Source organism: Chiloscyllium punctatum, chromosome 25 (genome assembly GCF_047496795.1).
Source record: "Chiloscyllium punctatum isolate Juve2018m chromosome 25, sChiPun1.3, whole genome shotgun sequence".
Classification (NCBI taxonomy): Eukaryota; Metazoa; Chordata; class Chondrichthyes; order Orectolobiformes; family Hemiscylliidae; genus Chiloscyllium; species Chiloscyllium punctatum.
This window is the reverse complement of record NC_092763.1, coordinates 4996174-5140352: the sequence shown is the minus strand read 5'-3', so window position 1 is coordinate 5140352 and position 144179 is coordinate 4996174.

Here is a 144179-nt window from a genome sequence, read left to right as displayed (position 1 = left end):
TTAGTTGAGCACTTAATTTCAATCCAAGGATGGTGAACATTACACCAACATGTTTGTCATATCTATTTTGCATTAGTGAAATTATTTAAGTTAATTTCTCCCCAAGCATAAGGTGGCAGTATATAGTAACCGATTGCCTCCAAGTTCAAAGCAGAAACAGCTTCCTGCTCACATTTTCACAGAATTATTAGTGCACTAAAGGAGGCCATTTAGCCCATCATATCTGTACTAGCTGTCCAAGTGAGCATATCATTCAATATCACTCTCCTGCCTTCTCCCAATAACTCTACACACTCTTCCTCTTGAAATAAACGCTTTTAAGTGTTAAACTCCACCTTCTTCCAGCACAATTCTGTGCATTCCAGATAATAACCACTAACCATGTGAGAAAACTTTTGTTCATCTCACTGCTTCTTCTTTCTTCTTTCAATTAGTGCCCACTTGTTCTCTATCCTTTCACAAGTGGGAACATTTTCTCCCAATCTACACTGTCTGGACATCTCCTGACTTTGAATACCTCTGTTACATCTTCTCTTACCTTTCTTTTCAGCAAACAAAGCACTCCCAATTTTTCCAATCTTTCTTTGTAGCTGAAATTGTCATCCCTGGAAGAATTTTTACAAACCCCTTCTGCAGTCTCTCTAATATGTTTACACCCTTACTCAGGTGCCCAGAGCTGGATACAATACTCCAGCTGAGGCCAAAATAGTATCCTATACCAGTTAAACATAACTTGATTGCTTTTGTTCTCTATATTGCTATTGATAAAGCCTGCACAGCCATATGACTGCTTTCTTAACCTTTCCTGCCTCTATTGATAACTAAAACACATGTAGACCTAGGTCTTCCTGCTTCTGCACCCCATTTACAGTTGCACTCTTTATTTACTATTGTCTGCAAATCATTCACCTACTTCACCAACTTGTTTATGTCCTTTTGAAATTGTTAAACGAACCTCCTCGCAATTTATAATGTTTGCAAATTTTGTACCATTCCCAAATTTTGAAATTGTGTTCTGCACACCATGGTATTGATCATTAATATATATCAGGAAAAGTGTGTGTCCCAGCACTGTCCACAGGCAAACTCTTTTTTCATAAATCTTCTTCCCACCTGAAAGAAAATCCATAAACTGTAACCCTCTGTTTCCTGTGGCTTAGTCAGTTTTGTATCCATATTGTTACTGTTCCTTTGTCTCCATGAACTATACTTCCGGTCACAAACCTGTTCTGTTGCATTATATCAAATGTATTTTGGAAGTTCATGTACTCCACAGCCACATCATTGCCCTTAACAACTGCCTGTCAGCTCTTCAAAAAACTCTTTCTAATATTTTTGCTACATCCAGACTTGATTTTCCAGTGCTGTTTTGACCAGCTTCCCAGGTAAAATTCTATTTATCAAAAACTCTGCTGTCTGCATCGTTACTCAATATTCAGCTCATCCATGTCCACACTGACCAATATTAACGGCTGATCAATTTCTCATCCTTGTCAAACCTCTGCTTGACCTTGTTCTTCCCTATATCTGTAATCTCCTCTATATCCTTTGAGAAGTTTCCATTCTTCCACATCTGGCCAATTTTTAGCCTGATTTCCTTGGCCTCATTGGAATTTCCTTGCTGACTCTTTCTGCCATGCCACCTCTCATTTGTTCTTTTAGACTCTTGTCAAAACTTCTGTCCAAGCCTTTTTCATTTATTCACTTATCTCCTCATATGATTTGTTGTCAGATTTTGCCTTGCGATTTGCTTTGGGATGTTCCAAATGTTATCTCAAAGCAAGCTACCTCCCCATGTCTGCGTGGGTCTCCTCCGGGTGCTCCGGTTTCCTCCCACAATCCAAAGATGTGCGGGCCAGGTGAATTGGCCATGCTTGGCCCATAGTGTGAGGTGCATTAGTCGGAGTAAAATATAGAGTCAGGGAATGGTTCTGAGTGAGGGTCGGTGTGGACTTGCTGGGCTAAAGGACCTGTTTCTTTATTGTAGGGAATCTAATCTAATCTAATCTAATCTAATCTAAACTCCTGTTACAAATTGGTGGTTATGGTAGATGTCTATCAGATGTCCTTCTGCCAGTGTACAATTCTTCAGGATGAGTGACCACAAAGAAAATAGCACTTTTTTTTTTAAAAAAGAGAAGTGATAGTACACAATTTCTCCATTTATTAAATCTTCATTTCTACTCTTTTATTTAATATATCAATATCCTACAATTATTTACAGGAGGACTGAAGAAAAGGTGGACAGCAAGCAGGAACAAAAAAAAGGAGATGAATAATGGAGGAGGTGAAAGCAAGCACAAAGCAGAAGGTTTTAAAAATAATTTTGAAACCAGAGGAGGGGTTGGTGAAACAGAAGATCTTGTGCAGAGGCTATGTCAGGTGGTTCAAATATTGATTCCAGTAATTGAAGGTTTGGGAGGGTTGTACAAAGGGTAGCTCAATGGAGGGTGGTAGAAGACTTATGAAAAGGAACAATTTCTGCCTAAGTGTTTGAATTACTCAGCAATCCAGTTTTGAAGAAAAAACAGCTGATTTAAATGTGGTCAGTTGTCCATAAATCTGAGAAGAGAGGTTTCATTTTTATTCTGTTTTGAAGACAGTTATGATGTGGAGGCTTTACTTATAAATGTCATTAAGATTTAACAGTGCTGTTCATCTCTCCTGCCCCACCCAGGCTTTTGCAAAATGTGAAACCTAACATATCTGTATAAGATTTATAGGAAACCGGTAATTCTCCCAGTGAGAAGCAACTGTTTATGAAGTAGTGACTAAATCTTGCATTTTGTTATGAAATAGCGCACTCAAAAGTGTGAACATGGAAATGAACAATACAAATTTCAGATCAATACTAAATTTGGATTTAATGTGAAAAAAAATGCTGTCAGCTTAACAAAGCCTTCTCTAGAAGTGTTTTGCAGCAAGTGAGGTATGTCTGCTTAGACAAGGCTGCCCTCTAGAGGGTGTAATTTACTATCACATTGTTTCACAGTCTGATTAACCCTGAGCTCTTTCAGCAGCAGCAGTGTGTAGATTTGAGGTTTTTTTTGTGTAGGAACACTATGAATTAAATTTGCTGGACATGTTTGCTGACATGATGATAGTCAATACGCTTCACAAGTAATCACTCTATGAAGTAATTTGAAAAACTTTAATGTGGCAAAAGGTAACAAATGGATATTACTACGGTATCATTTAAAAATAAAAATTCTTATTTTAGCACAGTTATAAGTAATTTATATTAGGGATCATTGAACTACAGTACTGAAAACTCAATTTATCTGAATTTTAGATTTTATGAACCAATACAAATGTGAAATATTTTAAATGGTTTAATTTGTCTGTAATTTTGACTGGTAGAAGGTTCTGATAAATTGCAAAGCATTGTTAAACACCTGCAACTCATTAATGGTACTACAGAAATGTAAGCTTTTCTTCATTTTTCTTCTAAGAACGCTGTGATGTAAGTCCATGGCTGCCAACAGTGCCTGGCTATCTTCCAGTAAATGGTGCTAACTATGAGCAACCAATGTGTTTTCAGAGAGTATTGGGAGTTGTTTTTCTTCTATTCATTAGGGGAAGTGGGTATCACTGTGCCCATGCCTGGTTGCCGGGAGAAGATGGCTGTTAGTCATCTTCTGGAATCAATGAGTTGTGAGGATTCAGCACTGATAATAAGGGAGTTCAAGGATTTTGACCCAGTGACAATGATGGACCAATATTGTAGCTCCACATGAGGATGTTCTGTGATTGGGAGGGGATCTTGCAAGTGGTGGTATTCACATTCATCTGCTGCCCCTGTCCTTCTAGGTGGTTGATAGCTGACTTGAAAGGTGATGCCAAATGAGGTTTCGCTTGGTCCATTTTTAGATGGTGAATTTTTAAATTCATGCCACTATGTGTCAGAGGTAGAAGGACTGAATTTTAAAGGTGGTGGTTAGGGTATAAGACCATAAGATATAGGAGCAGAAATTAGGCCAGTCGACCCATTGAGCCAATTCTGCCATTCAATCATGGCTGGTAAATTTCTTAACCCCATTATCCCGTCTTCTCCCTGTAATCTTTGATCCCCTTAACAATCAAGAACCTATCTATCTCTGTCTTAAATATACTCAATGACCTGGCCTCCCCAGCCTTCTGTGGCAATGAATTCCATTGATTCATCACTCTCTGGCTGAAGAAGCTTCTCCTTATCTTTATTCTAAAGGGGCTTCTGTTTACTCTAAGGCAGTGTCCTTGGGTTCTAATCTCTCCTGTTAATGGAAACATCTTCCCAACATCCACTCTATCCAGGCCTTTCAGTATTCTGTAAGTTTCAGTTAGATCCCACCTCATCCTTTTGAACTCCAGTATGGTCTCAGGGTCCTCAAATGTTCCACATATGTTAAACCTTTCGTTCCTGGGATCATTTTTGTGAACCTCCTTGAGACCCATTCCAGGGCCAGTGCATCCTTCCTGAGGAATGGGGCCCAAGATTGCTCACTATATTGTAAATATGGTCTGACCAGAGCCTCATAACACCTCAGAAGTGCATCCCTGCTTTTATGTTAGATTATATTCCCTACAGTGTGGAAACAGGCCCTTCATCCCAGCAAGTCCACACCGACCCTCTGAAGAGTAACCCACCCAGACCTATTCCCCTACCCAATGTTTAACCCTGACCGATGCACCTAACACTGTGGGCAATTTAGCATGACCAATTCACCTGACCTGCACATCTTTGGACTGTGGGAGGAAACCGGAGCACCCGGAGGAAACTCACGCAGACACGGGGAGAATGAGCAAACTCCACACAGACAGTCGCCCGAGGCAAGAATCGAACCCGGATTCTTGGCGCTGTGAGGCAGCAGAGCTAACCACTGAGCCACCATGCTGCCCCTTTTATATAGTACTCCTCTCAAAATAACTGCCAACATTGTATTTGCCTTCCTAACTACTGACCGAACTTGCAAGTTCACCTTAAGAGGATCCTGGACTAGGGCTTCCAAATCCCTTTGCACTTCAGATTTCTGAATTTTCTCTCCATTTAGAAATAATCCATGCCTCCATTCTTCCAACCAGAGTGCATGACTTCCCAATTTTCCACATCGTATTCCATCTGCCAAATGGGTTGTTTGGTCCTAGATGGTGGAAACCTTCTAACATGGTGTTGCATCTGCACCAACTCAGGAGATTATCCCACCACATTCCTGATTAATGTCTTGTAGATGGCAGACAGGTATTTGGGAGACAGGAGGTAGGTTACTCACTACAAAATTCCCAGCATTTAACTTGCCCTTGTAGCCACAGTTTTTAATATGGCTAGTCCTGTTCTGAACGATGTTGTTTCAATTTAAGTTGCGAGTGAGGGCAGGGCCAGGTTGGTGGGTGTAGGTGGGTAGTTTGAATCTGACCCTGTCCTGATTGTGGGCAGTAATGTGCAATATCAGATAGTCATTGGAAAGAGAACTTTAATGTATGCCAATGTTGAAATATTGAACTGACAGTTATCTTAACAACAATTAGTTAACTGGGATGGATTAGCCAGTGACCTTGTAGGTCTGTATGAGTCATAAAGCTCATCATTGGAAATGAAAGAAATGACGCAATATTAAATCTGAAGGAAAGGTTAATATACCTTCATAGACAATTGGATAAATGGTCACAGAAATACTAATTGATCTTTATGTTGTTGAAATGATTCAGTATATGTGGAGGAGTCATTCATTAGTTTGCACACACTCAGTATTGGTAGCCTAGGTTACAGAACAAGGTCTCAATATAAATAAAGCATTATAAATATTCCGATTAGCTGGACTAGTGTTAGGTTGCATCAATTAAAACAAAAGCATTTTCTTAACAAATAAAGCAAAGATGAAGAAGTATTTGTATCATCTATAAACATGACTGGAGTACCACATGACTCAGGGTGGCTAATGTTGTGCCATTATTTAAGAAAGGCTGTAAGGAAATGCCTGAAAACAATAGACCTGTGAGCCTGACAAGGGTGGTAGATAAGTTGTTGGAGGTGATTCTGAAAGATAAAATTTACACGCATTTCGAGAGACAGGCTTGATTAGGGATAAGATTACAGTGGTGCTAGAAAAGCACAGCAGGTCAGGCAGCAACCGAGGAGCAGGAAAATTGACATTTCAGGCAGGAGTCCTTCATCAGGAATTGATTAGGGATAGTCAGCATGGCTTGATGAGAGGAAAATCAGGTCTCACAAACTTGATTGAGTTTTTTAATGAAGTAACCAAAAACATTGATGAAGGCAGAACAGCAGATGTTGTTTACTAGGACTTGAGTAAAACCTTTGACAATGTTCCTCATGGTACATTAATTAGTAAACTTAGATCACTGGGATTCAGTTGATCTTGTCTATTGGATACAAATTGGCTGAATGACAGGAGATGGAGGATGCTGGTGGGCAACATAAAACAATTGGAGACTTGGGACCAGCAGCATTCCACAGAGATTGGTACGGGGTCCACTTCTGTTAGTCATTTATATAAATGATTTGGATCAGAATATAAAAGGCATGCTTAGTTACCTTCCAGATGACATCAAAATTGGTGGGGTTGTGGGCAGTGAAGAAGGTTTTCTAAGATTACAAAGAGATCATAATCAATTGGGTCAATGGGCTGAGGAACGGCAGATGGAGTTTAATTTGGATAAATGTGAGGTATTGGATTTTGGTAAAACAAACAAGGGCAGGACTTACACAATTAATAGGAGCACCCTGGGTAGTGTTGTGGAATAGAGACACCCAAGTGTTCTGGAGCATATTTCTTTGAAGTTTGCATCACATGTGGGCAGAGTGGTTAAGAAGGCATTGAACACACTTGCCTTCATTGCTCAGACCTTGAGTATAGAAGTTGGGACGTGATGTTGACGTTATACAGGACGTTGGTGGAGCCCTTTCTGGGATACTCTATGCAGTTCTATTCATTCTGTTATTGGAAGGGCATTATTAAACTGGAGAGGGTTCAGAAAAGATTTACCAGGATGTTTCCAGGAATGTAGGGTTTGAAATATAAAAGTAGATTGGAAAGGTTGGGACTTTTTCACTGGAGCATAGGAGCTTGAGGGATGACCTTATTGGGGTTTGTAAAAACATGGCATAGATAAAGTGAATGACAAAGGTCTTTTCCCCTGGGTAGGCGAGTTCAAAACTAAGGGCATATTTTAAAGTTGAGCAGAGTTAGATTTAAAAAGAACATGAGGCGCAATTGTTTTACTCAGATGGTTCGTGCGTGCAATGAGCTGTCAGAGAAAGTGATCAATGCAGGTACAGTTACAAAGTTTAAAAGACATTTAGATAAGTTCATGAATAGGAAAGGTTTAGAGGAATATGGGTGAATTGCAGGCAGGTAAGACTGTTAGTTTGGGAAGATGAACATTGTGGACCAAAGGATTCCTACTGTATACCTCTGACTCTATCTGCAGAATGAAAGGTATTTCTCATCCTCTAATGAATATAGCAGTGTCCAAAATGCCAATGACAAGAAATTAATAGGAACTTATCTATAATTCCTACAGTTTGCTTCACCTATCAGTCTCATCGCCAATATCAGGATGTTGAACAAAGTGCTGATTGCAGGTTTCCAGGCTGCAAATATGCCAGGACACGTGGGCACTAGCTCTACAGAAAAGGCAATTGATATTTGGCTGGTATCTCTGTAACAAATGGTGCAAATGTGGCGTGAACATTTTAGAGTAGAGCTGTGAACAGAATGTCAAATCTGAATCAATTCTGCCTGTTCATTTGAGAAAGTAATATTGCACACACGTTGTGGATATTTTTCCCATCTTTGCATGCATTCTGCTGCTGCCAAACATTTCCTACATCTTTCACTGGCTTCTATGTTTTTATTTGCAGGTGCCAGGGAAGACTAGCATGTTTCATTTTTTTATTATCTTAGGAAGAGATTAAATTAGATATGTTTTGTTTGTCCATCTATTCATCCAGGTACTTTATCCCTCTCATGGTTACACATCAATGTGTCCTCTAGGACTCTAATGCTTTCATTGTGAGTGGGATGTTGAGGCTGGGACCTGCTTTTGCCTCAGTGTGCGAGTCCCGCAAATGCTTTAGTTCAATGTTAAAATTTCATTTCAAATTTTGACTTATGTACATCTGAAGTTTAAATACTTCCAACTTCAACCTAGTCAATTGCAACCTAATATGGATTTGCAAAGTGTTTTATTGCTGCTGACTTGGAGATTGCCAGAGTGTGGACAGGAGACTATGGTCTTTTTACCATATCCCAGAATGCAGCATTTCTGATCTCTTCCTCTCCATTTGGCTCATAGATTTGTAGCTAAATGATAGAGTTCAGAAACCTTCTAGCACAATGCATTGAGAAAACTGCAGGACAGATCCTGAGATCTACTTAAAAATGATCAACGCCAAACTGAAACAAAGGAATATGGCTGAGGCAAGCAATTTGATATGGCAAAGATTGCTAAAATGATGGGCCAGTTGCAAAGGAAATGGTTAAAATTGAAACATCTGTGAAGAGATTCCTTTTCTTACATTGCCAATCAACTTCTATTTTCAAATATCCTTAATTTTGTGGTTCTTAGTCTCATGTTGTGGGTCCAGAGATTCTGTGGAGTATTGAAAGAATGGAATCAGCTGTTGAAGGTGGTGATGTTCAAATACTGTACCACACAAATGCAAGACCATTTTAACCAGCAATTCTCAACATCCATCTGCCCACCCCTCCAAAGAGGGGTATACCCGTGGATAGTTGAACAATCATTGAAGGTTCTCTCCTACTACTCACTCATGTTGTATTCTTGCGGTTTCATGTACTTCATCATTGAAGTGATTGAAAGCCTTGTCATTAGATCATTTCACTGTACAACCATGGAAGCTCAAATAAGGCTCCCTTGAGGCACCTTTTCGATAGCAGTTACCCCAATAAGGTTGCCTTTTGCTGCATATTGCCTAAGCTCATAAACAATATACAAGCATTCATTTTGGCAAAAAGTGCCAAGTTTTCCTCAGAAAGGTAAAATATCCCAGGTTTGAGCAGCAGGTGATGTTACTATCCAGAGCCAACATGCAGTACCAGGGCACATTCTTTTAGTTTAACAAGGTGCTACCAGCAAGCCAGCATGATATTCTGTGTATCACAGAAATGAGTAATGTGTATATGAAGGTAAAGTCCTGAGGTGATGCCAGATATGTCTTCAAGACTGCTGAAACATTTCAAAATGCTTATTTCTCTTAGGTTGTTCGAAACAAGCATTTACTGTTCAAAGCGAGCCTATTCTTGCAAAACTCACAACACTGCATGCAACATTAGATCAGAATCTGGGATTGGACAGCATTTGCTGATTAATCCTGAATATGCAATGAATTATGCTGACAATCAGTCAGGAAGGTCAGTCATGCTCACAATGTGGCATAATTGGACGTAATGGAATCTAAATATATTACTATACAAGGCCCTGTTCTATGTAGATAGAAAGAATATTAAATTGCATAATTTATTGTCACATGTAATCGATATAAAATACAGTGTAAAGTGTGTACCATTGCCATGCATAGGTGCTATTCATGTTAACTTAAATTAAATAAAAAGTAAAGAATGTTAACTTAAAAAGTGTCCAACATTTTCATCTCCGCTGTCCCAGGCCTGTTCCGGGCTACACCAGCCCACACTAGATGCCGGCCAGAGACCACGCTCCGGGCTGCATCAGCCTGTGCCATACTCCCACCAGAGACCACGCTCTGCGCTACACCAGCCCACACCATACTCCCACCAGAGTTCCCACTCCAGGCGACACCAGCCCATGCTATGCTCCCACCAGAGATCTCGCTCCAGGAGGTACCAACCCACACCATGCTTCCATGAGAGTCCCCACTCTGCACTACATCAGCCCACACCATGCTCCCCCCAGAGTCCCTGCTCCAGACTGCACTAACCCACACCATGCTCCCACGAGAATCCCCGCTCTGGGCTACACCAGCCCACATGATGCTCCCTCCAAAGTCCCTGCTCCAGACTGCACCTGCCCACATCATTCTCCCACCAGAGTCCCCGCTCTGCGCTACACCAGCCCATACCATGCTCCCACCAGAGTCCCCACTCCAGGTGACTCCAGCCCACGCTATGCTCTCACCAGAGTTCTCGCTCCTGGCGATACCAGCCCACACCATACGCCCACCAGAATCTCTGCTCCTGGCTACACCAGCCACACCATACTCCCTCCAGAGTCCTCGTTCCATGCTACACCATGCTACGACTGGGCCCACTACATGTGGAAGCTAGTGCCCTGCTCTAGCCTTCACTGGCAGGCAGCTCTGTAGCCATGCTGCCTCTGTATGCATATGTACTTGTCTGTTTCAACTCAATAAAACACATGACAGCCTTGTTCTGGCTCAGTTCTCAGGACAATGTCTTGATCCATCAGACTCAACCTGCCTGGTTTCAAAATGTATGCAGAGTTGGTTGTTAATTATCAGTCATCATTAACTGGTGCATTGGCCATGTCTACCAGTCAGAGTCTACTTGCTGAACAATCAGCATTCTCCCTTAACTTTTCCCCCTTTTAAATAGTTACACATGTGAACTGTACTCATGAGACAATGAACTTGACAAAATATGCCTTTTTTTCAGCAATACTCAAAAAAACCCAATAAAATTATTTCTGCATGTCCTTTATTATCTTGGTTTGGTAGTGGCTCTCTTACCAGAATCAGGAGATTGTGTTCTCAAGGCTTGAATGCAGAGTATTAGATGTATGCTTAGGCAGCACTGTTCTGTGAGGTTTATTACATTTGAATGGAAGCTTTAAAATGAAGCCTTTGAAAAGGCACTGTTTGCTGGATTTTGGTGAACGTAAAATAAATCATCAATTACAAGTAGAGGAGTTCTGCCACAGACAGAATTTAAATATCAACCAAAAGCACCAAAACAGATCACTTGATGGTTTATGCCATTGCTGATTTCTGTAACTTTTTTGTGCATATAATGGCACTGAATTTGTGTATACAACAACAGTAACTGAACATTAAAACCAATAATTTGTTTAAGGCTTTTGGAGTTCACAACAACTTGATTGCAAATGATACTTTGGGTTGGCTTGATCCTTGCTCTCCTCACATTTCAAGTACAGTTAAATAAACACATTAGCTGTTTTTGTTCAGGATAGTGAAAATAATCTTGGTTATTTGTTTTATTTCGGTCTCTTCATGAATTGTGAGAAAAAGCTTAAATTATTTAAAGCATTCTAGTTGCACCTAGCTATCCCTTTGAAAGATGTTTCCTAACTACTCTGTTTGTACATTATCCTGTCTGTTTTTTATGTACACTTCCCTCTTATCTAGGAGACAGACAATTGACTCATTATTCAGCATTTCTTGCCAACAACACACCTTTCTTTGCTGACAAAGAATTTTCTTGCTAAATGTCACCAAACTCCAATGAACTCTGGGACTGAACATTTATTATTTCTAGATACTGAATAAAATAATAAAAATGAATTACTTGAAATGTAACGGAAGTGATCAATTCAAATGTATGAGATTAAACCAAACCCTATGTATTTAAGTTATTAAAAAAAATAAGTCAACTTAAACCTGGCACCAGATGAATCACTGACATCCTGAGTTTTATCAAACTGCCAATGATGTCAAGTTCATTCTAGCTTGCAAATAACATGCAATAACCATGTTGTTGCTGTCTTTTCAATGTCTGAGAGAAAATAGTAGAACAAAGACAAATTTGACTCATCTGCTTGAAGGACATTTGCAGCAACCACAAAGTGTTGGTCAGATATCAGGCAGTATGGCCTGAAACTTTGCTCTGTTGCTTCAGAATTATTCTGGAATATAGATCTCTGAGGGGCAGCAGTGGAAGGAATATGGATCAACGCTTCAAAACTTCCTGAAGAAGGGTCTCTGGACACAAAATGTTATCTCTGCTTTCTCTCCACGGATGATGCAGACCTGCTGAGTTCCTCCAGCATTTTCTGTTTTTGTTTCTCATTTCTAGCATCTGCAGTTCATAGGATAATAGAATCCCTACAGTGTGGAAACAGTCCATTCGGCCCAACAAGTCCACACCGACCCTCCAAAGAATAACCCACCCAGACTCTTTTCCCTACCCTATTACTCTACATTTATTCCTGACTAATGCCTAGCCGACACATCCCCGAACACTATGGTGTTGAGGTATTCTTGGTGTTGAAGTATCATACCCCTGACAACAAGGAAAAGACAAACACACAACCTCAACACCAAGGAGAGGGAAGCACTAAAAGCACTAAGAAACGCTAAGAACATAATCATACTACCAGCAGACAAGGGCAGAATGACGGTCATCCTGGACAAAGCAGAGTACATCCAAAAAGCACAACAACTACTTGCAGATACCAACACCTACCAAAAGACGGAGATTGACCCCACCCCACAGCTCACCAATAGGATAAACAACACACCGAGGAACCCACAAAAAAACGGACAGATAACCAGGTTTGACCTACAGAGAATGAAACCTGAAAGCAACACCATCCCCAGATTCTATGGACTACCTAAAGTGCACAAACCAAACATCCCACTCAGACCCATCGTATCACTATCAGGGACACCATCACACAAAGTGGCTAAAGAACTACAGCAGAAACTGAAACACCTGATCAGCGGATCCAGACAATCTATACAGTCAACACAGGAATTCTTGGACATCATCAGAAATATACACATCGACAAGGAAGAAACTATGGTCTCATTCGATGTAACGGCACTGTTCACCTCTATCAACAAAACCCTAGCCAGAGAAACAATAGCTAACCTGCTGGACAGACATAACAGACAACAAGATGGGGAACCTATCGACAAAGACTGCATACTCAAACTACTGGACCTCTGCCTCACAACACACTTCACATTCAACAACCAAATATATGAACAAATCAACAGCACACCCATGGACTCACCCATCTCTGGACTCATAGCAGAAGTGGTAACGCAATGGTTAGAACAAACAGTCTTACTGCAAATTCAACCCAAACTCTGGGTCAGATATGTAGATGATACCTTTTTAATCATTAAAAACACAGAAATAGAGAACACACGCTGGATCACCAACGCCACACTCACAGGAATCTGATTCACTGGAGAGGAAGAAAAGGACAACCAACTCCCATTCCTAGACGTGATGGTACAGAGAACACCTAATGGAGAATTCACCACAAAAGTGTACAGGAAAGCCACAGACACAGACCAAATCCTAAACTACAAAAGCAACCACCCCAACACACACAAAAGAAGTTGCATCAAGACACTGTTCAAATGGGCCACAACACACTGAAGCACACCAGAACTGCAAAAAGAGGAAGAAGAACACCTATACAATATATTCGCCAAAAACGGATACCCTCGCAATTTCATCAACAGATGTCTAAGGGAAAAACAATGGAATGAGGACATGCCACAACCCAAAGGACTAGCCACACTACCATACGTCAAGAACATTTCTGAACTGACAGCCAGACTACTACAACCACTAGGACTCATAACAGCACACAAACCAACAGCCACTCTCAGACAACAACTCACCAGGACGAAGGACCCAATACCCAGCATGAGCAAAACCAATGTAGTGGACAAAATCCCATACAAGGACTGCACAAAACACTACATAGGACAAACAGGAAGACAGCTCACGGTCCACATCTATTAACACCAACTAGCCACGAAACGACATGACCAGCTATCCTTAGTAGCCACACATGCAGATGACAAGCAACATGAGTTGGACTGGGACAACACTACTATTATAGGACAAGCCAAACAGAGAACAGCCAGGGAATTCCTAGAGGCATGGCACTCATCCACAGATTCAATCAATAAGCACATCGACCTGGACCCAATATACCGACCACTGCAGCGGACAGCTGGAACTGACAACCGGAAGCGACAGGTACAAATCACTATAAATGCCGGAGGAAACATCACAAAAGCGCTTCGCAGGAGGCTCCCAAGCACTGAGGATGTCACCTAGACAGGGGACGAAATGTCTACAAATTCCCAGCTCGGCGAACAGAACCACAACAATTGTATTGACAGATACAGATCATAAATATGGAAAACAGTCTAAATTGTGACATTCCTCCGGGTGCTCCGGTTTCCTCCCACAGTCCAAAGATGTGCAGGTTAGGTGAATTGGCCATGCAAAATTGCCCATAGTGTTAGGTGGATTAGTCAGGGGCAAATGAGAAGGAATGGGTTTGGGTGGGTCGCTCTTCGGAGGGTCGGTGTGGACTTGTTGGGCCGAAGGGCCTGTTTCTACACTGTAGGGAATCTAATCTAGTCTAATGAAACCATTGTTCGATTAATTTGGAGTAATCTGTTTATACTGAATGAGCTAAATGTGAACAGTAAAATCTATATCTACACCAAATGTTAAAAATCTAGATGATGAAGCCTCTGCCAGGTTATCTGGAACACCTCTGGTTATTCCTGACTCTATAATGAGTTAGCTGAAATAAGCAAGATCATGTGTAGGCCTGTTGAGAATAAACTAAGCATCCTGGGTTAGAAACAGGGAAACTTGCCAAAGTTTATAATTCTAATTGCCATGCAGTAAACCTGGTTGGAAGTGAAGCTGTGTGATCACCAGTTGGAGATAAGTTTATATATAGGGAGGATGCTGCCTGCAATCAAAAACCAACTGATTGTGACTCTCAAGGCTCACATACACCTCAATACCAGTTGGCTGAAGTAACAGAGGGCAAAACTACAATAAAAACAAGGAGGAAAAAGGACACAAAGTTTGAGGTAAACTGAGGAGGGTAACTGGTCAGAAAAACAAACACAAATTCCAAAGAAAAACAATCACAGATATTTAGTTCTAAATAACAATATCTTTTATTTTTGTGTTTTCTCATGGCTTCATAAGAATGCACATACATTAAATGTTATTGCGATAGAGAAAGATATGCACTCATTTATATTTTAAAAGGCTATTGTATGATTAAAGATGTGGACATAGATATTTTATGAGGCCATTGTATCTTTAGGTGTATAATCACACATACGAGAGTGTACATTCTCATACATAGTGTATGAAGTCAATGCTTATTCTGCCTGCATGATGGCTGCAACAGAAACATATTGTTAGATCAGGCTACTTCTATTTAAGCAATGCTGGTTGAGAAACCTTGAGAAATAATCCAGTGAAATAGAGTATAGAAATTGTATCACCAAAAAAGGAGTTAGCCCAATAAAAAGGCATAAAATATGCTTAAACTTAATCCCATCAAAAATCATGCTGATCATATTCAAACACAGCTGTTAGCCTTGGTCAGGAGCAATAAATAAGTTTATTTTTACAATGTAGTGGTCACCCGACAATTAAAAACATAATCAACTTGATCAAAATGAAAGAGCATATTACAGTATTTTTTACACAACAAAAATACGATAACATCCTACTTCAAACACACACACAAACATTGCGAACATGCTTAATACAAGAGTGTTGGGCACAAAATTGCAGACGCACTCAAGAATGGAACCCATTCACAACCCGAAGACTGCCTGTAAGTTGTCACTGTACAATACAAGAAGACATAAAAGCAGAATAGTACAGCACAGTGACCATGCTGAGCAGAAAGAAAAGGCAATAAAATGAAAGGGCATAAAACACATATGGGTGGAATTTTATGCTTCCGTGAATCTTGTCAACAACAGTGAGCAAGTCAGAAAAATATGGCGAAAATGGATAATATCAGATTCTCAACATCATGAAAAGAATTTCCAGTTTTCCAAATGGTGTGTAATTAGACTCTGGTGAATGAGCAGTGGCTACCTTCTCCCCATGCATTTTCATTTCATTATAAGCTAAACTTGCTTCAACTCTATGAAGTTTTGAATTCTCCTCTCATCCAAGAAACGAGGCAGCACCAGTCATCAACATGGAAATCAAAGTGATAACTTGACAGTAGCAGCTTGCTTCTTGCTATCTTCCACTCTGTTTTCACTACAATGTCACTGCATTATCCATGGACATTGTCTCCATCTACCCTACATCCAAATAAACTGGTAACAGAAACCTACCAGCCTCATCTGATCATCATGCCTGCTCTTGGATCAACTCAGCTGTTTACGACCTTACTGAGATGATTGCTTTTGCCCTTGCGGAGGACTGAAGGTAATTAACCTTGGCCCTGTAATGCTGGACAATGTGGTTCATCCAGCATACTTCAACCAGGGCGCTGTCTCAATCCAGGCAGACTGAGACTAGTGGTGTAGCCACCATAAGTCAGTCAGGAAGGAAATGACAACCTTCCTTTACTCCACTTTATCCACCAACACCTCCATATCCTTGTTGGTAAACCAAGGAGGTAACTTGCTTTCAGGGCCAATTCCTTGGGAATAATGATGGAATACCAGATGAGAAGACCAGTTCTTGGTTTGCAATGTTGAAAATGCTGTGGCATTGAGGTTTCAATATTGTGCCACCATTGTGAACTTCACAAAATCCTGGCAGACATGAGCACTTCCACCCATTCTGCTGCAATAACATTCATCCCTGAGTTTCACAGAGAGGAAGGGAGGACAAAAACATAAAAGAGTACACTGGGAGATAAAAGTTTAGATGAAGGGGAGTGAAGAAGACTAGACTGTGTGTGGGGAAGAATTTTACAGGGGTCTGAGTGATGTGGACAAGGCCGCGATTCATTGCAGACTCAGATGGGAAGTCCACTAAAGTCAATCTTCATGTTTACAGCCTCTTTTATACTCCTGACAAATGGAGAAGCAAATTTCTCACTAGGCTGAGGTGAGTTCCAATTAAAAAAGATAAATGCTTATTAATATTAAAAAAAGTTGTTCACAGGATGTGGGTTTTATTGTCCATCCCAAATTTCCCAGAGGACAGTTAAGAGTCAACCACATTGCTGTGGGTCTGGAGTCACATATAGGTCAAAGTAAGGACGGCAGTTTCCTTCCCGAAAAGATATTAGTGAATCAGATGTGTTTTTCTGACAATCACAACTGTTTCATGGTCTTCATTAGACTCTTAATTCCAGACTTTTATTGAATTCTAATTCCACCACCTGCCATGGCAGGAATCAAACATGTGTCCCCAGAACATTTCCTGGGTTTCTGGATTAACAGTCCAGTGATAATACCAACAGGCTAAGGGCCCAACTCACTTCATTAATATTCTGTTTACGACCTTATCAAATGCTTCAAATAAACTAGATGTTGCGAATTCTCAACATGGAAGTCAGGGTGAGCAGCTAGTGAATTTGTTTCCTGACTGCTGTGCTCAGGTTGGACACTGGGCACTAATATGTCAAGGCATGCTCCATAGGCATCTGCCACTCAACTCCACGTTCATAGAAATTGGCATTCAACATCTTCCAGCCTCTAGGAACTCTCATGGCACATCTCCAATCCTTCTGCACTTCAGTGTTGCTCCTCAGGCTGCATTGGCAACTATCATTGCAATACTTCACCAAGGATACTCTGTGTTTAGAGTCACACACCAAAATCATGGACTGGACCAGGATGCAATTCTAATATCTTCACTCACCATTATAATGCTTACATACTCTGAGACTACCTGGATTCTCACTGCATTCCAACCTTGCATTATCTTGCCTCACCTTTCTGTACTTTGCTCTCTCATCCAGAGACACCAGGCTCATGCTACTTCTGTCTTCTATTTAGCACAGATGCAAAAGAAGGAATATTGTCATATTTGTCAGCAGTCCTCACACAAGTCAAGAAGGATAGCCGTTGTTCAGTTGCTGGAGGACACAATGAGCCAATAAAGGGTGGCACTGGAGAAAGCACACCAGGTCAGGCAGGTGCTGCCTGTCCTGCTGTGCTTTTTCCACTGCCACATTTTATTGACTCTGACTTCTTCAGCATCTGCTCTCTCACTATCTCCTGGAGGACACAATGAGGCAAAGGCAGCCTCATATACCAGTCCAGGGACTGAAACAGGTTCAGACAGCCATTTGTGCTGGTCACAGTCAGGTTACTCACCACATAAGGTGATTTGCCAAATGTTAGTCAGCCCGCCATTTGTATTGAGTCTTTCTGCCCTATTGTGAGTTGTTTTCCTTCTGGAATGAAAGAGGATTAACTATGAAGGGAGATGAAAGAGGCTGGTATGGCTGTGACTTTTGGTACAAGTGGAGAGGTATCCTGAGTAAGTGATTAGGCAACACAGAGAGTGTGCAGGTTTTGTGTTAGTGGTAGCTGGGTTGGGTGATAATGAGTGAAGAAATATATTGCAGGTAATAGTGACAATGGTAGAACATGAACCTGGTGTGAGATGGATAGTAGAGATAGACTGAGTGTGAGCTATTGGAAAGATTATGATGGCACTTGTGCTGATGGATATCCACTGGGTGGTTATTTGTTATGGGCATGGTACATGGTAAGATGGAAGCAGAATCAAGGCAGTGTAAGTCATAAATACATTGAGAAGACTGATTGGGCCTCTCAGCAGAAATCCTTCCAGAAATCTCGATGCAACTCAAACTTTAAAAACAAAGTTAAAAATCACACAACACCAGGTTATAGTCCAACAGGTTTATTTGGAAGCACTAGCTTTCGGAACGTCGCTCCTTCATCAGGTGATTGTGGAGCATAAGATCATAGGACACAGAATCTATAGCAAAGGTTTACAGTGTGATGTAACTGAAATTATATATTGAAAAAGACCTGGATTGATGGTTAAGTCTGTTATCTTATAGAATGTGCATGTTGGTTTCAGTTCTTTCATATGTAAATTCCAGAACTTTCTTAAAGTTACATTCTCAAGTGAACTTTAACGATAGGTGCCATGCTGGTCCAGATAATGTATTGCAGGTATGAGGTACCCTGTGTGAGCCTGTCTGTGTCCCAATGTTCAGACTGATTCTAATCTTAAAAAAGGATTTACACACTCTTACATAGATTCATGCAGTTTTTGAGCAAAATAAAAGGTAATTCTGCAAGTACAAATTCACCCCACAAACGCGCGTGTGTGTGTATGCGGGGGTGGATATGAGTGTCTGTGAGAGAGTGTGGGAATGTGTATGAGTGTGAGTGTAGAGGGGTATATGTGTGTGAGAGGGTCTGTGTGTAAGTGTGGGAGTGTATGCACAGACAGACTCATACACGGCACTTCACACCTGCAATGTATTAACCAGATGAATCAGAATTATAGATAACAAAGCAAAAAGGAAATGGCCATCATCTAAAACAGGAACAGGAGATGGGTGTACTGCAAAAGAACATTCAGCACTGTGGAGAGAGGACAGCACAATCAAAGGTTATGTATTTACTCTCAGCAACAGTGATGGAGAACAGTACAGTAAACATGCAGCAGATATATTGACCTGAATTGAGACATTGGTGTAAAATGGTAATTGTACATAACAGAATGGGTACCGTGGAGAAACAGCAATGTGGTGAGTGAGAGGATGGTGCACTCAAAAGAGTTGTGTGGCGATAAAGAAGAGATAAATAGAAGTGAACAGAAAGAAAAGAAGAGTTGAGTCTGCAAGACAAGAGTATGTTAGAGACGGGGCAGTGCCGCTATAGACAAAATTATCTATATTGGCTAACAGCTGATCTGTCAAGACAGGGTAAGGAAATCAATGACAAGCTCACAAAAACAAATCAAAGTAGCCAGCCTATAACAAGCCCTCCTGAACAGACACTTGATGTATGACATTACTCGAGCTGATTTCAGGCATCTTGTCAAAAGGGATTTTGGAGACTCTTTCTCTGACACTCCACTGACCATCTGTAACAAATTGTTGAAAATCATCCACTGTGATTTTGTCACAATGAAGGTAGTCACATTCTGTTGCAATACCCAAATTGGAGGACTGTCGTTAAATTCAGTTAACTAAATAGATTGATACTTACTAATTTACCTGCAGTCTATTGCGACTGTGACACAATCTTATTGATGTATAATAGTGTGATGTCTGTGAAATGTACAGTGATCGGAGATTTAAACCTGGGGGTGAGTCAAGGTGTTTTGACAATTAGTGGAGTGGTATGGTGTAGGTTAGTGAGGTTTGGGTGTTCTGCCTTTGGGTTTCCTTCCTCTGCCAGTCTGTTGCCAGTGGCAGCAAGATGTACTTTGCCCTCTGGGGTAGTAAAATCTTGTAATCCCCCCTACAGACTCTGTGGGGCCAGGGGACATTTATATCGGATCTCCCCCAATGGCATGGTCTGCCCCATGGAAAGATGGTGTCAAAGTCTAGTTTCAACACTCCCTTCTTCGGAGCCCAATGTAGCTGAACTCTGGATGTGTCAAGGGGCACTGATCTGGCACAGCTCCACTCTGAGCAGTGGCCATGACTTTAGGTGGCTGTGCTGGGACTGAGGAGCTACAGGCTCTCTAGTTGGTTGACTGACAGTTCTAAGAAGCTCTTCTTCAGGCAACCACAACTTCAGACAACAGTTCGCCTGAATCATGTACAATGAAAGTGTGCCTTACGGGACAGGCAAAGGAAGCTTCCCCACAAATACTCAGCTGGTGGGTATGGCCTCCTTCACATGTGGTTTTAGAGTATAGATAATAATTAATATTAAATATGTTATGCTTCCATTATACTATCTTGCTCCATCAACTATTGTGCTATAGGAACAGGATTTTCAGAATATAATGGGTCTAGAGCTGCTTATGTCTGACATATTCAGTTAAATATTCAATGGTTGGAGAGCTGTGGCATTCTATTTCATCGAAGGATCTGAATACTTTCAAACTGGAAAAACAACAGAGGGAAACAAAGTACTAGCTTCTTTAATTCTGACACTATTGATGTAGACCAGGCCAGACCCCTCAAAGCATTTCAAGAAAGTAGCCCCGACCCTAACTTTGCTAGTTATTTTAAGCTGGTGTAACGTGATAGTCCTGGAGAAATTCCACTGGTCAAACCACTTAGCTTTAAACAAAACAGAATTTATTTACAAGATTACGGAATGAAACACAAAAAACAGACAACAGAATACCAAAAAAAACTAACCTCTCTGAAAACCCAACCAATTATCCCAATTTAATGATGCTGTTTCACATACTTGCAACAATCCCCAAAAACATCCCTTGGCCCAAAAGATAACACCAAACACAGGTTCTTACAGGATAGAAGTCTGTGAAAGAGCACCAGCCCCGACCTGTTTCTTTAGATCCAGCAGCTTTTTCCACATTATAAGGAACCTCGATTATCTGGAATTCGATTATCCGAATTTCAGATTATCCAGACAGATTGCAAGGCTAAACTGTGTTATCCTGCATTTAATTATCTGAACATTAAATTGTACAAACAAAACACTCCTTGCCCATGTCATTTGAATGATTGAGGATCCTCTATACTGCTAAAAACCGAAACAAACCAAAGAAAAGCTGAGCTGGGAGATCTGGTCACTTTCCTTTCATTGTACAGGTGTTTTTTTCTAAAAGAAAACTTGCAAACCTTCTGCCTCAGGCAGTATCTGTTAGCTATTATCAAATTGGCCCTAAAATCCTTCAACCCCAGACTTTTCAGAGTCTGTGTCATTTATGACCTCTCTGAAAAAAATAAAAGCCAAGGATAGCATCACCTTGTTAAAGGAGCAGCTTCATCATACTATATTGTTGGTTTCAAAGGAATGAGAGAGAAGGGCTGAAAATAATTAGAACAGGGCACACAAGTCAGCATTTATTTAAAAAATCTTACATTCTCTAGTTATTTTAAAACTTTGTATAATTTTATAAGTTAAATAGGAAGACTTTTTGAAAACTGGGAATTGAAGATTGAGGGTTATTTGAAGCATCACACTTTCTTTACAGTTTTAGGAATTGGGAGATACAAAACTGACAAAATATAGAGTACCCACTGCTGTTGAACTGCAATTGCATCATGCCACGTTTCCATGAAAAATTTCCATTATAAATGTAAATGTCGTGGTGATGCTTTGTAATACAGTGTGGATAAATGTGTAGTTGTCTACAAAATTATAAAAAAAAACAGGATGGCATAGTATTGAATAAATGGTGATGGTCTTAGAAAGGTTGATGTACAAATGGATCTATGTGTATTTGTACACGAGTCACTGAAAACAAGCATGTCGATGCATCAACACTTAGAAAGCAAATGGTATGATTAGATTAGATTAGATTAGATTACTTACAGTGTAGAAACAGGCCCTTCGGCCCAACAAGTCCACACCGACCCGCCGAAGCACAACCCACCCATTCCCCTACATTTACCCCTTTTACCTAACACTACAGGCAATTTAGCAAGGCCAATTCACCTGACCTGCACGTCTTTGGACTGTGGGAGGAAACCGGAGCACCCGGAGGAAACCCACGCAGACACGGGGAGAACGTGCAAACTCCACACAGTCAGTCGCCCGAGTCGGGAATTGAACCCGGGTCCCTGGCGCTGTGAGGCAGCAGTGCTAACCACTGTGCCACTAGTTGTAAAAGGGTTTGAGTATACGAACAAGGAAGTCTTGCTGCAGCTGTATGGGGTCTTAGTGAGACAATATCTGGAATATCATGCACAGTTTTAATCACCTTGCCTCAGAAAAGATATACATGCCATTTGAGGGAGAGCAGTGAAGATTCAGCAGAATGATTCCCGGGTTGTCAGGTTTGTCATATGAGGTGACATTGAATTGATTGGGCCTGTATTCTTTGGGATTTAAAACAAAGATGGAATTTCATTGAGTGATACAATATTACTGACAGAGCTGGACAGATCCCCTCCATAGTTAGGGTGACCAGAACAAGAAATCACAGTCTCAAGGTACCTCATTGATGATTTTGGACAGACATGAGGAAGAATTTCTTCACTCAAACAATAGTGAGCCTGTGGAATTCTCTACCACAGAAGGCTGTAAAGACTAGTCACTGCATAAAAAATGGAAGAAATTTCCCGAAAGTAAAGGTGTCAAGGGGTATGAGGAGAGATCAGAATTATAACATTAAAACAAGGATCTCGAATAGTCCTGTTGAATGATAAAGTGGGCTTGATAAGCTGAATGGCCTATTTGTATTTATCTTTTCATCTGAGGATTTCAAATTGCTGTGGCAATGTTGTAGTCAAGGGCTATAAATGGCAATTGTAGAAGCTTTCCATCATATAGCTGGCAAGGAATCCCTTCTACTCCTACCACCTGCCATTGGCATGCATTAGAAGAATTGGCAGGATGATACTCAACCTCTTGGGCCCAGCGAGGGTGGAATTTCATCATGGAGCTTCTGTCTCAAGGTAAGGAGGCTATCCATTGTACCACAAGGTCCCACAAATGTGAAAACTCAGAATGGAACAGAATTATGCCAACAGGAAATAAAGCATTTTAGACAAGAAGTCTAAGAATTCGAAAATAATTCTAAAACTGGTGAGAAAGTGCAGGAGAATGATGCAGCAACCATGAGAGATATAGAGAAAGTGAATGGCAGGTATCTTTTCTTGAGGGGGAGGGTGGGGGTAGAATTTCAACACAAAGGAACATATTTTTAAGGTGAGAGGAGAAGGATTTAAAAATATATGGGGGCAAACTTTTTACACAGAGAGTGGATCATGTGTAGAATGAATTTCCAGAGGAAGTGATGGATGTGGATATAGTTACAATGTTAAAAAAAATGTTTGGATAAGTGCATGAATAAGATATTTTTGGAGGGATATGGGACAACCACAGGCAGATGGGACTAGTTTAGTTTGGGATTATGGTTACATGGACTGGTTGGAATGAAGAGTCTGTTTCCATGCTGTATGATTCTATGACTGTATGACTTTAAGTGGATATTTGGACAGACAAAAAAAGATCTAAAGATAGGTAAGGAGACGGGTAACACTAAAATTATATAATCAAGTACAAAAAACAAATCAAAGATTGAAGGGCTAACATCTTGTACTGTCTTAGCTTTTTTGAGTTATTATTTGTACTCTTAAGCCTGATAGTAAGGCACAGTAAAATGCTTGAAATAAATACAATAAAATTACACCATTTTGTGTACATTGTCATACAAGGGGAAAAGTTTTTAGAAAGTCAATATCTTCTCTCTGAGTCACCTCTTTTTAAAACAAGTAAACAATAATAGTTTGATTTTTCACAGCTGGTCAGGTGATTGTCAATTGTAACAACTCAAGATAAAGCATTGCTCACCTAAATAATGTGATTCCAGAGAAGTTTGAAGGACAGAGATTATAGGAGCTTTTAGAGCAGAAAGGAAACAAAAGAATAGAAGATCAATACGGATGGCATCAACTAGATAAAACTTAGTGTGTCATCGAAATTGACTGAACTGTTCACCTTTCCAGCTAATGTACGATAAATGAAAGAGGTGTCTATAGTGAATTGAAAATCAAAATAAAGTGAAAGCATCATGTCACCTTGGACTGTGAACTCTGTCAAAGTAACACTTAGAAATTAAATATAACTTTTGCAGTATCGCATTAAATTTAGTTAATGCTAAGATATTGTAATTATATTTGTCATTGTGCTCATGAAGATTTTGATCCTGTTTAGTTAATCCAAAAGACTTAATTCCATAAGTTCAGCATCCAAAGCCTAGTTCAAATAGGGCACAGATTGAAAATACAGCTGCAAGATGGTAGTCTAGATTCTTTAACCCATTATCCTTACAAATGTAGCTTACTGATGGAAGCACAAATCATGAAATTATGAGTAGAAACATCTGTTATTTTCACCATGATTACAGGTGCTGAATCTTGTAATGGTGTTAATCATAGTGTGGCTGATGCAGTCAAGTAAGATGGTTGTTAATAAGCATATGGAATGTTCTGTCCAGCTCCAGAATGTGTTAGGAATGATTATTCAACGTTTGCTATAATAATGCATTATACTCATTGTTAACTCCACTGACTTTTGTTTGTAATACAGGCTCAACCTATTATGTTTAAAAACAATTGGTGAAATAATCTGTGGTTATTTTAGAAACAAAAGACTAAATATTAACTCAGAAATGGTGAAAGACGTGGGTGCAGAATTGCGGTGATGCAGTATTGATCTAAGATTTGTCTCCCCAGAAAATTGGGTTTCCCTCAGCTTCTTCCAACTTTAGTGGCAGCATCTGATCTGATTATCATTATTTTGTCTCCACTTACTCAACTGCAGCCAACCAGATTGAGAGGCTTTCAAGCTGTAACAAGAGTAGGCTTTCAAAAGAGAAGCTGGGAGAATATCAAGAAGCGTTGTTGTGGGGGACAGTCGAGAAAGAGGCTTGGGGTAGAGGTGAAAGGAAGTTTGGAGTTATGAGCTTGGAAAGATTAATAAGATCAATGAGATCAGTTGGGTCTCTGGGGTATGAAAGCTTAACACAGTGGGGACAACTGTCAGACCCTGATCCTTGTGAGATTAAGAAAGCTGATTGACAAGCAAAAACCAGTTTAAATATTAATAATATTACTTGGAAACTTGTCTACTTGTCTTGCTAGAGCTCCATTTTGAAGTATACAGGACAAGCTGGACCAATGTGCACCATTTACAATTTTTACTAGATTTTCCATCTTGATGAGAATGGGAAAGGAACCATGGAGTTTAGAACTGAGGGCAATCAGGGAATAGAATTCATGAAAGGTTAAGGCTCAGTGTCTAGAGCTGGAGAAGAGCACGGAGACAAGAGCAAAGTTTCAGAGTTCAGAGTCAGCACAGTGTCCAGGGTCAGGGGCAGATTGACATTAGAGGATTTTGTGAAGGAGATGGGATGGGCCAAGATGAGATTGTCCAAACAGTGTGGTGAGGCTGGCAGACTGGATTCAGTAGCACGTGGAAGGATGCTTACATCCTGAACTCACAGTCCTCCATCTCTTCTCAACCAATTGGGGCTGGCCAAGCTTAAATCTAAAATCAAAGGCTAGTGGTTAGGGGTATGTGATCTCGTTATTTTAAATATTCAACACACTTCTTAGATGCCATTTAGTTCCTATCCGTATTCCACCTCAAAGACAAAAAGATGTCTAATGTCAGCCTACCCTTGAACAATTATTATAAAGTGTATAAAACATGCACTTATACAGCTATGTTAGCACCCAAAGGAAGTCACAAAGTATTTCACAACTAAAGACTTGCATTTGGATTGTAATTACTATTAACTTATAGATAACTGGAATATGTTGTATACTTGCCATAACTGAGCAGTCACCTTTCTCAAAAGGACACTATTAATGAGGAGATCCATTACTTATCATCTTTCTACAAACTATGGCAGCAGTATTCAACAACAAACATCACTGCAAGAAGTGAAGTCCTCACACACAGAGCAGATGCTGTTATCACACACCTGGACTGCAGTGAGATCTGGACGGTAGGAACACATAAGAACACTAGATAAATTCCAACAGCAATACCTCTGTAGCATTCTTTGGATTCAATAAGATTCAAGTCAGTTCTACAAGCATTCAGGTGCAACTGAAGACAAATCAACTTTGAGGGACTGGCCACTGTGCCAGTGGTTGAAAAGCATCACTCTTGGCAGATCTTGTTTTCTTAACTCTCAAATGGTCAGCCTTCTGGGGAGGACAAAGAAAACACTTCAATGATACTCTGAAGATTTCCTTGAAACATGACAGCACATACATTAGTAACTGGGTGGGATTTGCAACCAGTTGTTCAAAATGGCAACAACATGTCCTAAATGCAATGTCTAAAACACTTTAATGATGATGCTGAATGGCAGCAGAGGAGGAAAGAACAGGAAGGAAATCCTGTACACTCAATATCACTACCTTACAGGACATCCTGCCTCATGTGCCCAAAGATTTACGAGATGAGAATTGACCTCCATGAAGACCCATGGCAGAAACCCTCAACCCTGACTGGACCTCTTCCTTGACTGAGAGGACAGTCAACAATGAGGTAACAACTACAACCACCAATTTAATCAAAGTAAGTTCCACCCCGAGTTGATGAAATGGATGGCCAGCTTTAGTTGTATTGAATATGAAATGGATTTGGCCAGAACACCAGAAAGAATTCCTTTGTTCTCCTTTGACTGGTCCATGGTACTTTTTTACATCCACCTGAACTGGCAGAATTGTGGTATAACATCTCATTTGAAAGACAATATGTGTAGCTTTGTTGTATTCCCATAGTGCTACATTAACGAGTCAGCCTAGATTACATGCTCGAATCCAAACTAGAAATGGACTTCTGAACTGGACTGGGAATGGAATCATTAAACCAAACTGACAAAGCAGAAAATATGGTATTACAAGGCAACAGACAGACATTGACATGTGTAGAGCTATTTCCCACTGGAACATTACTATGTGACAATTTCAACATTTGAATCTTAATGATCAGGTTCTAGATTGGAATAATTCAATACAAGAATATTTTCTTTTTAAAAGAGATATAAGGTGGGCACTGAATACAGTTTTTGTAATTTCAATATTATTTTGGAATATAATATTTACACTGTGAATATCTTCAGTTAATTCAGGAATGGATCCTTCAACTGAGATTATGAAGACATTTTAAGCTTGATACACTTGGCTGTTAATTGTTGTTGAATCTATCTGATTCAAATGAAAAAGTCACACCACCACTTCAAGCAGAAATACTTGCCAGTGATTGGCCAGTACAGTATATAAAGATACCGTGACACAGTTCTGGGTCCTATATTGTGTGCCATCTTAGAAGGAAAAATATTAAAAATTACAAATAAAAGATCTAGCAACCACATGTAAGAACTAGCTTTTCATTAAAATAATTAAGACAGTAGCAACTTGACAGTACACTTGATCAACAGTTGAATGGCTTTACAAAGAAACATAAAATATAGGAGCAGGAGTAGGCCGAACGAGGCCATTCAGCCCTTCGATGCTGTCCATCATTCATTCTGATCATGGCTGATCATCCAACTCAATAGCTGAGATTCTTGCTCTCTGATGAATCAATTCATCTCAGTGAGGTTGTTGGTAGCAGTGTTTTAATTCATCCAGAATCCTTAAATTATAACACTGTAATTGGATAGGTAATTGTAAGAAAAATGCCATTCTTACCTGGCCTTTCTGACATGTGACTCCAGATCCATAGGAATAAGATTAAATCTTAACTGCCTGCCAGGCAATTAGGGGTGGGCAATAAATGTTGGCCCAGGCAGCGACTCCCATCCTATGAATGAATGTAAAACAAAAACACTCTTAATCACTGGATTAGTGCAGACAGAATTGGGTACAACTACATTGTCCCATTGGACAGCATGCTAGTATTCATGGTCAAGGTATGTAGACAGGATCAGTTGTGAGACATATATATATATATATAAGAATTGAATTCTCTTCTGTGTGGTTAGAGGTAAGATAGTGAATGGGGATGTGGGAAAATATGAGAGAACAATAAAAAGGCAGAATTTAGCAAGAAAAAGAGATTAAAAGAGAATATGGCAATTAAAATGTCAGGCTATAAGAATGGGTGAAGGTGTAAAACATTTAGAGACACTGTGAATATCTTCAGTTAATTCAGGGATGGATCCTTCTTTTAACTGAGAGATCATAATTCTTACAAAGCCATATTTTAAAAATAATTTTTTTAATATTTCATTTTATAGAATTCTGATGAACAGATCATTTATCTATTTTGCACCCTGTAACTATGCTCTCTTGGTTTAATTGTCTCAGAGATGAATAAGATTAACAAGCTCTCCTGTATCCTTTGAGAGTCTCTGCTTTCTGATTTATTTTCTGCGTCTGCATCACAAGTATTGCTAATGATGTTATATTATAGCAATATTGCAGACATACCTGAATTTTCAATGTTTGCAGTTTCATTTTTTTAACAACTCTCTACCTTGAATTCTTCCTCAGAGGTCCAGGCAGAATGCTTCTGATTACGGATTTGCCTGTGAAGGTTATTGATGTGCATTTAGAATTGATAATGCTCACTCAAAATAATGTTTTTATTGTCTATTTTCTTGCTCCACTCTGAGATTAAATAGAATTTACCTTGGCAAATCCTGAAATAAATGCAAATTATTTTATTTTGGAAGAATGCTACATTAGAAGCTCATTGTAGGTCTTCCATCCTACTCCATAGTTCCCTCTTCCATCTGCCAAGCTATTTACTCACAAACCCCCAACCTAACCCCTTATTCATCTTTTATGTTAACCCCTTATCTATTTGCCACTGATCTCCTCACTCATATGCCATCCTATGTCCTAACTGCTTTCCCATTTGCCACCCTAACCCCTCACTCACCTGGATCCTTATTCTAGTATCCTCCTCACCCTTAGCCATCCAAATCTCTTACCCACCTGCCAACCTACAACACCGTCACCTTACCTTCCATCAGTAGCTTTCAAATGGCGACAGGGCTATCGAAGCACATAATATAGCACTTACTGCTGAAATGGTATCCACACTGATCCCCTCCAATCTTGACTTTGTCTATATTGGTTTAGAAAAGAAGGTTCCTAGCTAGGCAATTCACAAGGCGAACTCATTTAAAAGTAAGTGCATTTTCTTTACTTTAATCAGATCAGAAATATAGCTTATTATCTTGATTGAAAATCCTTGCTAATCTCACCAGTAGCTGTAGTAAGAAAAGGTCTATACTCAGCTGAGTGAAAATTAACTTGCCATTTTATTAAATACCGCAATTAGAATTAGCTTTATTGTCACATGCACTCTCATGAGTACAGTGAAAAGTTTACAAGGTGTGACTTATGATGCCATCTTAGGTACAAAAGTACTTAGGTACAGGTTCTTGAATACAAATTTTTAGGAAAACAATTAGAAAAGTAAAGAAATAAAAAAAATTCAGAAAAGTCCTTCCACGATATAATAATACTATAAAAACACAGTTTTAAAAAGAGAGCATTGAGGACAAAGTCTGTCCTAGTCCATTTCATGTATCAGGGCTGAAGGACCCAGTGCCTTTGTTGGAATCCAGGGTCGGACCCATCCATGATGCCGAAGGAAACGCTGCATGGAGTCACAGACTGACTGGAGCCACAAAAAGGAGATCCAGACTGACGCTGATGAAAACAACTGCTGAAAGGAGTCCCAGGCACTGCCAAAGCTGCCTAAAGGGATCCCAGGCTGGACCAAACCAAATATGCTGCCGTGAAAAGGCTGCAGAAGTCTCAAGGAAACCAAGAGCTATGTAAAGAGAGGGCATCTTCTGGAACCCTACCTTCTGTATTTTTGAACTTTGTTTTCAAAATATCATTATCAATATGAGAATGATCACTGTGATTAATCAAGTCTCATTTGTTTAATTATGGTCTTCTGCAAAAGGAAACAAAGATATATGTTCTTTCTTGAGTTTTTTTTAATCGAAGGTCATCACTCATTGATTATAGCAAAAGGTTTTCCTCACCTAAAAATTCATTGTGATCTTGGAGCTCTGAACATTTCCATAAAAGGGGGACTTCCTTTTCCATCAAGGTATCTCTTTGTTGATTGAGGTGTGAGAACATTAGCTGTCTTTATACAGATTTATTTGGAAATTATCTGTAATCCTTTCTTAGTCACTTAGGCTTGATAGCATGTGTGACCGATAGAGGCTGGGTCTTTAGATCAGCCATCTCTTTGATGTAATTGAACTACTCCAATTCTTGTTTAACTTTGTAAAGGTCAAGCTCCTTTTGATGCTCAACTTCCAGCTTCTGCAAGACACCCATTAGAAACTCTATAAAGTGATCTTCAAGATGTTGACTGAAAAGGCCTTTGGGTTTCTTTGACTTGTCCATGAGACTCCATTGAGGAGAAAGTGAGGACTGCAGATGCTGGAGATCAGAGCTGGAAAAGCGCAGCAGGTCAGGCACCATCCATTAAAAAAGGAAGATGGACTGTTCCACATATCCTACGAAGAGGCAGGCCTAGCTGGGGCCCATGTGGGTGCCCATGGCTACTCCTTTGGTTTGGAGGAAATGGGAGGATTGGAAAGAGAAGTTGTTCAGGGTGAGGACCAGTTCAGTCAGTCGAAGGAGGGTGTCGGTGGAAGGGTACTGGTTGGTACGGCGGGAAAGGAAGAAGAGGAGGGCTTTAAGTCCTTCGTGATGGGGGATGGAGGTGTACAGGGACTGGATGTCCCTGACCTACTGCGCTTTTCCATGAGACTCCATTGCCAACTCGAGCTGCCATTTATATGAAATAATGGTTTCTGAACATTGAATCTTGACATGATTCAATTTGGACTTAAGACGACCCATTTTCCTGGCTGGCTTTTTATATAGAATGTTCACTTGATGAGCAATTTCTAACATTTGAAGTTTTTCTCTAAGTGAGTCAACTTCATCTTGATGTTCCCTGTGTATTATTGTAAAGATCTGTCAGACACATTTGGCTTCTGCCATTTGAAGTGAAGCATCTATCACCCTGTCTGAAGGTTTAGTGTTCACGAACACTGGAACACTGGGACACTGAGACCTTTTTCTGGGTAAAATCGAAGATCACTTTCTAATTCAATAATCTGAGCTATTTTGCTGGCTGAAAAAAAAGGGATTTCTGTCATTTCACTTGCATTCATTTATGATCAAACTATTAAAATGCTTCCTTTAGCTTCCAGCTCTTTGAGTGCTTGGCATTTGATAAGTTTGCCTGTTCATTGCACTTAGCCTGTAATACTGAGAGATACTTCATCTTGAACTGCATTGTTTACATCTTTGGCAAGGTTCCATTCATTTCTAATTGATTTGGAGGTGCAGAACACAATAGCTGAGATCTTTGGATGCATGTCTCTTTCTGCTTCCCAGTCATGTTCTGTCCTTTGTCATCTGATTGTGGTTACAATGCCACCTGAATCCAAAATCCCAGGAAGGAACTCTGCCTCTCTGAAAGGAACACCATGAGCCTTCTTCTTTGTCTCTCTATTCTTTCAAAGTAAACTAAGGTGAAAAGTGACAAATCTTCAGGAGCTGATGGTTTCCATCCATAGGTGTTAAAGGAGGTAGACAAGCATATTGCTGATACACTAATCATATTCTTTTAGCATTTCCTGAATTCAGGAATTGCATCTCTGGATTGGAAATTTGCTCGTGTCACTCAGCACTTTAAGAAGGGTGACAGAAGGGAATTACGGAGTAGTTAGCCTATGGGACAGAAATTGTTGGAGTCTATAATCAAGGATCAGGGAACTGATCACAAAGAACAAAGAACAAAGAACAAAGAAAACAGCCCAGGAACAGGCCCTTTGACCCTCCAAGCCTGAGCCAGTCCAAATCTACTGTCTAAACCATTCGCACAATTCCTAAGCATCTGCATCCCTCTGCTCCCCACTTACTCATGCATCTGTCCAGACACATCTTAAATGAATCTACAATGCCTGCCTCTACTACCTCTGCTGGCAATGCGTTCCAGGCACCTACCACCCTCTGTGTAAAGTACTTACCATATGTATCCTCCTTAAGTTTTTCACCTCTCACCTTGAAAGCGTGACCTCTCGTTATTGAATCCTTTACCCTGGGAAAAAGCTTATCTCTACCTACCTTGTCTATACCCTTCATGATTTTGTAGCTCTCAATCAGATCCCCTGCCTAAAAAGAACAGGGGGCCCACGCAGTCATTTGGGCTCTGCTGACACCTCAGCTAAAAATGTAATCATACAGACCTGTAAATAGGAATGATTACTCTGTTTCGGTATGCAAAGAAATGGAATGTTTACATATGTATGGCATGTCCAGTTGTATAGATCATCAAAGTATTTTTTGAATAAAGTATATTTCTGAAATAAAAAAAGCTCTCAATCAGATCTCCCCCTTTTTTTTAATGAAAACAAACCTAATCTATTCAATCTCTCTTCATAGCTAGCACCTTCCATACCAGGCAACATCCTTGTAAACCTTCTCTGCACCATCTTCAAAGCGTCCACATCCTTTTGGTAATGTGGCGACCAGAACTGTACACAATATTCTAAATGTAGCCAATCCAACATCGTGCACAATTTTAACATGACCTGTCAGCCCTTATGCTCAATACCCTGTCTGATGAAGGCAAGCATACTATATGTCTTCTTGACCACTGTATCCACCTGTGCAGCATCCTTCAGGGTACAATGGATCTGAACTCGCAGATCTCTCTGCTCATCAATTTTTTATTTTCTGGAGCCTGCAGCGGGCACTTGGGGCTGGCCATGCTGTGATTGCTTTCCCGAGTTTCTCTTGTTTTCTCCCCCCTCCTCGTTCCATCTCCCCCTCCCTGTACTCTGTTCCCATCTCTCGGCCTGTGCCCACAGGTGCCCGAGTTCCCCTTGAAAAATTTCAGTTCATCTGAGAGAGTCAACATGGATTCATGAAGGGTAGCTCCTGCTTCACAAATTTCATAGAGATATTTGAAGAGGTGACAAAGATGGTGAACAAAATAAGTCAATGCATGTTGTTTGCATTGACTTCAACAAGGCTGTTGATAATGTTCCACACAAAGATTTTTAGTTAAGTTGGAAGTCCACAGAGCTGAGGGCAAATTACTGACATGGATGAGAAATTAGTTGAGTGGCAGGAAACAGAGATTTGGAATAATGACTAAGTACTCAAATTGGCAGAACATAACTAGTAGACATACATGGAGACCTGTGTTGGGGCCTCAGTTATTCATAATGTTCATTAATGACTTGGATAATGACATAAATTGAGTAGCATTGTAGACAGTGTTGATGACATCATAAAATTACAACAGGATATTGATAAATTAGATGGCAATACTGTGGCAGATGGATTTCAATACAGGCAAATGGAAGGTTATCCATTTCAGACTGAAAAAGGAAAGATCAGGGTACTCTTTTGGAAGACTCAAAGTTAAATATAATGTGGGGTTTCAGTTGCATAATGTCATGTCGTTTAAAATACCATGAACAGGAAATAATCAAGAAGGCAAATGAAATGCTGGCCTTTATATCTAAAGGGCTGGAGTATATGCAGTCATTATGCTGTGTTTATACAAAACCCTATTGAGACACCACTTGGAGTGGTGGACTTCAGGGGTTAAGTAGTGAGGTGAGATTAGACAATTTAGAGTTTCATTCTCTCGAATTTAGAAGATTAATGGGTAATATAATCAATGTCTTAAGGGTGTAAACAGAGAAAGATGGGAGATAAAGATACATTATTTCTACAGGTTGAAGATTCTAGAACTGGTGTCATTAAAATTAGGACCTGTCATTCAGGAGAGGTGATAGAAAGCACTTCTATACACAAAGAGTAATGAGGATTTGGAACTTTCTTCCTCAAATGGTGTTTGATGTTAATTCAATTGTTAAATTTAAATCTGACATAAAGAGACTTTTATTAAACAAGTATATCAAGGGAATCGGGCCTAAGACAGACAGATCAGCCACGCTTTTAATGAATGGTGGAGCAGGTTCAAGAGGCTGAATGGTCCATTCCTGCTCCTATGTTCCCGAGTCTTGAACACATTTTTTGTGGTTGGCCACCTTCATCCTTCGCATGGTTTTCCTTCATCTTTTGCAGCCTCTCTTTTCAGAGGAATAAATTTCTGAACATTCTTATAGTCTTGACCAATGCGCTTTCTACTGCACTGAGCCAATCTTTGTGTCTTATGCAATTGTTGAATGATGAATAGTCAAAGCTATGGAAAAATTCCCACTTTACAAAGAAACTTTGTTTGCTTGCAATTAACCAGGATATCTGCTTTCCTTCTCAGTGGTTTGTTGCTTAGCTGAATTTTGAAGTCTGCCACCCACTGCTCCCTGTCACTGTTAGGCCTCTCCAGTCTCCTCACCCATGTGTGTTCATATCACTAGGCTGGCCCTGTGTTTTAGTCATTACATTATTTTACTATTGGACTTCAAGTGCTTTCTGCACCTTGTCTCAGTTCATTGCTGTCACCATACACTAAGATCAGATGTAAATTCAAGTGAGTGAACATTGACAGGTTTTATTAAACATCACTCTACACAAGGGAGAGTAATAAAGGACTTCTCTCATATCCAATACCCTCAGGTTCCAGTTCAATGTGATTCTATGCCATTATGACATACCTTCTTATGCACATGGTCAGTATATACTTTTAGCGTAAACATATGCTAAACATTTACTTCACAGTAATCTTTTGTTTTCTACTTGCTTTTTCTCACTTTTTTTCTTTACTGTTTTTTTTAGTGGCAGCATGCTGTGCGTATGTCTGCATTTAACTTACATTATACAAAAATCAGAAAATTACTTTACAACTATGTTAAACTAACACACACAGATTAAACAATGAGCCTCTAACTTGCGTTGTCCTGGAAACAAAGAATCTCCCAAATGTCACATGACTTTACTTGTCTTGCACGTTCAGGGAAGATCCTATTCTGGTTTCTTGGATGTATAAAAATCAGCTTTATTTAAGAGACACAATCCTCATGAGGTGTTTTAAACACTCAATGTTACAATTGTTTTTTTCTGTCACATTCTTTAGGGGGCAACAACAGCTAATGTGTTCAATTTAAAATTGCTAATTAAAAATGAGTTGAATTATTTCATAAAGTGCACAAATGGATGAAACAACCTTAGAGACTCACTATATAATCCCTGTGTGCTATTTTAACACAATTGTTAACTGATTTATTGATTCTAATATACATTAAACAAAATAGGAACATCCAAGCAGTGTGTTACTGCCAAATATTAAAACTGCTTGAGCAAACAAGGGAAAATGCAAATTCAAAAAGTCTGAGCTCATGTTGGACTATGTGTAACGGACCAGACTAGATCTCCTCAAAGTATTTCAAGAAGATAGCCTAGACCCGAACCTTTTATTATTTTAAAGGCAAATGTAAAGAGTTGTATTCCAGATGCAATTCGACTGATCAAACCACTCGACATTAAGCCAAAGCACATTTTATTCAAACACAATGGATAAAATACAACAAAAGAAAGAAGAACTTAGAGTAACAATTCCATTGAAAAACTTAACAGAATAATACATACAGTAACAATTATTAATCAACTGTTCCAATATAGTAACATCCCATAAACATGCCTCTTAGCAAAAAGGCAAATTCAGAAATCAGTTCTTCTTACATGCAATGCCTGCAATAGGAAGAGAGTCCCCACTTTTAACTGTAACCGAGAGAGGGGAAAAAATAGCTTTGACTTCTTCAAAACTCCAGCAGATACTGCTGAATCTAAAAGCAAAGAAAATAAATCTAGAAATCCTGGTCTATGAGAGCTGGGCACATCCATCCAGGTTGCTTCTGTTGTTTAAAAAACCCAAGGCTTACAAGTTGTTTACACTACCACAGACTGCTTGGCACGTCTCATTCAATCTCTCTCTTAAAGGAAGCCAGGACAAAATACACCTCCTAAAGCCACAGCATTGTCATTTTACTGTCTGCATGAAAAATTGAAAATTGAATATGTGGCTTGGAGAGGAACTTGGAGAGGTGGTGTTCCCCTGCATCTACTGCCCTTGTCCTTCTAGGTGGTACATGTTGTGTGTTTAGAAGGTACTATCAATGGTAAATTATGGTATATTTTTGATGATACATACGGCTAACACAATACATCAGTAGTAAAGAGGATGGATTTGAAGGTGCTAGATAGCTTGCCAATAAAGCAAGATGCTTTATTCTAGATGGTGTTGCAGTTCTTGAGTATTGTTGAGAATGTGTTCATTCAAGTTTGTTTGAATATTCTACCATATGCCTGACTGTGCTTTTCATACGGCATATCATACAGACATAGAAATTATGAATAACAGTAGCCCATTCAGCCTCTTGCCTGATCTGATTGTAAGCAATGTTCTTGCTTACCAATGACAGATTTTGGTTAAGCAAATAAATGAGAGGTTATCCACTTCTGTCTTAAAGCCATTGAGAATCTCTGTGCACAGTACTTTAGATACACAACCAGGACACAGGAGGTTACTTGCTATAGGATGCAGTTCCTGACCTGCTATTGCATCCACAGTATTTTTATGCTGATCCAGTTCTGCTTCTGATAGACGATATCCCATGAAATTGATAGTGCGATGTTCAGTAATGATGATGCCATTGAATTTCAAGGGGCAATGTTTAGACATCTTATTGGAAATAATCATTATCTGGCACAGAAGTGATACAAATGTTTCTTGTCACTAATCATGCAAGCCTGGCTGGCCAGGTATTGCTGCAAATAGACATGGATTTCATCAGTATCACAGGAGTCACAGATGGTGCTGAATATTGCGCATTAATTAGCAAGAGTCCCCGCTTCTAATGTTATGATTCAGGGAAGGTCATTGATGAAGCAGCTGAAGATGGTTGGGCCTCAGACACTACCCTGAGAAACTTTTGCAATGCTGTCCTTCAACTTAGATGAATGACAACAAATAATCATAACCAACTTATTTTGTCCAAAATATGACTCCAAAAGAGCAATTCCCCTGATTTTGATTCACCAAGTTTTTCTGTGTCTCTTTGATGCTGTTATTGGTTAAATGCTGCTTTAAGACTGAGTGCAGTAATTTTCACTTCACCTCTGGAGTTTAGCTATTTTGTCCATATTTGGACTAAAGCTGTGAAAAGGCCAGGAGCTGAGTAAGCCTGTAGGAACATAAACTAATCATTGATGTCACTTGTTAGCACTGCCAATGGCATCTTACAATTACTGGGAAACAAGAGTAGGTTGATAATTGACCAGGTTGGATTTTTCCAACATTTTATGGACAGGTTGCACTGGGTAATTTTCCAATTTGTTAGATAGATCCAATGTGTATCTGTGTTGGAACAGCTTGGCTCGGGATGTAGGCAGGCCAGAGCACTGATCTTTAATACTATTGTTGGATTATTGTCAGGACTGATTGCCATTACAAAACCTGACCCCTCAATGTTATTTGATATCACGTATATTAAATAGAATTGCCTCAACTCTGGCATCTGTGATGTTGGGCACCACTCAACACCTCTGTCTTAAGTTGAATACAAATGCTTCAGCCTTGTTTTTTGCATTGATGTCTCAGTCTCCCTGTTTATTGGAGATTCACAATTTATAGAGTCTCCTCTTCCTTGAGTGAGTTACTGTCTATCTGGTCAACGTGAGTTTAGTTCTGGTCAGTTCATTGCTTAGCCCTGTCAATCACATTCTACTTCCACTGTTCAGCATGCATGTGGTCCTTTGATGTAACTTCACCAAGTTGGCACATATTTTTAACGCATGTCTAGTACATATCATGGCATGCTTTCCTCAGCCCATTAGCCCATCTGATGTGATCTGATCTGTTGTACTCTGAGGTAACCTTCTTCGCTGTCTACTGTCAAAGTGGCTATTTCCATGCCGTAAAACTCTATAATTCTATGACTCTTTTAGATGCACTGGAATAGTATATTTTTCTTTGTTGTAATCTAATGTAAGCAGGATAGAAAAAGATGAGTTTCAAAGATAAATAAGTGCCACCTGTTTTATAACTATTGTAAAGTTTGCTTGAACCAGGAAACCTGAAGAGACATTGAAAAGTATGGGAAGCACAAGCCTTTAGCTTCCAGTTGAATATCAAACTGAAAAACATTGAAATAAAAGAAAGAATGGTAACTGGAATGTATTACAGCTGTGCTGAGGGAGGATATTCTTGGAAATACATCCAGGGAAGTTATTTGGATGAAACTGAGAAATAAGAAAGGGATGATCGCCTTATTGGGATTGTATTATACACCCCCTAATGGTCAGAGGGAAATTGAGAAACAAACTTGTAAGGAGATCTCAGCTATCTATAAGAATAATAGGGTGGTTATGGTCGAGGATTTTAACTTTCCAAACATAGACTGGGACTGCCATAGTGTTAAAGGTTTAAAGGGAGAGGAATTTGCTAAGTGTGTACAAGAAAATTTTCAGATTCAGTATGTGGATGTACCTATGAGGGAAGGTGCAAAACTTGACCTACTCTTGGGAAATAAGGCAGGGCAGGTGGCTGGGGCCAGCGACCATAATTCTATTAGATTTTAAAAAGTAATGGAAAAGGGTTGACCAAATCTAAAAGTTGAAGTTCTAAATTGGGGAAAGGCCAATTTTCATGGTGTTAGGCAAGAACTTTCAAAAGCTGATTGGGCGCAGGTGTTCGCAGGTAAAGGGACGGCTGGAAAATGGGAAGCCTTCAGAAATGAGATAACAAGAATCCAGAGAAAGTATATTCCTGTTAGAGTGAAAGGAAAGGCTGGTAGGTATAGGGAATGCTGGATGACTAAAGAAATTGAGGGTTTGGTTAAGAAAAAGAAGGAAGCATATGTCAGGTATACATAGGATAGATCGAGTGAATCCTTAGAAGAGTATAAAGGCAGTAGGAGTATACTTAAGAGGGAAATCAGGAGGGCAAAAAGGGGACATGAAATAGCTTTGGCAAATTGAATTAAGGAGAATCCAAAGGGTTTTACAAATACATTAAGGACAAAAGGGTAACTAGGGAGAGAGTAGGGCCCCTCAAAGATCAGCAAGGCGGCCTTTGTGTGGAGCCGCAGAAAATAGGGGAGATACTAAATGAGTATTTTGCATCAGTATTTACTGTGGAAATGGACATGGAAGATATAGAGTGTAGCGAAATAGGTGGTGACACCTTGAAAAATGTCCATATTACAGAGGAGCAAGTGCTGGATGTCTTGAAACACATTAGGTGGATAAATCCCTAGGACCTGATCAGGTGTACCCGAGAACTCCGTGGGAAGCGAGAGAAGTGATTGCTGGGCCTCTTGCTGAGATATTTGTATCATCGATAGTCACAGGTGAGGTGCTGGAAGACTGGAGGTTGACAAAGGTGGTGCCACTGCTTAAGAAAGGTAGTAAGGACAAGCCAGGGAACTATAGATCAGTGATCCTGGCATCAATGCTGGGCAAGCTGTTGGAAGGAATCCTGAGGGACAAGATGTACATGTATTTGGAAAGGCAAAGACTGATTAGGGATAGTCAACATGGCTTTGTCTGTGGGAAATCATGTCTCACAAACTTGTTTGAGTTTTTTGAAGAAGTAACAAAGAGAATTGATGAGGGCAGAGCAGTAGATGTGATCTATATGGACTTCAGTAAGGTGTTCGACAAGTTTCCCCATGGGAGACTGTTTAGCAAGGTTAGATCTCACGGAATACAGGGAGAACTAGCCATTTGGATACAGAACTGGCTCAAAGGTAGAAGAGAGAGGGTGGTGGTGAAGGGTTGTTTTTCAGACTGGAAACCTGTGACAGGGATCGGTGCTGGGTCCTCTACTTTTTGTCTTTGACATAAATGATTTGGATGTAAGCATAAAAGGTACAGTCAGTTAAGTTGGCAGATGACACCAAAATTGGAGGTGTAGTGGACAGCAAAGAGGGTTAACTCAGATTACAACAGGATCTGGACCAGATGGGCCAATGGGCCGAGAAGTGGCAGATGGCGTTTAATTCAGATACATGCGAGGTGCTGCATTTTGGGAAAGCAAATCTTAGCAGGTTTATACACTAATGGTAAGGTCCTCGGGAGTGTTGCTGAACAAAGAGACCATGGAGTGCAGGTTCATAGCTCCTTGAAAGTGGAGTCACGGGTAGATAGGATAGTGAAAAGGTGTTTGGTATGCTTTCTTTTATTGGTCAGAGTATTGAGTAGAGAAGTTGGGAGGTCATGTTGTGGCTGTACAGGACATTGGTTAGGCCACTGTTGGAATATTGTGTGCAATTCTGGTCTCATTCCTATCAGAAAAATGTTGTGAAACTTGAAAGTGTTCAGAAAAGATATACAAGGATGTTGCCAGGGTTGGGAGATTTGAGCTATTGGGAGAGGTTGAACAGGCTGGGGCTGTTTACCCTGGAGCGTTGGAGGCTGAGGGGTGATCTTATAGATGTTTACAAAATTATGAGTGGCATGGATAGGATAAATAGACAAAGTCTTTTCCCTGGGGTGGGGGTGTCCAGAACTAGACGGCATAGGTTTAGGGTGAGAGGGGAAAGACATAAAAGGGACCTAAGGGGCAACTTTTTCACACAGAAGATGGTACATGTATGGAATAAGCTGCCAGAGGAAGTGGTGGAGGCTGGTACAATTGCAACATTTAAGAGGCATTTGGATGGGTACATGAATAGGAAGGGTTTGGAGCGATATGGGCCGGGTGCTGGCAGGTTGGACCAGATTGGGTTGGGATGTCTGGTCAGCATGGACGAGTTGGACCGAAGGGTCTGTTTCCATGCTGTACATCTCTATGACTCTATCAGCTGGACTCAAAACATTAATTCTGTTCTTTTTCTTCATCAGCGCTGCCAGATCTGCTGAGTTTCTCTGACAATTTCTGTTTCTGTATGGTCTGTAAAACATTGAGTCTGGTTCTCTCTCCAATTGTGTATCCTTAAAATACATTAGTAGCTGTCTAATTCTCTCATTTCTTAGATTGATATCATGGGAAAATTCTATCATAGATCCCAGAAAAACAAATTGTCTTTCCTGCAAATTAGTTTGAGATTTCCTGCATCTCTCACACATTGAGTCATCACACAATATTAAAACTGAAACTGCTTTCAGTTATTATAACAAATTATCATCTTATCATATTTGATGTAAAGGTTAGTTGACCATGACAACAGGGGAATCAAATAAGAAAGATTGCATGAACATTGCATGCATTTAGCAAAGGTTTTACAGTTTTGCACCAATATTTGTTAATGGATGGAAAATGCTATAGAATTGCTCATCTACAATTTTGCCTCTCCTGATCATCTTCCATATGCTCTCCAAAACCCAAACCCTTGTACATAGGAGTTAGAAAACTCTGACCTACCATTTTCTTTGCTGGCCATACTATATAGCCAGATAATTGATTCATTGGTTTCACTTACCATATGCCTATCACAAGGAAACAGTATGAATGCATCTACAGTCTGATAACACAAAGCACCCAGATGAGAATTTTGTGATTCATGTCTATCAGCACAAGATGGAAAACCAGAAAAAAAGCTATTGAAAAATACTATGGAGCAATATTACTGTTTTAATGTTCAAAACTTTCTCAGTTTTCAGATTAAGGAAGTTTTGACTGTATGGTGCATTTAATGGCTTATACATTCCAACTAGACAGTCATTTCCATTATTATTTTATTGGGAGATGAATGGTTATTAATCTAACTGAAGAATAAACAAAGGACAGAATTACTTGTACATGCTATTACTGCAGTGATAACCAAAAAGCAAAATTCAATCAAGCATCATTGACTTGATTGTATGTAGTTGGCTGAACCTGGATTTAACCTTGTTATAAAATTACAGAAATCGATATTCTTCAAGAAATTAGCTTGCAACTGTATCTGCCTTATTTTATGAAATTACAAGTTTCACATCAGGGCATATGTTTCTGTTGTTACTCTGAAGAGCCATGGTAACATTGTGAGTTGAAGTCGGTCTGGGCTGTGTTACTTCTAAAAATGTTAATGTAGATTGCTGATGTTTTGGTGTAAACTTGTCACCAGTGGACAGGATGATCCGAGGTAATGTTTAACAGCAAATTGCAGGAAAGAAAATCAGTGTATAAACTATAATGAGATTGTTTTATCTGGTGCTAGTCTCAGTGTCAAGAATCCAATAGCATTTTATTACTTGACTGACTAGTTGCTCAGAGAGAAATGGAGATGATTCAATTGCACAGCATGGGTTTTCATTGGAGACCATTGAGCTATGGTGCATTGCTGGAGCACTCCATAGGAGCCAGTAATGCACACCTATGGCACAGTCAGTTTGGTCACAAATCTTGTCACATCACTGGCACAGGTGACAGAGTAAACTCTGTTGCACTGTCATTTTTCATCTTGATAGGCATTGATAAAGTATGAATCACACCATTCTGTTTCCTTTCACAAATTAAACCACTATAATTCTTTGTCTTATTTGCATAGAAAAATCATAATAAGATTGGCTGCATCTCAAACAGGTCTCAACGGTTCTGTTTGACACATCCTAAATAAAATTACGTATACAGCTAATGTCTGCCAAAGAACATGAGGAATTGTCAGACAGTGATTATTTTTGATAAGGTCTGCAAAGCTGAAGAGGCTTACTCTCTGGAGGTTGGGGCAAGATAAGCAAACGTGGACTAATTTGGTAGTTTTGGCCATCAACACATTTCAAAGTAATTGTATAAAACCATTTGTGATGTACCAATTTATCAAGTGCATTAAGCATTAAAACAAGGTTACAAATGTATAACAAAAGTATTGAAGCAGCAAATATATTTCTGACATCATTAATTTAACAGCATTGCTAGTCATTGTCATAATTTTGTTCATTTTGTGCTTCAGAAATAAATACTAGTTTGCACTTTTTGTGTCCCTGGGGAACAGCAAAGATATCATTTTTTATCTGAGATGTTGCCATGTTTTGTGAAAGCAACATTTCATTGGAAATGTACCTTCCAGTATAGGATTTATTTTTGTACATTTATAATGCACCATAAGGTTATAATTCTCTTGGTGGACTCATAGGTCTTTAAACAAGTTATTGTTTGCAACTTGTTTGTAATCTTCTTTTTCTTTTGTATAATTAAGTAGCAACTCCAGAAACTGAAGGTTTGAATTCACTTTACATCTCACAGCTTGCAAGCGGACAATACACAGAGAATGGGAACCTAAAAACAATTCACCCTGCATGATAAGAGTCAACTCTAAAAAACTTATAATTGGGTAGTCAGCAGTCATTACTTCTGGTAAAGCTATCTGTACTGCACTCTATGTTCTAAATTATTAAGGAGCAAACATAGGAACAGAGCAAAGATGAACTTTCTACGCCCAGTTTCTAACGTCTCCAATTATTAACTAGAAGAAGTAAAAGAATAGTAACAGGCCACACACAAGCCTTAAAAACAGTGAAAACACAAGTTATTCACCTGGGATACTTGAAGACTGATTCATGCATTAAATCTTATTGGCTGCACATACGCTGACAAATGGTATGCTGTAATGCTGAAGCACATTGAGGATGTGAAATGACAGTGTATATCCTGAAGGTGAACCTCAGTAGTTTGTCAAAACCAAGTCCAACCCGAAGATATCAGCGCACATTTTGATACACACATAAACATAGAGAAACAAATCCTCCTTATTCGAAGTTACCTTTTTCCTACCTTGAACTTTTTCACTCAACTTCAGCTTTGTTTACTGATTTACTGCTGAGTGAAACAGGTAGCTCGTGGGTTTATCATTTTAGATAGCAATAGATAGCAGCTACCCATAATTAAAAGATTCAATTTGATAAGCGGTAATTTCTTTACTGCATTGTTTGATAAGTTGCGATGATAGAATTAATCTAACTGAAGAATAAACAAAGGACAGAATTACTTGTACATGATATTACTGCAGTGATCCAGAATGTTTTATGCTGGAACAAAACTCTGCTTTCCCTCCTTATGCTTCAATTAATTCTTTCCTCTATTTCTTTATAAAAACTGCTGAGTTGCTCACTGGAAGTTATTCCTGTGATTCATCTTTCCATTTATTTTAGCCTCAACACACAAACACACAATTTTGTGTGAAGTTGCACAAAAGCTGTGAAATTATGAGAGAATAATGTACAAGTACTTATTATGTTTGCTTGAAACTCCTTTCTCTGCTATTTTTGTAGATGTAAATATGTTTTATACATTCCTGTGTTTTGGTGACGTTTCCAGTATTCCATCTAAATTAAAGTGTATCTCATTAATCTAAACCATTATGGAAAGTACCGGCAACATGGTAACTATCATTATAACAAATAAAAAGTTCAATGAAAAGGAAAAGAAAAGGATTAACTGAAGGGAGAGGAAGGACGAGGAGTGAGTAGGAAAGATGATGGCCTAATCATATTGTCACTAGACTAATAAAACAGAGACCCAGAAAATGCTCTGTGTATCTGTGTTCAAAACCTACCATGGCAGATATTGGAATTTGAATAAAAATATGGAAGTAAAAATCTAATAGTGTCTATGAAATCATGTCAACTGTTAGAAAAAATCCATCTGGTTCTCTTTAGGAAAGGAAACTGCCATCCTCATATGCTCTGTCCAACATGTGACTCCATATCCACAGCATTATGGTCGACTCTTAACCATCCTCTGAAATGGGCAAGCATGACATTCAGTTGTCCATTCAGTGGAAAGTCTTTAAAAAAGCAAGAAATCGAGTAGATGACCTGGTATTGAATAATGCATCAGAAACGACAATGGCAAACTCAGCCCTATTGACCTTGGATAGATAGTGGGACAGCTGTCATGGAATCATACTTCACATACAATGTCCCAAAAGACAAGAACACCATCAGCTTCTCTGGGTATGTCCTGTCTCATCAACAGGACAGATACACCAGAGATGGAGACGTGGTTGTGTACAGTTGGGAAGGAGCCCACAACATTGACTGCACACCCAATGGAAAGGATGCTGAATAGATAATCTCCTATTGAAGTTCCCAACGGCACAGTTGTCATTCTTCAGGCAACTCAATTAACATCATATGATATCAGGAAACAACTGGTAACATTGTGTACAGCCAAGGCTATGGACCCTGATATATTCTGGCTCTAGCACTGAATACTTGTTCTTCAGGAATTATCATGCCCTCAGGCAAGTTGTTTCAGTGCAATTAAAACACTGGCATCTACTTGAAATTGTGGAAAATTGCCTGTGTATGTCCTATCCATAAGGATTTTGGCACATCATAGACAGCCAATTGTCACCCCCATCAGTCTACACTTGATCATCAGTAAAGTGATTGAAGATGTCATCACTATTACTCTTAAGCACTTCCTTAGCAATAACTTGTCTTTCAGGAACCCAGAGTGAACCTTTCAACTTCTGAGCTTGTTACAATCTTAGTTCAAATGTGGATAAGAGAGCAGAATTCCAAAGTTGAAGAAAGAGTGGATGCATTTAACTGAGTGCGGCATCAATGAGCTCTAACAAAACTAGAGTTAATGAGAATCACAGGGGGATCTTCCTGCTGCTGGAGTCATCCTTGATAAAGAGAAGATGGCTGTGATTATTGGAGTCAGTCACTTAAGCTTTAGGACATGTCTGCAGGGATCCTCAAAGTAGACCCTTCTCAACCATCCTCAGCAGCTTTATCAATAACTTTAACTATCAGGATAAAAGTGGGGATGTTCACCGACTACACAATGTTCAGCACCATTCACAACTCTTCAGATATTGACACAATCCATTTCAAAATAGAGCAAGGTCTGGCCAATATTCGGTTTTGGAGTGATGGTGGCAAGAAATATGTGTGCCACATAACTGCCAGGCAATGACTGTGGTCAACATGAGAAAATATAACCATTGACATTCAATGCCATTATACCACTGAATCCCCTAATGTCAACATTCTGGTGGATACCTATTGAGCATAAACTGGTCTAGCCATCCAGGTCAAGATCAGGTCAGCTGTTAGCAATCCCAGAGGGGGTAACTCACTTCCTGACTCCCCAAAGCCTGTCTACATCTACAAAACACAGGTCAGACGTGTGATGGAATGTTCTCCATTTGCCTGGATGGTAACAGCTCCAACAACACTCAAGAAGCTCAAAACTATCCAGGACAAAGTAGCCCATTTCATTGGTGTCACAACCACAAACATTCACTTTCTCCAATGGCAAAGGTCGGTAGCAGCAGTGCGTACCATCTACAGAATGGACTGCAGAAATTGATCAAGGCTCCAAATCTATCACTATCATTTAGAGGGACAAGGGCATCAAATAAATGGGAACACCAACAACGGGAACGTTCTGTCCAAACTACTCAGCATTTAGACTTGGATATATATCACTTTTTCTTTATGGACACAGGATCAAAATCCTAGAAATCCCTCTCTAATAACATTGTATGGGCATACCTACACCAAATGGACTGCAATGGTTCACCATCACCTTTTCAAAGTTAACAAAACATGGTAAATAAATACTGATGAGGTCCTAGTAAATATGCCACATCAAATGTTGTTGTGCTTATTTCTTTCCTATAATAACATTCTCATTATCTAAGAACAGTAATTCTTCTGTATATCTCGTGCCACTAATCATTATATAGCTCCAAGACAGAGCAAAAACAAAGAAGAATTAGAGGCAGTAATCTAACATCCCTCATTCAGTACCACACAGTCAAGTCAGAAAATACCACAGCAGGCTCTCACTTTTTAAGATTAGTTACTCGTTCAACATGCACAAAGATGGTTATGGCTGTGGAGGGTTCAGTTATTTATTTTAAAATTAAATTACTTTAAAAATCCCTAGCCATGAGTACACAAACCACCGAGCTTGCCGTAGTTGCCTACCTGGTAACTAATCAGGAACAGTTCCTGCCACCGCTAAATATCTATTCCAAAAGAGCAGACAGTGTTCTCAGTTTCCCCTCACTTGGGGTTTAACTCACAGCTGGGAGCATTGAAAAGGAGGGTGAGCAGCAGGGGCTTGGAGAGAAATAGAGGTTTGAGAGATCTTCACACTATAAATTGTCATCTGTGACCCTTTTTGAGTTTGTTTGTGTTAGTCACTTACTCCTGGAACCCCCGTACAATCATAGCAAGACCTCTTCACTTTCTAACACCACTTAGACCATAAGACCATAAGACATAGGAGTGGAAGTAAGGCCATTCGGCCCATCGAGTCCACTCCGCCATTCAATCATGGCTGATGCGCATTTCAGCTCCACTTGCCAGCGTTCTCCCCGTAGCCCTTAATTCCTCTAGACAACAAGAACCTATCAATCTCGGCCTTGAAGACATTTAGCGTCCCGGCTTCCACTGCACTCCGTGGCAATGAATTCCACAGGCCCACCACTCTCTGGCTGAAGAAATGTCTCCGCATTTCCGTTCTGAAATGACCCCCTCTAATTCTAAGGCTGTGTCCACGGGTCCTAGTCTCCTCGCCTAACAGAAACAATTTTCTAGCATCCACCTTTTCAAAGCCATGTATTATTTTGTACGTCTCTATTAGATCTCCCCTTAATCTTCTAAACTCCAACGAATACAATCCCAGTATCCTCAGCCGTTCCTCATATGCTAGACCTGTCATTCCAGGGATCATCCGTGTGAATCTCCGCTGGACACGTTCCAGTGCCAGTATGTCCTTCCTGAGGTGTGGGGACCAAAACTGGACACAGTACTCCAAATGGGGCCTAACCAGAGCTTTATAAAGTCTTAGTAGTACATCTCTGCTTTTATATTCCAACCCTCTTGAGATAAGAGACAACATTGCATTCGCTTTCTTAATCACAGACTCAACCTGCATGTTTACCTTTAGAGAATCCTCGACTAGCACTCCCAGATCCCTTTGTGCTTTGGCTTTATTAAGTTTCTCACCATTTAGAAAGTAGTCCATTCCTATATTCTTTTTGCCAAAGTGCAAGACCTCGCACTTGCTCACGTTAAATTCCATCAGCCATTTCCTGGACCACTCTCCCAACCTGTCTAGATCCTTCTGTAGCCTCCCCACTTCCTCAGTACTACCTGCCTGTCTACCTAACTTTGTATCATCGGCAAACTTCGCTAGAATGCCCCCGGTTCCCTCATCCAAATCATTAATATATAATGCGAACAGCTGTGGCCCCAGCACCGAACCCTGCGGGACACCGCTCGTCACCGGCTGCCATTCTGAAAAAGAACCTTTTATCCCAACTCTCTGCCTTCTGTTAGACAGCCAATCCTCAATCCATCCCAGCAGCTCACCTCGAACACCATGGGCCCTCACCTTGCTCAGCAGTCTCCCGTGTGGCACCTTATCAAAGGCCTTTTGAAAGTCCAGATAGACCACATCCACTGGGTTCCCTGGTCTAACCTACTTGTTACCTCTTCAAAAAATTCCAACAGGTTTGTCAGGCATGACCTCCCTTTACTAAATCCATGTTGACTTCTTCTAATCAGACTCTGCTCTTCCAAGAATTTAGAAACCTCATCCTTAATGATGGATTCTAGAATTTTACCAACAACCGAGGTTAAGCTGATTGGCCTATAATTTTCCATCTTTTGCCTTGATCCTTTCTTGAACAAGGGGGTTACTACAGCCATCTTCCAATCATCCGGGACCTTTCCTGACTCCAGTGACTCTTGAAAGATCTCAACCAATGCCTCTGCTATTTCCTCAGCAACCTCTCTCAGAACTCTAGGGTGTATCCCATCGGGGCCAGGAGATTTATCAATTTTAAGACTTTTTAACTTTTCTAGCACTATCTCTTTCGTAATGGCAACCATACTCAACTCAGCCCCGTGACACCCTTTAATTTTTGGGATATTACTCATGTCTTCCACTGTGAAAACTGACGCAAAGTACTTGTTAAGTTCTCCTGCTATTTCCTTATCTCCCATCACTAGGCTCCCTGCATCAGTTTGAAGTGGCCCAATGTCTACTTTTGCCTGTCGTTTGTTTCTTATGTACTGAAAGAAACTTTTACTATTATTTCTAATATTACTGGCTAGCCTACCTTCATATTTGATCCTCTCATTTCTTATTACACTCTTTGTTATCCTCTGTTTGCTTTTGTATCCTTCCCAATCTTCTGATTTCCCACTGTTCTTAGCCACTTTATAGGATCTCTCTTTTTCTTTAATACATTTCCTGACTTCCTTTGTCAGCCAAGGTTGTCTAACCCTCCCCGGTTAATCTTTCTTTTCTTGGGAATGAACCTCTGTACAGTGTCCTCAATTATACCTACAAACTCCTGCCATTTTTGCTCTAGTGTCTTCCCGGTTAGCCTCTGCTTCCAGTCTATTTTAGTCAGTTCCTCTCTCATGCCCTCATAATTACCTTTATTCAACTGTAACACCATTACATCAGATTTCGCCTTCTCCCTTTCAAACTCCAGACTCAACTCTACCATATTATGGTCGCTACTTCCTAAGGGTTCCCTTACTTTAAGATCTTTTATAGAGTCTGGTTCATTGCAAAGCACTAGGTCCAGAATAGCCTGCTCTCTTGTGGGCTCCATGACAAGCTGTTCCAAAAAGCCATCCTGTAAGCACTCCATGAATTCCCTTTCTTTAGATCCACTAGCAACATTATTTACCCAGTCCACCTGCATATTGAAGTCACCCATGATCAATGTAACCTTGCCTTTCTGACATGCCTTCTCTATTTCCCGGTACATATTGCGTCCCTGGTCCTGACCACTGTTAGGAGGTCTGTACACAACTCCAATTATGGTTTTTTTGCCTTTGTGGTTCCTCAATTCCACCCACACAGACTCCACATCATCCGACGCTATGTCATTCAATACCATAGATTTAATTTTGTTCTTAACTAACAAGGCAACCCCACCCCCTCTGCCCACCTCTCTGTCTTTTCGATAAGTCGAAAAACCATGGAGGTTTAACTGCCAGTCCTGACCCCCCTGTAACCAAGTCTCTGTGATGCCTACTACATCATAATCATTCACTATTATCTGTGCCATTAATTCATCGGCTTTGTTATGAATGCTACGAGCATTCAGGTAAAGTGCCTTAATGCTAACTTCCTTATTAGAGATGTTGTAAGTCATATGTCCTAAGTTATCCTTGCTTTTTTCTGCATTCTCAGTCTGCCTCAATTTTAAATCCGCCTGGAAACATGCTATCCTGCTGCTTATCTTTTCATTTACCTCCATACTCCCTGTCGCTTTCACTTTCCCTTCCCCCCAACTCAGAAGTTTAAAGTCCTACTGACCACCCTATTTATCCTCTTCGCTAGAACATTGGTACCTGATCGGTTCAGGTGGAGACCGTCCCAACGGTACAGATCCCCCCTGTTCCAAACCTGATGCCAGTGCCCCATGAAGTGGAATCCCTCTTTCCCACACCAATCCCTTAGCAATAACTGGCAATCCATTTCCCTGGCAATAACTGGCAATCCATTTTTCCTAATTTTTGGTTGCACCATAAGATATAGGAATAGAATTAAACCACTTGGCCCATCAAATCTGCCCTGTCTTACAATCACGCCTGATACATTTCTGAAATCATTCTTCTTCCCAGAACTTTTGATTCCCTTAGTAATCAAGAATCTATATTTTGGACTCAATGATTTGGCTCCCACAGCCTTCTGTAATAATGAGTTCCATAGATTTACAACCCTCTGGCTGAAGAAATTTGTCATTGTCTCAGTTCTCTGGAGTCTTAGTCTCTCCAAAGGGGGAAACATCTTCTCCACATCTACTCTAGCAAGGCCTCTCAGTATTCTGGACTACATCAAGTACAGACACAGCATATTTAACCCCTCCTCATACGACAAGCCCTTCATCTCCGGAATTTTTCTTGTACACCTCCTCTGGACACCCTCCCATACAGGGCTTAAAACTGTTCAAAACATTCCAAATGCTGTCAGAGCAGAATATCCCACTCCTCTGGCCTATGGAAATGAATGCCAATGTTGCAGTTGTCTTCCATCCACCAACTGAACCTTCATGTTAACCTGAAGAGAATCCTGAACTTGGTTCCTCTTCAAATTCGAAAGTCTTTCCTCAAGTCTTTACACTATTATGTGTGCTTTCCCCAGACAACAATTTTTATCAACTTAGTAAGTACAAGAATAAAGTAATAGTTGCCCGAATGATATTGTGCGTGTGCATGTGTCTGTGTGCAGAGATACATGAGAATGTGTGTGTGTGTGAGTGTGAGTGAATGAGTGTGTTCGGGTGTATGGATGTGTGAGAGTGAGTGTGTGAATGTTTCACGTGACTGTGTATGAAAAAAAGAAGTGGGATTGTTTGTATAGTGTGTAAAAACATCAGATTAGTGTCACACTGCACTGAAAAGGTAAAGTTGAACTGGGATCAGTTGTGTTTTGCTGAAAACAAACTTGTGTGACCCTCTTCATGTACATGTCATTAACAATACAACTTTAGTGACTTCCCACTTGACGACACTGAATTCCATCAATTCCTGATACTTTCCTTTTAAAAATTATTTGGACAACACACAATTTGAAGCCACAGTAGGATAATGTGGCATTTGTTAAATTCTTACTTTCCGGATGAAACTAGTTTGGTTTCAGATTTAAACTCTGTGACAGATTCTGAACAAAGTCCCAACACTGATAATTCAGGACTTGACCTGACATGTCACCTTTGGGATATTCACTCAGTCCACATGATTGAAGATTTGAAAGTTATCTCAGGCCAGTGACTTTAAACAGTTTCTGCAGTTTGCATCTTAATCAATCAAAACCCACATCTCCCTTCTAACAGAGTTCTCCATATCCTATTTCGGCAAGGCGAACTAACATTTCCACAACGCACAAATATATGAAAGAAAACACCTTTTGTGATATTCTTCCCTGGGCTAACAAATTAAAGTATTCTCAATAATGCTTGATCAATTAGTTTATATTGTCCTCCTCAGTCTAACATCCAAAAAGAATCACTTCATTAATTTTGCGGAGATATGGAGGAGTGTAGGGGCTGGAGGGTGTCACAGACATATAGCAGGGTACAGGGGCTGGAGAATGTTACAGAGATACTGATGGATGTATGTGCAGGAGGAAATTACAATGATAGAGAGTGTTCTGGGGCTGCAGGAGGTTACATAGGTAGGGAGGGGTGAAAGGTGTGTACAGAGCTAACAGAGATAGGGACGCGTGTAGGTGCTGCTGCAGATAATGGATGGGAGTGGGACTAAGGAAGTTACTGAAACGGGGGAGGTGAAAGTGCTGGAGGAATTTACAAAGATGGGGAGGGGAGTAGATGCTGGAAGAGGTTACAGGGATGGGGACAGGGGCTCGAGGCATTTACAGAATAAAGGAGGACTATTGGGGATATTTGAGGGTGTTACAGATAAAGGGACGGTGCAGGTAAAGAAGGAGGAAACAGAGACAGGGAGTGCTGCATGGGATGGGAGGGATTACAGAGATCCAGAAGAATGGAGGGAACTTTATTTCTTGCAATAGAGAGGGGCTGAAGGATATTACAGAGATTGTGAGGATTTTGTTGCTACTCCAATTCTGCTCATTAGTATTCACATCGACATACACTTGCTCTGTGTACAGTTTATGAATGAGTGTACTCTGATCATCACAAATCCCCTCAGCCTTTTCACACTCTCTCTAAGACAAAATGGGCTACAAGACAACAAGAAACAAACAGCTAACCCACATTTCACAACAGAAAGATTTTACCTGACATTCCTGTCATTTCATTTTCCATCACTGGATTGCACATTCACCAAAAAGTCACAACCAATTAATATAATTTAATCAATATCTGGCTAAAAGAGTCACAAGGGAGATGAGAGCTTTCTGTTTATCATAAAGAGCAAAATAGTTATCCAATGTTCTAGGGGAGAGGATTGTCCTGTATTTAACACAAATTACACACTGACACTAAATGTCCTCATAGTGAATGAGGGATGGACATTTATAAAGCACTTTTCATGGCTTAAGGATAGCCCAAGGTATTCACCTTTAATTAGGGTGTTTTGAAGTTTGTTCAATGTTATTGAACGAATGTGGGAGCAATTTCAGAGGCAGAGAGAGTTACAGACACAGATACAGGATGAGGCTTTCCTGGAGATGTTTCAGAGCTGTCTCTGTGACACACAATGGGCAGTACAGTAGCATATGGAAGTTATTCATTTTCTGGTCATATTGAAGACGTTTTGTTTTGTATCTGGCACCATATTGTACATGTCTTGGGAATATTTGGTGGAGACAATTTTTAGGGAGTTTTACTTTTAATAAAGTGGAGAGGGTTTTACTCTGCTACTAACCCTGTTCTATTTGTGTCTGGATGGGTGATGCCAGGAAAGCTTTATTTTCTGTTTCATTTCAGTTTTAAAAGAATGGAGGGTGCTTTACTTTCTGCTCAAAAAAGTAGAGTGAGCTTTACTCTCTATCTGACCCTGTGTTGCACCTGTCCTTGGAGTGTTTGATGGGGAACAGTATGAAGGGAGCTTTGCTTTTAGTTCTATTTCAGTTTAAAAGAATAGCGGGAACTACTTTTGGCTTAAAATAGTTGAGGTAGCTTGACATTTTTTCTAACTCTGTGGTATCCTTCTCATTGGAGTATTTCATAGGAACAGTACAGAGGAAACTTTAATCTGCCTCTAACCCTGTGCTGTTTCTGTCTTTGGAGTGTTTGATAGAGAAGCCTTAATTTCAATTTAAAAGAGTAGAGATGGACTCCAGAGGTGTTGGGAATCATGTGCCCCCACTACTCCAAAGGGAAATAAAATATAGAAAAGGCATCTCAGTGTCAGAGTTGGAAGGATGCTCTTGAGCAATGCCCCCAAGAAGGCCATTTCAGAGTGATTTAAAGCCACAAGTGATGAATTAGGCAAGTTAAAACATATGGCTAAAGAACAATGTAGGAGAATCTGGGAAAACCTAATTCACACGTGACAATTCCATTCCCAGTTTGAAAAGGCCTATTTAAATGAAAGAAGGGCAGTCAGGGATTGGGAAGCAGCCCATGCCCATACTGATCATCAAGAACAGTAATGTAAAGAGCTGCAGGCAACAGTTGGAGTCCTGCACAATTGTAAACCAGGGAAGGATAAAATCGCTATGACTGGGAAGTACTAGTGTGTCAGGAAAAGATAGAGAATCTAGAGAACCAGTTATCATGGCATAGCTATATAAGATGTGGGTGGTGCCAAACAGTGAGGGTCTAGATTAGAATGATGCTGGAAAAGCACAGCAGGTCAGGCAGCATCCGAGGAGCAGCAAAATCCACGTTTCGGGCAAAAGCCCTTCATCAGGAATAGAGGCAGGGTGCCTGCAGAGTGGAGACATAAATGAGAGGGGGCTGCCCTCAGGAAACAACATCCCCCAGGAAACAACATCCCCCAGGAAACAACATCCCCCAGGAAACAACATATATGTGGACACCCACAGTCTTTCCATGAACTGCAGGCCTTTTGGTCCTAGAGCCCCCAGTCACTTGTCATGCAAGTGACCAAAACCAGGTTACATATACAGGTTACAGTTTAGGGGAGGCAATGGCCAAGTGGTATTATCGCTGGACTGTTAATCCAGGGACCCAGATAATGTTCTCAGGACCCAAGTTTGAATCCTGCCAGAGCAGATGGTGGAACTTGAATTCAATAAGAATCTGGAATTAAGAATCTAATGATGACCATGAATCTGTTGACAACTGTTGGAAAAATCCATCTGGTTCACTAATGTCCTTTAGGGAAGTAAACTGCCATCCTTACATGGTCTGGCCTACATGTTACTCCAGACCCACAGTAATGTGGGTGACTCTTAACTGACTCTGGACAATTAGGGATGGGCAATAAATGCCACCTACCCAGTAAAGCTCACATGTTGTGAATGAATAAATAAAAATACAACCGGCGCATCCAAAGCTCAATTGGCCGACATCATTAAGAAGGTAATGTTCTTCGACACTCCTTCTTGGATGAGATTTATCAACAAGCCTTTTACATGGGTTGGATGAGAATGAACAGTCCAGTTTAATTATTATGTGCCTAAGTACGGCAGGACATTCAGCTCCGCCACACCCATCGAGTACAGTGGTGTCACACTTCAAGAAATGAAGTCAGTGTCCAAGCTGCCATTGGATATGGCAGGGGAGGGATTTGTTAGCAAAAATGTAGTCAGAAAGAAAAGGAACATCTGACCTCCTTTACCCCGTGGCTCCAAATTAACTGAGTGTTCAGGAACATGGGCCGTAACCATACCACTCCTGAACAATGAGGAAACTGAGTATGCATCCTTATAGAACATGCAGTGACAATGGATCCCAGGAGTGTGAGGGATTTGATCTGACTGAAGTCCACCAATGTGAAAATTTCTATGAAAGTGAGAAAAAGAAGTTAAAGAACAGAGCAAGGCAAAGAAAACAGCTTGGGTAAATGCTCTCAGCTTACACTACCGACAGCCTACCTCCAGCCCGGAGGAACAAGGAGGGAGGTAGAAATAACTTTAGGAGACCAAGGAATAATCCCCCTCCATACAAGTTCCCTGTCCCCAGAAGAAGACATTTTTCCCAAGTCTAATATGCACAATAACTATGGCCAAACCAATCATTGCATTTGGGACTGCCTGGCACCTAAATTTCCAGAGCTGAAAATGTGTTGCTGGAAAAGCGCAGCAGGCCAGGCAGCATCCAAGGAGGAGGAGAATCGATGTTTTGGGCATGAGCCCTTTTTCAGGAATGAGGAAAGTGTGCCAAGTAGGCTAAGATAAAAGGTAGGGAGGAGGGACTTGGGGGAGGGGCGTTGGAAATCCGATAGGTGGAAGGAGGTTAAGGTGAGGGTGATAGGCCGGAGTGGGGGTGGGGGCGGAGAGGTCGGGAAGAAGATTGCAGGTTAGGAAGGTGGTGCTGAGTTCGAGGGTTGGGACTGAGACAAGGTGGGGGGGGGGGGTGGAAATAAGGAAACTGGAGAAATCTGAGTTCATCCCTTGTGGTTGGAGGGTTCCTAGGCTCTTCCTCCCTCTACAAGGATTTCAGTGAGTCCCTCTCTCACTGCACACCCCAGGTCATCTCATCTGCCCAGACTCTTCCTCCCACCTAAGTTTCCAACCTGGCAAAGTGAAAGATGGGAAGATCGGCAACACCCAGGATGCCACCCTAACAGCAATAGCCAGAGTAAATGCCCTTGGAGGATTCAGCCCACTGAGCCCCCATGGTTTGTGTCAATGAGGTAGAAACTTCAACCCCCTCCCTTTACTCTCCTCTTCCTGACTCAATGTCGTTACTTGATCGTGCTCAATTACACCAGTCTGGCTGTGAGACATCGCATGGAACCATGTTGGGAGACCCCTAGTAACAGTTAGAAATGACAATAAGTCTTTCAAATTCCTTTGTGACATTGGGGAATCTCTGACAATCTTAAACACAACCAGAAGTACTAATGCAGTGTGGCAGACAAAAGTACCAACATCCTGAGTGGGTTCACTGGCTATGTACAACAAGGAAGTGAGATATTTCTGGGAATGTTCAGATTAGGAAATATGGTCTTCTATCAACTGGTTAACCTACTACCCCTAAAACAAGATCTGAGCAAATCATAGTGATTAACATCATGTATGAATGTGCTCTTTCTTTGACATTAGCAATCAGTATATCTGGGACAGGGGCAGCACTGCCGACTACCCATAGAAATTCGCACTGGACACTACCAACATAAAGATGGCACCTTTAGAGAACGTTGGATGAAACCCTTGGGAATGACTGATGTTGTAGAGATTCAGAATATTGAAGTCACCCCAATCACAGCAACAACAATCACAATGAGCCTAGATTCTACAATAAAGTAAACCCCTGAACCCATTAGTTCATGGGACTAAACATTAGCAACTGGTTCTGGTCAGCCATGCCAATATAAGTTCACCTTCACCTTTAAGGCCAGCAGTACACCTGCATCTGTCTCCCTTCGAGGTTCCATAACTCACTCCCTATCCTCTATCAAAGATTGACCTGGGACCTAGAAATGTTTTCAAAATCTGAATGTCTAATACAAGATGTACGTGACCTGTTGCTACTAGACAGGAACACCATGTACTATTGGGTGTGTAAAAATGCTCAGACTATGAAGACTCAGGCCCCATACCTAGGAACTACCATTAACCATGGGAAGCATGAAATTGAACGGAAGAGTACTTGGATTACAATCAAACTACCTCTGTCCAAAGATGCCAACTCCCTGCACTCCTTTCTAGGAGTCATAGGGCTTTATCGAAACCACAGTGACAGTTTCGCTTCAAAGACTCTGTCCCTCTGCTCCTAACCCAACTCTTAAAGAAAGATGTCCTATGAATCTCAATAGCATTTTAGAATGAAAAGGACTGGACCCATCTCATTCCTAAAGCTTAGTTTGGGCACCAAACTTGTCTATTGGAGAGTGTGGTGCTGAAAAAAACACAGGCAGTCAGGCAGCATCCAAGGAGCAGCAGAGTCGATGTTTTGAGCATAAGCTCATCATCAGGAATCCCTGTTGATTACAAACTTACATCTCCCAGCCTGACTGGCTGTGCTTTTCCAGCATCACAATCTTCAGCTCCAATCTCTAGCACCTGCAGTCCTCACTTTCTACCAACCTTGTGAGTCCCAGACCCTGAACTACTCTTCTCCTTAGAGTAGCAACCACTGGCACTACTCTCTTAGCTGTCCTGGTATAAGAACAACATGACTGAATGGGGTCAAGAGCATGTGCTGTCAGACTATGAACCCCGCTTGAGAAAGGCTTCTCCCTGTGTGAGTGACATTCACTGGCAATTTTCTGGGCAGTCCAACACTTCTGAACGGGACATTTCTACCCAGAATAAATGGAGGGCAACCAGACAGGAGATTGCAACAACCACTAAAGGTTTGCATTGATAGGACAATGGGATCAGGAAGACAGGCTGTTGCTTATGCATCGGGGCTCCTAGGAACAACCCTGTAATGGAAGTTCAGTTTCAAAAATGTTTTTCTTTTTGAAGCATTCAGTTAGCTTATCAGGGTATTTCAATTTTGCCCAGGAAGAACATTCCGTAAGTGAATAACTTAATGGCTGTCACTAATTTAGGTCACTCTTTGGGCTTTATTGTCAGCAACAACGGTGGAAAAAAACCCAATTTTGTGGCCATTTGAACTTCCAATGCTCAGTTTAGAAGCTGGATATTGCCAGTAGCCCTAGAGGTAAACCTGTTCCCAATGATAATACAGGCATTATCAAAGATAGGTTTTGCAGTTTTATTTTGCCTGCCATTAGGCTGATAGATTCATCTGACCTGCACAGGACTTTGTATTTTTTTCCTCTTAAGTGCATCTTTTCCAACCACTGCTTGAAGGGTGCAAAGATCAGGAAAACAAACTAACAAAGTGGCATTTTTTCTCTCCAACAGAATAAGCAGGACACTTTCCACAGAACCAGATTTCTTGGGCAAACATATATCGATTATTACATAAGAAAAAGCAACGTTTTATGTTATCAAACAAATACTGAAGTGATTATTCCACTTACTTTTTCTACCATCTTTTTGCACTGTCATGTGAACATTTTGTCAGGGTGAAAGAGTGGGAAAGACTTTAAATGTCACATAGGAACCACACAGGCCATTTTCAGGTTGTCATAGACTGGCAACTTTTAATTACAAGGTGCCAGAGGCTGTCTGCTCCTCTTTAAACACTTCCAAATGCAGTGATCATGGAAAGGATATTAAGTAAGTGCTAATTCATTGTGCTAAGGCATCAGGGATTTCTCAGTCATAATTCTGTACTATATGGGGTTCTTATATTAAGAAACAAGCTTTTGCATTATGTACAGCATTCTGCTGCATTAAAAGCAAATATCATTTGTCCATTGAGTGCAGATTAAGATCTTTATATCCAGTAACCATAGCAATATGTGTCTATTAATCTTATCCATCAAAGACACATTTTCCAGGAACCAAGCTCTTAATAATGAAACAATCATCATTTTGTATCTATTTTCCAGCGTTCTTGTTTGCTTCAAGCAATTCAAAGATTCCCACTTTGGCTGGAAGATATTGGCCAACCTGATCCTATAAGCTTTTCTGTTCTCTCCATTCTGTTCGATCCATCTCCTCATGCTACATCTAATCTTTCAACTCCATTTGTGCATTATTCAACTACTGAACCTCTAGTGATTCAGGTCACCTTCCTGGAAATTAACTATAAATAATGGAGAGATTGCATTATATGACAGTGGTTCTCACTTGTGGTCTGTGAGCGTCCTCATAGTGATCAGTGAGTTGATCAAAATTCAAGTCCCTGAAGTTGATATTTTGTGTGAAAGGTTTGATAGATTTGTGGCTTCACTTATTGTTCAAATACAGCAAGTCCTTACATTAAATTAAGATTGCCTTCCTGAAAATCATGACTTTAAGCAGAATAACTTTAAGCCATTAGTCACATGTCACCAGGTTATAGTCCAACAGGTTTATTTGAAATCTAGAACATTTGGAGCTCTGCTTCTTTAACAGGTGAAATGATGATGGAGCAGTGCTCTGAAAGCTTAGGATTTCAAATAAACCTGTTAGACTTTAACCTGGTGTTGCATGACTTCTGACTTTGTCCATCACAGTCCAACAACAGCAACTCCACATAATCAACTTAAGTGAAACACGGTTTCCAACAGGAACCAATGTAAAACATTGCTTAGGTTCCTTGGGACATTTCTTGCCTAGAATTAAAAAAAGCATTAATGTTTAAATACTGTACCCTACATGTTCAAAACTGCATTCCTAGTTGAAAATACTTACAAAATAAAATGGATAACTAAATATAACGGAAATACAATACAACTTCTTTGAAAGAAATAACTTTTACTCTACAGTATTATTGATTGACCATTGTGGCAGAGGTTTCTCAGTGCAGCTAAATTCCCAGAACTAACTGCATTGACCAAACTCTCCTACTCCAGACAACCCAGGCTATAAGTCCCACTTCAGGAGGGAAGCAAGGACCCTGGGGTGGAACCAGGGAAGATCTAACCTGGAGGCTAAAGATAAGAAAGCGAGAGGTGAGGCCAGGGCAAAGCAACACTTGAAACAGAGAAGCTGCAGAGGGATTGAAACTGCAGAAGAAAGTAAGACTGAAGTTACGGGGAGACCGAAGCCTGTGGGAGAATGAGAGCCAGCAGAGGTAATGGGAGAGAACTCAGGATAAAAGGCTTTGGAAGGTAAACCTGGGAGTCAAGGCCAGGAGGGAGACAGGATCAGTGACATACAAGAACAAAAAGGAGGAGGTGTTTGAGATGCACACAGTGCAAAATTGGATTTACTGTGATTTACAATGATCATGGATGTCAAGAATGCACGCAAACAATTTCAAAACAAATAGTCATGTACAATTAGAAAGCTGGCTTAAAATAAACAATGTTAAAATGACATGTCATCAAGTGGGCTAATATTAACTGAAGACTACCTTATATCGTGGACGCACCAAGGCAACTCTGAAGTATCCACAGAGATTCTTAACGTTATAGAGCTGCAAGATGGAGTTTTATCAACAGTTATGGAAGTTCGCTCAGTTTAGTTAGTTAGATTGCCAGGCTAAAATGCAGGTTGATGTCAGTAGTGTGGATTTTATTCCTGTACCAACAGTGGTACAGGACTGCCATCTCCATCTCACTCCTCAACAGAAATGTAGTGATCCTCAGTTAAAAGTCACTATTCATTGTCTCTCTCTAATGAGGGAACGGCCATTGGCTTCCTGGAATTATAAAGTTCTACTGCCGAAATCCTGGGTCATGATTCTGGAGAAAATAAAGAGCAGGAATCCTGACATCCACAAGACAATTTCACCCAATCCTTCTGCTGAAGTGTAATTACAAAGAAAATTGAAGGATGTGTTCAAGATGTTTGTGGCCAGTGTTGGGGTCAGTGAAAGTGTTAATTATTTTTCTGTGCAGCAGCTTCTGTCAAGGCCAACATTCTTTTTAAAAAGAAAGAACATTAAGAGCGATCTTTGTGTAAGGATGATGTTTTAAACAACATACATTGGATTAAAGTCAATCTTTATCTTTCACAATTGAATAATTCTGTACTGTCTTGCCCAGCTGTTACGGTGATTCTGTGTTTCAGCTGTTACAATGGAATTGACAGCAAAATTATTGGAAGTGATATAAAAGGTATTATTAATAGTTTATTCAGCTTCATGGTGTTTATAATTCCAATGTTAAACAACTGAATTAGAAACATATAAATCAGCACCTATGCATCTCAGTAAAATTAACATGGTAATCCTATTCTGCTTCTTAATTAATGACAAAATTTATGAGCTGACACAGCAAACTATGACATCAAATATTTTAAACACTTTTTCTTTAAATGTGAAGGCATTTTCCAATTTCGACCTAAACTGGCTTGTGCCTTGCTTCCATCCCTAATCTGAGCAGAATCTCCAGCTCTCATTGTTTGGAATGGCCAATCTAACCAAAAATATAATCTTCAATGAAGCCATAAGCATATTCTTTACAATTACCAAATCTAACTAAAGCTTAACACATTACTTTTTCTCAGGAAGACATTCTTGTCTGTTTGTTTCCTGGGCACGTCAAAATGCCGATGTCTATTGCTTCTGGCAGTGACTGATGTCTAAGTTATAGTCATAGTCACAGGGAGGTACAGCAGGGAAACAGACCCTTCGGTCCAACTCGTCCATGCCGACCAGATATCCCAACCCAATCTAGTCCTACCTGCCAGCACCCGGCCCATATCGCTACAAAACCCTTTCTATTCGTATACCCAGCCAGATATCTTTTAAATGTTGTAATTGTACCAGCCTCCACCACTTCCTCTGGCAGCTCATTCCATACACGTACCACCCTCTGTGTGAAACATTTGCCCCTTAGGTCTCTTTTATATCTTTCCCCACTCACCCTAAACCTATGCCGTCTAGCTCTGGACTCCCCACCCCAAGGAAAAGACTGTCTATTTATCCTATCCATGCCCCTTATGATTTTATAAACCTCTATAAGATCACCCTTCAGCCTCCGACGGTCCAGGGAGAACAGCCTTAGCCCTTTCAACTTATCCCTATAGCTCAAATCCTCCAACCCTGGCTGCAACAACTTTGTAAATCTTTTCTGAACCCTGTTCACAACATCTTTCTGATAGGAAGGAGACCAGAATTGCATGCAATATTCCAACGGTGGCCTAACCAATGTCCTGTATAGCCGCAACATGACCTCCCAACTCCGATTACTCAATACTCTGACCAATAAAGGAAAGCATACCAAACGCCCTTTTCACTATCCTATTTACCTACGACTTCACTTTCAAGGAGCTACAAACCTACAGTCCAAGGTCTCTTTGTTCAGCAACACTCCCTAAGACCTTACCATTAAGTGTATAAATTCTGCTAAGATTTGCTTTCCCAAAATGCAGCACCTCACATGTATCTAAGTTAAACTCCATCTGCCACTTCTCAGACCATTGGCTCATTTGATCAAGATCCCATTGTAATTTGAGGTAACCTTCTTTGCTGTCCACTACACCTCCAATTTTGGTGTCATCTGCAAACTTACTAACTGTACCTCTTATGCTCACATCCAAATCATTTATGTAAAAGACAAAAAGTAGAGGACCCAGCACCAATCTTGTGGCACTCCATTGTTCATAGGCCTCCAGTATGAAAAACAACCACCACCCCCTCTGTCTTCTACCTTTGAACCAGTTCTGTATCCAAATGGCTTGTTCTCCCTCTATTCCATGAAATCTAACCTTGCTAACCAATCCCACGTGGGGAACATTGGCAAACGCATTAATGAAGCCTATATAGATATTATCTACTGCTCTGCCCTCATCAATCCTCTTTGTTACTTCTTCAAAAAACTCAATCCTGGGGATTTTTCAACTTTTATGCGTTTTAAAGCATCCAGCACTTCCTCCTCTGCAATATGGACATTTCTAAAGATGCCACCACCTATTTTCCTACATTCTATATCTTCCATGTCCATTTCCACAGTAAACACTGATGCAAAATAGTCGTTTAGTATCTCCCCCATTTTCTGCGGCTTCACACAAAGGCCGCCTTGCTGATCTTTGAGGGGCCCTATTCTCTCCCTAGTTACCCTTTTGTCCTTAATGTCTTTGTAAAAACCATTTCGGTTCTCCTTAATTCTACTTGCCAAAGCTAGCTCATGTCCCCTTTTCACCCTCCCGATTTGCTATTAAGTATACTTCTATTGCATCTATACTCTTCTAAGAATTCACTCGATCTCTCCTATCTATACCTGACATATGCTTCCTTCTTTTTCTTAATCAAACCCTCAATTTCTTTAGTCATCCAGCATTCCCTATATCTACCAGCCTTTCCTTTCATCCTGACAGGAATATACTTTCTTTGGATTCTCGTTATTTCATTTCTGAAGGCTTCCCATTTTCCAGCCATCTCTTTATCTGCAAACTTCTGCCCACAATCTGATCTTGAAAATTATTGCCTAATACCATCAAAAATGGCTTTTCTCCAATTTAGAACTTCAAATTTTAGATCTGGTCTATCCTTTTCCAACGCTATTTCAAAACTAATAGAATTATGGTCACTGGCCCCAAAGTGCTCCCCCACTGACACCTCAGTCACCTGCTGTGCCTTATTTCCCAAGAGTAGGTCAAGATTTGTACCTTCTCTAGGAGGTACATCCTCCTGGACATACTGAATCAGAAAATTATCTTGTACACACTTAACAAGTTCTTTTCCATCTAAACCCTTAACACTAAGGCAGTCCCAGTCTATGTTTGGAAAGTTAAAATCTCTTACTATAACTACCCCATTATTCTTACAGATATCTGAGATCTCCTTACAAATTTGTTTCTCATTTTCCCTCTGACTATTAGAGAGTCTATAATACAATCCCAATAAGGTGATCATCCCTTTCTTATTTCTCAGTTCCATGCAAATAACGTTCGTGGATGTATTTCCAGGAATATCCTCCCTCAGTACAGCTGTAATGCTATCTCTTATCAAAAACGCCACTCCCCCTCCTCTCTTGCCTCCCTTTCTATTTTTCCTGCAGCGTTTGTATTCTGGAACAATAAGCTGCTAGTACTGTCCATCCCTGAGTCTCGTTTCTGTAATTGCTATGATCTCCCAGTCCCATGTTCCTAACCATGCCCTGGGTTCATCTGCCTTCCCTGTTACGGCTCTTGCATTCAAATTAATGCAGTTTAATTTATCAGTCCTACCTTGTTCTCTGCTTGGTCCTTGCCTGCCCTGACTGTTTGAGTCGCTTCTGTTCTCAACTGTACCAGTCTCAGATTGATCTGTTTCTTCACTATCTCTCTGGGTCTTCCCCCTCCCCCGCCCATCCACTTTACTAGTTTAAGTTCTCCTGAGCAGCTCTAGAAAATCTCGCTTCCAGTATATTAATCCCCTTCCAATTTAGGTGCAATCTGTCCTTCTTGTACGGGCCAAGTCTACCCCAAAACAGCTTCCAATGATCCAAAAATGAGAATCCTTCTCCCATACACCAGCTCCTCAGCCATGCATTCATCTGCTCTATCATCCTATTCCTGCCCTCACTGATTCATAGCACCAAGAGTAATCCAGATTTTACACTCTTGAGGACCTCCCTTTTAAATTCCTGTCTAACTCTCTGTAAACCTCCTTCAGAATATCAACCTTTTCCCTTCCTATGTTATTGGTTCCAATGTGGACAATGACCTCCTGTTTGCCCCACTCCCCCTTCAGAGCATTTTGCACCCTCTCTGAGACATCCTTATCCAGCACTAGGGAAGCAACACACCATTTCGATTTTTCATTGCTGGCCACAGGAACGTCTATACCTCTGACTAGAGAGTCCTCTAACACAATTGATCTCTTGGAACCCGACATACCCCTCATTGCATTAGAGCCAGTCTCAATACCAGAAACTTCACTGTTCCTGCTTCTTTTCCCTGAGAATCAATCACCCCCTAAAGTTTCCAAAACAGCACACATGTTTGTAATGGGAATAGCCACAGAATACCTCTGCACGAACTGCTTACCTCTCTTAACTTTCCTCGAGTTAATCCATTTATAGACAATAGACAATAGACAATAAGTGCAGGAGTAGGCCATTCTGCCCTTCGAGCCTGCATCACCATTCAATATGATCATGGCTGATCATTCCTAATCAGTATCCTGTTCCTTCCTTATCTCCATAACCCTTGACTCCAATATCTTTAAGAGCTCTATCCAATTCTTTCTTAAATGAATCCAGAGACTGGGCCTCCACTGCCCTCTGGGGCAGAGCATTCCACACAGCCACCACTCTCTGGGTGAAGAAGTCTCTCCTCATCTCTGTCCTAAATGGTCTACCCCGTATTTTTAAGCTGTGTCCTCTGGTTCGGCACTCACCCATCAGCGGAAACATGTTTCCTGCCTCCAGAGTGTCCAATCCTTTCATAATCTTATATGTCTCAATCAGATCCCCTCTCAGTCTTCTAAACTCAAGGGTATACAAGCCCAGTCGCTCCAGTCTTTCAGCATACGGTAGTCCCGCCATTCCAGGAATTGACCTCGTGAACCTACGCTGCACTCCCTCAATAGCCAGAATGTCTCTCCTCAAATTCGGAGACCAGAACTGCACACAGTACTCCAGGTGTGGTCTCACCAGGGCCCTGTAAGCTGCAGAAGAACCTCTTTGCTTCTATACTCAATCCCTCTTGTTATGAAGGCCAGCATGCTATTAGCCTTCTTCACTACCTGCTGTACCTGCATGCTTACCTTCATTGACTGGTGTACAAGAACACCCAGATCTCTTTGTACTGCCCCTTTACCTAAATTAATTCCATTTCGGTGGTAATCTGCCTTCCTGTTCTTGCCACCAAAGTGGATAACCATACATTTATCCACATTAAACTGCATCTGCCATGCATCTGACCACTCACCTAACCTGTCCAGGTCACCCTGTAATCTCCTAACATCCTCCTCACGTTTCACCCTGCCACCCAGCTTAGTAGCATCAGCAAATTTGCTAATGTTATTACTAATACCATCTTCTATATCATTAATATATATTGTAAAAAGCTGCGGTCCCAGTACTGATCCCTGCAGTACCCCACTGGTCACCGCCTGCCATTCCAAAATGGAGCCGTTTTTCACTACTCTTTGTTTCCTGTCAGCCAACCAACTTTCAATCCAAGTTAGTACCTTGCTCCCCAATACCATGCGCCCTAATTTTGCTCACTAACCTCCTGTGTGGGACTTTATCAAAAGCTTTCTGAAAGTCCAGGTACACTACATTTACTGGATCTCCCTCATCCATCTTCAGAGTTACATCCTCAAAAAATTCCAGAAGATTAGTCAAGCATGATTTCCCCTTCATAAATCCATGCTGACTCTGACCTATCCTGTTACTACTATCCAGATGTGCCGTAATTTAATCCTTTATAATAGACTCCAGCATCCTTCCCACCACTGAGGTCAGACTAACTGGTCTATAATGTCCTGCTTTCTCTCTCCCACCTTTCTTAAAAAGGGGTACAACATTAGCCACCCTCCAATCCTCAGGATCCGACCCCGAATCTATCGAACTCTGGAAAATAGTCACCAATGCATCCACCGTTCAGCTGTGTCATCTTAAGTTTTAAGCATCAGTTTGGTGGCTTATTCGGAATCAAACAAGGTGAAGTTGTAGCCCTTTAGTATTGTAGATCTCGAAATTCAGGAGTTTGGCAGGGAAACTTCCAAATAACAAGGCCAGGTCTAAATTTCCTGGAACTCCTCATGAATGGCATATTTTGGAGAAAGATTCACAAGAAGCATTTAGCTGTACTGTCTCTACTTTACACAAGAACAAAAGATTTAGAAGCAAGAGTGGACCATTCAGCCCTTTGAGGCAAATCTTATATTTGATATAATTATAGCTGATACAACTGTGCCTTTAACTCTACTCTCCTGTCTGCCCCTAATAATTCTTGATTCTCTCATAGATCAAAAATCTATCGGCCTAGTCTCCATTGTTTTAATTTCAAAGTTTGTCATGATTATATCAAAAATTATCTATCGATATTCAACTTTCAACATTAGACTCCAATGTCTGAGACATTTGCAGAGTGAAAGTGAGCTGTTCGAAGAACACTAATGACCTAGAAGAGATGTTGAATATCATCATCTAAAAATCCTAGACAACATACATAAAATCTATGAAAATGGTTGCATCCGAATGACCATTTTATTCACGAGGCACTGAAGCTCAGTGAGGTATCAGGAGGTTCTCATTGTTTGTTTTGATCACACTTGCATGACAAATTGACATGCTGAGAGATGAAAGGTTGTCTTCAAATATTCAGCTTGAAAAGAAATAATTATACAGACACTGGAATCCACAAAGGATTGGTATATCAATACCAGCCTTTTAGCAAAAAGAGAGAGAAAGCGATGTGAAATGATAAGAGCAAGGAGACTAGAAGCTCTTCTCTCCTTGTCTCTCCCAACCTCAGAAACCAAAGGTTGTGAAAAACAACTTGTAAAAATTACCTTTCACTGAATGTCAAGGTAATTTACAAGTCTTCCTACTCCAGATGAAGCAGGGCAACAGTTAATCAGGTTTCACTCTCACAACTAGCCTTGTAAGACAACTTTATTTGGCTGAAGGGGTCTGGTCCAACTATCGGTGGTACACAACAACTTGGACACTGTTCCATTAATTGTGATAAACCTTTATTATACTACTGAGAAATAGTACATACTCCCAATTACTCTCGTCTCGAGTCATTTGCATATCGCCACATAAATATGTTGTAATTCATTAGGAAGGTCATAAAATAAGTGGCAAACCGCAGGGGATGGACACGATTCAAATATGGAGCTCATTCAAGGAACAGCTACTGCGTGTCCTTGATAAATATGTACCTGTCAGGGAAGGAGGAAGTTGTTGAGTGAATGAGCTGTGGTTTTCTAAAGAAGTTGAAGCTCTTGACAAGAGGAAGAAGAAGGCTTATGTTAGGATAAGACATGAAGGCTCAGTTAGGGCATTTGAGAATTACAAGTTCACCAGGAAAGACCTAAAGAGAGAGCTAAGAAGAACTAGGAGGAGACATGAGAAGTCATTACTGAATAGGATCAAGGAAAACCCTAAGGCTTTCTGTACATATATCAGGAATAAAAGAATATCCAGAGTAAGATTAGGGCCAAACAAGGATAGTAGTGGGAAGTGTTGTGTGGAGTTAGAGGAGTTAGGGGAAGTGCTAAATGAATATTTTTCATCAGTATTCAAACTGGAAAAAGACAATGTTATCACGGAGAATACTGAGATACAGGCTACTAGACTGGATGGGATTGAGGTTCACAAGGAGGAGGTGTTAGCAATTCTGGAAAGTGTGAAACTAGGTAAGTCTCCTGGGCTGGATGGGACTTATCCTTGGATTCTCTCGGAAGCCATGGAGGAGATTGCAGAAGCTTTGGCTTTGATCTTTATGTTGTCATTGTCTACAGAAATATTGCCAGAAGACTGAAGGATAGCAAATGTTGTTCCCTTGTTCAAGAAGTGGGGTAGAAACAACCCTGGTAATCATAGACCAATGAGCCTTACTTCAGTTGAGGATAAAGTGTTGGAAAAGATTATAAGAGATAGGATTTATAATCATCTAGAAAGGAATAAGTTGATTAGAGATAGTCAACACAGTTTTGTGAAGGATAGGTCGTGCCTCACAAACCTTACTGAGTTCTTTAAGAAGGTAACCAACAGGTGGATGAGGGTAAAGCGGTTGATGTGATGTATATGGATTTCAGTAAGGCATTTGATAAGTTTCCCCATGGTAGGCTATTGCACAAAATATGGAAGTATAGGATTGAGGGTGATTTCGTAGTTTGGATCAGAAATTGGCTAGCTGAAAGAAGACAGAGGGTGGTGGTGTTTGGGAAGTGTTCATCCTGGAGTTCAGTTATTAGTGGTGTAACGCAAGGATCTGTTTTGGGTCCACTGCTGTTTGTCATTTTTATAAATGATCTGGATGAGGGCATAAAAGGATGGGTTAGTAAGTTTGTGGATGACATGAAGGTTGGTGGAGTTGTGGATATGCCAAAGGATAGTTACACAGTGACATAGATAAGCTGCAGGATTGGGCTGAGAGGTGGCAAATGGAGTTTAATGTGGAAAATTGTGAAGTGTTTCACTTTGGATGGAGTAACAGGAATGCGGTGTACTGGGCTAATGGTAAGATTTTTGGTAGTGTAGATGAACAGAGAGATCTCGGTGTCCATGTACATAGATCCTTGAAAGTTGCCACCCAGTTTGATAGGGTTGTTAAGAAGGCATGTGGTATGTGAGCTTTTATTAGTAGAGGGATTTAGTTTTGGAGCCACGAGGTCATGCTGCAGCTGCACAAAACTTTGGTGTGGCCGCATTTGGAGCATTGCCTACAGTTCTGGTCACTGCATTATAGGAAGGATGTGGAAGCTTTAGAAAGGGTTCAGAGCAGATTAACTAGGATGTTGCCTGATATGGATGGAAGGTCTTATGAGGAAAAGCTGAGGGACTTGAGGCTATTTTCATTAGAGAGAAGAAAGTTGAGAGCTGATTTAATTGAAACATATAAGAGAATGAGACAGTTAAATAGGCTGGACAGTGAGACCCATTTTCCTTGCATGGTAATGGCTTGCATGAGGGACATTGCTTTAATTTGAGGGGCGATAGATATAGGACAGATGTCAGAGGTAGTTTCTTTACACAGAGATAAGTAAGGGCATGGAACGGCCCACCAGCTTTAAGGACATTAAAATGGTGATTGGATAAACATATGGATGAAAATAAAATAGTATAGGATAGATGGGCTTCAGATTGGTTTCACAGGTCAGCGCAATATTGAGGGCTGAATGTTCTGTAATGTTCTATGGAATGATAATGAAACTATAGGAAAAAGAATATAAAATATTCTTGATAAGTAAAGAATTAGAACACTGGAGGAAACATTTACAATTTTTAGAAATAGAATCCAAAAGAAATATATCTCAGTGAAAACCAAAAGAAAGTTAACCAGTAATGAAAATTATTGATAAACAAAGATTTTATAGCCCATGGCAGTGGATTTGGAAAGCTACTGTAAACTCACAGTGTGGCTTTATTTTACTGCAAAATTGGAGTAAAATAAGGAAATGAATATGAAAAAGATAAAAGACATTAAAGTTAAAATAAAGTGAGATAATTGGTAAACTAATCAAACCTACAGAGGAATTCTCCACCATCATCATCCATCCACTTGCGATATAATCTTCATATAATAAATGTTCAGGAGACAATGGCAGAGGACTGTTACAGATGGAAAGTGGATTGTGTGAGATACTGGCAGACAAACACTAACTAAAAAGAGGGATGTCAAATAATTCCGGAGAGTTTATCAGTAGGAGTTTCCTATTTAAGATTGAGATGAAGAGAATTTTATTTTGCTTAGCGAGTTATGAATATTTGGAAATATCTACCACAGAGAGTGGTGGAGATGCTATACTTGGATATATTTTAAGACAAAGGTTGATGCAATCTTGACTAACAAGAAGATCTATTGTGTGTCAGAGGGAATCTGGAGCTGAAACCAGTGATTTTGTTGAATGGTGCAGTAGGCAAGAAGGCCTGAATAGCCTATGTCTGATACTATTTTGCATGTTCTATCTGTTTTAGGAAAGATAACAGAATCCTTCTTAAGTCATGTAAGAGAAAAACACTTATACAGCTAAATTACAATATATAATCATCACTATGAATTTCAGATGGTTATGTTATTGTAATCAAACTTTGTGAATGTCTTTAGGAAGTAACAGGATAAATAATTGTTGTTTATAGATATAGTAAATTTAGTTCTTTAATAGACCTTCAAAATGATACTGCATGATAAACCGTTGACTAAGATAAGATAATGTGTAGTAAAGGAACAATTAGTACAATGGTCAGAATTTTCCTATCATCTAAATGATGTGGGCAATGGCAAAGAAGTTGGAAGAATACAGTGAGAATAAAGGAAATGCCAATTTCCCTGAACCTTTCAAACATTAAGTGGAGGATCTTGCTATTGAGCAGAGAGTGGCCTATTAATATGCATTAACCTCTCATTATTACCTCATCACACCTCATTTGTGTACGGGTTGCTATTCTCTGAGGTACCCTTAGGTGCAAAACCAGTTGGTGCTAATTCCTGATTTGAAAGTCAAAGTTGTTACCAGGCAACCGCAGCTCTTTGCTGACTTCTCCGGACATCCACAACAGTCAGCATTCTCTAACATCTTATGAAATGGTCCATGAGCAACAACTGACTGGGTCCTCCAACCATGTGAAAATTAGCATCTGCAAAGCAGCAGCTTCCTCACATCATCATTGTCCATGTTGGACTTACTTATAATAAAATTCAGCATTTCGTGGTTGCACTTTGGAGCTTGCCGACACCTGACATTACAATGCATCCGCCAGGCCATTGATTGAACAGGGGCTTGCACCCAATTCTAGCGTCTACACAGGATGCACCTCACAGGTGTCAGCGACTTTCTTACTCATTTGCACTTACTCGGGTGTTCACAACATCACAATACAAAACAGGGAGTAGGTGTATGTTGTACTTAATTTATCTGACTTAGGTCCTTCTGAATCATTATAGTTGTCTTAATATATGAAATATTTCCTTTATTCTCCCCTGCTTTCAATCTTTTTATCTGTTCTGGTTCATTTTCCATTATTAGATTGACAGCTCTTCCTTTCTAGTAGCTGGTTACGGGTGGACGGCAGAAAGCAGTGATTCATAAGGATCAATGTTGATAAGCATTTAAACAAAAAATGTGGGAATTGGAAGTATAATTTCACAATTTACAGAAGACACTAATTAAAGTCATATAGATAATGCAGAGTAGGCTGAAGCAAAACACAGATAAATTAACTTGTAGACTGTCCACGTGGAATTGAATGAAATAATTTTCTATATATAGAGGAACCTCGATTAACCGAATAGCAATTATCTAAATATTGGATTATCTGAAGGGGATCTCAAAGTCCCGATAGAAACATTATGTCAAAGAGTTGTTTCAACCCTAATAGTGTCTTTTGTTTACAGGTACAATGATTAAAAACAAACTCGGCTCACTGAAATGCTACTGACAACAGTCCTGGATAGTCCAGGCACAGTCTCCAAGTGACTGACCTCCTGCCCTCTCTCTCCCCCCACACTTTAGTTTTACACATTCAATTCCCCTGGAGTTTTACACAGGGGTGTATATTAAACTCCCTTCCCCAGATAATCTCTCCAGGGCAAAGGTGGAACCTGTCAAAACGTTGTGTGTGTGTGCACTATTTGGAGACCTACCCCACAAAGGCATCAGCAGTCTTACTGTTGGTGTCCAGTCTGGTTACCCTGGGGTGGTGAGGGGGTGGGGGGAACAGATGGGGGTGGGAGCGGATGGGCGGTCAGGTCGGACAGGGGGCAGGGGCATGGACACGGATGGGGGTCTGATGGTGGGTTGGGATGGGTTGAGGGAGCGGGGTTGGGGCTGCAGGGTTTGGAGCAAGTGGATGGGGGTGGAGTTGGACGGAGTTGGGGGCACCTGGGGGGGGCGGGGTGGGATGGACGGGGCAGGGATCAGGGTGGGAGCGGACAGGGTTGGGGGCAGGCGGGAGATGGGGTAGGAGCAGATGGGGTGGGGGTGCAGTAGGAGCGGATGGGGTGGAAGGAGTGGGAGGTGACGGGTTGGGGTGGGCAGGGGACATGGTGTCAGAGCGGACAGGGTTGGAGGTGGGCGGGGGGGCAGGGTGAGAGTGGGTGGTGTTAGGGGAGGGCAGGGGCAGGGTGGGAGCAGGGTCTAGCACACAGTGTGCTTTTCCTAGTCTCTTGAATGGGGAGCAGACTTCACAGAAAACTCCAAGCCCCAGAGGAAATCAATTAACCGAATAATCAATTGTCCGAACAAAATAGTGCCCGCCCATCTCGTCCGGATAATCGAGGTTCCTCTGTAAATATGAGGATGAGGAGGTGTATTTTGATTGGAAGATTGAGGAGGCCAAATATTCCTTGAAAAGTAATTCTCCAAATGGAGAGAGGGATTTGGGTAGATAAATGGGCAAATCACTAAAAATACCTACTCAGGTCGCAAAGGAAACAGAGCATTTGGGTTTTTTCTTGAGTTGGATAAATAAGCAAGACAGGGATGTTACGTTAAACTTACATAAAACCTTATGTAGATCATACTTGGAGTATCATGAACAATTCTGCTGCCTCTATTGTCAAAACCATGTAGTTAAGTAAACAAAGAGAAGATATTTCCATTAATTTGGGAGATCAGAACTAAGAGTTATGAAATGACTCATTCTGAGCAAGGGTCACTGGACCTGAAATGTTGACTCTGCTTTCTCTCCACAGATGCTGCCAGACCTGCTAAGTTTCTACAGCAATTTCTGCTTCTGTTTTAGTTATAAATAGAATTAGTTATAAATAAATTAATAGAGAATATGGAAAAAATGCATTCATCTCAAGTGTGGTTCGAATGTAGAATTCACTATCACAAGGATTAGTTGAGATGAATGTTTCTGGAAACCTGTAGACCTTAAAACTATTTCTTTTTCCACTGATCCTGCCAGACTTGGTGAATGTTTGCAGCATTTTCTATTTCCATTTGAAATCTCCAGCATCCATCGCATTTTGTTTCTCTGTTGGAGTAATTGAAGTGACGTCCACAGATTCAATCAATAAGCACATCCTTCAATTAATAAGGACCCAATATACCAACCACTGCAACGGACAGCTGGAACTGACAACCGGAAGCGGCAGAGACAGGCCAGTATAAATGCCGGAGGAAACATCACAGAAGCGCTTCACATAAGGCTCCCAAGCACTGAGGATGTCACCTAGACAGGGGACGAAACGTCTGCAATACAAATTCCCAGCTCGGCGAACAGAACCACAACAATGTAATAATGTATTTGAGAATTCAGACAAACACACTAGGATGAAGAATTTTATGGAAGAATTTTTTAAAAGAGTTAGATAAGGAACGATAAAAAGAATTTCATGTGTAGTTAAAATGCTTGGAGGGACCTATTGGAGCAAATGATCTTTTTTTGTGCTTTAAACACTATACAATGATTAATACACAACTTTAATGGCTAATGCGAATGCTTGTCAGTTTCATTTAGGAGGCTATCTATAAATGTTTATTCATTTGTGGGACATGGGCTTCGCTGGCTAACCAACAGTTATTGTCTGTTTCTAATTGCCCATGAGAATTGCCTTCTTGAAACGTTGCAGTTCATGTGCTATAGGTAGACCCACAATGTTGGAAAGGGAGTGTTCCAGGATTTTCATCCAGCAATACTGAAAGAACACTTTATATATCCAAGCCAGGATGGTGAGTGGCTCGGAGGGGAATTTGAAGGTGGTGGTGTTCCCATGTATCTACTGCCCTTTTTCTAAATCAAATGGCAAAGCATACTTGATGGCTCCAATGTCCTAATTCTGCTCCTCTATCTTGTATCTTTTGGAAATGGTTGTGGGTTTGGAAGGTGCAGTCTAAAGATCTTACAGTTTGCAATAATCTGTAATTCAGTGTCCTTTTGTTTGCTTAGTTAACCCACTGCACATTGGAGTCATTACGGTGGAATATGAGACTGCCAGTATATCTGAAGTATGCTGCCTTCCACTCCCATCCATAACTGCAACTACCAGCTGGCTCAAATTGGGAGCTGAGTAAATTCTTGCCTTTACAGAACAAGTAAGCTGCAGCAATGAGTTCTAACTGCCGATTGCTAATTTTTGTGGCTGGTTAAAATCAGTTCTTTCAGTATAATATTCAATGAGATTGAATCATGTTTTGAACATTTTGTCAGTGATGGCTAGCAAAGCAGACACAAAGAGCCAATGTGCTTGGAGCTGATGCATCACAGCATATCCACTGAAGAATTTATGTAATGATGGCAAAATTACAATGTTTTAATCAACAGTTAATTATTTCAAGTTATTAACATTAAACCTACAGTTAGTGAGACCATTTTAATTGGTTTACAGTGTTTATTGCTTGAGAAGGCACACAGATAGCTCTGTAATAACCTCAGGCATATGTGGTAAGGTCAGAATTAAAAGAAAGGACAGCTTGACATTGCTTCGATGTTACCTAATGAAAAAGAGGAGGCTCTATCAATTGAATTATGAAATGGATTTGGAGTGTACAATGGCAGGGTAACAGATTGTAAACTTGATCTCATCCAAACACTAATGAAGCAAGGTCAAAATCTCCTTTGGAACAGTCATGTGAACTGAAATATCATCCACGGACCAGTGGATTTAACAGTCTGGTAGTTTCTAAAGTTTCAGCAATAATATGATTGTTGAGGCAGCACATCATGTAGCTTCTTATTGTGGGATTGTTCTTTGATAAGCATTTGGAGCGGTAGATTAGATTCAAGCTCATAGGATAGTTTTGAAGTGTGTTTAGAAGATTCTTGTTGAGACTGTTCATTTGCCACTAATGAGAGCAGCAGCATTCACACCCATCCATCACTGGTCATTGTAGGTTCTGTAAGTATTGAGAAGAAGCTGAAAGTCCTGACTGATAATGTACCAGCATATATAATGTGACAATTGTTTAAATTTAGAGTGTATGGGTCAGATTTGGTTTGAAAACTGTGGCCTTTACATTTAGGTTTCTTTTCTCGGACAATAACAAATTTTATCTTGTACAGCACTTGTAATGTGTTAAACATCAAAAGAAATAAAATTAGTTTGAATTTACAGCATAGAAAGGTTGCCCCTTATATGAGCCTCCCAGTTTACTTCATTGCATTCAATCAGCATATCCCGTTATTTCTTACTATTTACATTATTTAGAAATTGTGTTGCCGTCAAACTTGATAGTACACCTACTGGAACTGAATGCAAGTCATTAATAAACAATAAATTTCATTAAGTTGTCCTGCTTAGTGTAACTTCATTTTAATGTTTTATTTTAAGGCCCATTTCCTTGCATTTCATTTGTAGACCTAGTTAAAAATCACACAGGTTTAGCAATCTACGTTTGTTCAATATACCGTTTCAGTCGCATGATACTGTAATCTTTTGCTATAAATTCTGTCTTATGATCCTGCTCCACAACTACCTGGTGAAGGAGCAGCGCTCCAAATGCTAGTGCTTCCAAATAAATCTGTTGGACTATAACCTGGTGTCATGTGATTTTTAACTTTGTCTACCACAGTCTAACAGCTCACCTCCACATCATTTGTAGACCCAGTTTAATGTAGTTACCCAGCTCTACTCTCCTTCCTCATCTTGGATTATGTCCTCCCTTCACATGCTTCCCTTCCCAAGGTCTGATGCCCACTTGCATTATCTCTCTCAGGCTTTGCTCTTCCCAACGCTTTCTCAACCCTTATTTCAGAACCCTGCCTTCACCATTGAAGCCATTTCCTATTCCTCTGCTTCTGATTACATACACCATCTTGTGGCCCAATATAGCTGATGCAAGGGCTCTGCCATTAAATGGAGCCTGCTCAATCTATAAGGGCAGCATGTTGGCTTAGTGGTTAACACTGTTGCCTCACAGTACCAGGGACCTGGGCTTGATTCCAGCTTCAGGCGATTGCCTATGTGGAGTTTGCACATTCTCCCCCTATCTGTGTAGGTTTCTGCGAGGCATTCCAGTTTCCTCCCACAGTTTAAAGATGCGTAAGTTAGGTGGATTGGCCATACTAAATTAGATTAGATTACTTACAGTGTGGAAACAGACCCTTCGGCCCAACAAGTCCACACTGCCCCGCCGAAGCCCAACCCACCCATACCCCTACATTTACCCCTTTTACCTAACACTACAGGCAATTTAGCATGGCCAATTCACCTGACCTGCACATCTTTGGTCTGTGGGAGGAAACCGGAGCACCCGGAGGAAACCCACGCAGACACGGGGAGAACGTGCAAACTCCACACAGTCAGTCGCCTGAGGCGGGAATTGAACCCGGGTCTCTGGCGCTGTGAGGTAGCAGTGCTAACCACTGTGCCACTGTGCCGCCCCCCCAATTACCCATACTGTCCAGGGATGTGTAGATTAGCTGCATTAGCTATGGGAAATGCAAGTTTATAGGGTAGGGAATGTTTTTGGAGAGTCAGTGTGGACTCGTTGGGTTGAAGGACCTATATCCACAATTTATGTAAAAGCTTTATAAAAATACAGGCAAATGTGTTTTTTAAATATTCCATTATACTGGGGGTTTTTTTTAAAATGTGTTTTTTACTTTGTAAATTATTTCAACAACAGTGCAGGATGATATATATTTACAATACAGTATTTCAACATCTGCACTGTTATTTTTTTTTAGATTCCCTACAGTGTGGAAACAGACCCTTCAGCCCAACAAGTCCACACCAACCCTCCAAAGAGTAACTCACCAAGTCCCATTCCCGTCTGACTAATGCACCTAACATTATGGGCAATTTAGCATGGCCAATTCACCTGATCTGCACATCTTTGGACTGTGGGAGGAAACTGGAGCATCCAAAGGAAACCCACGCAGACACGGGGAGGATGTGAAAACTCCACACAGACAATCGCCTGAGGCTGGAATCGAACCTGCGACCCTGGTGCTGTGAGGCAGCAGAGCTAACCACTGAGCCACCGTGCCGTCCATTCTAGACAATTTTCCAGGCAAAAAATATATAAAGGAATTGAATTCTGACTCTAACATCGATTTTTGCTGAAACTTAACTCATTGAGAGTTAAGTATGTAAGTTAGCATGATGAACTTAAGGGTTTGTTTTCAGATATTTTGTCACCACAGGAGGTAACATAATCAGTGAGAGTCTCAGGTGAAGCGCTGATGATATGTCCTGCCTCTCTATTTCTAAGTCTCGGTTTCTTAGGTGGGTGATGTCACTTCTGGTTCTTTTTTTTTGAAGGGAAGGATACATGAACACCAACTGGCTACCAAAAGACACGACCCACTATCACTAGTTTCTATACATACAGACAAAGAAGGACATCATTTTGTCTGGGGCAACACACACATCCTAGGACAGGTGAAATGAAGACATGCACGAGAATTCTTAGAGGCATGGCATTCAACCAGAACTCCATCAATAAGCATATCGATTTAGATCCTATCTACCTTCCCTTGCAAAAAAGAACTGGAAGTGACATCACCCACCTTAAGAAACCAAGACCTATAATAGAGAGATGGGACATACCACCAGTGTTTCACCAGAGACTCTCACTGATGATGTTACCTAGTATGGTGATAAAACATCTGAAAACAAACCTTCCAGGTCAACGAGCTATCTTACATACTTATCATCCACCTGAGCTACAAATCTTGTCAAAAATCATGGAGGGTTGTTTATTTAAAGTCCTGATTTTCAGGAAAGCAAACGCAACATAACATTAGGACCTGTAGTATTCCAAAGAGCAGTGATACTAATTCTAATCCCTGGGGATCACCACTTATACTTTTTTTCCAGACTGTCCACTCCCACTCCATGATTATTTATGCAGCCGTTCTGACACTGTCTTTTGTGTTTTGATTTTGCTAAATGTCTATTGCATGACAATGAAAGCAAGAGTCCATGGAGGAGAAGCTAAAGGAGGTTTTTAAGAGAAAAAAAGAGAGAACAAGTCCTTGAAGAGATATGAATACAATGGTTGTCATTGGGTATCAGGAGCCAATGAAGTGAACACATAGGTATGATCTTTTATGACTTGCTGCTCTAATCAGACATTTAAAAAATAGAAGCTCTTTAAATGGAGTCAGAGAAAATGGGTGAGATTCTTAACTAGTACTTTGCATCAGTATTCACTAAGGAGAGGGATATGATGGATCATGAGGTTAGGGATAGATGTTTGATTACTGTAGGTCAAGGCAACATAGAGAGGGAGGACAGGTTGGGTATTCTAAAAGGCATTATGGTGGACAAGTCCCCAGGTCCGGATGGGATCTATCTTAGAAAACTGCGTAAAGCAAGAGGGGAAATAGCTGGGGCCATATCTTTGCAGCATCCTTGAACATGGGTGAGTTCCTGGAAGACTGGAGAATTGTTAATATTGTCCCCTTGTTTAAGAAGGGTAGCAGGGATAATCCAGGTAAATATAGACTGGTGAGCCTGACATCAGTGTTAGGGAAGCTTCTGGAAAAGATACTGAGGGATAGAATCTATTTACATTTGGAAGAAAATGGGTTTATCAGTGAGAGGCAACATGGTTTTGTGCAGGGAAGGTCATATCTTACCAACTTAGTAGAATTCTTTGAGGAAGTGACAAAGTTGATTGATGAGGGAAGGGTTGTAGATGTCATATAGTGGACTTCAGTAAGGCATTAAGGTAAAAACAATGACTGCAGATGCTGAAAACCAAATACTGGATTAGTGGTGCTGGAAGAGCACAGCAGTTCAGGCAGCATCCAACAAGCAGCTGCCTGAACTGCTGTGCTCTTCCAGCACCACTAATCCAGTATTCAGTAAGGCATTGATAAGGCTACTCATGGTAGGCTGGAGAAAGTGAAATCGCATGGGGCCCAGGGTATAATAGCTAGATGGATAGTGAACTGGCTGGACAACATGAGACAGAGAGTAGTGATGGAAGAGAGTTTCTCAAAATGGAGAACTGTGGCCAGTGGTGTTCCACAGGGATTCATGCTGGGACCACTGTTGTTTGTGACATACATAAGTGGTTTAGAAGAAGGTATAGGTAGTCTGACAGTTTGTAGATAACACTAAGATTGGTGGAATAGTAAATAGTGAAGGGAACTGTCAGAGAATGCAGCAGAATATAGAGAGATTGGAGAGTTGGGTGAAGAAATGGCAGATGGAGTTCAATCTGAGCAAGTGTGAGGTGATGCATGTTGGAAGATGCAATTCAAGAGCAAACTATACAGTAAATGGAAAAGCCCTTCGGAACATTAATGTCCAGAGAGATCAGAGCGTTCAGGTCCATTGTACCCTGAAGGTGGCAATGCAGGTCAATAGAGTGGTCAAGAAGGTATGTGGCATGCTTTCCTTCATCGGATGAGGTATTGAATACAAGAGTTGGCAGGCCACGTATAAAACTTTGGTTTGGCTACACTTGGAATACTGCATACAATTCTGGTCACCACATTACCAAAAGTATGTGGATGTTTTGGAGAGGGTGCAGAGGAGGTTCACCAGGATGTTGCCTGGTATGGAGGGCGCTAGCTATGAAGAGAGGTTGAGTATCTTAGGATTATTTTGATTAGAAAGATGAAGGTGGAGTGAGGGGGACCTGAGTGAGGTCTACAAAATCATCCGAGGTATAGAAAGGGTGGATAGCAAGAGGCTTTTTCCCAGAGTTGGGGAGTCAATTACTAGGGGTAATGAGTTCATGAGAGGGGAAAAGTATCAGAGAAATGTATGGAAAGTTCTTTACAGAGAGGGAGATGGGTGTCTGGAACGCGTTGCTAGTGGAGGTGATAGAGGCGGGCACGATAGTGTCATTTAAGATGTATCTCGACAGATACATGAAAGGGCAGGGAGCAGAGGGATACAGATCCTTAGAAAATAGGCAACAAACTTAGTTAGAGGATCTGGATTGGCACAGGCTTGCAGGGCTGAAGGGCCTATCCTATACTGTAATTTTCTTCGGTCTTTGTATTGAGAAACTTGTGTGAGACTTATGCAGGGATATGTTCACAAAATCCATACTGACTGACACTACTGAAATTCATTAATGCAATTAATTCCTAAACTCTTCTTCCTGTTTGCCAACTTAAGCAAATGAATTGTTGTCATATTATGAGTGATTGCCAGATCACTGTGCAAGAACTGATTGATTACTTCATATGTCATCACCAAAAAAGAAACCAGAGGTATAAAAAGTTAGCCTAAGCGGCAATCATTGGCACAGGCAGTGAACTTGCATGCCCTCATGTTGCAGGTCAGTTCTTACTCCAGAAGGTGGCAGAAGTAGGTGACTGTGCCCCTGACGATCCTCGTGTTGGAGCACCTTTAGCATCCTTGCCTTGTGCTCATTCTTGCTGCTTTCCTTGGTGCAGCTCATCCATCTTACAGGCCTCGAGGAAAAACCCAGCAGTGTGTCCCCTATCCAACAATTAAAAATAACTGCAGTCTACACCCCCACAAACTCTGCCTTCCAAATTATTTTATCAAAAATACTAGTCAACATAAACAGAATGATCCCAAAGCAGTCTAGAAGTCTAAAATCTCTACCATGACAGGTGCTGCTGGTGATGACTGTTTGCTGAATCTCAATTTGCCAGACAGGCTTGCGACAGTGATGGTTCTGATGCACGCCAGTCTCCTGAAGGGGACCTCAATGTTGGATCCTTATCAATGTATTTTGTTGAGGCTACGTTAGTTTCAGTTCAATCATCTGAATTATCTATCAAGAGTTTGAACCAATATTGTGTCGGGTTGCACATCTGGCACAATCGTAGATTCCCTACAGTATAAAAACAGGCTATTCAGCTCATTGAGTCTATATTGACCCTCCGAACAACATCCCAGCTAGACCCTGCCTTCCACCATATCTTTGAAACCCCGCATTTCCCATGGTTAATCCAGCTAAACTGCATATCTTTGGACAGTGGGAGGAAACCAGAACACCAGGAGGAAATCCACACAGACACAGAGAGAATGCGCAAGCTCCACACAGGCCAAGGATAGATTTGAACCCGGGTCCCTGGCACTGTGAGGTAGAAATGCTAACCATTGAGCCGCCAAGTCATCCCCAGCCACCATTCTGCCCTGTGGCACAAGAGGTTGCATCGAGAAATTCAACTTTGTACTGCACAGAAAATATATAAAACCCATTGCAATATTGACCTTCTGCTGCTTTCCTTTTAATCGTGCAAGGGTTTTTTGAAATGATGGCAGGCAGTCATCAACTGTCCTCATCACCTGAAGCTAAACATTGGAGCTGTGTATGCAACAAATTCCACCAGACCTTAGGCATTCAGATACAAACTACTTATCCAGCTGGATCAAGAACTCAGAGTCTGTGAAAATTCAATTATGAATCATCAATTGTGCTTTAACTTAGTTATGCAAAACTAAGCCCTGATTCCCAAGGAAATGTTTGGAGATACTGTGAGGGCAGAGAAGCAAGTTAACAGCATACGTGAAGAACATTTGGAAAGATGTTAAAATGTGATTTCATTTCTAATTTGAAAACAAAATGCAAGAAGAATAGATGGAACAATCAATGTGGAAGAAATAGGGGAATGGGAGGAACATGCAACCCTCCTAATTGTTTGATGGTCTGTATAGAGGTTATGAGCAGCCCCTTCAGCACAAAGCCCTTAGCCCTGTGACACATTTACTCCTCCTAGATATTTTTAATCACCCTACTCAAAGATATTATTACACACCTTTTGAGTAGGTGAAACATACATCTAGATCTCCTGGCTCAGAGATAGGGGCACTACCACTGTGCCACAAGGGCCCTTCTCTATGGGGGGTTAAGTGATCTCAGTAATTCTATGCATATGATCGTTACTAGCTTGAACTCTAGACTCCTCCTAAACCCACCCTACCTTTATATACACATAGACATAGACAAACAGAAGAATATTGGTCTTAGTCAGGGGGAGAAAAGAATGGTAGAAAAACAGTTCAGGGAGTGGGGAGAGAGAGTGTGTGTGTGAGAGAGAGAGGGACGTCATTCCCCTTCCAGAGATCTAAAAACTTCTTACTGTCTTGTTCATGTGTACAAACCATTCAACTATCTAGGAGCCAGAGAACTGTTATCAGGCAGATGACTTTTGGCGTCTACAACTAGTCACAATTCCATAAACCGATCAGCAACCTTTTTCCTGACTGAATCATGCCTGGCTGCCGTGCCATCTTCTCTTACACCTTCTCCCACTGTATCACTTGCATGGCTACAATGTTACTTTTTTTAACGAAAGATCAGAATTGCATGTAATACTGTTGTGGTTCTGTTCACCGAGCTGGGAGTTTGTGTTGCAGACGTTTCGTCCCCTGTCTAGGTGACATCCTCAGTGCTTGGGAGCCTCCTGTGAAGCGCTTCTGTGATGTTTCCTCCGGCATTTATAGTGGTTTGTCTCTGCCGCTTCCGGTTGTCAGTTCCAGCTGTCCACTGTAGTGGCCGGTATATTGGGTCCAGGTCGATGTGTTTGTTGATAGAATCTGTGGATGAGTGCCATGCCTCTAGGAATTCCCTGGTTGTTCTCTGTTTCACTTGCCCTATAATAGTAGTGTTGTCCCAGTCCAACTCATGTTGTTCGACTGGGACAACACTACTATTATAGGACAAGCCAAACAGAGAACAGCCAGTGAATTCCTAGAGGCAAGGCACTCATCCACAGATTCTATCAACAAACAGATTGACCTGGACCCAACATACCGATCACTGCAGCGGACAGCTGGAACTGACAACCAGAAGCAGCAGAGACAAACCACTATAAATGCCGGAGGAAACATCACAGAAGCGCTTCACAGGAGGCTCCCAAGCACTAAGGAAGTCACCTAAATAGGGGACAAAACGTCTGCAACACAAATTCCCAGCTCAGCGAACAGAACCACAACAATGAGCACCCAAGCTACAAATCTTCTCACAAACTTTGTGCATGTAATACACAAAATATGGTCCAATAATGTTCTGAAAATATAACATTTTTTCTTATGACTGCATTTATACTTAGTGCCTCCATACATAAAACTCAATCACTTCTAAATACATCCATTCTGTTCATAATCTTATCACTTACAGCACATGTTTTGTTACTGTTCTTTTTTCCAAGACATACACTTTCATTTATTTTAGATTGAACTACACATGCCTTCTAACTATCCATTCCATCAATCCTTTTATCATTCCATGCAGCCTCTCACATTCTTCCTCACAATGCAGCATATTAGAGAAATTAAGAATGTCCAATAAACATGGCCTAGCCATCACCTCCCATGAAGAATGAATGTGCTCAAATTTGACATCATGACTCAGCTTCAGTTTCACTCCTTTGATATCCATTTTCAAATTATATTTGTCAAAAATGAAAAGCCATAGAATCCTGGATAAATACTATTATCTACAGCTGCTTCTTAAATTCCATTTCACACCAACATCCCCCTTCTCGCAGCCACCCCCACCTCACATCTAGTATATGTGTTGATTTTTGTTACATGCTTCTTTTGTGATGCAATCAAAAATACGAAGTATTTTTCAGAATTCACGTGCAGGAAGTCCATTATGTCTGTTGGCTAAATCAAATGTAGAAAAAGCTGGTGTAACTGCACGTCCAAATTTTAAAAATGTCAAAGAGCTGTCATCAAATGCTTCTGAAGTTAGTTAATACTCTGCTTCTCCACTACCACTCTCTAAGTTGTTTTATCTCAACTGGGCCAAAATGATGCATCACCTGTCTGCTGAAGTTGTTTTAACATAATAATGCTTCAGCCTGCTATTCTTATCTGATGTACACAAAAAGCAATTATGATTAAAATTATTACAGGTTCTGTTTTAAAATATGCAGTACTAAAATGACTACTAGAGATTTTGATTAAGGACATGACAAGGTTTTGTCAAAAACTTGTTAAAAGCTTGTCAACATGTGACAAAATGTAGCCAGCTGTTAAGTGCCTTGAAATGGCACAGAAAGTCAGTCAGTTATATTCAAGTAGGTGGCTCAGCAATGCCTTCTTAAGAGCAATTAGGAGTTGTCTATAAATGCTGTCTTTGTGGCAAATCCACACCGATGAATGATTATAGAAAAAGTTAAATTGATTGCTGATCCTTTCTGAGTTGTTCATTGAAAAACAGATTGGATTTTTTTCAAGGTATTTTTATGGGAAAATGTGAAACTTATTGCATGTACATTTTCCTGGCATTTAGGAATCCAGCCATCACAAATCTTGATCTAGAAGTAATGTATTATCCATTTACATGGGAAGCATTATCCAAAAATACAATATTTCAGGCATTGCTCCAGGAATGAGCTAATATCACTTTGTATTATGTGAAATTGTATATTCAGATGGAATGGTGCCAAGGAAGGACACAAATATTGAAATGAATTCTGCTTTAAAAAGAACATTTAAACAAGGTGGTGGGCAACCTGGGAAAGATATGTTTTGTTAAGTATTTTAAAAATAACTGCAAAATTGGAATGTCAATATATATTTTGTTGAAGAGTTTAAAATCAATTAGCATATTAATATAGTACTGTCTGTGCTGTATGGAAATAATAAATCTAATGCAGAGTGTTAAATGGCTGATATTGAGTCACATCATTTGGACACTAAGTGTAATGAATATTAAATTTTAACTTGTTGTGCATTCGAGCAGAATATCAAAATTGTGTTCCTGCTGTAAACTGTGAGACAGACATTTTGTTCTTTTATCATATTTTAATCAATAGATTATCAGAGAAGAAAATGTGTTGCTGGAAAAGCACAGCAGGTCAGGCAGCATCAAAGGAACAGGAGAATCGACATTTCGGGCATAAGCCCTTCTTCTTAAGCCCAGCTTCCTGAAGAAGGGCTTATGCCCGAAACATCGATTGTCCTGCTCCTTGGATGCTGATTGACCTGCTGCGCTTTTCCAGCAACACATTTTCAGCTCTGATCTCCAGCATCTGCAGTCCTCACTTTCTCCTCAAAGATTATCAGAGAAAACAATTTTAGATACAGGTTGATAATGTCCACAAGACAGAGAAGGCATAGCATAGGTAATAGAGTTAGTTCTGATGAAAAACTGAATGCTGATAGCAATTGATGCAATTGCAAAAAAACACAGCACATTAATATGTAGGAGTGTTGTACACTTACACAGCAGGAATAAATATCTAGGGCAAAATTAACAGTGCACTAAATTTTATTGTTAATGTATGCTATATGAAATATTGTAATCTTACATTCATTCATATTTAGAGGAATAATTAACTTATGAGCTAGTCAACTTCCCATAACATTCTAAATCAAACAATATAGACACAATTCTATCATGTGTTTTTGCAACATTATTTGATTTTTTTCTCCTTTAATGATTCATTTTTTTGCACCATAATTCTTTACTTCTGCAAATCTGTTTCTGTCAAGTTTTCTCCATTCATCTTTCCTTATATTTGAGAGGAGATGAGAATAATGTAGCATCAATAGTTGCAGATTGTGTCTGGAGTGTTTAGTATAGTCAGTGGCTCCTTACCTAGTCCCCTACTAATGGTTAACCTGCTTTCTCTCTCTCTTCTACCCATTCATTTCCCAATACTCAGTCTCTTTCAACCCACTCTTGTTTCTGGTTGATTGTGGTTGAGGATTTGAATTGTGAGTCATTACTCTTAAGTATATAGGTATACTACAAGTAACTCAGCAGCAGAAAGATCATTAGAGAGTTGAAGATGCTCGCATGATTCATAATGAAAATTTCTCATTTTTGAGTCTGATTACACATCTAGACTTCAAAGTCCTTAAGATAGCAGAAAGAGTTCAGGTAGTTCCAAGAGAACTATTAGTTCATGAACAAATCATCATCATCCAATTGATGAGTACAGGAGTTGGGAGGTCATGTTGCGGCTGTACAGGACACTGGTCAGGCCAGTTTTGGAATATTGCGGGCAATTCTGGTCTCTTTCCTATCCAAAGGATGTTGTGAAACTTGAATGGGCTCGGAAAAGATTTACAAGAATGTTACCATGGTTGGAGAATTTGAGCTATAGGGAGAGGCTGAATAGGCGGGGCTGTTTTCCATGAAGCATCAGAGGCTGATGGGTGACTTTATAGAGGTTTATAAAATCGTGAGGGGCATGGATAGGGTAAATAGACAAGGTCTTTGCCAATTAGAAATGGTATAACGGCTGCAGAAAGGCAGTTCGAGGGGGATCTGCCTTTGGAGGTAGTATGGGCTGAAGTCAGAAATAGGAAAGGTGCAGTCACCTTGTTGGGTGTTTATTATAGGCCCCCCAATAGCAGCAGAGATGTGGAGAAACAGATTGGGAAACAGATTTTGGAAAGGTGCAGAAGCCACAGGGTAGTAGTCATGGGTGATTTCAACTTCCCAAATATTGATTGGAAGCTCTTTAGGTCAAGTAGATTGGACAGGGAGGTGTTTGTGCAGTGTGTCCAGGAAGCTTTTCTAACTCAGTATTTAGATTGTCTGACCAGAGGAGAGGCCATATTGGATTTGGTACTTGGTAATGAACCGGGACAAGTGATGGCCTTGTTAGTGGGTGAGCATTTTGGTGATGGTGACCACAATTCTGTGACTTTCACCTTGGTTATGGAGAGAGATAGGTGTGTGCAACAGGGCAGGTTTTACAACTGGGGGGAAGGGTAAATACAATGCTGCAAGACAGGATCTGAGGAGCATAAATTGGGAGCATAGGCTGTCAGGGAAGGATGTCGCTGAAATGTGGAACTTTTTCAATGAACAGATATGACGTGTCCTTGATATGTATGTACCTGTCAGGCAGGAAAGAGATGGTCGTGTGAGGGAACCTTGGTTGACGAGGGAGGTTGAATGTCTTGTAAGGAGGAAGAAGGAGGCTTACATAAGGTTGAGGAAACAAGGTTCAGACAGAGCAGTGGAGGGATACAGGATAGCCAGAAGGGACCTGAAGAAAGGGATTAGGAGAGCTAAGAGAGGACATGAAAATTCTTTGGCGGGTAGGATCAAGGATAACCCCAAGGCCTTTTATGTGTATGTGAGAAACATGAGAATGATGAGAATGAGTGTAGGTCCGATCAAGGACAGTAGTGGGAGACTGTGTATTGAGTCGGAAGAGATAGGAGAGGTCTTGAATGAGTACTTTTCTTCAGTATTTACAAATGAGAGGGACCGTATTGTTGAAGAGGAGAGTATGAAACAGACTGGTAAGCTAGAGGAGATTGTTAGGAAGGAAGATGTGTTGGGCATTTTGAAAAACTTGAGGATAGACAAGTCCCCTGGGCCTGACGGGATATATCCTAGGATTATGCGGGAAGCAAGAGAGGAAATTGCAGAACCGTTGGCAATGATCTTTTCGTCTTCACTGTCAATGGGGGTGGTGCCAGGGGACTGGAGAGTGGCGAATGTTGTGCCCCTGTTCAAAAAAGGGAATAGGGATAACCCCGGGAATTACAGGCCAGTTAGTTTTACTTAAGTGGTAGGCAAAGTAATGGAAAGGGTACTGAGGGATAAGATTTATGAGTATCTGGAAAGACACTGCTTGATTAGGGACAGCCAGCACGGATTTGTGAGGGGTAGATCTTGCCTTACAAGTCTTATTGAATTCTTTGAGGAGGTGACTGAGCATGTGGATGAGGGTAGAGCAGTGGATGTAGTGCACGTGGATTTTAGTAAGGCATTTGATAAGGTTCCCCATGGTAGGCTTATGCGGAAAGTCAGGATGGATGGGATAGTGGGAAGTTTGGCCAGTTGGATAGAGAATTGGCTAACTGGTTGAAGTCAGAGAGTGGTGGTAGATGGTAAATATTCAGCCTGGAGCCTAGTTACAATTGGAGTTTCGCAGGGATCAGTTCTGGGTCCTCTGCTGTTTGTAATTTTTATTTATGACTTGGAAGAGGAAGTCGAAGGGTGGGTCAGTAAATTTGCAGATGATTCGAAGATTGGTGGAGTTGTGGATAGTGAGGAGGGCTGTTGTCGGCTGCAAATGGACTTAGATATGATGTAGAGCTGGGCTGAGGAGTGGCAGATGGGGTTCAAACCCTGTCAAGTGTGAGGTTGTCCATTTTGGAAGGATAAATAAGAATGCGGAATACAGGGTTAACGGTAGGGTTCTTAGTAAGGTGGAGGAGCAGAGGGATCTTGGGGTCTATGTTCATAGATCTTTGAAAGTTGCCACTCAGGTGGATAGAGCTTGTAAGAAGGCCTATGGTGTATTAGCGTTCATTAGCAAAGGGATTGAATTCAAGAGTCGTGAGGTGATGTTGCAGCTGTATACGACCTTGGTAAGGCCACATTTGGAGTACTGTGTGCAGTTCTGGTCGCCTCATTTTAGGAAAGATGTGGAAGCTTTGGAGAGGGTGCAGAGGAGACTTATCAGGATGTTGCCTGGAATGGAGAATAGGTCGTACGAGGATAGGTTGAGAGTGCTAAGCCTTTTCTCATTGGAATGGCGAAGGATGAGGGGTGACATGATAGAGGTTTATAAGATGATCAGGGGAATAGATAGAGTAGACAGTCAGAGACTTTTTCCCCGGGTACAACAGAGTGTTACAAGGGGACATAAATTTAAGGTGAAGGGTGGAAAATATAGGGGGGGGGGGATGTCAGGGGTAGGTTCTTTACCCAGAGAGTGGTGGGGGCATGGAATGCGCTGCCTGTGGGAATGGCAGAGTCAGAATCATTGGTGACCTTTAAGCGACAATTGGATAGGTTCATGGATAGGTGCTTAAGCTAGGACAAATGTTCAGCACAACATCATGGGCCGAAGGGCCTGTTCTGAGCTATATTGTTCTATGTTCTATGTTCTATGTCTTTTCCCTGGGGTGGGGGAGTCCAGAACCAGAGGACATAGGTTTAGGGTGAGAGAGGAAAGATATAAAAGAGACCTAAAGGGCAACCTTTTCACCCAGAGGGTGGTACATGTATGGAATGATCTGCCAGAGGAAGTGATGGAGGCTAGTCCAATTGCAACATTTAAAAGGCATCTGGATGGGTATGTGAATAGGAAGGGTTGAGAGGGATATAGGCCAGATGCTGGCAGATGGGACTAGATTAGTTTGGGATATCTGGTCAGCATGGACGAGTATTGTGATAGGTCTATTTCGTGCTGTACTCCTCCATGACTCTATGACTCTACGATTAAATATTATTTCATTGGACCTTCTAGTCCCATCACAGGGCCCAAAAATGAAAAAAAAATCTATTGAGATTCGACATATTGGTATAATAATTTTGATTTATAGGGCTGACAGGAAAAATGTTTCAGACTTTAAAGGAGCTGCAGAGATGGTTTTTATTCCCAACATCACTGAAGACAGATCAAAACACAAAAAGCCAAAAGAAGCAATGATTGAGAACAAAAATAAGATGTACATCTCAATTGAGTTCATAATTATATCTCTAATGAAATTGTTCACACAGCACAACAGCAGTGAACAACTTGATACAGCAGATTTGACTTTGTCGCCAGATAATGAATTGATACAAGCTCATGGACAACAATTTAATCCTGTGCTTTTCAAAGAAGTATTATCAGTTACAGTTGCAGCAATAACGCTAAGTAAGCAGCCAATCCACCAGTATCACACTGTCGATGTGAAAATGTCCTGTTCACCAGTAAACCTAGCACAGAGGGTGAATGAAGGTGTCCAGCATACTCATTAGTTTGAAGTAATCTGCTTCAATCCAGAAAAAGCAGGAAATTCAGTGTAAAGATTCACTTCAACAACTGGAAATGACCTGCATAGGACTTCATGGAAACCAGACTAATGCCCATTTATACAGAATACAGAAAATGGTTGATCTGGAAATCCAGGATGATGTGAGGAGTAAACTACTTGTTTCCACAGAGCAGCCATCTTCCATGATGGATGTTCAAGAGTAACAAGATTTCCTAGATACTATTATGGGATAACTACCTGAGTTAACAAGGAAAATTCTTCTGCAAAGAAATTCAAGTGATTGAAGTCCGTAAAGATAAAGAGATGGGTCCGCTGATAAATTTAGCAACAATGGCATTTACCATGAAGGAGGAGAAAGTGAGGACTGCAGATGCTGGAGATCAGAGCTTAAAAATGTGTTGCTGGAAAAGCGCAACAAGTCAGGCAGCATCAAAGGAACAGGAGAATCGTGTTTCGGGCATAAGCCCTTCTTCAGGAATCATGAAGGACAACTAAGAAATAAAATGATCCTCTAACAAGAAAAACACTAGCTTTCGGAGCATCGTTTGAAGGAGCTTGAAAGTTAGTGTGCTTCCAATTAAACCTGTTGGACTTTAACCTGGTGTTTTGTGATTTTTAACAATGTAAACCTGTATAGCATCATGATGCCAGCCAACATTTCCCCCTTTCAGACGCAAGAATGATTTTAAAATAACAAAGATTTTTGAAACTTTCCCAATTATTTTTCAAAGCTATTTGGTACAATGTGACAGGACAGAAATTACAAAAAACAAAAGGAAAATCTCCCATCAATAGAGCACCAGTACATCCTGGAAAATTAAATATGCAGTAAAAACTCATACTATGTGGTCTGAAATCAGTTTGGAAAAGCCATGCATCAAGCAAAGTAAAAGTAAATCTAAGCATATTCTTTTAAGATCATTAATTTTAAAAACATGAAAGCTTTAAAAGACACAAGACAGAATAACTTGATAAATTCACTCTATAACTTTGAAATATGCAATTTGTTTACATAACAGCACAGTATTATAAAATATACCAAAAGGATGCAATCAGATATTTTAATCTTGAGTTCTCAAAATTCGCATGAATGTTTGGAACTGTACTCCTGAAGGTTTAGGAGACTAGTTCCCTGAAAAAGGAGGGAGATACACATGTGAAATATCATTGTGTTTATGGCTTTGCTCTGGTGGCATGAGAAAGGAGCTGAGGTCTGGGGCAGATCAGCCATGATTTTGTTGAATGGTGGGGTAGGCTTGAGGGGCTGAATAGCCTACTGCTCTTCCTCTGTCTTAAGTTCATATGTACTTATTGAGTTTTACTCTTGTAATTTAAGTTTGCATACAAAGAAGTAATATTTTTCTAATTACAGTGACTGCATTTTAAGATCATCAATTGGTTGTAAAGCACTTTAACAGGGCCTGAGGATGAGTTAGGTTACTACACAAATGCAAGTTCTTTCTTTCTATATAAAACACTCATTGAAAAATTTCCTATAAGCACAACATATAGTATTCCGTATGTCGCTGATATCAATTTGATTTTGCTTGGATCTCAGACTCTTGGTTGCTGTACAGAATTCTTTCCCTTTTGCTTTACGCATTTCAATGATGATTTTACTTATGGAAATGTTTGGAGGAATCAAACATTCTTCCATCTGCATGCTATTTTTGTAAACAACAGCAGCTCACCAAATATTGTGTTAGAGGTTGTGGAAGGTAACTTGCCATGATCCAAGAAGGACCCCAATTATCCTTTTGTTTGAGTTGGGCAATTGGTTATATATCTTGAGGGGCAATATTTTGCATCAGGCATGGGATAAGGTCAGGAGGTAGTCTTCCATGAACTATTACAACTGGTGCCAGGATTATGCATGTCCTGTGGCACTATTCTGTATCAGGTTCCAGTCATTTAACTAACCTGACTGCATCTATTTGACAAAAAAAAACAGAATTGGCTGAGTTCACATACTGGTCTTCTAAAAATGCAAATTCAGCTGGGAAAAGGGCATTTCACTCAAAGAACACTGGCTGACAATGAAATGATGGAATTTGCATCACTGCATAGTGACACATTTCACTTTAAGTCGGCACTGGCTTTATGAAGAACAAACAGAGAACATTCATCCAATGATGAATGTGAAAGACCAATTCCTGCACTATTAGAAAGCTTTGAGACAAGCACTCAAAATTCAAAGATGGAAACCAAAGTATTAATATCTAATTAGCTCAGGCCATGAAACCTTGGCTTAGATAAGCTGTGCAGATATAAACTAATAAATGCCTTTTGGAATATGCAACAGAATCAAGTTGCCGATCAAGCTTTGTGTGTATACTTGAAGTTGGACTAGGACAACAGGAGTGAGGACAAATGGCTTTTTATTCTTTCTCAATATAATAGGTTAGCTTTGAGTTTGCTGAATTTTGAATTATCTCCACATCCCCAAAAGCAGACAGGGTGTTCTACAGGAAATGCCTTTGAATTTATACAAAATCTTCAAAATGAGAAAAAGGGAACATCTTAAAACAACTCATCAACTGAGGACCAAAGTTGTGAATTCCACATTCTGGATTAGTGGTGCTGGAAGAGCACAGCAGTTCAGGCAGCATCCAAGTAGCTTTGAAATCGACATTTCGGGCAAAAGCCCTTCATCAGGAATAAAGGCAGTGAGCCTGAAGCGTGGAGAGATAAGCTAGAGGAGGGTGGGGATGGGGAGAAAGTAGCATAGAGTACAATGGGTGAGTGGGGGAGGGGATGAAGGTGATAGGTCAGGGAGGAGAGGGTGGAGTGGATAGGTGGAAAAGGAGATAGGCAGGTAGGACAAGTCCGTACAAGTTATGGGGACAGTTACTGAGCTGGAAGTTTAGAACTAGGATGAGGTGGAGGAAGGGGAAATGAGGAAACTGTTGAAGTCCACAATGATGCCCTGGGGTTGAAGTGTTCCGAGGCGGAAGAGGAGGCGTTCTTCCTCCAGGCGTCTGGTGGTGAGGGAGCAGCGGTGAAGGAGGCCCAGGACCTTCATATCCTCGGCAGAGTGAGAAGGGGAGTTGAAATGTTGGGCCACGGGGCGGTGTGGTTGATTGGTGCAGGTGTCCCGGAGATGTTCCCTAAAGCGCTCTACTCGGAGGCGCCCAGTCTCCCCAATGTAGAGGTGACCGCATTGGGAGCAACGGATACAATAAATGATATTAATGGATGTGCAAGTAAAACTTTGATGGATGTGGAAGGCTCCTTTAGGGCCTTGGATAGAGGTGAGGGAGGAGGTGTGGGCGCAGGTTTTACAGTTCCTGCGGTGGCAGGGGAAAGTGCCAGGATTGGAGGGTGGGTTGTTTGGGGGCGTGGACCTGACCAGGTAGTCGCGGAGGGAATGGTCTTTGCAGAAGGCGGAAAGGGGTGGGGAGGGAAATATATTCCTGGTAGTGGGGTCTGTTTGGAGTTGGCGGAAATGTCGGCGGATGATTTGGTTTATGCAAAAGTTGGTAGGGTGGAAGGTGAGCACCAGGGGCGTTCTGTCTAAGGGCGGAGGTGCGGGATGTAGACGAGATGCGTTGGAGGGCATCTTTAACCACGTGGGAAGGGAAATTGCAGTCTCTAAAGAAGGAGGCCATCTGGTGTGTTCTGTGGTGGAACTGGTCCTCCTGGGAGCAGATCCAGTGGAGGCCGAGGAATTGGGAATACGGGATGGCATTTTTACAAGAGGTAGGATGGGAAGAGGTGTAATCCAGGTAGCTGTGGGAGTCGGTGGGTTTGTAAAAATGTCGGTGTCAAGTCGGTCGTCATTAATGGAGATGGAGAGGTCCAGGAAGGGGAGGGAGGTGTCAGAGATGGTCCAGGTATATTTAAGGTCAGGGTGGAATGTGTTGGTGAAGTTGATGAATTGCTCAACCTCCTCACGGGAGCACGAGGTGGCGCCAATGCAGTCATCAATGTAGCGGAGGAAGAGGTGGGGAGTGGCGCCGGTGTAATTACGGAAGATCAACTGCTCTACGTAGCCAACAAAGAGACAGGCATAGCTGGGGCCCATACGTGTGCCCATGGCTACCCCTTTGGTCTGGAGGAAGTGGGAGGATTCAAAGGAGAAATTGTTAAGGGTGAGGACCAGTTCAGCCAAACAAATGAGAGTGTCGGTGGAAGGGTACTGTTGGGGACATCTGGAGAGGAAAAAACGGAGGGCTTGGAGGCCCTGGTCATGGCAGATGGAGGTGTAGAGGGATTGGATATCCATGGTGAAGATGAGGCGTTGGGGGCCAGGGAAACGGAAGTCTTGGAGGAGGTGGAGGGCGTGGGTGGTGTCTCGAACGTATGTGTGGAGCTCCTGGACTAGGGGGGATAGGACAGTGTCGAGGTAGGTCGAGATGAGTTCAGTGGGGCAGGAGCATGCTGAGACAATGGGTCGGCCAGGGTGGTCAGGCTTGTGGATCTTGGGAAGGAGGTAGAACCAGGCAGTGCGGGGTTCCCGGACTATGAGGTTGGAAGCTGTGGGTGGGAGATCTCCTGAGGTGATGAGGTTCTGTATGGTCTGGGAGATGATGGTTTGGTGATTGGGGGTGGGGTCATGGTCGAGGGGGCAGTAGGAAGAGGTGTCCTCGAGTTGACATTTGGCTTCAGCGGTGTAGAGGTCAGTGCACCAGACTACCACTGCGCCCCCTTTATCCGCTGGCTTGATGGTGAGGTTGGGATTGGAGCAGAGGGATTGGAGGGCTGCGCGTTGTGAGGGTGAGAGGTTGGAGTGGAGGAGGGAGGTAGACAGATTGAGGTGGTTAATGTCCCGGCTGCAGTTGGAAATGAAGAGGTCGAGGGCAGGTAATAGGCCAGCGCAGGGTGTCCAGGTGGATGTAGTGTGTTGGAGGTGGGTGAAGGGGTCCTCGGAAGGTGGGCGGGAATCCTGATTGTGAAAGTAAGCTCGGAGGCGGAGGCGATGGAAGAAGTGTTCGATGTCACGGCGTGTATTAAATTCATTGATGCGTGGACGGAGGGGGATGAAGGTGAGTCCTTTGCTGAGGACTGATCGTTCGTCCTCAGTGAGTGGGAGGTCTGGGGGGATGGTGAAAACTCGGCAGGGCTGGGAGCTGGGATCTGGTGTGAGTGTGGAGCTGGGAGTGGGGGCGGAACCAGTACCTGGAGTGAGTGTGATGGTGGGGGGAATGGGGGTGGAGTCATGAGCAGGGGTAGTGTTCCCCTTGGGGTTCTGGGGGGTGGGGATAGTGACAGTGGGGTCTGTGGGGGGCATGTCAGCCGAATGCAAGTGTGTGGCGCTGGTGGGGGCGGAAGTGGTGGTGACCATGGCAGTAGGGGTGGCGGAAGTCACTGAGCGTGTGGCATCAGCGATGATGTGAAGGGCAGAAGTGATGTCAGGTGTGATGCATGAGGAATTGTGAGGGGTGGAAGTGGTTGTGGGAGTGGCCATGACGGGGGTGGAAGTGACACCATCAATCAGCGTGGGGGTGGTAGCTGCATCAGCCGCATGGCTAATGGTGGAATAGGTTCCGAGGCCAGGGGAATCTTCTGGAATGTTTGAGGAGCGCTGGCTATGGAGGTGGGTGGATAAAAGTTTGTTGTACTTACAGTTTTTGATGTTTGAGATGGAATTGAAATACTGTTTGTTGAGAGTATGAATTCTCCTGAGGATGTAGTACAGAGTGGGTCCTTTGCAATTCTGAGAGAGTGTGGCCCTTCTTACCTTGTGAATTCCACAGCTGGACTAAGTCCAGAAATAATCTGTGAAGTGATTCTTTCATTCTTTTTATGACTTGACATTTTGAATAAATTCAAATATTTAGACTTTTAATCAAATGTGTGGTTTTCAGTCCATGCATTCTATTTTTGTAATCTTTAATTTTTTCCACAGTTCAGTAAAGCTGACCTCCTACTTTGTTAGAAGCTCAAGAAAACATACCTGGTTAATTCTTTGTGACCAGCAAATTATTAGATTAGATTCCCTACAGTATGGAAACAGCCCCTTTGGTCCAACAAGTCCACACCAACCCTCCGAAGAGTAACCTACCCTATATTTACCCTTGACCTGGCAATTTCGTATGGCCCAGCTGGACTGTATTTAAAGTCAGCTAATCATTGGGTGACCTGTGAAAATGTTCAAGCACCATCCAGGTCTCAAGAGGCTTGTAGCCACTTGTTCATTCTTGTCACCCATTAGAACATAGAACATAGAACAATACAGCACAGAACAGGCCCTTCGGCCCACGATGTTGTGCCGAACTTCTAACCTAGATTAAGCACCCATCCATGTACCTATCCAAATGCCGCTTAAAGGTCGCCAATGATTCTGACTCTACCACTCCCACGGGCAGCGCATTCCATGCCCCCACCACTCTCTGGGTAAAGAACCCACCCCTGACATCTCCCCTATACCTTCCACCCTTCACCTTAAATTTATGTCCCCTTGTAACACTCTGTTGTACCCGGGGAAAAAGTTTCTGACCGTCTACTCTATCTATTCCTCTGATCATCTTATAAACCTCTATCAAGTCACCCCTCATCCTTCGCCGTTCCAACGAGAAAAGGCCGAGAACTCTCAACCTATCCTCGTACGACCTACTCTCCATTCCAGGCTACATCCTGGTAAATCTTCTCTGCACCCTCTCCAAAGCTTCCACATCTTTCCTAAAGTGAGGCGACCAGAACTGCACACAGTACTCCAAATGTGGCCTAACCAAAGTCCTGTACAGCTGCAACATCACTTCACGACTCTTGAATTCAATCCCTCTGCTAATGAACGATAATACTCCATAGGCCTTCTTACAAACTCTATCCACCTGAGTGGCAACCTTCAAAGATCTATGTACATAGACCCCAAGATCCCTCTGTTCCTCCACCTGACTAAGAACCCTACCATTAACCCTGTATTCCGCATTCTTATTTCTTATTTGTTCTTCCATTGTGTCACTGGATACAGATTTCTAAGATCTAAGCGGCTGTTGCAAGTAATGGGATATCTCACTAATGTAGAGGCCATTTTGATGGATGGTTAATTGACTACAAGTGGATTACAATGTGACAACTTTCAGCATTGCTCCAATCACATACAGAGGCAAAAATAGTCACCTCAGTATTGGAATGCATTGTACACTAAATATTAAAGTTCCCCCAGTGTGATGTATCTTTTTTGGTCTGGATTTATGCCTACATTTAAGAATTTGTGTTCAAGACAGACTGATCAAGAAGACAAGGACAAAAACTGTCATCAGGCTTATGCTTCTTTAGAATTCTGTTTATTGAGTCTTAATACTATATATTACAATGCAGGTAACTAAGCTTTAATCCTACTGTTGCATTAGAGTCATAGTCATAGAGATATACAGCAGAAAAGCAAACCCTTTGGTCCAACCCATCCATGCTGACTAGATCTCCTAAACTAATCGAATCCCATTTGCCAGCACTTTGGCCCATATCCCTCTAAACACTTCCCATTCATATACGCATCCAAATGCCTTGTAAATACTATAATTGTATCAGCCTCCACCACTTCTGCTGGCAGCTCGTTCAATATATGCATCACCCTCTGCATGAAAAAAAGTTGCCCCTTATGTCCCTTTTAAATTTTTCTCCTCTCACCCTAAACCTATGCCTCTAGTTCTGGACTCCCCCCATCCCAGGTGGAAGAAAAAACTGTATATTTACACTATCCATACCCTTCATGATTTTATAGACCTTTGGCTCTTTGAGCTTCCATCTTCTAGCTGTCTACATAACTAACTGCACACAGTATCCCCTATTTATGCCATGTGGGAAGCAACTCCTTTACATCATCATATGGTTGTTCCAGAATCCGAGTATCCTTTCACAACACAAGGTTTTTAATCCCTTTTCATAAATGTTGATTAACAGTTATATACGTTCTCAATTTAGTTACCTTGATTACTTCTTTTCACAGCATTTATTATATATTTTTTATCTTATCACTTCCACTGCTTTAATTTGATTCAGCTTTGCCAATAAATTGGTAAGGAAAGTTTGTTACCAGGTACTGAAACATTTGAAATAAAGTTGGTAAGCTGTCTTTTTTACTGTTGACTTCCTTAATGTCATAGATTTAATTGCACTGGTAGCCTAATCACAGGCTCTGGGTGGATAGTTCTTGCTGAAGGGGCTTGTAGGAATGCATACAGAAGTTAAATTGTTTTTTCTTCTCCATGAGTTGCATCTGGATGAGGTAATAGCATTTCTCCTTCAAGAAAGTTCTGAAGTTGTTCATTCATAGATGACTTTCACCCATGGAAAGAAATATATTCATTTGCAGTACAGACCAAGCTTCTGTTACAAGGCATGAAAATACATGTTGGCCTGGAAATCATTTGATTTGATGCTTGGTATATTCTATAGATTATTGCACATCTGTGGGAAGTGACCTTGTTTTCCTACAATGAATACATTCCTGAAGTAAAGGTTGATAGTTTTATCTTTGTTCATGTAGGGTGTTGGAACTGTAGTATTAGATTGGTTGAGATTTTGGACTGAAGTTGTCACATACAATCGGTTTTATGATTAAGGTCTGTCTCCTCTAGTCAATTGCTTAATTGTACTTAGTCCATGAACTCTGTCGAACATTCTAAATTAAATTGAAATTTTGCTGTATAATGCTAATTCAACAATTTTCCAGACCCTGTACCCACTGTTATTTTGATTATGTATTCTAGAGTTAGATCCTCTTTTGATTAAACAAGTTCAGAGTCTGATTAATTTAAGAAACTAACGATGAATGTGTCACAAATTAGCTCTTTTACGTTTCTCCATTTGCATGGTTCAGATAATACATGTTGATCATTTATGCTTATCATTGAGAGACATCTCCATGAATTGGTATCTGCTATTGAAAGTGTGATCTTACCAGTGTCTGCATTTTTTCCATAACCCTCTATTCTCCTATTGATTAAGAACTTATCTATCTCAGCCTCAAATATACACAAGGACTTCACCCTCAAAGTGTTCTGTGGCAATGAGTTCCAACAGCTCACAACCTTCTGAGAGAACACATTCCTCCTCATCTTAGTCTTAAACTGGAACCACTTAATTTTGAAACCATGTCCTCTGGTCCTTGACTTTCCCAGGAAAATCATCCTTTCAGAATTTACCTTGCCAAACGCCTTAAGAATCCAATATGTTTCAATGATATCACCTCTTATTCTTCGAAACTCCAGTGAGTAGAGTCCCAAACTGTTCAACCCAAGCTCACTAGACACTCCCTCTATACTGGGGATCATCCTAGCGAGTGTGTCAATGGAATAATATTGTTCTTTAAATAAGGGAACCAAAACTGTTCACAGTACTCCAGATATAGTCTCAGCAGCACCGTTTATAATCACAGTAATACTTTCCTACTCTTATACTCCAATCCCATTGAAATAACAGCCGTTATTCTATTAGTCTTCCTAATTACCTGCTTCACCTGTGTGCTAGCAAGTGCCTTTGTGTTGCAGCTTTCTGAAAAACTTGCTGTTTCTGTGGGTCAAATATTTCTGAGATTTGTTTCAAAAAATAAGATACAATAATTTTGTTGCGTGTATCAAAAATAACTTCCATGATGTGATCCATGCTGTTTTCTCAGCATCTGAGGTACATCTGTTCCAAATTTGACACCACATGATCAGATTTATGCTCTTTTTCTGATGTCAATTTTTTTTATGATTACAACTGATAAGTCTTCTTAGTAACTGAATAAAACATATGTTTCTCATCCAAACTATTAAAATAATCAGGATTCAATAATTTAGCTGTTAAGTCTCCGAAACCTTGAATTCCAAGAAACACAGTTTATCAATCAATAAATCTTGTGGCTGTTTCTGAAGATTTTTCTGAGCTTGCTTTTTTGACAAATGTGCCACGAAATAAATAATCTAAAACTGCTAGATTTTATTTTCATTAAAGGGATCAAATCTGTTTTGTGTGTCCAATAATTGGCATCTTTTTGTGGGTGCTTAATCGGGATTTATTCCCTTAGCAGCTATTGAAATTTTACTGCAGTAGTGTTTCTGAATTTCTCTGAAAAGTCATCTCACAGACTGTAAAATGCTTTTATTGACCTGTAGTTGTCTTTTGTGGTTTCTCTGCAGGAACTTTCTGTTCAGTACAATTCCTTTAACAGCTGCTGTTCAGCTCTGTAACTCTTCCAGATGCCCATTTGCATTAAACTATACCAAAGAATATTTTGAAAATATAATTTTTAAGTTCTACTCTTCTCAAGATTATTTCAGGTTTGTTTCTTCGTCCTCCCAACTGCCGTGACCTTTTTTTCTGCCCATGTGGGCTCATGACAGACTAGTCAAGGAGAAGTCAAGATCAAGAATTGTCTTCAGGTATAGTCTTCTTTTCCAAACAGAATATCAATAGTAAATACAACTATACCTGGTAATCTAACATATGCCAGTCTCTATTTAACTGTTGCATTGAGAAGAGATTATACCCTGAATACTACTGATCTTCCATCTTATTTTTATTGATTCTGGAAACCATGGGCCAGTTATACAAGGGTATTTTGTGTCTGAAAGCTGTTATCAAATAGAATGTGATAATCCTCTAAAATAATGAGATACGAGTCTATCCCTGCCATGAGCTCCCACTTCAAACATGCTATTTTGGGCCATTGCCAAAACTATTAAAATATCCTATTTCATAAATTTATGATTGTTGGAATAACCTTGCCATCTGATGGCATCCTGTTACGTTTTTCCAAAACAACCCATGTTTAATTTAGTTGACATTCTTGGACAGATGCCATGATCACGGATCATATCCCAGATCACCCATGGACATATTGAATTTCATAAAGTTTAAATTTTAAAAATACAGAATATATATCCAGGTAACTACACATGTTCTGTGCTGACTGGAGAGGAATCCTGGAATGTTATACATGATATTATCAAGGGAGTTTCAAAGGGAGAAATTCATGACAAACGAAACTGTAATTTCTTGTTAAGTGTCTCAAACTGTGACCATGATGAGAGAAAAGATATCTGGGCTAAACTATGTTTTGTGTTTTGTCCTTTCAAGAATACAGAAAGAAAGGTGATAAAGTCCAGTTAAACCTAATTTCTATCGATTAGTGGGATGACGTACTGGTGTGCACTAATGGCCTAAGGTACTCATGTGTACTTGCCTGAGTTCAAGCATTAATGTATTGTGAAAATCACATTTGAAGAACTATCTACCAGTCAGCCTTGCATTGCAAATGGAGGAACTTCAAGCTCCAAGCGATGGAAGCCAACCAGTTAACAGGAATCAAGGCAAAACAAGGGACTTCTTACTCTGAGTGTCAGAAATCAATTAAAAGGAAACAGGAAAAGGAATTTCAGTAGGTTTATAAAGTTAAAACTTTTAAAATTAACTGCTTAGCTAGCAATATTCCATATCTTTCATGAACTAACTACCTAGAGACTGATCCTGGATCCTTTTAAAACATAGATTAATTTTTGCAGGAGAAAAGCATCCATGAGGAAAAGTATCCTTTGTAAATTCATCTTTTTATCATCAATCAATGATTCAGGTGAATACAGAAGAGAAGTTTCTCTCATCCTGCTTCACTCAGGAACTTGACAATTTAGGGTATCCCTTCTGTTACTATAATAAGTTAAGTAGCTTTGCCCAGACACAGGTTATAACAGACCATGAAGAAATGTCACAGGTAAAGGAAACTCCAATATATTGTGAGCACTACATTTATCGATTTATGTTACCAGAGATACATTTTACATTGAAAATTACAAGCAAAAAGATGGGCATTGCATCTAGTTACAAAATATATGTTCATTTAGGAATATTTCTTTTTTTTACAACGCTACCGTAGAAAGATCATGTCTGTATTTTTGATAAAGGATAGTTCACACCTATGTTAGTGATCATTGGCAAAATTAATGATCTATAACTACATCCAAGAACTGGTAGGAGGGGCACTGATGAAACCCTAGAAACTTGCGTCCAGTTCCATATAATATAACACCATTATACCATAGCTCCTTATGTACCTGCTCAATATAAATTCTTGCAATAAAAGTTATAATTAAATCTTGACTCTGCGGCTACCATAGAATAATTTTAATGTAATCCATGTTAAAAACTGCATTGCTGTGATAAACCAGGTCTCACTGGACTGCAGAGCTGAGAGATGTAGTACATGAACAGATAGGGTGATCTAACTTGCAACTTGAGGCAACTAAAGTTAGTTTGGGCATTATAGAGACAGCTTACTAACAATGACTGGATATATCTGAGCTTAGAGCTTAAAAATGTGTTGCTGGAAAAGCGCAGCAGGTCAGGCAGCATCAAAGGAGAAGGAAAATCGACGTTTCGGGCAGAAGGGCTTATGCCCGAAACGTCGATTCTCCTTCTCCTTTGATGCTGCCTGACCTGCTGCGCTTTTCCAGCAACACATTTTTAAGCTCTGATCTCCAGCATCTGCAGTCCTCACTTTCTCCTATATCTGAGCTCAACAAGGATGTCTAACATTCATCTTCTGCCTGAGATGAGTTGTAGTAAGAAGGATAAAATATATCATGCTGAGTGTCAGCGAGGTCAAACCAAGGCAGTGAGCAGCTGGATACAAGTTGGGAAATAAGATATAACAAGCCTCTTTTTCCATGCAGTGAAATGCTGACCCAAAAGGGAACAGAAAACAATCAAGAGCATGTACTGAGTTTTTTTTTAATGTTTTGTTTTGCTTTTCTTTATGATTTTGCTATGGTTTATGTTGTTATGGTGCAAGAGAGGTTTAAAAGAATTCGGAATTATTGGTTTTGTTGAGATTGCAAACCAAATTGCTTGTTCATTGATTCTTGGTCTTGTATTTCATGGTCTACCTATGGAGAAGCCTCCATTTTGTACAATTTCCATGGTGTTAACTGCCAATATCGACATACATTATGAAAAGTATTATTAAAATATGATTTAAAAAGGTTGCAATTTAGTTAAATAATATGAAGCTAGTTAAATGTGAGTGGTAAAAGAAAACCAAGCTTTGTTTTCTTTTGTCTATGGTTGTTCCTGTTATGTGCGGTGTTGAATCAACTGCTACCAGCTAACAGTAGGGGTACATTGCTGTCATCAATCCTCTTTTTTCACTGGGTCTAATAGATTATTTGGTTAACATTAGTAAATGAACCACTAGGGAGTCCTAATGAGTCTTAATCTTTTAACAAGATATTGATGTTTTCTGCATTATAACAACAGATAAAAGTTACATTTGCTAGTTAGACATAATAATGAACACTCTCAGGAGATTATGGTAATGAATATGTTTCCATTAGGATGTAAGATAGACTCTCTTTTCCCCAGTCAGGAATGTATGACAATATCTGATTGGGTGGAGCTTAATGCAGTCACCAAAGTTAACTCTTTCAGAATCATTATCTTACACAGTATCTTTGTTGTGGTTCTGTTCGCCGAGCTGGGAATTTGTGTTGCAGACGTTTCATCCCCTGAAAATTGTATTAAAATTGATCTTAATGAGGTTATAGCCAGGTACTTGTTAAAGATCATCAGGAAGAGTGAGTATGGCTTTGTGATAGGGAAATCATTGTTTAACTGATTTATCAGAGTTATTTGAAGGAGTAACATGGATAAGGGAGAGCCAATTGACGTAATTGCTTAACCTTCCAGAATTCCGTTTATATGTTTTATGTAAAAACCTGATTGTGCAAAGTAGAAAAGGGTGGGGGTAATGTGTTAGCATAGATAACAGATTAGCTGGCTTGCTGCAAACAGATTGCATGCATAAATGGGCCTTTTTCTGGTTGGTAGGAAGTGATGAATGGAGTCCTGCAGAGGGTTGAGCTGGCATCTGGACTTGCTATTATTTATATCAGAGACTTAGCTGAGGGAAGTGAAGGTCTAAATTGTCAGATGATGTAAAGATAGGTAGGAAAGTATGTTGTGAAGAGGAACTAAAGGAGTTTGCAGACCCAGATAGGTAGGTTGAGGCAGTAGGCAACAGTCTAGCAGATTTTGCATCATGTGGGAAACTGTTAACTTTTTCACTTTGGCTGGAAGGATGAAAAAGCAAGATATTACAGAAACAGAGAATGAATGCAGAATTCCAAACCACTGAGGGATCCAAGTACTCCAGTACGTGAGTTACAAAATATTAGCATGAAGGTGCGTCAAGTGATTAAGAAGGTTAATGAATTGTTATCCTTTATTATAAGAGGAGTTGAACATAGAAAATATAGATTGCATGTCTGTATTACACAGGGCTTTGGTAAGACCACATCTTACATGCAGTCTGCAAATTTAGATCATAGAATCCTTACATTGAGGAGGGGTCAGTTCACACTGACTCTCCAAAGAGCATCCTACCCAGACCCATCTCCCTACCCTATCCATGTAACCTTCAATTTCCCATGGCTAATCCACCAGCCTGCACGTCTCTGGACTCTGTGGGCAATTTAGCATGCCCAATCCATCGAACCTGCATATCTTTGGACTGTGGGAGGAAACTGGAGCAACCCACACAGACATGGGGAGAACATGCAAACTCCACATGGACAATCACCCAAGGCTGGGATCAACCTGGGTCCCTGGCACTATGAGGCAGCAGTGCTAACCACTGAGCTATAGTGCTGTCCCTTTTGGTCTCTTTATTTAAGAAGGATAAAATGCTTTGGAAGCCATTTAAAAGTGGTTTACTAGATTTCTTACTGGAATGGATCGTTTGTTACATGAGGATAGGTTAGACAGGCTGGGCTTGTTTTAACTGTGACTTGGAAAAGTGAGAGGTGACTTGATTGAGATGTTTGGGAACTTGAAAAGTCTTGACAAGATAGATATGTAAAGAGATGTTTACTTCTGTGGGAGAACCCAAAATTAAATGGGCACTGATTTAAAATCAAGGGTCACCCTTTTAGAACTGAGATGAGGGGACTTTCAGAGGGTTTTATGATTTTCAAACTATCTGCCTCAGAAAATGGTGGGGGTAGGGACATTGAATATTTTTAAGGTGGTGTTAAATGGAGTATTATTCAGCAGGGGAATACACAAGATCATTATCTTATTGTTTGGCAGAGAGGTTTCAAGGGGCTAAATGGCCTAATTTGGTTTCTAATTTGCATATTTGAATGTTATTAATCTACTGAATATACAAATGTGGTGACTATTACAAAATATTGGCTAGCGTGCAGTAAATCAAGCCCCACTATCCTCAGAGTCATACTAAATGTTAACATTTTTCCTGAAAGTGCCCTATACAATACAGTACTCCATTATCTGACTTCCAGGTTGATAGAAACCATGGACTGGATTTCTGTACTCAACAAGAGTTATTATTTATTATAATTAAGTGGATTATACCTACAAGTTAACAGATAAAGGTTACTGACATGTAAAAGTGAAACTTTAATTTCTTTATAAATTTCCTTTTTAAGAACACACACACACACGCGCGCACACACACACACACACACACACAGACTTACTCACTCACTTGCACACATCCATAATAGACTCCATTCATTACATAATAGAAGAAACTGGGAAGTCAGTTCAATGATCTTTGCTTCCTGATTCCAATGTTGAGATGACTATTTATGTATCCAGTTCTGGTCTTCCTTTATAGGAAGGAAATTATGAAGCTGGAGAGGGTTCAGAAGAGATTTAGCAAATGTTGCTGGGTGTAGAAGGTTTGAGTTATAAGGAGAAGCTGGATAGGCTGGCATGTTTTTCACTGGAGCATAGGAGGTTGAGGGCTGACCTTATAGAGGTTTATAAAATAAAGTAGTATAGATAAGGTGAATGACAAATATCTTTTCTCTAAGTGGAAGATTTCAAGACTCGGGGCATTTTTTAAGGTCAGAAGAAAAAAATTTTAAAAAGACATGGGGGCTTTTTTTTTTACACACAGTGGGGTTTGTGTATAGAATGAACTTCCAAAGGAAGTATGGATGTGGGTACAGCTACAACATTCAAAATGAATAAGTGCATGAATAAGAAATATTTGGAGGGATATGGGCGAAGCGCAGGCAGATGTAATTATGGTTGGGATAGACTGGTTGGAGTAAAGGGTTTGTCTTTGAATGACTCTATGTAACCAGGGCCTGGTGTTCAGATTTTTTTTCTCTTCTGTTAATACCGACTGGGTTATAAGAAGTAAAAAGTGACTGATGTATTTGAAAAATGTCTCTTTTCTATCAATTCAATAGTCACAGCTCACAGCATATGCTGGAGGAAATGTAATTGGTTTTGTTCAAGTTAAAACTGAGTTCTAACTTCAGGGAACCAGCAGCTTCTGCTGGGGAGAATGACTGCACACACTTCTCTCTCTTTCTCTCCATCTACGTCCGTATCTCTGAAACTTGTTTCCAGCTCCATCCTGCTCAGTCAGCTGAGACCCAATCAGTTTCACGCATAAATCAATTCCTTATCTCCTGATTGTTTTCAAATTATAGCAATCCACTGGCACAAAAAAAAGAGTTCACACTAGGTTTTGCATTCCTTGCTGCAAAATTATGCAGTAATCCTAATAAATCCCTGCTTTTAAAAATAGTTCTTTCTCCATGTAGTCCACAGTCTTTAAAGATGTAACCTAAAAGACTCAGTTCCTACATGACCTCTTAACCCATATATAAGTCTCATCAGAGACCACTGTTTGTCTGTTTTATTCTCACATCCTCCCTTTTAAGGAATGAACTGTGGATCTCCATTTGTTCCATGCACTCTTATGGTTAAAGTACAAAGAACAAAGAACAAAGTGGGCGGCACGTTGGTTAGCACTGCTGCCTCACAGCGCCAGAGACCTGAGTTCAATTCCCACCTCAGGCAACTCTGTGTGGAGTTTGCACATTCTCCCCGTGTCTGCGTGGGTTTCCTCCGGGTGCCCCGGTTTCCTCCCACAGTCAAAAAATGTGCAGGTCAGGTGAATTGGCCATGCTAAATTGCCTGTAGTGTTAGGTGTAGGGGAATGGGTGGGGGGGGTTGCGCTTCGGCAGGTCGGTGTGAACTTGTTGGGCTGAAGGGCCTGTTTCCACACTGTAAGTAATCTAATCTAATAACAAAGCATTGGAACAGGCCCTTCAGCCCACCAAGATTGTGTAAACAGACCTTCCACCACATTCTCTGGCAGCACATTCCAGACATTTATCACCCTCTGTGTAAACAGACCTTCCCTTCACATTTCATTAAAATTATCCCCTTTTACCTGAAAGCAATGTCCCGTAGTAATTGACATTTCTACCCAGGAAAGACTCCAACTCTCCACTCTGTGCATGTCTGGCAATATTTTGTAACCTTCTATTAGGTTATGCCTCATCCTTCGATGTTCAAGTGTAACAAAAGCCAAGTTTGTCCAATTTCTCCTACATGTAGCTAATGTCCTCCAGATCAGGCAACATCCTGGTAAGTAGTTTTTGTACCCTCTCCAAAACTTCCTCATCCTTCTGGTAGTGTGGAAACCAAAATTGCACACAACACTGCAAATGTGGCCTGACTGAAGTTTGATACAGCTGCAATATGGCTTGCTAATGTTTATACTCTGTGCCCCAACTGATGAAGGAAAGCATGCCATATGCCTTCTTCACCACCTTACCCATTTGTGTTGCACTTTCAGGGAACTCTGGACCTGTACGTCAAGATCCTTCTGGTATGTTGATGCTATTAAGGGTTGTATTATTTTTTGTATTTCTACCTCCTGCACTGGATCTCCCAAAATACATTTGTTTGGATTAAGCTCCATCTGCTATTTCTCTGCCCAAGTCTCTGGCCTATCTGTATCCTGCTGTACCCTTTGGCAATCCTCCTCATTACCTGCAGCTCCCCAAATCTTTGTTTTTTTTTCCACAAACATACTAATTAGGCCACCTACATTCACCTCCAAATCATTAATACTTATACATATGACAAACAACAGGGATTCCAACATTGATCCCTGTGGAACACCACTGGTCACAGATCACCAATCTGAAAAACACTCTTTTATCATTGCTTTTTTCTGTGAATTAAGCCAGTTCTGTACCCATCTTACCAGCTCTCCACAGATCCAATGTGACTTCACCTTTTGTATCAGCCTGCCAGACGGACCTTGTCAAAAGCCTTGCTAAAAACTCCATACAGATAACATCTACCCCCTTGCCCTCATCAATCATCTTTGTTACTTCCTCAATAAACTCAATCAAGTAGGTGAGACGTGACCTTTCTTGCACAAAGTCATTGTTAATAAGTTTATGTTTTTCCAAATGTGAGGAAAATCTTCTCAAATAATTTCCCTCCCACTAAAGTAAGGAACTCTGCAAAGGTTTACCACTGCTTTCTGCAGGACAGCTAACCAGGAAACACTCTTGTGCTTACCACCTTTCATCAGGTGGATTGAAAGGATCCTTAGGCTTATGTTCAACCTATTTGGCTAGATTACAAATGCACATTACAAAGTCAACAATTTCTTGCACTGGACTCAAAGCCGACAGCCCATGAATATCAAACCTTTGATAAAGGATCATCGACATTGTGGTTAAAATAAACAAGCATTTCTTTTATCATACACCTCAAACCAGATCTGCAAATGCTTTTTTGAAAATTCATTCATGTGATGTGGGCTTCACTATTTCTCCTTAAGAAGGTGACATAAAGTTTTCTTTTTTGGACTGCTGCAGTTTATTTAGTGTAGTTATATCCAGTGCTGTTTGGGAGGGAGTTCCAGGATTTTAACCCAGCAATAGTGAAGGATTGGAGATTTGTTCCAAGCCAGTGTGGTATATGACCAAATTTTCTTTGGTTCCAGCAGTATTGTAAGACAATTAAAAAGGAATGAATCTCATCTCAAAACTGATAACAAGAAATAATTGCAGAACTACAAAAAATTATCTTTGGCAACATTGGGCTATATTGCTTTCAAGTGGGGAATTATTACATCTACTGTTTCATTAATAATAACCAGTGGAGCAGAGTATACTGCAGGAGTCTTCCTTCCATTCATCCCATGCTGCAAACTGGGGCTGCCAGGCCTGCTCCATAGTCAAACATTAAGAGGTTTCATTTCTAATTCTCCTTCTCCTCCCCACCCACCAGACACTAGTCACCACCTTGCCAACACAACACTCAAAATGACAACATTTCCTCCCAGTGGTAGCTAGGCATGTTTGAGTGACGGGCAACTTCAGACCTCAAACTGTGACCATATGCTTGAATAGCTAATGATTCCACCACTTGTGCTTCTTTCATGATGTTTTGAGTTCAGATCTATAAATAGTTTGAAGTAAAAGGTATTAGAACTTTAGCTTGCCAGAGGTTAATGGCTGTATTCTGTCTGATAGTGGTTTATTTTACAATCCTTATAAATGGCTGATACCAAGTACCAATAGATTGCACTGAAAAAAAACTTATACGTCACGTCATTTATTTCCTACTTACCCTCCCAACCAATTTTTTTCAAGGTTGATGCCAGAATGCATGCTGCAATGTTTCTTTTTGAATTTTTCCTGTAGCAAACTTCCTGCAATCTGACAGAAACGACATGAAATATTTCTGTTAATTTCATATTCTTTTATCAATCACTTCAATTATTATTGCATTGCTCTGTTTGTCCACAGCTGTCAAGATGTCTGCACACCCTCACCGTGCTGACAGACCTCTCCAGGTACAAGCCATCAACAAAACAGCACACAAGGCGAAATGCTGCAAACTGAATTCTGACTGTATTAGTTTCAGTATTCTCAAAATTGGGGTATGACGTAAAATGAATGTGTGAGAGTTACTATTGTGTTTTCCTATTTCTCTGTTAGGTGCAATCTAACACTCAGAAATAGGTCTGCAGATGTGCTCATTCATTTTCAGCAGCAATATTTCCAAAAGATCTGTCAGGCTGGATGTGAAAAATTGAAATGAAATCTACGAGTGTAGCCATCACTACTTGAAATGCTTCCTGTCCTTTGCCTGGTGCGTGGTTCCAGATTGTAGTGACAGAGGTAGCACAGACCTGTAATCACCCTGTTGGCAAAATTGAATCACCTCAAGCATCACTGTGGTTCAGATGCAGGTAAAGAAATGCTGTAGGAAAACCCATGAGTAGGGTCTTCTCTGAAGAGCTCTATTCCTCTTCCACCCTTTGTTTATATCCTTTGCTGTTTATGTTGGAGATAAACACTGTACCAAAAGCTCCTAAACCTATTGCCAACTGGTGAGCATTCATAATCAAATCCAATGCCCTCTCTGAACAGATGCACGACAGATGAACAGACCTCCAAAACTATCTCACAGTAATTCTATACATCTCCATAAGCTTCTCTGGGTGGGTGATAGTCTAGTGGTACTATCGCTGAACTGTTAATCCAAAGACCCAAGTAATGTTCTGGGGCCAGAGTTCAAATCCTGCCATGGCAGATGGTGGAATTTAAATTCAATTTTAAAAATCTGGATTTAAGAGTCTAATGATGACCACGAATCCATCGTCAATTTTTGGGAAGAAAAACCCATCGAATCCATGAGGCCCAATGAGTCTACACTGACTGTCTAAAGAGTGTCCCATTCAGACCCATCCCGCTACCTGATAATCCTACATTTCCCATGGCTAACAGACTTAACCTACACATCTCTGAACACTATGGATAATTTAGCACAGGTAATCCACTTGTACACTTTTGGATTATGGGAGGAAACCAGAGTACCTGGCAGAAACAGGGAGAATGTACCAACTCCACACATTTGCCTGAGGATGGGATCAAACCCAGGTCCCCAGCATTGTGAGGCAGTAGTGCTAACCATTGAGCCACCATGCCACCCATGAGACTGATCTCATCTGGTTCATTAATGTCCTTTAGGGAAGGAAACCAGACAATTCTAACCTTGTCTTGTCTGCATGTGACGACAGACCTACTCTTAACTGCCTTTTGGGTAATTAGGGATGGGCAATAAATGCTGGCCTCTCTAGTGAGGCCCTCATCTCAAAAACGAATAAAGAACAAAATATAAATCAAAATCACATTGCCTGTAACATGAATGCCAGTTGCTTTAAAATACATGAGTAGGCAGAGATTCCTTGTGGATCTGAATGCATTAGAGTGATTGGTACACACATGCAATGGGCCTTCTTAAAAGTGCCTTTTTAAAAATTTATTCATTTTTGTGGCATACAGGTGTTGCTGGCTGGCCAGCATCTATTGCCCATCCCTGGTTGCCCTTGAGAAGGTTGTGGTGAGCTACCTTTTTGAACTGCTGTGGTCCACCTCTGGGGGCGGAGGGTTAACTCACAATGCCATTAGGGAGGGAATTCCAGAATTTTGACCCAGTGACAGTGAAGGAACGGTGACATATTTCCAAGTCAGGATCATGAGTGGTTTGGAGGGAAACATCAAGGTGTTGGTCTTCCCATTTGTCTACTGTCCTTGTCCTTCCAGGTGGAAGCAGTAGTGGGTTTGGAAAGTACTATCTGAGGATCGTTGGTAAATTTCTGCAGTGCATCTTGTAGATTGTACACACTGCCTTCTTGGACCTACTTGCAGACTGAAAAGCACAATTTTAAAAAACAGGCCTAGTAAAGTCAGCTTACCCAGTTTAGGGCACCATATGGAAAACTATGAAAATGTTTACTGCATAGGACTGCACTATTTAACACTTCAATGCTTCCATACTGCCCCCAAAAGTCACATGTGCTCTATCTCATGGCCTAAAATCTTATATTTGCAGTCATTAATGCTGATGCACTTGAAAAAAGCTTAAATGGAAAGCCATAAACTCATGACAATTTCTTAATCATGCATACCTGATAAAATTGAGAAAAATAAAACATATTTACAATGTGAATTTAGCATTAAACTGTTGTCAATTATAGCAACGGCATATTTCAATGTAAAGTCAATGTGATAAAATCCGAACCACGTGAGGCCAAATTGACAATATCCATGGTTTTCATGCACATCTTTATTGATTACACAATTGCGTTAATACAAGGGATTCATAGCTGTAAGACAGAATGCATTTCCATTTTATTCTTGTGAACCATGTGCAGAGAACAACGGTACAAAATCAATAAATTGTTGACAACAGGATGACTGTTGTTAACACAGCATTTTCAAATAAAAAAAACACTCACTACATATATTTCCTAGCACCAGAAGTAATTTTTTAAAATTAATTATTTAACGGATGCAGACATTGATGGTTGGGCCAACATTTATTCGGGATTATGTGTATACTGACTCCAAAAACATAAGAGGCACTAACTGCAACCAAGTTATTGCTATTATTGTTGCTATTGTTACTGGAAGTGAGGCAGGTACTTTTATACAACAGCATCATATTACCATCTATCTGTCTTCAAGGTACACTGCCTATCTAGTTTGGGATCAAGGCAACAATATAACATTCTCCCTGTCTCCTTTAAAGAATGGGAAGTCTGGTCTTATAAACATGTAGAAGGATTCATGTAGATATAGTCTCTGTATACATGAAGATAACTCCTCAATAGATGTACTACACAACAGATCTAGTGCTTGTACAGTTATCAGAACTTGGCAATGTAGCTTCACCTTCTGTGTGCTGTCTATCATCATGGATAGAAGTAGACATTTCTCATAGATGGATGGTTGTGAACTAGCTCAAACATAATAATTTCAGTGTCTGATTCATTATCCGGTATAATGGATGATCAAGTAGTTTGGTTAGGTAACCCATTTCTTGGCAAGGTTTGTCCAGTGCCTTTTAAAAAATGTATTCATTTTTGTGGCAGATAGGCATTGCTGGCTGGCCAGCAGCTATTGTCTATTCCTGGTTGAGAAGGTGGTGGTGAGCTGCCTTTTTGAACCGCTGCAGTCCACCTCTGGGGCCAGGGGGTTAACCCATAATGCCATTAGGGAGGGAATTCCAGAATTTTGACCCAGTGACAGTGAAGGAAAGGTGAAATATTCCAAGTCAGGATCATGAGTGATTTGGAGGGAACACCAACACCCATTTATCTACTGCTGTTGTCCTTCCAGGTGGAAGCAGTTGTGGGTTTGGAAAGTACTATCTGAGGATCTTTGGTAAATTTCTGCAGTGCATCTTGTAGATCGTACACACTGCTGTTACTGAGCATCAATGGTGGGGGGAGTGGTTGCTTGTGGATATGCTGCCAATCAAACAGGCTGCTTTGTCCTGGTGTTAAGCTTCTTGATTGTTGTTGGAGCTGCACCCATCCAGGCAAGTGGGGAGTATTCCATCCCACTCCTGACTTGTGCCTTGTAGATGGTGGACAGGTTTTGCGGAGTCAGGAGATGAGTTACTCTCTGCAGTACTGCAAGCCTCTGACCTGTTCTAGTAGCATCTCCATTTATGTGGTGAGTCCAGTTGAGTTTCTGATCAATGATAACTCTCAGGATGTTGTTAGTGGTGAATTCAGTGATGACAATAATATTGAATGTCAAGGGGTGATGGTTAGATTGTCTCTTGTTAATGATGATCATAGACTAGGTTTTGTGTGGCGTGAATGGTACTTGCCACTTATCAGCCCAAGCCTGGATACTGTCCAGATCTTGTTGCATTTGGACACAGACTGCTTCAGTGTCTGAGGAGTCATGAATGGTGCTGAACATTGCTCATTACCAGTGAGCATCCCCACGATTACATCATTTGATTTATCTTGGACATGATATTATTGCATAAAAAATGTGTCTGTATGAAAACTTGAATTCTCATCCCTGACTGGCTCAATGATATAACTGTGATATTAGTGATCTTATTCTTTCATCATCTTTTTCTTCTTTTCAACAGTGTTGTGCACATGTGGTTCAGTGGTGGTGACAGTAATAGAGTAAAGAACTGTGTGCATCTGTCTTCCAAACATGGAAGGTGCTGGTCATGGGAAGCCATTGCCTTGAGCAGTGTGGTATAGATTTAACTGAGCATCTTAGAATATCACTTTGCTTTAATTCAAAATAGATTTGATGGTACAAATAGTGAATTCTGAGAGACTGTTCGACTAAGGGTAATAAGGAGAATAGGTAATATGTTAAACAGCCTAGTTCCTGAAAATGTCTTGGAAATGTGAAGTGTACTGATGTACTGAGAATCATTGTTGGACAGTACTTTTCCAGGCACACCAAACATACTGAATATGGCAGTCAGTATGTCAACAACCATTACATTCATGGCATCTTTGATTTGCTGCATAATAGGGAACTTGTTGAAGTAGTCAGTCACTAGAAAGTAATCATGGAAATTTAAAGTATCAGTGATGATTTGCACCACGGCTCAGAGGAATCTCATTTGAAAGGAGATTACAAAGGATAATGTTGGCAGAATTCATATGCTTCTCACGACTTGATTAGTTAATTGACATCATTAATAAGGCCAGACTAATATATGGATTCTCATGCAGCATGCTGGTCTGCACTAACACATCACCACATTAACACACGCAGACCAGGGTTATAGCTTTTTTTAAAGAAATAAATAATTTTTGTATATTCCTGGAAGGAGAAAACACAAACATGTCACAGTTTGGGTCATGATACGAGAGGATGGTTTCTGCTGACAGAGGTTAGGCAGCCTCTCATTATCTTTTATGTCTCTCTGTTTTAAGGCTCCTGAAATTCGACAGGTGTGACCTTCCATGTTTTCACACTGGGCTTTTTCAGACAGCTACTAAATTTATATCACAGTCATCTTTTTCCTATGTGTCCTCATTTAAAAAGCATGTGTAATTTAAGTTCAATTTGTCCACAAGAATCTGGGATTATGAACTATTGTTATGACATCTGCAATAGTACAAATCCCTTTGCTATGATCACATGATGCACAGAACAACAACTATGGGGCAACAGGACATTGTGGGGTAACAATTGACACAGTGAAGCATTTCTTTTAATGCCTGAATTGATCAGGTGCAGTCGATACCAGAATGTCTCTCCAAGTTTGTGTTGGTTTGATGCATCCTCCACAACATTGCTATCATGATGAAAGCCATTTCCACTAGGAACCTAGAGGCCGCCTTGGAAGGAGAAAGAAGTGGAAGTGGAAGAAGAGGTACAGGAAAAGCAATTCAAGGATGTAGAGACAGGAAGGAGGCATCTGGGAGAATTTTGACCCTGACAGTTATTCCAGGAGCTCCGGTTCTGACCTGTTTTAGCATGGAATAACTTATGGTTCCACTATCTCTACCTCCTGATCCATCTGACTTGCTCCATTACAGCGTCCTCTTGACCAAGATTCTACTTTATTTCTATGGAATCTCTCCAAAAACACATTACTCAATGTAAGTTTATGATTTACCTTTGTGCATTCACTTACTGAGTGTCTTGTGGGTGCCTTTGGTAATGCTAGTGCGCCTTCACATTGTTACACCAATGTGACAGCATAACTGGCTTCTGACTTTCAGTGGCTTGGAGGACTGCAGATGGTCTAGAAGGATGACCTCAAGCAGCTCAGGCTGAATGCCCAGCTTCCATCTGCAAAACCTTGGTAGGGGCAGTTGTGTAGTTGAGAGGCAACAGAAAGGGCATTGGTAGGGTGACAGTAATGGGAGCTCAAATAATGTAATCCTGAAAGACATCATGACATACTATTTTAAACACTGAGATCCACAGCTTACATCTGCGTAAAAGTAAGAATGAATCTCACGGCCTTTGTCTGAACCAGTACAAATGTTTTTTTTTACTTTTGCATCCGTTGTTTTGGAAGCTGAGGTGGTGCCCCATAAGTACCAAGGACGTGATCATCACATCTACCCTGAGTTCCAAGCTCTGCATGATGATTTCTGCCAAATTGGAGTTAGTCTCCTCCACATTCCTTGACCTTTGATATGGTAATATCTCGTAGTCCTATCAAAGTACCAAGCATATCTGTGTGCATGTTCACCAGACATACTCTGTATGATATCCCATCAGAGGTACCTTCTGAGTACCATACTGCAGAACTGTTATGTGACCACAGTGAGCTGAGACATGAGCTATCTTTCCCCCATAGCTAGGTCCTATGCTAATTCTCAAATGTTCACTTCGTGTCAATATCTGGATGAGTGGTTGTGAATGGAAATCAGTTGATAGTGTTCCTTCATCAGTGCTGAGCTGCTGATCTCATTTTTCCTCAACGGCTGGACAGGCAGCATGTTCTTCGGCACATGAAGGCAGGAAATCAACAGTGGGAAATGTGAGATGATGGAAGGGGAAAACAAAGAAAATTACAGTTGCACAATTGGTCACTTGCACAGGGTATGGAACAGTGTGATGAGGGAGAAGTGCAACTAGAAAAGGAGAATCAGACAAGATAATATCAGCACTTTGAATGCTGTTGCCAATGCCAAATATGACAGTCCTCTGTATGATGCACAGCATCTTTTTGCCTATCAGGCCGAATGGATGAAGTTGAGTCTGCTTCCCATCATTTCAACCTTGCTCTACTGTATTGTAAATATTTTTATCCTGCAAGAGCAAGAAGACCTTTGGTAATTATATTGTACTGTCTTTAGATAAGACACTTGACATTGCTGCATAGCTCAAGGTATGTGAAAACAAGAAGAGGTGAGAATGGGTAGGTATTTTTGTAAGGTTGTGTGGAAGGTGAGATAGGCTGGCTGAATGCAGAATCTGTATTCTAAGTACAATCAATGATGGATGGATGATGAACAACACCTTGTTGCATTGAACAACATGAGAAGCTGATGATGTTATGAGTACAAAATATCTTTTTAAAGGTGTATTCACTGCTTTTGATCATCTACGTGAGGTTATTAACCCTGTTCCAGCACTGCACCAGTTCCTCAGGCATTAATCTCCTTGGGAGAGCCACCTGCTCCATTTCACATCAGACAACAGCTCCACTCAGAAACATGATCCATCTCCTCCAGTTCACCTCCAATCCTCAAACCTCCGGTATCATGCAACATCAGGTATATGAATTGTCGAATGTTTTCTCTACCCTGATTCTCCATTTCCATTCTCTCAATTAAAGGAATAACAGTCAACAGCAGTCATCTTTCATTAACTCCTTTTGAGAGAAATTGTCTGTCTTTGGAGGCTGGTTTAAGTCCTGTTAACTGTAAAGTCAATTATGTATGCATGGTAGGATGGTCACATTGGGCTGCACACTGAAGTCACTAAGATGAGGACATAGTGCATGCTGCATGCCTCAATGGGAATAGGTGCAAGCAGATCACCATGGCTTCTGACTGAAGTTTTAACACTTTATATCGAATGGTGTGCCCAGGCTGACCAAAATCTAATCTGCACAGTCTACGGGTGAAAATAATGTGTCCTTGTGATCTGAACTAGCTATTTGTGCCTTTCATAAATGCGTCTTGATCCATTTTAAAGGAAGATAAAGAAAACATTCAATCTGAATCATTAAGCTGCTCTATTTCTCGGCAGGCAAACATAAATAACAACAGTTATGATTAGATTTATTTAGTTCCAACAGTACAGCTTGTCTGTGCATAATAATTCAAAGTAATGAACATGTTATGCTTCCTCACATCAGTGAACCATCTTAATTAACTTAAATAATGAGTCTCCTATATTTTCCTTCTCAGTTTGGCTAAAGGTTGACCTTGCAGCTTTATGCTTGCAAACCTGACTGAAGCCTGTGTCTCATCTATTTTTAAAACTCCTGCTGTTCTCAACCAGAAAGGAACAGAGATTTCCCAACACAATGGGTGTGAGATGTTTATCAATTACAGATTATTTATAGTTTATAGGAAAATAATATTAGAACTGGTTTTTTAAAAAAAATATTTTTGGTATATGAGTGCTAGTGGTAAGGCATTTATTGGCCCTGGTAGTGGTATTAATTGTTCATCCCTAATTGCCCTTGATGAAGTGCTGAAAAGTTGCCTTCTTGAACTGCTGCAGTCCATGTGGTGTCAGAATTCTACAGTGTTAAGTTAATGAGCATTTTATCTTACATCAGTTCCTTTTCTTTTGAAAAATGTATTTGTGTGAATTTGTTTTACTTAAAAGTCCACAACATTTAAATGTAGTCTTATCTCCAAATCTGTTCTCTAGTCAAACACATCAAAAAGCCCCAAAACAAAATAATAATCAATGCTAAAAGCTAGCATTCTAATTCTTTTGCATATTCAAAGCATGAGAGAACTGTATCCATTCATCTTTTATTTCCTTATATAATCCATTTGCTTATAACAAGAACACAAGAATTAGGAGCAGGATGAGACCATATGGTCCATCAACCCTACACAGCCACTCAGTAAGATCAATATGGCACAACCTTGACAGTGAATACCCCGTTCCACATCACCTGATCCCTTAGTATCCAAAATTCTACAGATTATTGTCTTTAATACATTCATTGAGTCAACATCCATACTTTTCTTGTGGTCAAGTGACCACAGGCCCAAAATTGGACATCCTAAATTGACCCACAGCTGGAATGATTAGGCATGATTGAAAATTGGCTGCACTAAATTAAACAGCAGTCAGCACCTATCGCCTATAGAGAATAGAGGAGACCAAGATCAAAGAGCTTACAAAGGTTTAAGGGGAATGAGTTACAACCAGTCGGAGGGCTGTGTATTGCACAATTGTCAACCAGACTTTCTGGCACCTTGACTGCCTGAGAATGTGTAGTTAACACTCTTGACATGGCAAAAATTATGAAAATTGGTGCGACCTCATTTGCTCCCTGCTCATGATTTCATTGGATGAGGCTACAGAATAGTCTGAAAGGTCAAGATTGGGGGTGACAAAAAACACGTACCTGGAAGTCACTCCTTCAGTGAAGACTTGTGGGGTAGACTCACAGCGTGCTCATGGCAGAAGATCACATAGCAGCCCAAGACAACTCAGGAAAAGATCTACCCTGACTTGCGAGACTCGCCTTCATGGAAGAGAACTAGCCCTACATCAGAGAGAAAGGAGATTCCCATGGTCCAGTTCAAACATGCTGACTGTTGCAAGTAATATTCTTTCACAGACAGAAAGAGCTAGATAGAGAGTAAATATTGCAGGAATTTAGGAAATACACCCATAGGTTTCTTTATGAGAATATTTTGTTAATAAAATTGAGTTGATCCTTAAACTGAATTCTGTGTTCCTTTGTCAGCCTCTTCAACAATAGCATTTGGGCAAAGAGTTTTAGAGTCATAGAGTCATTTAGCACAAAAATCGATGCTTTGGTCCATGCTGACGGTGTTCCCAAACTAAACTGGTCACATTTACCTGTGTCTGGCATGTATACCTTCAAACTTTTCCTATTCATGTACTTATCCACATGTCTTTTAAATGCTGTAACCGTACTTGCATCCACCACATACAAACCACTATGTATAAAAAAGTTTCCCCTCATGTCCTTTTAAATCTTTCTCCTCTCACATTAAAATATGTCCCCTAGTTTTGAACTCCCCATCCTAGGGAAAAGACTCTTGATATTCACCTTATGTATGCCCCTCATGGTTTCATGAAACTTTAAAAGGTCACCCCTCAGTCTCCTAAGCTCCAGTGAAAAATGTCCCAGCCTACTTTATGTCGCAAACTCTCCATTCCTGGCAACATCTAGTTAAATCTTTTCTAAACCCTCTCCAATTTAATAATAAACTTCCTATCGCAGGGTGACTAAAACTGCTCACAGTAGTACAGAAGATGCCTCACCAACAACCTGTAAAACTTCAACATGATGTCCCAACTCCAAGACTCAATGGTCTGAGTAATGAAGGAAAGTCTGCAAAAGGCTTTCTTAACCACCCTATCTACATGTGATGCAAATATCAAAATATAATGAACCTGAAACCCTAGTTTTCTCTGTTCTACAGCACTACCCAGGGTCCTTCCATTAACTCTATAAGTTCTGCCTTTATTTGTTTCACCAAAATACAACACTTCGGATTTATCCAAATTAAACTCTATCGGCCATTCCTCAGTACATTGACCCAATTGATCTCTTTGTAATCATAGATAACCTTCACTGTTTACAATGTCACCAATTTTGGTGTCATCCACAAACTTACTAACCATACCTTCTATGTTCTCATTCAAATCATTTATATAAATGACAAACAGAATCCAGCACCGATTCCTGTGAGTATGAAATAGGGTAATATGAAATTGGTCAAGATGGTAGGAAGAATGGAATATCGGATTGTTTGTTCAAGAGGACACTTGTAAATGTTAATATTCAGAAGGATCATGAGTTCATGTATTTTCAATACATAATAGGTCTTAGTGTCCAAAGCATGAACAAAACTCTGCAGTCAAGAATTCCAATGATTCACTTCCCACTTAGTGAACTAATTCTCCTCATTTCAGTCATAAATCGCTGACTATCTACCCTCAAATTGTGACTCTAATTCCATACTTTACTGTCAGTGGACAACTTTGTCAAGCTTTCTCAAATTTTTAGATATTTTTATGATTACAAGTCTCATTCTTCTAAACTCCAGAAAATGTAAGCCCATTTTATGCAATCCTTCCTCATAAAACAGTCCACTCTATTTCAGTCAAGAGAATCTTCTTTGTAGCTGCTCCAAAACAAAGATATCCTTCCTTTGATATGAAAAGAAAACTGTGCACACTCTCCAGTTATGGTCTTATTACAATTGCAAAAAGATAACATGACCCAAATATGTAAATCTCCTGCAGTAGCTTACCTTTTAAATTAGTAATTTATTGTTGTACCTGTAAGTTAACTTGTTTTTAATTCATGTGCATGGACTCATTATCCATCTAAATATCAACATTTACAAGTATTCTCTTGAACAAATATTCCGATATGCCATAATTTCTACCAAAGTGCCGATTTCATATTTCCCTGCATTGTACTCTCGTTGTTTTCTCCAGTCACTTAATCTAATTCTGTACAGAAAGAATCTTCTTCATACCTTGCTCATTGTTGAACTGTACTGCTTACAACGTGACAACATGAAAATGACCCATTTACTTCGACCCTCTTCTTCTGCCTGTTAACCAATCTTTAATTTGTTATAATATATAAGCTCTAATTCACGTGTCCTCACTTTGTGCAATGACCTCTGTGTGGTACCTCATTGAACAGCTGCTAAAAATCTAAACCTACTACGTACACTGATTGAACCTTATCAACACTGCTAGTTACACCACAAAATACAGGAATAGATGATCCATCAGATGATATTTCCATTTCAGAACACTGTCTTGACTTTACTAAATTTCCATGTGACTTTGCACATATCTGTTACTCTGTTATGTAAGGTAATGGTTCTGAAAGAGTTAATGTTGAAGCTGCATTAAGCTCCACGTGTTCTGATGATGTCATGCACTGTTTGTGCTGAGTAGAAGTACTAGTTTAGCAAAAGGAGGCAGGTGTGTCATTTCTAGCCTGATAGTTTTTGTAGTTTTGCTTAAGTAGTCAATGCAATTTATACTTATTGCTTTCATGCAATAAGTTAAATCTCATTGTGTAAAACAAGTCCCTCTTCTTGTTAAGACCCAATGGTGATTTATCCAAAATCACTCCTAATTGGTCCTTTAGACTCAGCAGCAAAATGAAGAATGCTTGCAGCACACTATTTCAACCACAGGGCACCAGTAATACAACATATAGCATGGTGATCATTGCATAAATACCTCAAGACAATAACAATGAAAAATAAATCCATTTGGCCCTGGTGGAAAAGAAACAGAAGGAAAGCGAGTTTATCATTTCAAACACATCATTTTTAGAAGACACATTCAGTTGGTAGTTGAAAACAGACAGGCAGTCAGCAGCATTTCTGGAAACAGACCAGGGCAAAAACCTACAGAAAGCTTTGAAGTAAGCTGCTGGTATGAGGAATAGGAAAAGCAGTGTGGATAGGAAAGAAGGTGAAACACTGTCACGCTATGAAATAACAGAGTGCTTTCTCTGGGAGCAATTAGGGCCTCCATCAGTAAAGTTAGAATCCCTATTAGCAAGATGGAAATCTTTAAAAATAACAGTGCAGGCAGTCCCTGGGTTCCAAATGGGTTATGTTTTTAAATCCATTTGCAATTTGATTTGTACGCTATTTGGAAGACAATCCTGGATAATATAAAATGGCAATGCATAAGAATAGGAAACATTTGTATGTCAGGTCTTTAAAATTACAGCCCTGCATAGATCACATTTATAAGTGTGTCAGACCTTTCTAAGCAGGAACTCCATCTACAAAGTATCACAGTGAAATGGGCTGTGGCTGAAAAGGAACGTGTACCATTCAAAATCAGAACATTAAATTATACCAAGGCCACAATATTGGAAAAGTCACAGTGCTGACTAAAGGTGACAAAAGGGCAATTTAAAACATTTTGAAGACAGAGTCTAATGAAATAATCTAAGTCACATTTTTTGGCAGAAAGATTTATTAGAAACTTATTATTTAAAAAAATTACAAGATAAAATGTCCATTTTGCCTATAAAGAAGCAGGAAAATTCTCTCTTCACTGGGAAGAGAACAAATATCCTGATAAAAGCATATAGACAAAATGAATTCTGTAGCACTGTATATACAGACTTTAAAAGTTTGAAGACATGTTAAGACAAGAGAATTAGAACATTTAAAGCCAACATCCTGACATTCCTCTCCTCAATCTATGCAAGGAGAAAATGCTATCTCTTGCAGAAGAAGACCAGACAACTCCGACAGGGATGCCAAGACATCAACTGAGTAAGTACCACTCCATTCTTCTGCAGCTGTTAAATTAACCCTGGTGTCAGTGTCATCCATTGCAGACCACTGGCCATGACACTTTCTCTCTCTTGAGTCTTATAAGTATAGTTAGCGTATCTACCAGCTCTTTGGTAAAATACCCAGATCCTCAAGAAGACATTTCCTTGACTTCTGAGGTTGATAGTAGCTCTTCACATTAACCCTATGGGCTTTGCACCTCCCACCCAATACATTCATATGAGCCTCTACCTGCCAACCTTTCCACTCCAGTCCTTTGTATATGAGGTGACATGTCAAGTGCAGTCATCCAGTGTTCCATCTTGAAGTCCGCTTTCTACATGACCAGCTTCCATGCTTTACAATACCCCTCCTTTGCATAGACTGTTGCCTCCACTAACCCAACTATCTAACCAAGAACATCTCAGAAGTCGATTCCCCTTAGAATATGAGACATTGCTGCTTGCTTGTTGAACACGAATTTTGTTTGTTACATGAGGTTCTGTCATGTGGTGCAATTGCTCCCTAGACTGAGAATGCTGACTGGTTGTGTGACTTGATATTTGGCAGACCAAGGCACAACTGGACAGGGCAAGGCAGGGCTGATGTAAGTATCTCATCAGGCAGGTGCTAAAAGAGCAAGGAAACATTCTTGAGATGCAACCTGTACCAATCTATGAGCTGCATCCCTGTCAGTGCATGCAAATTCTTCCCTAATTCAGATTTTAAATGATAGTTGCTGGCAATCCAAGTTTGTGTGCAGAGTGTACTTCCATGAGAGATTGACAAATACTAAATGGATGAGGGGTTTGTAAGGCTGGTGCCAGTGAATTGTATCTGACATAGAGGTTGCTCAGAACAGGGCAATGATTGAATCTGTGAGATATCTGCTTGGGTTTCTGACATTTTGCTTATTTTGAGAGTTTGGAAAGAGTGGAAGGTGATTGTAATTGAGGTATGCTGGTCCATTAAGGATGCGTTTACCAAGCTACAATCCCTTTCAATTGGCAACTCATCATTGCCTAGCAAGAAACTCACCATGTCACTTGTCAAAAGCAGAAAAAAATGGTTCAAGAGCTTCCCAACTTTCAGCACTTTGCTGGACATCTTGTGCAATCTGCCACAAAACTCATTATAGCCCAAGTTGCTCTGTCCCTATAAAATGTCATCCAAATCGGCTCTTTTCTCCTTTTTGTTTTCCATCTGACTCTTTTACCTTGATCATCTTCATTTTTTTCTCTTTTTCTTCTCATGTTTGAACAGGTATCTGTGAAACTTGAACCAATCCTGCCTCCACACTAAAACAGACTTACCCTTTTGTTCATTTCCCAGAACCCCCAACTCCTCCCCCACCAGTCACATTTTCCTGCATTGGTATTTGTTTGAAACATCCCTAAACTTCTTCAATTTTGCCAGTTCGTCAATCTGAAATGTTAACTCTTTATCAATGCTGCCTGACCAGCTCAGTGTTTCCAGTATGCCCTGTATTTATTTCACCTCATATTTCAGGTGCCTCCAATTTTTCGATTTTGCATTCAATTCATCCTGCACTCTTGCTTCTTCCTCATTGCTGCTGAATTCTGTCCTTTTCAAATTCTACAATTCTCTCTTCAACATTACGATTCTGCACCTACCATCCTTTCAGGCAATGCATTCCCAGGTCACCAATAATTCACCAAGTGAGTTCCTTTACTTTGAATTTTCCTCCCCCTTCTCACTTGGAGGAACAAAGTGGTGGAACTGCTACAACCTACAAATTAGTTACAGCCCTGAATATACAAGTGGCACTTCAAAGCCTACAGGCCAAAATATCAATTGCTACTATATATACCATTATTCTCCATAAACCAGAGCCTCCATTATCTTACTGTGAGCGGTGAAGTGGGATGTTCACTTGTATATAAAGATTGTATTTCAGCTTGGACAAGCACAGGATACTAGAATGTCATGACTCCTAACTTTAATTAGACAATATCAGAAAGCTTGTGAAGTGTCTGCCTGCCCTTTAAAAATTGATTTGGTCTGCATCACACTACTTTAAGTCTGAAAAGAGAACCCAAAACTGCAGATAAACAGAAACAGATCTTAAGAGCATTAATAATTAAATATATATGGAATGTGAAAGCACAAGTCAAGATATTTAAGATTACACAATACTATTAGAAAAATATTTTTTTAAAAAGGCTCACTGACAATAGCCACTACGGAGAATGCCAAAAGTTTGCAGATATCAGTCCAAGGGCATCTTGACAAAACAAATACACTACATGAAATTCTACACTGTATTATGTGCCCTCAATCATTGCATCCTGCTCATACTCTACTTTATTACATTAAGGATGCTGAATCGTCATGAGGATGGAAAGCAAAGCACATGGAGAGCAGAAGTTAACACAGGATATGACAAGATCATAATATCCTCAATAGATTATTGATTGTCTTCCTTCTGCTTCCTATCAGCAAAGCTGTAATGCCATACTGGAATTCATCCTGAGCAGTCCCACAGACTGTGGCTTCATTGCATTCACAATAATTCTGTTGCCTATGATGTTTGTAACCTCCACTCCAGCTGGGGGATGAAGATCCCCTACAATTTGAAAACATTCTTTTTTGATAGAAAATCTTCCTGATTTTTATAGGAACGATTGTGCCTATTTCTATTACAATATTTCGATGTAAATGGTTGAATTTTATTCATATAAATAGCACTTAGTACTGGTGCACATTAATTTGGAAGAATGAACATTTAAGTAGCTAAAACAAAACAGTAGAGTCACAGAGACGTATAGCATTGAAACAGACCCTTCAATCCAACTCATCCTTGCTGACCAAATACCCTAACCTAATCTAATCCCATTTGCCAACAGTTGGCCTATACCCCTCCAAACCCTTCCTATTCATATACCCATCCAGATACCTTTTAAATGCTATAATTGTACTAGGCTCCACCACTTCCTCTGGCAGCTCATTCCACACATGCACCACCCTCTTTGTGAAACCATTGCCCCTTAGGTCCCTTTTATATCTTTCCCCTTTCATCCTAAACCTATGCCCTCTAGTTCTGGACTCCCCTGCTCCAGAGAAACGACCCTGTCTATTTATCGTCTCCATGCGCCTCATGATTTTATAAACCTCTGACTCTTTGAGCTTCCATCTTCTAGCTGTCTATCTAACTAACCCTGCCCACAGGTCACCCCCTCAGCCTCTGATGCTCCAGGGAAAACAGCTCCAGCCTATTCAGCCTCTCCCTTGTAGCTCAAATCTTCCAACCCTGGCAAAATCCTTGTAAATCTTTTCTGAACCCTTCCAAGTTTTACAACATCCTTCCACTAGGAAGAAGACCACAATTGCATGTAATATTCCAGAATTGGCCGAACCAATGTCCTGTACAGCTGCAATATGACATTCTATGTCAATTGTGACCAATAAAGGAAAGCATACCAAATGCCTTCTTCACTATCCTATCTACCTGTGACTCTACTTTCGAGGAGCTATGAACCTGCACTCCAAGGTCTCTTTTGTTCAACAACACTCCCTAGACCTGACCATAAAGTGTAAAGTCCTGCTCTGATTTGCTTGTCAAAAATGTAACATCACGCATTTATCTAAATTAAACTTCATCTGCCAGCCTTTCCTTTCACCCTAACAGGAATATACTGTATCTGGACTCTTATTATCTAATTTCTGAAGGCTTCCCATTTTCCAGCCGTCCCTTTACATGCAAACATCTGCCCCCAGTCAGCTTTTCAAATTTCTTGCCTATTACCATCAAAATTAGCCTTCCTCCAAATTTGAACTTCAACTTTTAGATCTGGTCCATCATTTTCTATCACTATTTTAAAACTAATAGAATTATGGTCGCTGGCCTCAAAGTGCTCCCCCATTGACACCTCAGTCACCTGCCCTGCCATATTTTCAAGAGTAGGTCAAGTTTTGCACCTTCTCTAGTCGGTACATCCACATATTGAATCAGAAAATTTTCTTGTCCACACTTAACAAATTCCTCCCCATCTAAACCCTTAACACTATGGCAGTCCAAGTCTATGTTTGGAAAGTTAAAATCCCCCACCAGAACCATCCTATTAACCTTACCTATTACTGAAATCTCCTTCCAAATTAGTTTCTCAATTTCTTGCTATTAGGGTGTCTATAATACAATCCCAATAAGGTGATCATCCCTTTCTTATTTCTCAGTTCCACCCAAATAACTTCCTGGATGTATTCCAAGGAATATCCTCCCTAAGTACCACAGTTACGCTATCCCTTAACAAAAACACCCTTCCCCTTACTCCCCTTTCTATCCTTGTATAGCATTCCTGGAACATTAAGCTGCCAGTCCTGTCCATCCCTGAGCCATGTTTCTGTAATTGTTATGATATCCCAGTCCCATGTTCCTAACCATGCCCTGAGTTAATCAGCCTTCCCTGTTAGGTCTCTTGCATTGAAGTAAATGCAGTTTAATTTATCAGTCCTACCTTGTGCTCTGCTTTGTTCTTGCCTGCCCTGACTGTTTGGCACACTCCCTTTCCCAACAGTACCAGTCTCAGATTGATGTCTTTCCTCACTATTTCCCTGGGGTCCCACCTGCCTATTTTACTAGTTTAAATCCTTCTGAACAGATCTAGCAAATCTCAAAGGTCAATATTCAGAAGTTTCTGACTGTGCTGTGCAGCCCCACTGTTAACTGAACTAGCATTCCTCTGTCTGCCTCACCTTTGTTAAAAATCACACAACAACAGATTATAGTCCAACAGCTTTATTTGGAAGCACTAGCTTTCGAGGCGCTGCCTCTTCATCACATGGTTGTGGAACAAGACCAGAAGACAGAATTTATAGCAAAAAGGTTACAGTGTCACTGAGTTATAATGATATATTAAACAAACTTAGTGGGTGTGAGTCCATGTGAAAGAGTGTAACATAGCAAAGTATAACATAGCAAAGATAAGTGGGAAAACTGAGGAATGGGAATCTTTTAAAGAGCAACAGAGGATTACTAAGAAGGAAATATGCAGAGAGAAAATGAGATACGAAGGTAAACTGGCCAATAATATAAAGGACAATAATAAAAGGTTTCTTAGGTATGTGCAAAGCAAAAAAATGGTTAGGACTAAAATTGGGCCCTTGAAGACAGAAACAGGGGAATATATTACGGGGAACAAAGAAATGGCAGAAGAATTAAATGGGTACTTCAGATCTGTGTTCACTGGGGAAGACACAAGCAATCTCCCTGAGGTAACAGTGGCTGAAGGACCTGAACTTAAGGGAATTTATATTTGCCAGGATTTGGTGTTGGAGAGACTGTTAGGTATGAAGGTTGATAAGTCTCTGGGGCCTTATGGTTTATATCCCAGGGTACTGAAGGAGGTGGCTTGGAAAATCGTGGATGCGTTGGTGACTATTTTCCAGAGTTTGATAGATTTGGGGTCGGATCCTGAGGATTGGAAGGTGGATAATGTTATACCACTTTTTAAGAAAGGTGGGAGAGAGAAAGCAGGAAATTATAGACCAGTTAGTCTGACCTCAGTGGTGGGAAAGATGCTGGAGTCTATTATAAAGGATGAAATTACGGCACATCTGGATAGTAGTAACAGGATAAGACAGAGTCAGCATGGATTTATGAAGGGGAAATCATGCTTGACTAATCTTCTTGAATTTTTTGAGGATGTAACTCTGAAGATGGACGAGAGAGATCCAGTAGATGTAGTATACCTGGACTTTCAGAAAGCTTTTGATAAAGTTCCACACAGGAGGTTAGTGAGTAAAATTAGGGTGCATGGAATTGGGGACAAAGTACTAGATTGGATTGAAAATTGGTTGGCTGATAGGAAACAAAGGGTAGTGATTAACGGCTCCATTTCAGAATGGCAGGCAGTGACCAGTGGGGTACCGCAGGGATCCGTGCTGGGACCGCAGCTTTTTATGATATATGTTCATGATATAGAAGATGGTATCAGCAATAACATTAGCAAATTTGCTGATGATACAAAGCTGGGTGGTAGGGTGAAATGTGATGAGGATGTTAGGAGATTACAGGGTGACCTGGACAAGTTAGGTGAGTGGGTAGATGCATGGCAGATGCAGTTTAATGTGGATAAATGTATGGTTATCCAATTTGGTGGCAAGAACAGGAAGGCAGATTACTACCTAAATGGAATCAATTTAGGTAAATGGGCAGTACAGAGAGATCTGGGTGTTCTTGTACACCAGATGAAGGCAAGCATGCAGTTACAGCAGGTAGTGAAGAAGGCTAATAGCATGCTGGCCTTCATAACAAGAGGGATTGAGTATAGAAGCAAAGAAGTGCTTCTGAAGCTGTACAGGGCCCTGGTGAGACCACACATGGAGTACTGTGTGCAGTTCTGGTCTCCAAATTTGAGGAAAGACATTCTGGCTATTGAGGGAGTGCAGCATAGGTTCACTAGTTCAATTCCTGCAATGGCGGGATTATCTTACACTGAAAGACTTGAAACGACTGGGCTTATATACCCTTGAGTTTAGAAGACTGAGAGGGGATCTGATTGAGACATGTAAGATTATAAAAGGATTGGACACTCTGGCAGCAGGAAATATGTTTCTGCTGATGGGTGAGTGCCGAACCAGAGGACACAGCTTAAAAATACAGGGTAGACCATTTAGGACAGAGATGAGGAGAAACTTCTTCACCCAGAGAGTGGTGGCTGTGTGGAATGCTCTGCCCCAGAGGGCAGTGGAGGCCCAGTCTCTGGATTCATTTAAGAAAGGGTTGGATAGAGCTCTCAAAGATAGTGGAATCAAGGGTTATGGAGATAAGGCAGGAAGAGGATACTGATTAGGAATGATCAACCATGATCATATTGAATGGCGGTGCAGGCTCGAAAGGCTGAATGGCCTACTCCTGGACCTATTGTCTATTGTCTATTGTATGCATGTGTGTAAGCTTAGTCAAAAGTATGTGTGTGTGAGTGTGATGGGGTATAAGCCTGTGAGAGGGTGTGTGCGTGGGTGTGGGTGCATGTGGGTGCACATGGGAGAGAGCTTGTGTATGAGAGAGGTTGTGTGTGTGTGTGTGTGTGTGTGTGTGTGTGCGTGCACGTACTGCAGTGGAGTCACCTGTGGTGTGACATGAACCCAAGGTCCCGGTTGAGGCCATTTCCATGGTAGATGGCCTCAACTGTGACCTTGGGTTCATGTCACACTACAGGTGACTCCATACACTCCTACATACTCACACATTCACACAGACCCTCTCTCATACACAAGCTTTCTCCCTTATGCACACAAACACCCTCTTCATATACTCACACACATACTTGACCAAGCTTAGACAGACAGATACACACACTCTTTCACATGCACCCACATGCAGACACTCACAGACACACACCCACTGTGTCTCTCCCGAACGTGCACACATATAAATTTATGGAGTATTTGTAGAATTACATTTTATTTTGCTCAAAAACTGCATAAATCCATATAATATTCTGTAACTCCTTTTAGAAATAAAATTGACTCAACATTGGGACAGCCTTTAAGTTCACATCATTAATACATTGTCTGAGCTAAGATAACACCTATTGTTAGATAAATTCAAGCCTCCTTGAGAATGTAACTTAAAAGGAGTTCTCAAATTTACATACTAAAAGGCCTAAACCAGCATATTCCATCCTAAAAGATGCAAGACTTCATTTAAGTTTGTTTCATATATCATTGCAACTCCGTGATACTGTAACTCTTTTGTTATAAATTCTGTGTCTTCTGGTCCTGCTCCATAACCACCTGATAAAGAGGCAGTGCCTCGAAAGTTAGTGTGCTTCCAATTAAATCTGTTGGACTATGACCTGGTGTTGTGTGATTTTTAACTTTGTCTACGCCAGTTCAACACTGGCACCTCCACATCACCTTTGAAATGCATTGAATGGTTAAAAGTTTTATTGTTGCCCAGTCAATATAAATTAAACTTACCACATAAAGTTTTATTATTTCAATTGTAAAAATTATTTTATTGATGAAATAAGTATAAAATGCTGATAGTCAATATCTCTAACTGAAAAATAAGCTTTGGAGTTTCTTTTCATCAAGAGCCCATTGTTACAGCTGTTTAAAATGTAAAATTCACAAAATGAAGGCATTTGACATTTCATTGATCACTCCTAATCTCTATTTTCTTTCCCTCCCTTTATTTCATCTTTCACAATGTGACTAAGTACAGAGTTAACACACTCCAATATGAACTTAGTTCTCAATCCTTGTATCTTTTATTTCTAAATCCTTTGATTTAGTTATAGGCATCGTCATAGAGATGGACAGCATGGAAACAGACCCTTCGGTCCAACCCGTTCATGCCAATCAGATATCCCAACCATAAGGAATTAAGGAAGTAAGTTCAGTCTGATCTCAGATGCCTGTTTTCTTCTCTTGCTTTTAACTTTAGGAAATTCCAAACCCTAAATTTAATATTACATGAATACGAGTAAATCAAATCAGAGAATGATGCTGTGAGCAGCCCAAGCTAGCACAACTTTGCTTATTCAGACTGCAACTTCATTTGTGAAATTATATTAATCATGGGTTAAATAGCTGTTGTCACCTAGTCACCCTATGTGTGGAGATTCCTTGACACTGATCCAATTCCCTCAGAGCCAGCTCTCAGAGTGAATAGAACTTCTGACACTCCTGCTCTTACATGTCAGCCAGGGTTCCCTGATTGGACCAGATTGACAGCTCCATTCAGGAAACTCATATTCTGTGAGGTTTACCTGCCTGACCTCATTACAATCCCCATATCCCTCCCCCTCAGGTCAGGTTCCTCCAATTCTGCCCCTAATATGGGTGATATATAATACACAATAGTTCACCTCCTGCACCTGGAGTGCCCCGGAACAAATTAATTCTCTGCTTCAGGTGGTGAAAGCATTGAGGTGGTGTCCATCTCAGATTCCAAGATACCTTCAAAGCTTGAGGGAAAGGGAGAACCCAGAGGCTCCGTACCAGTCAGAAAGGTCAACAAGGAGCTGGGCATGTTTCAGTCCTGCTCTGTTTCTGTGTCTGCAGCTTTCATATGACTCACATGTTTGGTCAGGACTTTATACATAACTGGACCTGAACTCGGGTTGACCATGCCTATTACCAACGCAGGGCCATTCCTGTGGTTTCTACTCCAAACTTTGTTGCCTGCAGTTACTTGTCTCTCTTGCATAAGGGAGTTTTGTGTCCGGAATTGGCGTTCCTGATGCTGTTTCATCCTCATACTCCACCCCCTAGGTCCAGGAAGATCAGATTGTATCTGGCCGAGAGTTTTCTCCCCATTAGCAACTCTAATGGAGCTATCCCTATAGTGGCATGAGGGTTGGCCCTGTAAAACTAAATAACAACTGAGCCAGTTTGGTATTTTGTGAAGCTGTGGGCTGCTCTTTAAGTCTGCCTTCAAAGTTTGGACTACTGTTTCTTCCAGACGATTGGATGATTTATGGTATATAGATGTCCTCATATGTTGAATTCCTTTTCACTTTAGGAAATACTCAACTTCCCTGCTGATAAACATTGGGCTGTTAAATTTGACTGACATTTCCAGGAGTCTATGCACTGTTTGTTCCCATGTTTGTTGATTGAAATCTACGCACAACCAACCACTTTGAGTGGGTGCCCATAATGACTAAGAACATTGAGCCCATAAAAGGACCTGCATTGTCAACATGCAACTGAATCCAGAGTTTACCCGGCCATTCCTACGAATGTGCGGGAGCTGCTGGCATTTCTTCTTGTTGACACCTTGGGCAGCTATGTCTGCCCAATCCTGACCACCAGCCAATACTTCTCACCAGCATCTTCAATTTGGAAAGGTCTGGATAGCCCTGGTAGACTTCCGCTTGTATCGGGCAATGACCTTTGCTCACTATAATAACATGCCTATCTCTACTGTCCTCTGGTCTCTTTGGATCCAAAAACAAATCCACCTGGTTGTGATAGTCCTTTGGTTTCCCACATGGCCAGCAGCTGTTTCAGTTTTACCAAGACAGCATATTTCTGCATCCAAATGCTGATACTGTCAGCTGTGACCAGAAGCGTGTCCAGGAAGTTTAAAACCATTATGCTGGTGGTGCTAATGATGGTGTACCAGCAGGAGGTGGCTCAATGCATCCACATTTGTTAGTTGACCGCTTGGATGGTGCTCCAACATTAGTTATACACACTTAATATTCAAGCCCACTACTGAATTTGGCCTGAAGCTATGGGCAACACTGCCTTGTCTTCTTTAAGAAGATGTCACAGGGGTTTGTGGACCATTATTAGTACCAATTTATGTCTGTAAACTTATTGGCGGAACTTCCTGACTCCAAATATGTTTGCCAAACCTTCATTTCTATCTGGATGTATTTATGTTCTGTATTAGCCAAAGTTCCGCATGTAAACACTATTGGGCATTTCTCTATTTGGTCATCTATGAGCTATTACTATCCCAATGTCATATGAAAAGGCTTTGCATCAATGCCAGACCTCACTTGGGATCATCTTAGAGGATGATAGCTCTTTCTTCACTTCCCTGCAAGCTATGGCTTGGCTATGTGACCATTTCCAAGGTTGAACCCTTTTTTGGAATTGATGCAGAGGTGCCAGGAGGGAGGCCAGGTTATGTATGAACTTTCCATTTTAATTCACCAACCCAAGGAAAGATATAAGCTCTGGTACAGATGTGGGAGCCAGGGCACCTTTGATTGCCCTCTCTTTATCTTCCAACGGTTATAATCTGGTCTTGCCAACACTGCAACCCAAGTAGAATACTTAGGGGGCAGGAACACACATTGTTCCCTTCTAAGGCATACGCCCACCTGGGAGAAATATCTAAGGACCTTGTCCAATTTCTCTCAGAGCTCCTTGTTGACTTCTCTGTTACTAGCATATCATCTAGTTAAATGGCGACGTGGGGTAGGCCTTGTAAAATCTTCTTCATTGTCAACAGAAAATTTGCAAAGGCTGACAATACCCCAGCTGGGTATTTATCCAGCTGTGAACAGGAGTTAAAAGTTTGTTTAAAATCCCTGCAGAGTCAAACCAATCCATCAGTATGACCAATGCTGCCCATTCTGCAAACTGCACTGGTTTGATGATTCCTTCGCTTTCCAACCTTCTTGATTTCTGCCTCGATGTTTGCCTGTAAGGTGGCTGTGGCTCCTTTGGTCGTCCCTGGATCTTCCTGAAAAGCTTTCCGTATTTAATTAACACTTCACTCAGGTAACCACTTTCTAACTGAAGCACATTGAGCCAGTCTAGATGAATCTTTCTCAATCAATTTCATCCTATCAGGCTTGGGCTAGACTCTCTTACTACAATCAGTGGTAACTGAACCAGCTACTTCTCATTAGACTAGTACAGGTTCTCAATCTAGTCGAGATCTTTCACAAACTTAAGGGTTGGAGTTCAGAGCAAATTTTGCCCGAGACTGGTTCTGTGATCACTAAAATGGCTGTGCCAGTGTTGACCTCCATTAGAACTGGATGACCATTTAATCAGATGTTTATTTTGATTGGTTCTGATTTGGAGGTTGCTAATCAATTTAACCTGTTCCAAACCAAATTTAGGTGGACTTTCCAGAGTATGCAATCTCCTGGATGCCAGCCTATACATTCTCTTATGTAATTTCGATCTAGTGGGACTCTTTTGCTCCTGAGTCCACATAAAAGCAGCGACAATGGTTTGCCATCCTGGATCCTGAAGAACATTTTAAGCCAAGGCTTGGCTTTGTTTTGGGGTTTTGTTGTGTGCTGACCTTGAGTCCCTCTGTCCGGGATCTGTCCTGCATGAGGCTATACAATTACTTTCACTCAAGTGATGTTCCCCAAGCTCAGTCAGACTGGTGAGAGTGTCCACGACTATCAGAATGCCCTGTAACTCCAATGATAAAGCCAGTTGTAGCGCCTGTTTGAAGTCCAGTTGAATTTCAGTTAGTAGGCACTTTTGCATGCTCACATTATTAATCCAAGGTAGACAAGCAGGAGGCTTTCAGCATCTCACTAAGGGTTAAACCAAAATCACAATCGTCTGCCAGTCATCATAACCTAGTCAAAGATCCTGTAACAGATTCCCCTGTTTCTTGAATTGTTGAGTAAAACCGATAGTGTCTCAGAATTAGAGAAGGCTTGGCATAGTAATAGTCCTTAATCTGTCAACTCTTGAACGGTTTTGATATCTGATGCCTCAGGGAAAGTTAGGATCCTCATATCTGAAAAAGCTGCCAGTCCACAAGCTATCAGGGGAAATTTTCATTGCTTTTCATCTGGCCCAAAGTCATTTGTCCTGAAATAAATAACATATTCTTGCCACATACTGGGCCCAGTCTTCAATGGCACGATAGAATGAGTCAAGCTTCCCAAATAATGGCTTGATGGTAGAAACGGTGGCACGGTGGCACAGTGGTTAGCACTGCTGCCTCACAGCGCCAGAGACCCGGGTTCAATTCCCACCTCAGGCGACTGACTGTGTGGAGTTTGCACGTTCTCCCCGTGTCTGCGTGGGTTTCCTCCGGGTGCTCCGGTTTCCTCCCACACTCCAAAGATGTGCAGGTCAGGTGAATTGGCCATGCTAAATTGCCCGTAGTGTGAGGTAAGGGGTAGATGTAGATGTAGATGTAGGGGTTTGGGTGGGTTACGCTTCGGCGGGGCGGTGTGGACTTGTTGGGCCGAAGGGCCTGTTTCCACACTGTAAGTAATCTAATCTAGTAATCTAAACGCTTACCCAAACTCAAAGGTGACTGTTGCAAGCAAATTTCATCAGAAGCATGGTTTTCTGTCATTGTCACTGACAAAACTCCACAAAGGCTGGAATCCCATCACCAAGTCACCCATTATGTACATGTAAAGCATCCTTGACACTGGTCCAGCTCCCTCAGAGCCCGCTTTCAGACTGAATAAGATGTCTGACATTCATGTTGCTATTAAACAGGGTTCCATGATTGGACTAGATTAACAGCCCCAATCAGGGAACTCATATTCTATGCCTGACCTTGTAAGTTAAGGCATCAAATGTTCTTTCTGGTTGCAAATGTCAGATGTAATCTGGGCACTTGTCAGTTGATGAATTAGAGTGTACAACATTTACATTGCATAGGCATAGGGGTTTTCAGATACACTAAGCAGGGCTTCAGGCACTTGTTTAAGCACCTTGCTAGCCAATTTGGCAGAGATTCTGGAGGCCATTGAGGAAAAGATTTTTTTTTAAAATTTTGGACTCATGTGAAGTGACAAAGAGCAATAAGGTTTCTTCTGGCCTCACAGCAATACCATTGATCCAGATTCACACCTTTCTCTTGGGACTTATCTGCAGATCAATTCTGCCAAGTGCAGACTGTTGAGTTGCATCAGAGTGATTGACTGGTGCTTGATCAGTGCGCAGAGCATGCCAGTACTATGTTTATAAGGACCACTGTTTGATTTCAAGCTAACTTGTTTCAGGCAGATATCCTAGATGTATTATATACCATGTACGAATTTTCATTGCAAAAAATAACTTCCTAGTCATTATTGTCAATTAATTCTTCTAATTCTCCCTTAAACTGCAGTTTGAAGTTTCACTTGTTTAAATCAAACCCATTGTAAATGACTACAAAACTTGAACTGAACTCATAATCAAGTTTCACTTCGTATCAACATTGGAAAAATATTTTTGTTATTTGGTCATGGGACATGGGTATTGCAGACTAAGTCAGCATTTGCTACCCATTCCTAATCACCCTGGAGAATGTGGTGGTGAGCAGCCTTCCAGGACAACCGTACTCCTTGGGATATCGGGACACCCACAGCGCTGTTAAGGAGGGTTTCGGAATTTTGATCCAGTGACAAAGAAGGAATGGCAATACAATTACAAGTCAGGACCATGTGAGGTTTGGAGGGAAATGCTGTTCTCATCTTTCTAGGTGGAGCAGGCACAGTTTCAGAAGCTGTTGTCGGAGGAGCCTTGGTGAATTACTACAGTGCATCCTGTAGATGACACAGTCTGCTGTTACCATGCATTGATGGTAAGGGAGTAAGTGTTGAAGGTAATGGATGGGGATATATATCCTGGACAGTGTGATTTTATTTGCAACTATACTCATCAAGAAAGGTGAGGTGCATGTCATTACACCCCTGACTTTACTCTTGTCGATAGAAGACAGGGACTGGGGAGCCAAGAGGTGATCTACTCACCACAGAATTCCTAGCCTCTGATGTGCTAATGTAGCAACAGTATTTATGCAGCTGGTCCAATTCAGTTTCTGGTCAATGACAATGTCCAGGATGTTGACCGTGCATGATTGAGTTATGATAATTCCACTGAATATCAAGGGGTGACAGTTAGATGCTCTCTGCTTTGAAATTAACATTAACTTGTGTAGTGAATGTTAATCGTCACTTGTCAGCACAAATCTGGATGTTGTTCAGATCTTGTTGTATTTGGACATGGAATATTTCAGTATCTGAGGAATTGCAAGTTCCACTGAATGTTATGTAATCATCAGTGAACATCCCCACTTCTGACCTTCTATTGGAGGGAAGGTCATTTGTGGTACAACTGAGGAAAGTTAAAACACAAAGACTACCCTGAGGAACTGCTGCAAAGGTAGACTGAGGTGGTTGAGGTGTTGTCTTGACTAGACAAAAAGGTGTTTTCTTGAAATGGTCAGTGAACTAAGAAATTATGTATGTTTCCAGCTGCCTTTTAACTTGAGTGCTAAATCTTTACCCTAAAATGATATAAGTGATAAATTATTATAAAACACTGCTGTAAGCTTCTTAAGACGAAATAATAATGTTAAATTATTACTTTATGAATAAAGGATTACTGACAGTAAAGGATAAAGATAATATAAAGATAAAATTCAGTTTGATTATTTCAGAAGATTCTGTTGCAGAAATGTAACATTTAGGTGTGAAGTCGGAAGAGCACAGCAGTCAGACAGCATCCAAGGAGCAGGAAAGTCAATGTTTTGGGCCGAAACCCTTCATCAGGTTGCCCTGACAAAGGGTTTTGGCCTAAAACATTGACCTTCCTGCTCCTTGGATGCTATCTGACCGTTGGTGCTCTTCTAGCTTCACACCTATTGAATCTGACTTTTTGCATCTGCAGTCCTTCCTGTCTCCCTGCAGTGTGTAGTTGAAGGGTTGGTTGTTTGGAGTTGGAAAAGTTGAAATTGAAGAGCTTTGTTCAGCAGCTGTAATGTCAATTGGTCCCAGTCTGTTTTTGTATGTGAATGCAGCATGTTAAGCAACTTCAGGGACCGAGTCTCTGCCAGCATGACACTTACAAACTATCCAGCATCATTTTCAGCAGAACATGGTTTATTTCTGGGCACCTACCTTTTGTAACTTCTCGTGATGGAGAAACAAATTCAACTCTTGCATGCTGTTCACTGTTAATTCAGGTGAGAGCTGTGGCCTGGAATTGTCTTTTCAGTTTTTACTGAGGTCTCTGCAACAAAACTGTTCAAAGCAGAACATGGTTGCCTCCTGAAAATATTGAATAATGCTTTCCATTTTAGGGATTGGGTTATCCCAGACACGGTGTATAGTCTCACCCATTATCTTTTTGCTGAGTTAATTAACAAATACATGTCTCAACCATTATCTCCGTGGCTGTCATTCCTCAACATTTACAGAATTAAGAAAGAAACTCTGCGGAAAACATTGACAATGAGAATATGTTTTCCCTTGTGGAAACATCTTGCATTTCAAACATTTTTTTTGAGACAAATAGCCTGGTTCCTCTATTGGGCTGTCTGTAGTTGAATCCAAAAGAGAGTTCAGGTGGCATTGGTCATTTCTTTTCAGGTGACGTGTGCCTATTTAATAAAGGAAATTAGATTAGAATAGATTACAGTGTGGAAACAGGCCCTTCGGTCCAACAAGTCCACACCGACCCGCCGAAGCGCAACCCACCCAGAACCAATCCCCCACATTGACCCCTTCACCTAACACTACTTACCATGGCCAATTCACCTAACCTGCACATTTTTGGATTGTGGGAGCAAACCAGAGCACCCAGAGGAAACCCACGCAGACACGGGGAGAATGTGCAAACTCCACACAGAGAGTCGCCTGAGGCGGGAATTGAACCCAGGTTTCTGGTGCTGTCAGGCTGCAGTGCTAACCACTGTGCCACCATGCCGCCCATAAACAATTTGTTTACAATTTGTTACAAAATCTATAATATTATAAATACACATCTGTGACAATATTCAATACAGAGAAATTAATGTGATTCAAAAATATTATTTTATATTACTGTAATTTCAGTTGAAAAGACTAACTAATTTACAAGTTATCTTCTTATTTAAAAGAAAAAGAAGAGAGCGCCTCAGCAGAACTTGCGAGAAATCCCTCAAAATAAAAGATGAAAGAAAGACCACATTGGTCATTTACCATTTCACTAGGCATAGCAATTGAAACAATCTCTAAACACCCATCAGCTTCAGGACTTGAGTTATTCTTCATTTAAATTACTGTTGATGAAAATTTCTGCGTGATCTACTTAGCCTTTTTTATATTGTCAAGGAGATTTTTGAATATGAGCTGAAAATATTTAAACAAGTTTGTAGGAAAATCAAAACAAATCCAATTAAATGGAAATCAGCAAGAGAAAATAGTCAGTGCATAGAAAATATCGTGAAAGCTATTCAAAAAGGAAAATGCACAGAAAGCTTGTCAAGTTGTAGCATGGGGCAGTATTGTCGAGTGAACTTTCAGGTCAATAGCTCGAGCTTGCTGTCTGGATACATTCTGCTGGTTTCATAGTAGATTTTAACTTATAATTCATGCAGTCACTTGCCATCATATTTGACCTGTAGCTGAGGAAAATCAGGACTAACAATAAATTACATGTAGCATGTCTATTAAATTAGATAAGATTTTCAGTACGATATACTGCAAAATCAGATGATGGATTTTACAAATCAGACCAAGAGAATAAAAGGCATGACACATATAAGATTATATTATCCAATTATATTTCAGACTTGAGGCAATGGAAGACCTTAGTGGCAATGCTAACAAGTTTTATGTTCTTCTAATAGCTCCTTTGACTTTAAATTCGAGCTTAAATGAGTTCCACTATACCTGCAGATGGTTACATTATGGCATATTAGTCTTTGAAGTATTACTAGGGATGCAAAAGATACAAGATCAGATGCACTCACAAGATCAGACTCAATGAATCTTTTCTCCAAAATGAAATATGCGAAAGTCCTTAGAGTTTCCTTTTCAGTTTTTTTTCTCTCTGCTTTTGTGGAGTCACAGACAATTGACTGAAGTACAGTTTCACAGCTGCTGGTTGCCCACTGTTACCTCACCCAATTAACAATTGTTAGCAAAGCTAAGGTTGCTAAGCTTTAAAGCTCACCACCCAGTTTGATTTAGTCCAAACCAGCCTCCCACATGACAGAACTTTTCAGGTGGGCTCCTAGACAACAATCTGAAGCAAACATCTGGCTAATACTTACACTTCCTCCCTCAGACACACTAAGGTCAATTGTACAGCAGTCCAAGAGCAGACAAGATAATGAAAGTGGACCTTTCTGGTTTGTATTTGCCTGTAAAATGAACCGGAGTTATCAGGAGCTGACCACTCCCGATCTTAACCTGCTCAGCTGATCACATGGCAAAACCTATTGTGTTGTGATGTGTTTGATGCGACATCTTTTTTCCTTGACTGATTCTAAAGGCCTGAAAATGTGTTGCTGGAAAAGCGCAGCAGGTCAGGCAGCATCCAAGGAACAGGAGAATCGACGTTTCGGGCATAAGCCCTTCATCAGGAATGAGGAAAGTGTGTCCAGCAGGCTAAGATAAAAGGTAGGGAGGAGGGACTTGGGGAGGGAAATTGGAACTGCGATAGGTGGAAGGAGGTCAAGGTGAGGGTGATAGGCCAGAGTGGGGTGGGGTGGGGTGGGTGCTGCGCTTTTCCAGCAACACATTTTCAGCTCTGATCTCCAGCATCTGCAGTCCTCACTTTCTCCTGGATGATTCTAAAGGCCTATTTAGTTTACAATGGTAGACAGAAAAAATATGAGTGCGTCTTAATATGAAGAGGCATTTTTCTGAAACAGATGTGCTTTATTCCATGATAACTTTCAGGTGCAACATTATCTTAATAAATTAAATATTGTTATTCCAGCTATAGGGAGATGTGTGGATATAAATCTCCACTCTGTAAGATCTAAAGATGTTCTGTCTTTCCACACATAACTCTTTATGATGTCATCAGCTTGAGTAAACTTTAATGCAGTGTCGAACATTAGCCATCTCAGAACCAAAAGAAGCATGCGCTGCCTCCTTTTCTTTTGTAAAGGTTCCTTTTTTAAACTAATTTATGTCTGGACCCAATGATGCCATCATGCTTTCCTGGACAATATAATGAAAACTTTGGGCATTTTTACTATAGGTTCACCCTGTCTGTCTTCCTGGTTACAACAGCACCACAGATCACCCAGCAACCAATCCTTCTTATTAATGGAAGGGGCTCTGACCCATAATGAGTTGGATTATCAGTTTTGAATTTGGCCTGGGAATTAAAGACACTGGATATCAAACCAGAGCTTTGGTTGTGTTTATAAATACTCTGTTACATACCTGTCTGAAATCTGCTGTGATTCAAATTAATGAACTGTTTTGTTACTGTGGGTGTCTTTAAAAACATAATCAAATTACTTAACTGCAGTGCAATAACAAATTAGAAAATCAGCTTAAGAGTAATTTTTGTTCAATGAAACAGGTGAATTAAAATGCAGGAAATACAAGTTAGTACACAAAGTAAAATAAACAAACTAATGATGAAGGGCTTATGCCCCTGCTCCTCAGATGCTACCTGACCTGCTGTGCTTTTCCAGCGCCACCCTTTTCAACCCTGACTCTCCAGCATCTGCAGTCCTCTCTATCTCAAAGTAAATCAAATCTTTAATGTACTTTAGGTCATTGATATACTAAAGTCTCAGTATCTTATCTTCGATATACCATAGCCTGTAACCTGAATAAACACGATTCCAAAATGTATTGTTCAATAAAGGGATACATGTCACACAGGTTAGCCAGAACAAGTAAGGGCCAAGTTAAATGCAATGGTCATGTTATTTTTGATACTTATATTACAGTACTGTATTACTAAATGAAGAAGATTTAAATAGACAAAATATGTCAATTAATGGAAAAGTGAGTTTGTTCTGGTCTAATGATTTAAACGTCAAATCAATCATTTGTATTTTTGCATACAGCAAGACAAATGACAAGGTGCCAAAGTCGATGTTTATTCATTTTCATAAATTGGAGGTTCCCCCCCTTTTTGATATGTTAATTTGCAGTTCAGCAAGTGTTATTTATGAATAGGGGATCAGGGAATTAATTAAAGCATAAAGTGCAGCCAAGTGTTTCAATCAGCTGAAGATCCTCTGTTCCTGAATGAAAAATGCTTTTATTAACATTAGTGAAGTGCAGTAACTTTGGGAATGTGAATTTATGACATGCATTGACAATTACTATCTCAACTAGTCTCATTACTCATTTGGTTAGGAATTATTAAATTATATCAGAGCAAAATCTTTGTGCCAAAGTCCTAAGTCACATTCATATTCTATATCAGTGCTACCTTTGGCTAATTGAGGGAAAATAGAAAAATAAGTGCTATATTTAATGTGCATGCATGATTGACAGGCAAAAACAAAATTGTTCTGGATCCTACCTTCCGTAATCCAGTGACATGTAGTTAGATATAATGATCCTGTAGTTGAACAATTGGTAATCATTCACTACCTAGGCTGATCTCCTTGTCAACATTTATTTCAACATCACAAAAATCAATTATCAGGTTAGTTATATCATTGCAACCTGTGGTACCCCGCTTTCTGAGAATTGGCTACTGTTTTTTCCTTCATTACAAGAGTCCTTAGACTTCCAATACACTCCATTCGCTGTAAAATGCTCTGAGACATTCTGATGTTGTGTCTTGTATAATATGGTACCATTTCTCTCTATGGTTGAGGCTCTTATGTGAATAACTTGCATGAGAGTAACAAACTGAGAATTTTGCCTGCTGTAGAATTGCGCTTGGTACAAATTACATTGATTGAACAGGAAGAGAGTAGATGGATAGAAAATTAGAAGATAAATATTTTTTAACTCAGCTGTAAGTGTTCATCTGAATTTGGGAGTAAAGTAGTTCAGTAAGCACAATTATATTTTGGTTTGAATTCCTACAATTATTTAGCCATCATTTTATTATTAATTTTTTCATTGAACAGAGTAGCCTGATGCAAAAAATAAACTAAGTTTTGTGCATTTTGTTAATAAATAGTTATTGGGTGATCCAATTTTAATTATTCATTATCCATTTTCTTTATTTCATTTTTTCCCTAAAATGCAATTTAAAGGTACTAAGAAAGAGGTGTTAAACAATGAATAAAACTTTCTTTGCTGCTTAACTCAATGACAGCCTGCAGAATATATAGCGTGGGCCAAGACCATTTTAAGTTGCCCTGACTCAGGAATGCATAATTTATAGACCACTGTAGATCCAACTCCCTGGACTTTTATCTTTCTCTGTATCTGTTTGTAATGCAAAATTTAATAAGTTTAAATTCAAAGTGGTTTGTATAATCGTCATAGACATCAGAGAATATTGTTTCCCTTGGTAGAGCCAAAGTGCATTGTTCATGGAATAGTCTAACCAGAAAGGTATGATTAAATATTTATAGAGAAAAAAGCTGCTTAAAACATTTTATTTGTGGAAAAAATACCTTCAGTATTTTGGAATTGTTAATATCAGATCATCTGTTACAGAATGAATCCGGTGTTTATGTACGTGTAAACTTAAGAAAGACAAATAATTGATAATGTTTTATTATCACTTTCAAGCAGTTAGATGATAAGGGCAATGGTATTCTTGCAGAAAATACAACACTTACTACAAAACATAGATTGGTTTAAAGCTGCAGCAACTGACAATACAGAAGGAGATTGTCCACCAATTGGTTTATTCTGCTTGTGACATCTTTTAATATAGTTTAGCATTAGTTATTGTTCATTCCTGATGCTTCTTGTCTTTCATCAGAACAGCTTTGAAGGAGATTCATTGGATTCAAAATGTTAACCCTGTATCTCTCACCACAAATTCTGTCAGATGTGCTGAATTTCTGGAGCATTTCTTTTTTTTAAATTTCAGATTTCCACCATCTACAGTATTTTGCTTTTAACTGACCTCAACTGTGGAATATATTTCCATAAGATGACTGAATCAAGTGGGCAGCATCTAAAC